The following is a 144,179-nucleotide window of genomic DNA, read 5'->3' as shown; positions in this document are numbered from 1 at the left end:
CTGGGGTGAAGTGGGAATTCTTTTTCTTGATGTTGCAATCCAAGGTGGTAGTGGTTGTGTCCCCTTTGTCATGAAAGAATTCTTTAAGTCGTAGTCTTCTAAAGAATTAAAGAATTCTTCCAAGTCTGAGTATAGTTTAATGTCATCTAGTTTGGTGCTTGGACAGAATGAGAGTACTTTAGAGAGAACAGATCTCTCAGGCTTGGAAAGTTCATAATCTGAAATGTTTATAATTCCAGAGTTGTCTGTATTGATGTCAGGCGTAGTTGTGGGACTATTGGTTGTTTCAGTCCTTCTATTGTTTGTAGTGATACTAATATACCTCTCTGTTTGGTGCTTGTAGAAATTTTGGGAGAGTTTGCCCAGTTTCTTATTTTTCTTCATGAAAAGATCTCTTATTTGGTGGTTGTGGAAGTTTTGCATATCCATTCCCACTTGTTTGGCCATGTGTTGATCCTGTTCTTGCAAAAACTGAAGTAGGGATTGTTTTGTATTTTGAATGTCTTGTATTTTCCTGTATAGAAGGTGGACAAGATGGTTCCTAAGTTTTTCGCTGGTGCGTTGGCAGAGATCTTGAGCATATTGCGAGTTATGCGTTGTAGCAACTGGATTTTTGAACCTTAGTCCCTTGGGGATGAGTCTTCTTTTCTTACAGTGAGACAAGAAGTATATATCACTGTGAAGCTGTGTTTCCTTTCTGGTGAGCTTGAAGATTTGCGTTGTGAGATAGAACGTGTGTTTTCTCCTTGTGAACTCAGAAATGCTTATGACTTGCTAAAGGGAGGAATCCCGAAAGCTTGTCTCTACATAATCTTGTTAGTCCAATAAAAAAGGTATTACAAGATACTGCAACTACCGATGATTTTGCTTTTTGCATCACTGGACTAATACGGCTACTCCTAATATATATATATATATATATATATATATATATATATATATACATATATATATATATATATATATATATATATATATATATATATATATAGTAATCAAAAGGAAGGGCCGGCACTGTGTATAGGACTCCCGGTCCTGGTGGGTGCTCTGCTCTTTGAGATAGGACTCAGTATCCCTTAGTATTCAAATACGAATGAAAGAAGCAGCACTCCAAAATAGCTTCAAAAGCTGTGGTTTATTCACCCATCATTTGAATTGTGCTATGTTTCGGTCTCCACAATGAGACCTTTCTCAAGCTAATTAAACAGCATACCTCACTTCCTTTTATATGCAGTCTACTGATGACATCAGTGTACATAATTTACATGATATATTCATATAAACAGTGTAAAAAAGTAACATTCGTGTACAATGTGTCATATCATATTCAGTATAATTTCATCCACTGTGCAACAGTACATAACAGAAGGTGTCATCATAGCCCGATCTTCAAAACCTTCATTATTTAGTCCAAAATATTCATAATTAATCAACAAAGTGGGTTGTGACTCACCCCATAAATGTCAGTGAACATACACGCCCCTCTCTTCTCTTCAGCACGTAGCCTCCGTTTGTAAACAAATGGAGAGCGCAGAACCAGAAGTTGTAATTGCTCCGTCTGCGCTCTCGCGATGTTAGACTCAGGAGGGAGAGGACCAATTAACAATATGTAGATATGCGCATGCGTGCATGTACACAACCAAACAAATTTGGTTGCATGCATGCGCATAAGTTGAGCCCATGTCCATGTCGGCATTATCGCGAGAGTTCACTCCGACAATCACGCGCAAGCATGTGCATTTTTATTCCAGCACTGCCATCTTGGACATGGGAAACATGCCAGCACAGTTCACATAGAACTCTACATGTCTCTTTAGTAAATGGTGCCATACTACATAGGTGGTCCACTAGAATAAAGAGGATAACACACTTCTATTGGATAAAGAGAAACAAAATATAATCTAATTAATAGGGGTGTGTGAGTCCCCCAATAATAGATAGGTCACTCTCGCAACCACATAGCCATGATTTTATTAGGAGTCTCGTCCGGGCTGTATTTATGATACAACACGGCCCATATTTCCAGTTAGGAACATCAGGGGGGTGTGTATAACACTCCCAAGCCCGTGCCCTCTATATGTGTAAAGGTAGGCTGAAGGTGAGCAAGGTGGGGGAGGCACGAATAGATGTCATCACCCCATCTACTCGCTCATACCAAATGAACCCACAGTCGCACGCGGCACATTCTTACAATGTATACAACACTGTCTGACCCGTGATTATTACCATTCACTTCCACATTAGTGAGGGACTCTTAAGAAAAAAATTCAATGTACAAGGTCACTAACTCGAGAAGTGTGTCAACCCCTCATGTACAGTTGAACCCACCCCATATATAACACATCATATACATAAGGACATGTACAGAGACCATAGGAATGCATGCTGGCACAAAATTGTGGTATTTTATTGATATAAACACAATTGGTCCCCTACAACCATAATCAAAAAATATGAAAAATAAATCTAATGTTCCAAAGACTACTTGGACTTCAACAGCTGTGGCTTGCGTGCTGAAGAGTATCTTCCAGTGATTCCCTTATGAGTGTTGCTTCCAGTGATAACTGTGAACAGAAAATACAACAATTAGAAAAAAGTATACAAACAAATACACTGGTGTATGTACATCAACCTCAATCCTGAGGGGTACCAAGTACTGGTCGTGACACCTTATGTTTTACATATACGGTTTCATAGAAAGATCAACATTTAAACCTAACGGTTGTAGAGACCCAAGTCTATCTATCCACATTAATTCACGTTTCCTCAAAACTTTAGCGCTATCGCCTCCTTGTCGGAGTCGAGGTATATGATCTATGATCATAAATTTTAATTGATCAACAGTATGGCCACATACCAAAAAATGTCTAGGAACTGGGAACTCAATCTTATTGGTCCGTATTGTAGGCTTGTGATTGTTCAGACGAAATTTACAAGCAGTGGTTGTTTCGCCAACGTAAATTAGCGGACAAGGACAAATGAGTACATAAACTACGTAATCCGTTTTACATGTGACATGATGACGAATCTTGTATGTCCTGCCAGTTGTGGGGTGTGTAAATACCTCTCCTTTCAACATAATCTTACAATTATCGCAACTCATACAAGTATAACACCCGGGTTTCAATGAGGTGGCAAGATTTTTTTCAACAAATAGGTCCGTCCGGACCAACTTGTCCCTAAGATTAGGGGCCCGTCTGTAAGCCAAAATGGGGGAATGGCCAACTCAGGGATATTATCAAATGAGTGTGTAAGGATACTCCAGTGCCTGTGTATACTCTGACCAATTTTGTCACTAATAGGAGTATACGTGGACACAAAAGGAATATGTCTTATCACATCAGTTTTCTTGTCTCCTGAGTGTAAAACGCAACAACCTTGCGTTTATGGGACTGTACAATCTGCTTCGGGTACCCTGTAGTAAAAAATTTGTTTCCCATCTCTTCAACAACTTCCGGTTCTGCGCTCTCCATTTGTTTACAAACGGAGGCTACGTGCTGAAGAGAAGAGAGGGGCGTGTATGTTCACTGACATTTATGGGGGGAGTCACAACCCACTTTGTTGATTAATTATGAATATTTTGGACTAAATAATGAAGGTTTTGAAGATCGGGCTATGATGACACCTTCTGTTATGTACTGTTGCACATTGGATGAAATTATACTGAATATGATATTACACATTGTACATGAATGTTACTTTTTTTACACTGTTTATATGAATATATTATGTAAATTATGTACACTGATGTCATCAGTAGACTGCATATAAAAAGAAGTGAGGTATGCTGTTTAATTGGCTTGAGAAAGGTCTCATTGTGGAGACCGAAACGTAGCACCATTCTCATGATGGGTGAATAAACCACAGCTTTTGAAGCTATTTTGGAGTGCCGATTCTTTCATTCGTATTTTATATACATATATATATATATATATATATATATATATATATATATATATATATGTAGAAGATGTATGGCTTGCGGAAGAACGTAACCTCTAGAGGTGTTACTTGTAGCCAATGCAAAACCTCTAACAGGGCCCCATGTGTTATTTCTAATGAGGAAGTTGTACCTCGGGCCCCCATTAGGCACCAGGGCCCCGATGTGCCTGCTACCTCTGCACCCCTATAGTTACACCCCTTGTTATACAACCAAGATAGAAATCCTAAGGCCTGTCATTAGCTGAAGCCTGGGATCACAGGTGATGTCTCATAGGAGGAGTACTCTCTGATTTCCCCTAATAGAACTATGTGTACATACTGGGACATTACTATAGGGGGCGCAGAGGTAACAGATGCATTGGGGCACATACTGGGACATTACTATAGGGGGCGCAGAGGTAACAGATGCATTGGGGCACATACTGGGACATTACTATAGAAGGCGCAGAGGTAACAGATGCATTGGGGCACATACTGGGACATTACTATAGGGGGCGCAGAGGTAACAGATGCATTGGGGCACATACTGGGACATTACTATAGGGGGCACAGAGGTAACAGATGCATTGGGGCACATACTGGGACATTACTATAGGGGGCGCAGAGGTAACAGATGCATTGGGGCACATACTGGGACATTACTATAGGGGGCGCAGAGGTAACAGATGCATTGGGGCACATACTGGGACATTACTATAGGGGGCGCAGAGGTAACAGATGCATTGGGGCACATACTTGGACATTACTATAGGGGGCGCAGAGGTAACAGATGCATTGGGGCACATACTGGGACATTACTATAGGGGGCGCAGAGGTAACAGATGCATTGGGGCCCCCTGTCCCATAAGAAGACACCAGTATTATAAATGGCACATGGTATAGTGGGGGCCCGGTTACTGGTTCTACATTGTGCTACACGTTACGCCTCTCTGTGTACATAGCTTCCCCATGACAGCCCGCAACACGTGATCCGGCAGCGTCACGCCCCCACACGCTCTCCCACCCTGCACGTCTACGCCTACCTCCCAGCGCCTGAGCTCCCAGCGGTCACGCCCAGATGAGCCCCCAGGTCCCCGCCTCCGCCCGATGACGTCACCGCAGTATAGCCAATGAGCGCCTGCCACACTCCGGCTTCAGGTCCAGCCGTGGGTACTTCCGGCAGGTTTTCTCCCTCTCCTCTCCCCGGCTTCCCCGGTAGTCCAGGTCAGGCAGTGCTGCTGAGAGCTCCTCACTGACACCGACATGACGCGCAGCCCGCTCCGCCACCTCCTCTGCGCCCTGGTCCTTCTGTGCGCCAGCACCGCCTGGGCCTCCGACGTCCTGGAATTCACGGACGACGACTTTGAGAGCAGCGTCTCCCAGTACCAGATCATCCTGGTGGAGTTCTTTGCCCCATGGTGAGTGCTATGTCCTGGGCTCTGTGCCAAGGAGCTCTGCACCAGTTCATGGCTGCATGCATGGGCGGTACCGCAATGGTTAGCTTTGTGCTGGTACTGCGGGCCGGGTATTACATTAATATGGACCATCCCTTAACCTGTGGTCATCCATTGCTTGTATCTGTACAACCACATTATGGCCTAGACAAAAAGATGTGTAACACATGTCCCTATCTAAGGACTGCTCCTCTCTGCTCTCAGGGGGCACATACTTCCTACCACTCATCCCATTAGGGAAGTTCTACTTCTGATCTGGCTGATAAAAGGGGAGAATTGCTTGCTTTACACTGCACCCAGCTCTTCCTCATAGCCTATGCCTGGATCCATCCTGATGCTTTACACTGCACCCAGCTCTTCCTCATAGCCTGTGCCTGGATCCATCCTGATGCTTTACACTGCACCCAGCTCTTCCTCATAGCCTGTGCCTGGATCCATCCTGATGCTTTACACTGCACCCAGCTCTTCCTCATAGCCTGTGCCTGGATCCATCCTGATGCTTTACACTGCACCCAGCTCTTCCTCATAGCCTATGCCTGGATCCATCCTGATACTCTACACTGCACCCCAGCTCTTCCTCATAGCCTATACCTGGATCCATCCTGATGCTTTACACTGCACCCCAGCTCTTCCTCATAGCCTATACATGTATCCATCCTGATGCTTTACACTGCACCCCAGCTCTTCCTCATAGCCTATACATGTATCCATCCTGATGCTTTTCACTGCACCCCAGCTCTTCCTCATAGCCTATACATGTATCCATCCTGATGCTTTTCACTGCACCCCAGCTCTTCCTCATAGCCTATACATGTATCCATCCTGATGCTTTTCACTGCACCCCAGCTCTTCCTCATAGCCTATACATGTATCCATCCTGATGCTTTACACTGCACCCCAGCTCTTCCTCATAGCCTATACATGTATCCATCCTGATGCTTTACACTGCACCCCAACTCTTCCTCATAGCCTATACATGTATCCACCCTGATGCTTTACACTGCACCCCAGCTCTTCCTCATAGCCTATGCCTGGATCCACCCTGATGCTTTACACTGCATCCCAGCTCTTCCTCATAGCCTATACATGTAGCCATCCTGATGCTTTACACTGCACCCCAGCTCTTCCTCATAGCCTATACATGTAGCCATCCTGATGCTTTACACTGCACCCCAGCTCTTCCTTATAGCCTATACATGTATCCATCCTGATGCTTTACACTGCACCCCAGCTCTTCCTCATAGCCTATGCCTGGATCCACCCTGATGCTTTACACTGCATCCCAGCTCTTCCTCATAGCCTATACATGTAGCCATCCTGATGCTTTACACTGCACCCCAGCTCTTCCTCATAGCCTATACATGTAGCCATCCTGATGCTTTACACTGCACCCCAGCTCTTCCTCATAGCCTATACATGTATCCATCCTGATGCTTTACACTGCACCCCAGCTCTTCCTTATAGCCTATGCCTGGATCCATCCTGATACTTTACACTGCACCCCAGCTCTTCCTCTTAGCCTATCTCTGGATTCATTCTGATACTTTACACTGCACCCAGCTCTTCCTCAAAGCCTATACATTTATCCATCCTTATACTTTACACGGCACCCCAGCTCTTCCTCTGAGCCTATGCCCAGATCTATTCCGATACTTTACACTGCACCCCAGCTCTTCCTCATAGCCTATACATTTATCCATCCTTATACTTTACACTGCACCCCAGCTCTTCCTCATAGCCTATGCCTGGATCCATCCTGATACTTTACACTGCACCCCAGCTCTTCCTCATAGCCTATGCCTGGATCCATCCTGATACTTTACACTGGTTTTCTACAACTTGTGTCTCAAGTTGTGACTACAACTCCCAAAATGCCAGGACTGGCCGTTGTAGTTTTGCAACAACCTTAGAGCTGCAGCTTGTGTCCCAATGTGCTACACTAGTGATCTCCAAACTTTGCACCAGCAGCTATGGCAAAACTACAACTCCCAGCAGGCCCGGACAGCCTTCGGCTGTCCGTGCCTGCTGGGAGTTGTAGTTTTGCCACATGTGGGGGACCATTGTAGTGTTGGTGTGTTCTCCTGTACTCTGCACAGGTATATGTTGGAGCCTGTCATTGACTGTGTGGGGTAAGCAAGCTGCAGAACATAGGATCACAACTTGGCTGCTGTTACTTTTATTTTGTATAATGTGATATTAATACATTTTACTATATATATTTATTCACATACTGCAGTGCTTTTCCTTTCTATCCTCCTCTTATCACTATGTAATCATGGGTTACGGTTGTAGCCGTAGACAGAACTAGTAGTTTCTATTTCTCAGTCTTCTATAAAGCTGGAGACATTTTAACCCTTTCTGTTTTGCGCTTTTTTCACTTTTAGTCCACATTTTGTCAGTGGCCATCGGCCGCCGCAGGGACTTGTAGTTCTCATGTGCTCTGCCCTCCTTCCTGTGCAGCCGGTGATGTCACTTCATGAACTACATTTCCCATCCTCCCTCGCTCTGCTGGTAGGGATGGGTGTGTTCTTGCTGTGGTGTCTGCTTCTGATTGGCTTTCAGGAACTTGGTGGCTGCCTGTGATTGGGTGGATGTGCGCAGCGTCTTGGTGTTAGCCGTGCCTTCAGGATTTCCTCCTTCTCATCCTGTAACGTTGTAACGAAGCTGCAGCCTGGGTATTGTCACTACGCTGCTGGTGCAGGCATTGTTCCCATGATGCAGTTCCAGTAATAGTATTGGTCACATGATCGTTTTTCATGCTTTTAGTGATGTGTTCATGTCGAGTTTTTCTTGTTACTATCTGACTATATTTTTTTTTTAAACCACCCTTGGTTTCAGGGAGCTGTACATAGAAGGGTTAAAATACGCATCATAACACAAGTACAGTGACTGTGATACAGAGTAAGAGATCCCTGTCCTACTTGGGTTCATGCAGTGGCCTGAAGCTGTATTATTAATAATGAGTTTTCTTAGGATCTATTCACACTTAGTGTCCTATGCATATTTGATGCACAGGATTTGAAGCTCCACTTTACGTTGAACTCTGCAGCTTCAAATCATGTCCATCAAATATACACAGGATACTGTACATGCAAATAGGTGATAAAAGTGATTACGCAGAGCCCACCGGTCACTAGAACAGGCACCCCAAGCCCCCTACTTCATACTGTATGAGGGAGAGTTTAAATGTAGTGGTGGTCCCATCCTGCATGGGTTAGGAGTAGAGATGAGCGAACTTACAGTAAATTCGATTCGTCACGAACTTCTCGGCTCGGCAGTTGATGACTTATCCTGCATCAATTAGTTCAGCTTTCCGGTGCTCCGGTGGCCTGGAAAAGGTGGATACATTCCTAGGAGAGTCTCCTAGGACTGTATCCACCTTTTCCAGCCCACGGGAGCACCTGAAAGCTGAACTAATTTATGCAGGAAAAGTCATCAACTGCCGAGCCGAGAAGTTCGTGACGAATCGAATTTACTGTAAGTTCACTCATCTCTAGTTAGGAGAGCTGACTCAGACCTTCTGTACAGGAATCTCTTAAGTTACAATATTAATTGGTTCCATCATGACTAGAGATGAGCGAACTCACAGTAAATTTGATTCGTCACACACTTCTCGGCTCGGCAGTTGATGGCTTTTCCTGCACAAATTAGTTCAGCTTTCAGGTGCTCCGGTGGGCTGGAAAAGGTGGATACAGTCCTAGGAGACTCATTCCTAGGACTGTATCCACCTTTTCCAGCCCACCGGAGCACCTGAAAGCTGAACACATTCATGCAGGAAAAGTCAACTGCCGAGCCGAGAAGTTCGTGACGAATCAAATTTACTGTAAGTTCGCTCATCTCTAATGATGACCATTGTATGTTGAGACCATAACTCTAAGGAAACCTGGTAATTGGTTCTGTAGCCACCAAAAATGTTTTCCAAAAATAGGAAAAAGTGAGGATTAAAGTAACCTAAGAAAATGGCTAATACAGATAAAGCAAATCCTTACATATCAAAGCTGCTGGAAGCTGTAAATCACTGTAGAGGACAGGAGCTTCTTTAGGGTCCTGTACAGTAGAGTCCCAGAAACATAAAATTGAGCTGCAGTCACCTGGTGTCCAAAGAAGCAGCTAACCCTGGCACAGGTAAATAGTACAGAGCATATAATGCCACCCTGTACTGTAGGGGGGCGCTACCAGACACCAGTCAGTGCATCCACTTCAGTAATACAGGGGTTTTACCAGTGAATGCCCATTCTGATTGGTCAGTTCTTCCAACAGTTGACATGTTTCGCAGATCTGGACTGTCCATAGCATTGTATGGAGAGTCTGGTTTCAAGCTACAAAGGTCCAGAAAAGCCCATTGTATGTTGAAATTGTCACCTGAGGGCCACTAATTTTGGGGGATCACTGTACTAGTGATTTTGCCAGATCTGCTACTACATCTATGGGGAATTTATCAATCGTTCTGGAGTTTTTGTGTAATTTGCGCACATATATTTTTGCATTAATCATTCACAATGTTTGCAGATTTCTTAAGTGACTAGCTTTTTATTTGTTTGTTTTCAGGAAAATCAAAATTATATAGAACATATAGTTAAAAAAACGAAACTAAATGAGCAAATAAGTCTTGTATGTTGCATTCACATATGTGATTAAAAAAAGCAGAAGTAAAAACTATTTAATCAATTATGATTTCCCTCTGAGCTTGGCATCCAGTAGAAGTCTAGACATGATCTCTGATTTAACTATTGGGCATGCTGGAAGTTGTAGTTTTGAAAACTCTGGAGGTCCACAGTTTGGGGACCACTGATATACAGTAGTAAATGTCCAACCTCCCCACGGTAAAGTGTAAAAAAATTTTTTCTTTAAAGTGTGTGTGTATATGTATGTATGTATATGTGTGTGTGTGTATATATGTGTATGTATGTATATATATATATATATATATATATATATATATATATATATATATATATATATAGTGACTTCTAATGTAAAGGCACCTATAGACAAGTCGACTACACCGGCCAACTGTGTATTTATGTTGCGCGGGTGCCTGCTCCTTTTGTTCTCGACAGTCTGGCGGCAGCTTACACCCCCCTACTTTTAAAACACTTAAGTTCGTGTGTATTGGGGATATCAGGAAGCATAGATATTGGTTAATGACGATTAAAAATTTGTGCATGAACATGGCTTAGAATAATGCTTAAAGGGGTACTCTTCTCCTAGAAATCTTATCCCCCCTATCCGAAGGATAAGATGCCTGATCTTGGAGGGAAGGGAACTTTGCGTTCTGAACATTATGTTCAGAACGCCATCTTCGGGCAGCCGTGGTCATGACATCATGCCACGTCCCCTCCATTTGTCTATGGGAGGGGGTGTGACAGCCATGTGAGTGGCACTGATAACAATGATACCACTGGCTGATCACTGTTTGCCCGTTATTCTTATTGGGTTGATGATGATCGGCAGACTTCACGCTGATGTCACGGCTGCGGCCTCTTCCCTCGGTCTGGCTGCGAGCAGGCTTCAGGACGCAGCAACCATAATGTCTTCGTGCTGGTGGAGCGCTGCCTATGCACAAAGTCTTCCGATTACCATTAAGCCAATGACACTGAAGACAGATCCTTTTTAAATTCCCTATTCTATCTATTACAACCGGCCTAGTTAGGATGTATTAGGGCTCCTACCATGGCAGTCACAGATTCCTTCAGAAGGCCCTTTTGTTGCCCTCACAACCAGTCAGCATAGTGTAATTGCTTCTTAGAGGGGACTAAGCTCCTGAGCCTGATCCATACATGCCCAAAGGTCCCATGATGGATAGATAAAGCCTTAAAGGGCTTAATAGGAAACCCTTTGTCAGGTATTGTCATCAATGGATGACGCAGGAGATGGAAATTCCTGCAAAAGTCTTCCACAGACCTGAAGTACAGGAAAAGATGGTGGTGTCTACATAGAATCGGGTGATAAGCAGATAAACAACATTAGAACGTGATGCTCAATTTTCCATTGGTGGTTATCTGTATGGTAGTACATTATGTATAATATGAAGACTAATGTATGGCTTTGTTCCTCCCCAGGTGTGGACACTGTAAGAAGCTTGCACCAGAATTTGAGACAGCTGCTACCAAGCTGAAAGGGTCTGTTGCTCTGGCTAAGGTACAATATTCTTTTCATGTCCAGTTAATGAACTACTTCTCCGTTAGTCATAGAGCTGGGCGGTATGACCAAATATATGTATCATGGTATTTTTGTTACTTATGGCGGTTCCACGGTATATAACAGTATTTCTTTCAACCCCACCCCAAATCATATGACCTGCAAGCGTGTAGTTTTGCAACAGCTGGAGGTCCGCAGGTTGGAGACCACTGCTGTACGCTGTATCCCTATGTCCGGGCTGCAAAAGATAAAGAAAATAAACTTTAACTTTAGCTGGCTTCTTACATGACAGTGGGCTCAGCCTATCACTGGCCGGGGCGGGACAGGGCTCCGGCCGGTGATAGGCTGACGGCTGTCCGACGTTCCTGTCCCCAGCGTAAGGCCAACGTAGGTAAGTTAAAGTTTATTTTCTTTATCTTTTGCAGCCCGGGCATAGGGATACAGCGTACAGCAGTGGTCTCCAACCTGCAGACCTCCAGCTTTTGCAAAACTACAACTCCCAGCATGCCCGGACAGTCAACGGCGGTCTGGGCATGCTGGGAGTTGTAGTTTTGCAACAGCTGGAGGTCCGCAGGTTGTAGACCACTGGCGTACAGGGAGTTCCAGCGCCATAGGCCCCCAACAAAGAGGAGGGCAGTGCTTGACATATGTGAGTAGTACCCCGCTGGGCTGATAATTTATTTGGGGGGAGCAGAACAGTGATCGCAGGTAACATGATTTGGTGGGGGGGGGGGGGGGGGGGGGGAGCAGAACAGCGCTGGCGGGTCACATGATTTGGTGGGGGGGGGGAAGTAGTACAGCGCTGGCGGGTCACGTATAATTAGTTCCCCAATGTGGAGGCAGCGCTGGGCTGATAATTCATTCCCAAGGGGGAGGGGCCAAACCAGTATTGTGGTATGGGGAAAAATTAATATCGTGCAGCCCCAAAATTTCGGTATTCGGTATGTATGAACCAGTATACCGCCCAGCCCTAGTTAGTCATAACATTATTGTAAGCAACTCTCGATCTAAAGTCCATTGAATAAATGTCTAGAATGCTGAGAAGTTGCCCTTGATCTAGGCTCCAGGTGATCCCTCAGTATAGTGGGGCAGCTGAGAATAAAAATGGAGCTGATTAAAGTAACTACCTTTTAATGTGATCATCTTATCACGGCAACTGCGGCACAACGGTGTACATACTGCCACATCCCTGTCTGCATCCCAAGATCTAGTCATGGTGCTCAGTTGCCTAATGTACCTGGTGCATCAAAGAAAGTGACATGTCAAAAGTTGGTCAGTGCGGGTCCCAGTGTTTAGACACCGACCGGTCTCTTAAACAAGCAGGGAGAGAAGCATTCACCAGCTTACTGTGCCAGGTCATGTGGCACAGAAAGCAGTTGGCACCCTCTTCTCTCTGCTTGTTCTTGCAGTCGGGCAGTGTGTAAGCATGTAGGACAGGTATAGGTAACCTTCAGCACAGCAGATGTTTTGGACTACATCTCCCATGGTGCTCTTACAGACAAAATACTGCTAAAGCATCATGGGAGATGTAATCCAAAACTTCTGCAGTGCCGAAGGTTGCCTGATGTAGACCCTGACCAATCAAAGCCTTTGACCTGTCAAAAATATTATAATGGCACATTTTAAAGTAGAATTTACCTGTTAAACATCCCTGTTTCATGAGTACTGATTAGAGATGAGTGAACTTACAGTAAATTTGATTCGTCACGAACTTCTCGGCTCGGCAGTTGATTACTTTTCCTGCGTAAATTAGTTCAGCCTTCAGGTGCTCCGATGGGCTGGAAAAGGTGGATACATTCCTAGGAAAGAGTCTCCTAGGACGGTATCCACCTTTTCCAGCCCACCGGAGCACCTGAAAGCTGAACTAATTTATGCAGGAAGTCATCAACTGCTGAGCCGAGAAGTTCGTGACGAATCGAATTTACTGTAAGTTCACGCATCTCTAGTACTGATCTCTGGGCCAGATTTAGATTTTAAATTGTATTTCCTACAGGTTGACTGTACTGCAAACTCTAACATCTGTAACAAATATGGAGTAAGTGGCTACCCCACTCTTAAAATCTTCAGAAATGGAGAAGAGTCTGGAGCTTATGATGGCCCCAGGAGTGCAGGTAAGATGAACGGACATGCATAGGTAAAGCTGAGACTATATAGAAGGGTAGGTCCGCACTACAGGTCTTGCTGCACATTATGCCGCAGGATCCTCATGCGATACGTGTAGATTTTACTGCAGATTCGCCATGGATTTTTCTTTTCCCGGTAGCATCGACGAGATTAAAATCTACATTCAAAATCCACAACAGACTTTTAATAAAATGGACATTAAAATCTGCACCACAAGTCGATCTGAGAAAAAGGACTGCAGCATGTTGCCTGCTACTGTTTTTATTTATTTTTTTACCTTTCAGTTAAATGAGGATCAGTTTCACTTGTGATCCAGACAATTGCTACACATCATCAATGTTTTTTGTTCGGACTTATAAGTTCACATCTTGGCTGAAGATATGACACAGTTGCTCTTCAACGTAGCTTAACCCCTTAATGACAATGGATGTAAATTTACGTCATGGTGCCGTGGTACTTAACGCACCATGGCAGACATTTACGCGCTGCCATGACTGAGCACCGGAGCGGTGCTCGCGTCATGCACGCCAGGTCCCGGCTGCATGATCGGATCGCCCGCAGCGCTGGTCTGTTCTGAGATCAAGCAGAAGATCACCAATAATACTGAGCAGTGCTATGCCCTATGCATAGCACTGAACAGTATTAGCAATCAAATGATTGCTATAAATAGTCCCCTATGGGGACTATTAAAGTGTGTGTAAAAAAAAAAAATCCCCTCCCCCAATTAAAAACGTCAGTTTTTCCCATTTTACCCCCAAAAAAGTGTAAAATAACAAAAAAAACGAATACACATATTTGGTATTGCCGTGTGTGTAAGTCTGAACTATTAAAATATATTGTTAATGATCCTGTACGATGAATGGCATAAACGTAAAAAAATTCTGAAATTGCTTATTTATCACATTTTATTCAAAAAAATGTATAAAAAGTAAAACCTAAGCAAAAGTGGTACTGATAAAAACTACAGATCATGGCGCAAAAAAACGAGCCCTCATACCGCCCCGTATACGGAAAAATGTTGGTTATAGGTGGGGAAAAATAGGGCAATTTCAAACATACTAATTTTGTTAAAATGATTTGAGATTTTTTTTTTTTTTTAAGCGATACCCATGATTATATTCTTCTCTATAATTGTATCATTTTAATCGTATTGACCCCCAGAATAAAGAAAACATGTCATTTTTACCGGAATGTGTACAGCGTGAAAACAAAACCTTTCAACATTTGCTAAATTGTGGTTTTCTTTTCAATTTTCCCACATAAATAATATTTGTTTGGTTGCGCCGTACATTTTATGGTAAAATAAGTGATGTAGTTAAAAAGTAAAATTGGTGACGCAAAAAAACAAGCCCTCATATGGGTCTGTGGATAGAAAAATAAGAGTTATGATTTTTAGAACGAGAGGAGAAAAAATGAAAATGCAAAAATAAAATTGGTCTGGTCCTTAAGGACAAAATGGGCCTGGTCCTTAAGGTGCCAGTAAGTTAAACAGACTTGTAAATTGCGTCTACTTAAGAATGTTAATTCTTCCAGTACTTATCGGCTGCTGTATGCTACAGAGGAAGTCGCGCAAACACTGCACCCACCCCTCGTCGTCTGACCACACTGCTCTCTGACACCTCTGTCCATGTCAGGAATTGTCCAGAGTAGAAGCAAATCCTCATAGCAAACCTATCCTGCTCTGGACAGTTCCTGACATGGACAGAGATGTTAGCAGAGAGCACTGTGTCAGAAAGAAAAGAAATTCAAAAAGAAAAGGACTTCCTCTGTAGCATACAGCAGCTAAGTACTGGAAGGACAAAGGATAAAACCCTGCTCAATACAGGTCTATTGTTAAGGGTGACCTACTTTGCTATTAATAGTGTAGTGATTTTTAAATTCATAAAAAAAAAAAAAATGTATTGCATTCATTGATAATTTGCATCAGCTAATCAATTATGTGGGTCTTATGACTGACCTACAGGCCTCAATTAGGCTGCTGGCTTCAATGACTTCAATCAGCACCCTGCATTCATGTCACAAGGGGGCTAATGGATTGACAGGGGGGTCATGTCCCTCTTTGTCCTTTTTTTTTTTCCTCCAGATGCCATAGTTGCTTTGGTATGTTAAATCTTACAGTATTTTACAGGAATGTAGCAGTCTTGGCTTCTAAGCCTGTGCCATCCCTGCACTAAAAGTAAATGGATGGTTGCAGGAACCACACTGTACGTGTATGGCACATTAGGAAGGGCTTTGTTAGGCTTGCTTTATACTGCTCCAGCCATTATATTCTGACAGTTGTAGTTGAAAAGGGTTATCCAGTTCAGTTTTTTTGGTAAATCAATTGTATGTTTCTGAGCTGCAACAACAAAGACAATCCTTCACTTTCCTTCCACCACTCCCCTGTGGGCCAGTATCAGTCTCCTGTCCTTGGTCTTCTGCATTCTGGGACCTGATGTGTCACACGGAGCTAATCGCTGGCTGCAGTGATGTCCTGCCTTGCCCGGTGATGCCCTGAGTGGCAGTGTGAGGTAACTTGTCTGTGGGGAAAATGCCTGAGGCCGTTGCATCAAACGGACTCTCTAGAATGCGGATGAATACTGGGGCTGGAGGTCTGGAGACTGATATCAGCGGATGGCAGGTAAGGTTTATTGCAGCCTGGGCATATCGGATGAATAGAAAAAGGAATAACCCCTTTTATGGACTTGTGCCAGCCTGTGGTTTTTTTTTCTTTTTTTCCTATGATTATGACATTATTGATACAATCTAATTTACTTTTTCCCCAATAATTAATAAAAGGGCATTTCAAGTTTAAAAAATGAATAAATTTTATAGCCTGTTATGGTTATAAAATTACAAACTAGACTTGCTTGTCTTCTGCTTTCACTGAGCACCATGATTCCTGTCAGCCCTGCTGCCTCTGTATAAATCTCCTGGGTGAGGCGCTCTCCCTGCTCTGCTGATGTTTCTAACACTACATCTAGTGACTGGCCTCAGCAGTTTATAGATTATATATTTTTATTTCAGGAAACCCCTTTAATGTGTATTGCTGCCATTGCTCTTAAAGACTGCTCTTTATTATGCTCAGAGCTGCAGACATGGGTAGATGAATGGGAGAGAAAACAAATACCTGTCTCTTAGCACAAGTGTCATAGAGCCTGGGCTGAGCTTCAGCATGCACCCCATGGGAGGTAGGAGGTGTGCTTGATGTTCAGCAACACATACTTGACACATAACCTTTGAACATGATTGATTCCCTTCTAACACTTGTCACAGTAGTAAAGCTGGCCAAAGGCAACATTGTTAGCAGTTCTAATGAAACTTAGCTGGATTTTCCAGTGCAGATGAGAATGGCTACCTTAAAGAACCCCCTCCCTCAGTATGCTGTCTGCTCACATCTCCCCTAGCATTAGTAAAACTACAACTCCCAGCTTGTCCTCACTGACAGTAGCGGGACACAAGCTGACAGTGGGAGGATTTTTCCTCCAGCTATGAGCTCTGCGCTCACAGCTGTCAATCAAGGAAGTGTGTCCATGACATAGGTGATGATGCATGGACACAGCAAGACTAGTATGTGTCCAAGCAGGCAGGGGGGGGGGGGCAGTTGTTTGACTGGCTTTTTCAGTATGAAATACTGAAAATTTCCTAATGAAAGCATTTGGAAAACCTATTGGTTATACATGCTTTACAACATATCAAAAGTTTTTGTATCTGACAGTGTCCATTTAATGTGCACTGAAATGGCTCAGATGCTCCTGCTGAAATTGGCGGGTTTAGCTGACACTTTTCTAATGTATATGGTCTGCATGAGGGGTAACTGTTTAAATTTAATCAATTCTCAAAGTCAACATTTATCTGTCAAGTACAATAACCCTTGAATTGTTTGTGTAGATTGAATCAGAAGGAATTCCATTTATGCTTTTGGCAAAGAATTGTGAAATGACTAAGTCTAAGTCACAATATTCAAATTCCTTTTCATAATGCAAGTGTTTTTGCCACTTATATTCTGCTTTAGCGTGAGCTTTTGTTGTTGTGGCTGCAGTGTCTATACATGTAAATGTTCTTTTATTCAGAGGGTATTGTGAGCACGATGAAGAAACAGGCAGGCCCAGCATCTGTCGATCTGCGATCTGTTGAGGAGTTTGAGAAGTTCATCAGTGAAGCTGATGCCTCTGTTATTGGTGAGTACCGGGCGGTGAGCTCGCTAGAATTGCTATGTCCTGCTATGGACTGCAGGCATTTAACTGTGCTCCTTATTGCCCTGCACAGGCTTCTTCCGTGATCTGTATGGCACAACACACTCTGAGTTTTTGAAGGCTGCCAACTCACTTAGGGAGAAGTACAGATTTGCACACACAGATGAAAATGAACTTGTGGATAAATATGATTCCAATGGAGAGTGAGTACAAAGTATCCCTTAGAATGTGAATGTGGGAGCAGTATTCGCGCTGTCCCTAGAAACGGTCCGAATGAAAGTATCTGAATGCTTCTCCTTTTTTTATATTGTTCAAGGGGTATAGTGCTGTTCCGTCCAAAACGTCTTGCAAACAAGTTTGAAGACAGCTCTGTCACATTCCCTGCTGATGAGAAGATCACCACCCACAAAATAAAGAAGTTCATCCAAGATAACATGTGAGTAGTGTGTGTGTGTATATGACTGAGACTTCAGCACTAGCTTCTGAATATTAACTTATCCCTAAACAGAATGAATTCACATTCTGATTTTAATATCTGATTTGAGATATATAAAAACCAGTACAAAACTTTGTCCGGTATTATCAAAGCCTTTGTCCGGTATTATCTATGTTGTGGCAATGGCAACCAAAAAGTTCATTTGAGGGTGTGAAGTGCAAAAGGGAAAATAAACCATAGGTAATAGTCATAATTAGGGATACCCTGAAATTTTAGCCACTGAGCAGAACTACAAATTCTTGTGTCCTTACAGCCAAAGGCTGTACTAAAGCAGTACATGCACTTTATTGTGCTACTGCCTCTTGTGCATTGCTGGTAGTTGTCATTGCCTGCTGAGTTGTACTCCTGCAACAGCTACTGAGCCAGTTTGCAGATCACTGCTCTATAGCCGAACATGCTGGGAATTGTAGTTTTTGGGTTTCAACCAAGCACTTCCTAAAATGTTATTTCTGTGAATCACTAGTTAAAATATAACTAAATTCCTTACTTATCCTTAAAAACTGAGATATTATTTGACCCCCGATCAATCATGGAAATGCCACTCCATCCAAGGTGGAGTACAGCTCTGCAGCAGTTCACTTTCCCAACTGCTTAAAGGGGTATTCTGGCTTTATAAATCTAGATGTATGATCACAGGGGACCCCCACGATCTGTGCAGCCCCGGCATTCTATGCCATGCTCTGCCTCTGAGACAGGGACATGACATCACGGCCTCGCCCCCTAGTGACGTCATGCCACGCCCCTCCATTCATGTCTATAGGAGGGGGTGTGACTGAGCTGCCTCAGAGACAGGGACGTGATGTCACGGCCACTCCATTCATGTCTATGGGAGGAGGTGTGACTGAGCTGCCTCAGAGACAGGGACGTGATGTCACGGCCACTCCATTCATGTCTATGGGAGGGGGTGTGACTGAGCTGCCTCAGAGACAGGGACGTGATGTCATGGCCACTCCATTCATGTCTATGGGAGGGGGCTTGGTGGCCCTCACACCCCCTCCCATAAACATGAATGGAGGGGCGTGGCGTCACTTCCCTGCCTCGGAGGTAGCGCCTGGCACAGAATGCCAGGGGCTGCACAGAGATCGCGGGGATCCCCAGTGGCGGGATCCCTGCAATGATACATCTTATCCCCTATCCTTTTGGAATACCATTTAAATGCTTGATAGGAAACAAATAATGCTAATCATGTGCAAAATGACGGTTTAGGATTCTTCTGTATTTTTATTTCTAGTAATTGTCTGCACGTTATCGGTATGGTATTGCTTCGTGGTAAAATACCATGCAGCCAGATTGCATGTCTTTTTGACCTGTAGTTAAATTTTTTGTGGCACATTGCCACTACTACATGTGAACATAGCCTTAAAGTGGTATTGTAAAGGTAACTTTGCATATGTATCTAAAAAGTCTGCAGTGCTTTAGAAATCAAGAAGATGGCATATATGAAATGAATACAAAAGTGAAATACTGATCTAGATTTTGTGGAAAACAGTACATAAAGACAGCACTTTAATGGTTGAATTTTTTTTTCTTCTTAGCTTTGGTATCTGTCCTCACATGACTGAAGACAACAGGGAGTTAATCCAAGGAAAGGATCTGCTTGTGGCCTACTATGATGTGGACTATGAGAAGAATCCCAAGGGCTCAAACTACTGGAGGAACAGGTGAATTACACATTCTTGTCTTGGTTTTGGATTTTTCTTCACTTTACAATGCCCTCTCTTCTGATAAGATCATAAAGATTTCAAGTCTAGTAAGGTTCATAGTTTTTCACTGTTGTGACAGTTGACGTAATCTCAATTTCAGAGTAATGATGGTGGCAAAGAAATTCCTCGATGCTGGTCACAAACTTAACTTTGCTGTTGCCAACCGTAAGGCCTTTGCACATGAAGTGTCTGAGTTGGGTCTGGATGTCAGTGCTGGAGATGTTCCTGTTGTAGGAATTAAAACTGCTAAAGGAGAGAAATATGTCATGCAGGAGGAGTTCAGGTTAGTACACATAACATTGCACCACTATATTAGTATAATAAAGGGGAACCCTTATTAAAGTTGCTCAAAGGCCATGAGCTCCATCTTTTGGATATCAGTTTTTAGTTACACCTACAAGGAATCCTCTATACTGAGTAATCCTTGTATTCTGATCTCATCTAGCCGTGATGGAAAGGCACTGGAGCGATTCTTGCAAGATTACTTTGATGGCAATCTGAAGAAATACCTAAAGTCTGAGCCTATTCCTCAGAACAACGACGGTCCAGTCAAGGTAAAGAGCCCTACAATCCCTGTGGAGTCTTGTCCACCGTTCCTGTGGCTTTGGAACTGTATCATAAGCGTCTTTTAGTCTCTCCAACAGTCAGGTCTGGTGTGAGCATAGTTAGTGACATGTTAACACTTTAGTAGTATGTCTACAGTAGTCTTCCTGACTAATGGCAGCTTCCCTAACCACACCTTATACAGTACACTTAATATTTGACATGCCTTTCATTTTATACTGCCTTCGAGGCCAAGTAGCTTTTAAATGAGCACTGTCGGATTAAAAAACGTCTTATGTTGTACATTTTGGCAAAACATTAACCTTTCTAATATACTTAAGAAAATCTGATTTCCTTTTTATAGAAATCATGGCTTTGTCCAAGCTGAAGCACAGACATGGACAAAGTCCAGTAAGTGAGGGTGAGCTAGCACTCCCCTGTGCTCTCTCCTGTCTGATAGCACTCCCCTGTGCTCTCTCCTGTCTGATAGCACTCCCCTGTGCTCTCTCCTGTCTGATAGCTCTCCTCTGTGCTCTCTCCTGTCTGATAGCACTCCTCTGTGCTCTCTCCTGTCTGATAGCACTCCCCTGCGCTCTCTCATGTCTGATAGCACTCCCCTGCGCTCTCTCATGTCTGATAGCACTCCCCTGCGCTCTCATGTCTGATAGCACTCCCCTGCGCTCTCATGTCTGATAGCACTCCCCTGCGCTCTCATGTCTGATAGCACTCCCCTGCGCTCTCATGTCTGATAGCACTCCCCTGCGCTCTCATGTCTGATAGCACTCCCCTGCGCTCTCATGTCTGATAGCACTCCCCTGCGCTCTCATGTCTGATAGCACTCCCCTGCGCTCTCATGTCTGATAGCACTCCCCTGCGCTCTCATGTCTGATAGCACTCCCCTGCGCTCTCTCATGTCTGATAGCACTCCCCTGCGCTCTCTCATGTCTGATAGCACTCCCCTGCGCTCTCTCATGTCTGATAGCACTCCCCTGCGCTCTCTCATGTCTGATAGCACTCCCCTGCGCTCTCTCATGTCTGATAGCACTCCTCTGTGCTCTCTGCTGCCCTATAAGACAGAGGAGTCCTATCCCACCCTCACATACTGGACTGTGTCTATTCCTGTGCTTCAGCTTGGACAGAGCCATGATTTTTAAAAAGGAAACAAAATTTTCTTTTGAAGTATATTAGAAAGGTTAATGTTTCGCCAAGATATAAAACGTATATAAAGTTTTTGTATCTGACAGTGCCCATTTAAGTCTTATCTGGAAGTGACTGTATGCCCACCCTTTCTGTAGGGGGTGTCCACATTTGCCTGTTTTGGTGCAATTTGTGAAGGCAAAACAAAAAAAAAGTACTTTCCTGTGTATTTTAAATCTGTTTACAATCCACTCCTGAGAATTGCCTAAACTGCAACACAACAGCATATCCTGAAATATATAAAAATATATATATTACAACAGAATGAATATTCCAAAATGTCTTAACTGTACTGTGGACGCCTTACTTTTATAGGTTGTTGTTGCTGAAAACTTTGATGAACTTGTGAATGATGACAGCAAGGATGTCCTTATTGAGTTCTATGCTCCTTGGTGTGGACACTGTAAGAACCTGGAACCCAAATACAAGGAACTTGGAGAGAAGGTAAGCGTTTAACCCCTTAAGGAACAGAGTTTTTTCCGTTTTTGCACTTTCATCTTTTCCTCCTCACCTTTAAAAAAAAATAACTATCAATTTTGCACCTAAAATCCATTTGATGGCTTTATTTTTTTTTTTTTGCGCCACCAATTCTACTTTGTAATGACATCAGTCATTTTACCCCAAAATCTACGGCGAAACGGGGGGAAAAAATAATTGTGCGACAAATATGAAGAGAACACAATTTTGTAACTTTTGGGGGCTACGCAGTACATTTTTTGGTAAAAATGACACCTTATCTTTATTCTGTAGGTCCATAAGATTAAAATGATACCCTACTTATATAGGTTTGATTTTGTTGTACGTCTGGAAAAAAAATCATAACTACGTGCAGGAAAATATATACAGTTAAAATGTCATCTTCTGACCCCTGTAACTCTATTTTTTTATTTTTTTCGCGTACAGGGTGGTATGAGGGCTCATTTTTGGCACCGTGATCTGAAGTTTTTGTATTGATTGGACTTTTTGATCGCTTTTTTCTTCATGATATAAATGGTGACCAAAAAGACACTATTTTGGACTTTGGAAATTTTTTTTGCGTGTGCAGTTTAATTATATATTTCTATAATTCTGACACTTCCAGATGCAGCGATACCACACGTTTTTATTTAGTGTTTTTTAATGGGGAAAATGGGGCAGGGGGGAGGGGGAATTCAAACTTTTATTAGGGAAGGGGTTAAATCATACTTTTTTGTGAATGGGGCAAGGACAGGCAGGGGGAGAGAAACGGGTGGCGGTGGCTGTCTCTGGCCCCGCAAAAGCCGCTGCAGTTCATTGATTTAAAGAAATTAAATTATCGTCAGGTTAGATGCCGATACCAATAACTTACAAAATCGATAATATCGGCCAATCCGATAATCGGTCGAGACCTAGACAAAAGCCACATGGTTTTGTACCTGTGAAAAAGCCTTAAGTGCTCCTGTTGCTTTCAATGGAACATTAGAAGCATAATTAACAATGGACATGATGATACTTTTCTGTGCTAATAAGAGAAACGCACCATGTCAACAGTGGAGTGTATTTTCAATTGAAATCTAAGGAGTAGTTTGTGGGGTTTGGCTGGGAAAAGCTCTCTGAACTGAGCCAAGGTAGACAAGTACTAAAAAGACCTTCACTACAGATAAATAAGAAGGACCTGACAAACAGGTTTTCTTCACTGACTTCTGTTTACTCACAGGATTAACCACAGATTTTGAGCTTTGTTTTTGCAGTGATATATTTATATAATATATGTGTATATATGTATGTATGTTATAATTTTTTTTTTTTTTTTTTTTTTCTTAGCTGGCCAATGATCCAAACATTGTTATTGCCAAGATGGATGCCACTGCTAATGATGTGCCTTCTCAATATGAAGTCAGAGGGTGAGTAACAGCTGTCTACCCTATGGAGTGAAAATATTCAGAGGCTATTAGGTTTCCAGTTCCTCCTAAAAGTAAAAAAGTTTTTGTGGTCTACTTTATTGTAGCATAGTCTCTATAAAGCAGTGTTTCCCAACCAGGGTGCCTCCAGCTGTTGCAAAACTACAACTCTCAGGATGCCCGGACAGCCAAAGGCTGTCCGGGCATACTAGGAATTGTAGTTTTGAAACAGCTGGAGACACCCTGGTTGGGAAGCACTGCCCTATAGAAATGTGGTGGGTTGTGTATGGTATTTTTCTTTGATCTGTTAAAGGACGTAAATGTGTTTTCCAGGTTCCCCACCATTTATTTTTCACCAGCTGGAAGTAAACAAAGTCCAAAGAGATATGAGGTAAGTTGACATTCCAACACTAAACAAAAATTAAAATTCTCTCAAGCAATTCATCCCCTATCCACAGTAGAGGAGATGGCTTGTAGATCATTTTGGGGGACCTGACCATTGGGATCCCGGACTATACAAAGACATTGTGCTGCTGAATCAAGAGATGTGCCAATACACATTAGATTTTTGGCAGGCTTTCTTCCCTGCTTCTTGAGATGGTTCACTAATGTGTGTCTGATTTTACAGGGTGGTAGAGAGGTTAACGATTTCCTCAGCTACTTGAAGAAGGAGGCTACAAACCCTCCAATTGTTAAAGATGACGAAAAGCCCAAAAAGAAGAAGAAAGAAGAATTGTAAATGATCTTGTGGAATCAGCACTTCTGCAGGTTGGGGTTTTCATCCTGACATTACTGAGATTTAATGGGAAAACAACATTGTGGACACTGAAGCAACACCTTCCTGAAGGAATTACCATTGAATAGAGATTATTTCTTAGATGCACTGCTGGAAAGATCCAAGGACCTATGAATATCTGTGGCTTGTCTGCGGGGGCACCACTTTTCCATCTAGGTTGGGAGGGAAAGGGTTGGGTGGTGGGGTGAGGTTCTCTGAAATTTTATGGTATTTGTTTTTGTTACCTTTTTTTTATTTCTTTTGTACATTTGAAACTGATTCGACAATAAACACCCCCCACCTTAACACTTGTCTGATTCATCTGGTTGTTGTTTCGCTGGTATTTTACATTGGACTGCAAGTTCATCTTCAATTGTCACTTATATTAGGTCTGCTTCAAATTAGGTGTACATGAAACATATGGGTTATAAACAACAACAAAAAAAACTGGCCATTAATGTACGTCCTGATGCCCTGGTGCCTCACACACCAGGACGTATGTTTACATCCTGTAAATGAAGGAAGCGCAGAAGCTGTGCTCTCCATGCATGGCAGCTCCCAGCTGTTAGCAGCTGGGGGACCCACCAGTAATGGCAGACATCTGCAATCACGCCGATGCCTGCTATTAACCCTTCATACTGTAATACAGCAGGGGATCTGATTAGCCAAGATGGAGGCCGAAGGTCTCCTAATCTGCCTCTTAATGCTCTCAGGGCAGCTTTTTCTCTAATCTGGCAGACCAGAGAAGTAGATTGCCAATATACTGATCAGTGTTATGCCTATGCATAGCACTGAACAGTATTCACAATCAAAAGATTATTATAAATGGTCCCAAATAAAAATTCATTTAAATTGATAAATATAAAAAATAGAATGTTAATGATCCATACAGTGAATAGTGTAAATGCTACGAAAATCCAAAATTGCTGCTTTTGTCACATCACACTACAAAATAAGAGGCAATTAACATCTTAAGGGCAAAGCCCATTTTGACCTCAAGGACCAGGCCAATTTTCATTTTTGCCTGTTTTTCCTCATAAAACCCATACATTTAATTTTTTCACCTACAGACCCATATGAGGGCTTGTTTTTTTGCGAGACCAATTTTACTTTAATGACCTTTTTCATTTTTACCATAAGATGTACTATGAAACGCAAAAACTATTAGCGGGCAGAAATTTATAAGAAAACTGCAATTTTGCAACTACTGGGGATTGGGGGGGGGCGGGAGTGGTTTTTACGCAGTGCACTTTATGGTAAAAATTATACATTATCTTCTAAAGGTAAATGCGATTTTAAAACCTTCCCCAATTTATATAGTGTTTCTATTGTGCTACCTTTTTTTTAAATTCCTTAATAAAATTATCTTTCTGACCCTATAGCTTTTTATTTTTTTTATTTTTCCATATGAGAATGCATGATGGCTCATTTTTTTTGCACCGTGATCTGTAGTTTTTATTGGTACAATTTTAGCTTTGATGTGACTTTTTGATTGCTTTTTTGATAATTTCTAACAAATGTGATTTAAAAATCTGTATTTTTGGTGTGTGATTATTTTTTGTACACTTTCACTATTTTACCGTGCGCGATCATAAACAGTATTTTAATTGGTCATTTACATGCACGGCGATTTTTATTTAAGTCCCAGGGGACTTTGATATGCAACCATTAGATTGCATTTACTGTATAATGCTATACCTATGGCATAGTAGTTAGTGTGATTGGCAATCCACTGATATAGCCTGGCTAAGCCAGGCTACAGCAGTGAATCTGTGATAGGAGGCAGGCAAGGGGGACCCTCCTATGCCGTTTTTGCTCATCGAATCCCTGCGATCACATCATGGAGGTTCCGTGAGCCCCTCTGAGTTACCAGAGATTTTTAATTTCACTTTAGACTCTGAGTCTGCATTGATCATGTAGTCTAAAGGGTCATTGACTGACAGCGTGGTATCGCTGCTACCGGTCATTAACAATGAGTGTCTGGCTACTGATAGTAGCGGACACTCGCTGTTCTGAAGAGAGTGAAGCTTCTGCACTCTCTTCAAAGCTGCTTAAGGACTCTGGGTGTACAGGTATGCACATAGTCCTTAAGTACCAGGACGCATACTAAACAGACGTTTACGCTCACTGAACAGACGGAGCAGAGCGATGACTCAGCCCATCAATCAAGCGGAGGGGGCGTCTCTCCCGGCAGAAGAACGGGAGTTGGTGAGAAGAGCTCCCCGCCCAGGTGACTACTTACAGCGGCGGCAGTGACTAGTTTATAACTTCATATCTTCACCATCCCTGGGGGCAAGAGCATCCCCCGAGAATGGTGAAAATAAAGATTTTACCCTATATAATGCTTTGCCAAGCGTTATATAGGGTAAAATCTGATGATTGGTTCCCTTTAATAGGTTAAAAAGTCATAAGCAAAAGTGTACCGATCACTGTTCCAATAAAAACTACAGGTCATAGCACAAGAGTCCTCATACAGAAAAAGGAGACAGGTGGTCAAAATAGGGCAATTTTAAACATGAATGCATACTACAAACAAATTGTTTCAAATGGAAAAATAGTGTTATGGGCCATTCATGTGTCAAACTGATAGCAGTCCTTACCTGCCAGACAGTAATGGACATGCTTGGGAAATATAGTTTTAGTTTTGCAACATCTGGTGGTCCAGTTTGCAGACCACAGGTATAGTGTTCCCCCCCCCCCCCCCCTCCCTGGTAAAACCTCCAATTGACAGTACTTTTGTGAATGTGATCAGTCCATTTGAAGTAAAATATGACTTAATGCAATGCCTTATAAATAAATTAATAGTAGATCAAAATGACTTTAATTGTTGATCCCAGGTCAGTGTAAAGTACAATGATTCCACAAAATGTAACTAGTTCAAAATAGAATGGTTTCTACTAAATAAAGGCCTATCCACAGATTCAGAGGCAAAAGTCACTGGTTTGGCATATAACAATAAGCCATGCTTCTAGGGGGTCCGACCTTGACTTAGGGTAGCCGTCTATTATACATTTCGAGATCATTATCTTGAGTTATTTTTCTTTTCTCAGTGAACATTGTCTTAATGCTTCCCTACCTTTTTATTAATCATTGAGAAGCACTCCAGAATTATTTTTTTGCTTATATAGTGCAGCATAGGCTATTAGATGAGCATGTAGAGGTTCTTGTATGTACTTTGTGCTCACCTGTTTTAGCCAATGTGGCATAGGTTAGGCTCCATATTGGAAGAAATTCCATCAATTAAATGGTACTGTAAAGCTGCCTACAGTTCCCATGATTGCAGGGAGCGAAAAAACACACAGATGGCGCTCCAATGGTGAAGATCGTAGGTGACAGGTGATTTCTAGAGAGAATAGGAATAATGCTCACTTTAAAGGGGTACTCCGGTGAAAACCTTTTTCTTTTAAATCAACTGTTGGCAGAAAGTTAAACATTTGTAAATTACTTCTATTAAAAAATCTTAATCCTTCCTGTACTTATTAGCTGTTGAATACTACAGAGGAAATTATTTTCTTTTTGGAATGCTCTCTGATGACATCACGAGCACAGTTCTCTCTGCTGGCGTTATTATAATAATAATGCTTTATTTATTGTTGTCCTTAGTGGGATTTGAACCCAAGTCCCCAGCACTGCAAGGCAGCAGTGCTAACCACTGAGCCACCATGCTGCCCTTAGCATACATCTGCTATGCATGGTTGCTAAAATGGACAGAGATGTCAGCAGTAATGTCATCAGTGTTCCAAAAAGAAAGGAATTTCCTCTGTAGCATTCAGCAGCTAATAAGTACTGGAAGGATTAAGATTTTTTTAATAGAAGTAATTTACAAATATGTTTAACTTTCTGCCATCAATTGATTTAAAAGAAAAAAGGTTTTCACCGGAGTACCCCTTTAACTTGTTGTGCAGGCAGTCACACCACTGTTTAGCGCTTTGAATGGAGGTATGTCGGGAGGCAGCTGGCCGTCGGTCCTGCTTTGCTAGCGGTCAGAAACAGGTAGACAGATGTGGAATCTGGGTAGCCTGGCAGGGCTAGCCAGATGTCCTGGGAAAATCAGACTTGTAGCTGGAAAGGCGCACACCTGAGATTGGATACGGAGCTGAAATGGTTAATAAAGGCTTTATTTCTGGTGTCGAGGGGGAACCCTTCTTCGCCAGTTTCATAACCTTTATGAACCTGACGAAGAGTGGTGCCCCCTCGAAACGCATTTTTTCACACCAGAAATAAAGCCTTTATTAACCATTTTGGCTCCGTATCCATCCCAGCTAAAAGTCAGATTTTCCCCGGACATCTGGCTAACCCTGCCAGGCTACCCAGATTCCACATCTGTCTACATTTCCCATGAATCCTCTGGCTGTAGGTGTTGTGTTTGATCACTGCACCTGGTCATCCAGGTGAACTTATTACTCTTAAGTTGACACGGTGCAATTTTGATGCATTTTCTAACTAACAGTGTGTTTCATTTAATTTTAAGTATTGCCTTGAGAATTATCACAATTAAGGTGTTTATGCAGATTTGTATTATTTAAGCAATGTTTAAATATGGCATTTTGGCTGCTTACAAAATCACTGTAAAAACTTGAAATTTTTCTAGGATTTGCACAATTGCAGTAAAATAGCACCTTTTCCTGCCATTTTAGGACAACAAAAAACAACGCACGGAACACATTGGGGGTTATTTAGTAAAGTAATCTGGCAGTTTTTTTTATTTTATTTTTTATTGGGATTTGCACCCAAATTGTGTTGCACGCTTAATGTGCCAAAAAAAAATCAGAGGAACCTTACTAACTCCCTGACCTGAAAGTTGTGGCTGCCAAGGAAAAGGGAATTTTTTTTTTACATTTTCAGGGACATGCCTCAACATATTTACCAAGGTTCCCACATAAAATGTGGTGGAATTGAGCTCTAGAAAAACGCTGCAAAGCAGTTGTAAAAAAATAAAATAAAAAAATGCAAATAGTAGGGGGAAATTTGTAAATACTGTGGAAAAATACCCACAAAGAAAAATACACAGCACTCGTGTAAAAACATCAGGGGAGGTGTAATAACTACTCTATATCCTGATCCGATAGAAGGAGCAGCAGTATACAGAAAAGGGAGTGGGATCTGGTAGGTGATGTCTTCCTGTAGTTCACAGCAAGTTGACTGACCCAGCCCAGACATTCTCTGACACATTAAGCCCTGTAACAATCTGTTGGTCAGACTGGTGGTCACATGACCAAGTTGGAGTAATAAAATATATAGATGCAGCTGTGCTAAAATATCTGTAGGACTAGTGATGGGGAGTGTGCATAATATAGGTAAAAACTCCTGGAGTGCTTCTTTAATAATGGTTAAAGAAATGCAGTATTACTTGGCAATTACCCTTAAAGGGGTACTCCATTGGCCAGCATTCTGTTCCGAACATTGTTTTTGCACTGTGAGGGTTGGCCACGCCTCTTGTGACATCACAACCACGCCCCCTCAATGCAAATCTATGGGGGGGGGCATGACGGCCATCACACCCATTCCCAATGACTTGCGTTGAGGGGGCGTGGAAGTGACATCACGAGGGGCGTGGCCAACCCTTGCAGTGCGAAAACAGCGTTTGGAACATTTACTTCCCAACACTGGCCAGTGGAGTACCCCTTTAGGTGCTACTTGTCCCCACTTTGATAATGTCCACACACATTGTATTATCTGAATTCTTGAGTGCTTGTAGGATTAGGCTTTTGATATACTGCTCGGTCCTTTCCAGTACATCTTTACAGATCTCAGGCCTTATTTTTTTCAAGCTTGATCTTTGCAGGTCAGCCGGTCACCATAAAAGCTGAAACATCTCATTTGTACATAACCTTGTGTCCTCCTAAGGCAGTAGCTGATGCATTTGTGATGCAACAAGGCATGTTTCCTATAGTATATATCGTACAATAGTTTGATGGCACTTTTTTTTTTAAGTTTCTTGGTATGCAGAGAAGTCTCTTTCCATCAAGGCTGAGGCTGACATCCTGATATCTTGTGATATGGATCAAATGTCTCTTGCACACAGTTCCGTTTAGGTCGGTGTGTTCTTTTCATACTCCAGAATCAGCTCTTTAATGTGGGCAAGTTTGTGGTGCAAGTATTCACAGCGGCTCTTTTCTTCCCTGTAGCCAGGATAGGTCTGGGTGAAGAAAACATACACTGCTTAAAAAAATAAAGGTAACACTAAGATAACACATCCTAGATCTGAATGAATGAACTAATCATATGAAAAACTTTCGTTTTTACATAGTTGAATGTGCTGACAACAAAATCACACAAAAATTATCAATGGAAATCAAATTTATCAACCCATGGAGGTCTGGATATGGAGTTACACTCAAAATCAAAGTGGAAAACCACACTACAGGCTGATCCAACTTTGATGTAATGTCCTTAAAACAAGTCAAGATGGGGCTCAGTAGTGTGTGTGGCCTCCATGAGCCCGTATGACCTCCCTACAACGCCTGGGCATGCTCCTGATGAAGTGGAGGATGGTCTCCTGAGGGATGTCCTCCCAGACCTGGACTAAAGCATCCACCAACTCCTGGACAGTCTGTGGTGCAATGTGGTGTTGGTGGATGGAGCGAGACATGATGTCCCAGATGTGCTCAATCGGATTCAGGTCTGGGGAATGGGCAGGCCAGTCCATAGCATCAATGCCTTCCTCTTTCAGGAACTGCTGACACACTCCAGCCACATGAGGTCTAGCATTGTCTTGCATTAGGAAGAACCCAACCACACCAGCATATGGTGTGAGAATCTCATCTCGGTACCTAATGGCAGTCAGGCTACCTCTGCCAAGCACATGGAGGGTTGTGCGGCCCCCAAAGAAATGCCACCCCACACCATTACTGACCCACTGCCAAACCGGTCATGCTGGAGGATGTTGCAGGCAGCAGAACGTTCTCCACGGCATCTCCAGACTCTGTCACGTCTGTCTCATGTGCTCAGTGTGAACCTGCTTTCATCTGCACAGGGCGCCAGTGGTGAATTTGCCAATCTTGGTGTTCTCTGGCAAGCGCCAAACGTCCTGCATGGTGTTGGGCTGTAAGCCCAACCCCCACCTGTGGAAGTTGGGCCCTCATACCACCCTCATGGAGTCTGTTTCTGACCGTTTGAGTGGACACATGCACATTTGTGGAGACAAACATGGTAAAATGTAATGAAAAAAGAATGAAGCAACTAAATCACAAACCTAAAACTAGTGAGCTGTTTTCCATCAGTCATCTATCCACAGGAAGGTATGAGACTGCTTCTCCATGAAAACACTGAGGCTAGGTTCACACTGCGAAATCTCCGGGCAGAAAATTTCTGCCCGGAGACTCGGAGTGCAGCCAGCGCCGACTGAATCAGTCAGCACTAGAACCGCGCGGACACTGCAGTCTCCAATAGACTGCAATGTGTTCCGCAAGTATTTCCGCCTGAACAATGAGCAACGCCATTCTTCAGGCAGAAATTTTCAAGTAGCTTTTCCATGCACAAATTCCGAAGTGTGTATTTGTGAAAGGAAACCCATTCACTACACTATACATTTTAGTAAGCGGAATTTCTGCCCGCAATTTCAAAGCGGAATTGCAGGCGGAAATTCCGTAGTGTAAACCTAGCCTAAGCGTCTATTCACACGCCAAAATTTCCGCTAGCAGAATTCCACCTGAAATTCTTCTGAATGTGAGTGTGGAATTTAATTTCAGGTGGAATTCTGCTAACGGAAATTCTGCCATGTGAATAGACCCTAAGGGAGTTAGGGGAACAGCTGAGCACAGCTCCAGTTAATCTCCTAGTAACTGGGACAGCGTTGCAGTCTTCAGACTTGGTCCCAGTGAGGATGTTGTGTCACCTTTGTTGTGTGAGCGATCACCTATCTTATGATAAACATGTCTGGTGGTGACTGCCCCTATTTTAAATGTCCTATTCAGTTTGGGACTAGTAATAGATATTGGACAGGTCTGTTGTTTTTGCACAAGGCAGCCTCAGTAAAACACAAATGCACTACAATGAAAAGATGCCAGCGGTTGTCTGTGTGCTCTGGGCAGTGCCTAAATGAAAGGTTTGGACAACTACAAAGCAGATCTGTAAATAAACTCACCTTCTTGAACTTCTTATATTCTGACAGAATCTTATTTTCAACCATCTAAAAGAAAATAAGGCATTACGGGTCATATTCTCTAACCATATACACAAAAAAGAAGAGATATAAAGTAATACATTCATCTATAGGCAACCAAATTATAAAGAATATGCAGATGTTTTGTTGCATTCATTCCTTTATAGCAATTAGAGGAAGTGCCCCTGCTTCCTTATGAAAGGCATTGTAATTGCCGAGACGGCCCTATACTGTTGTATCATTACCAGATTACAGGTACAAAGCCTGATGTAAAGCTACAATTTCTAAAATGCACATTCCCAAGCTTTCGCTTCGTAGAGACTAAATTAGTGATTTAAAGGGAACCTGACATCACTTTCATGCTTCCTGAACCATGAGTCCTTAGGGTCGTTCCTGGTGGCTTTTGCCTGCCTATACACACAAATATCTATGAATAAAGGAGAGGCCACTGATGACTTATGGTTCAGGCAACATGAACGTGATGACAGGTTCTCTTTAAAGGGAACCAATCAGCAGATTTTAGCATATATAATGCTCGACAACGCAATATATATGCTAAAATAGTTATCCTCATCATCCCCGGGGGACGTTTGTGCCCCCAGGGATGGTGAACATATTAAGTTATAAAGTCCCCCCCCCAGCTGCCCGGCCAGTAGTCCCCTCGGGACGGGGACTTACACTTACTAGCTCCTGTTGCCCTCAGACGTGGCCCCGCCCTGATGGCTTGATTGACGGCTTGCGTCATCGCTCTGCTCCCTTAGCAGATGGAGCAGAGTGGTGACGCGCGCCATTAATTAAGGCGAGGGGGCAGGGACTTTATAACTTAATATGTTCACCCTCCCTGGGGGCACAAACGTCCCCCGAGGATGATGAGGATAACGATTTTAGCATATATAACGCGTTGTCGAGCGTTATATATGCTAAAATCTGCTGATTGGTTCCCTTTAATTGCCTTATCTTGCAGCATTGTGAATTCAGCTCTGGGCTGTAATACATACTGATTTTAGCATAATTGGAATGTGATTTTAAATAAGGTAATTTCATAAATGATATTTTAATTCAGTTTTTTTTTTTTTTTAAAGTAAAATATTTTCTATATATGTCCCTTTTGCCATGTAGCTACAAAAGCTGCATAAAAAGGTTGCTCTGCTATGTCCATTAACTTAATTTTCATAAGAATGAAGGTATCTATAAATCTGCCCACCTTGTGCTCTACTGTTCCTTGTTGATACTTCTTCATTTTCGAGCCAAGGTGCATGAACCTCTCCAGCACTTTACCAATCTTGGCATGTAGCTCCAGATATTCTGTATAGTCCAGTGCAAAGTCGTCTTCATATAATTTCTGCTGATCCTGAGATGTAATTGTGGTGTACTTACTGCACATTACAAAAGAGGGGAAATTTGCTTATTATTATTATAGTTGCCAAGTAATCTTTCCATTTGATATGGTGATTTGATCTTGTTTTATGTACAATTCTCCATGATTTTCTATATGATACGTGCCGTTTTAGTATGTGTTACCTTAACAGGCCCCTAGGTGGCAATATTGCGCAAAAATCTGTGTGCTGTGTGCTGCGGTATACACTGGGGGAGGTCTTGTCAATCAGCACTTGGCCTGTGTGTAGGAAGCAATACCCAATTATATAGTATTACACATATATAAATTAAAAATTTCTGAAACATCAGGAATGCAGCTGTATTTGTTTTATTAACTGAGCTGATCTGACATTCCGCATAGAAATGGGGTGGCTAAGCCTACTATAAAATGAGAAAACATGTGAGGACTAATAAAAGTATGTAGGAAACTTACATATTTTACTAGAATGCAAATGCAATACTCGGAACACAAAAATGTATGGCTTTTTTGCCTGTGTGTGTAGGGGGGGGGGGCACACAAAGACATGCATGTACACACGGCCACAATTTCTTGAAAAAAAACATAGAATGGTTAGATTTTTTTAAAACAGCCTAAAAAAGAAACAAAAAATAAAATAAAAAAATAAAACGAACAAACACATAAACATGTGGGTATGGTGGTTTTATAAGATTTGGAGGTCCACAGTTTGGAGACCTCTGGCCTATGGCTTTAAGGATGAAAGCAGAAAAAAAGCAATAAAAAATACCCCCAAAAAAGTCATATATTATTATTTTTTAAACATATATGAGGTCTTCTTGGCAATCAGTATTAAAGAGGATATCTGGTGATATAGATAGGTGGCCAATCCTCACGGTATATAATACCATCAACATACGATCGGTGTGGGTCTGACTCTCAGCATCCCTGCTGATCAGCTTGAAGGGGCCATGGTGGTCTGGCATTTGCTGTGTCCAATTCATTTTGTTAACACCACTTTGTACTGCACAACACTTTCCCATTTATAACCGCAGTGCATGCTATTACAGCTTCTTCCTATTCACTGAATTTCAACAAAACTGTAATAACATGTACAACCGCTATGACTGTGACATTGTTGTGCACATCTGGAGAAGAAATCCAAGGAAAAATCATGGACATAAGAAGTGATGGAAGCTGCTTCACGGTACTCCCCACTGCCAGCAAGTCAATCGATCACCAGACAGATTTATTAAAATAATAGAGTATTTATTGTATTAGAAATGGAAAACATGTTTCCAGGGTCAGCAAACCTTCTTCACCAGGGCCTGGATCTAACAAAGGGGTAGTCTGACCTTCGAAACGGGCTCTCCCTTTTTAATACAATAAATACTTTATTATTTTAGTGTCCATTTCTTCTTATGTCCAGGATTGTCCTTCGGTTTCTTCTCCAGTACTGTGCACTGTCCTTGGTCCTGGGCGCAGTTGGACTTGTGCAGCACCCAGCCACGAATTACCTACTCACCCATAACCACTCATAAAATAGCGTCCTATTGTGTTTTTCTTTTTTTGCATATACATTTTAAGTGTTGTGCACAAAGAAGATGATGCAAAAGAGACACAGCCGTGATTGGTAGGAATCCCAAGAGTCAGGCCTACACTGATCTGGTAATGATTGTTTAGCCTTAAAGGATAGGCCACAACAGTAAAAGCTGGAGAACCCTTTTAAGTCATAATGACCCAGGGTTCATAGTTTCCGCAAAGAGTGACATTGTATATAATCCTCTATTACTTATTCCTCCTGTATTCTGAGGAGTGTTGAGGCTATTTTTCCTTTATAAAAAAATCTGAATGGAAGTCACACCTAGTGTATAATACTGGTCCCTGTAGATTTTCATGGTATATGCCTGTGCCCCATCTGCATGGCTCCTCAGCATGGATAGAGTTAAACCCTTGCATCTTGCACCAAGAGAATTGTCTTCTTATACATACTACACTTAACCTTGAAAATGACTTTTGTCACCAGCCGAGGGGGTCTCTGAGCAATGTTAATGAACACAATCACCAAGGGACCTCTTACACACAGTAAGGAGGCTTTTACCTCACAAATATGTTACTTTGCAATTTTTTGCAGATACACTTCTGGAAAAGAGATTATTTTATTTTTATGCTTGGAAATATACACTTCATAAGTAACGTTTACTAGACTTTCTCATACATTTTTATTACATACATCATGTTCTATCATTGAGCTTGTAGTCTATTCATCTACTAGGTGAATGGATAATACCTGATCTGATCTGTATCCTATTTTGTTGATTGAGCAACCTACATAAAATATATCGATCCCACCTCTAGGAGGATTATAGGCACTGCCAGCAAGAGCGATCCAGTAATGGTAATATTTCAAATATTTATTAAAATCGTACTACGCGTTACAAAACCGAATCGGTTCCTTCCTCAGGCAGAAATGCTGGTTTTGGTGCACTGGGGCGTTCCCAGACTCTTGGTGCACTGTTCTGCCCACCTGTCTGATCCCTGTGATCAAGCCCATACATATATATTCATCTTCTCTCCAGCAGAAGGGTGTTGACGCATACACGCTCATGGTCTGCAGCCGTACATGATGACGTGCCACAACATGTTACATCGCCGTGCTGAAAGACAAGGGGGCAGAAATGGCGCACAAAGGGACTGGGAACACCCTCCGTGAACCAAAACCAGCATTTGCAAGGACTTAAAAGGTAAACTGAATTAGATTCAGCATCCCCCTCACTTTTACCGTGTATAAACAGGATTTTATAAATGGATCTTTATAAGTATATTCTGCAGTTCTTACAATGAACAATTTGTACAGAATAACCAAAAATCAGAAACACTTCATATATTGTATATGCACCCATCACAATGTACCTGTTCTCAGAACTGTGCCAATTCTATAAAAAATGTATAATAAGAGACTAGTACATCTGACACATAAAAGTACTAGATAAACTTATTACACGTTTCTTGTGTCACATTTTGTGTGCCTCCTTCATATGAAATGATTTTTTCTACAGAACTATAGTAGTATAGGGCAGCAGTGATTCCAGTTAGGCTCAGTTCTAATAAATGGACCCTCAATGCCACATATGGGAACAGTATGAAAAGTATATCGTGCTGAAGGCAGTTATCTCCCTATACAAATAATGAATTCTTAAAGTATATACACAGATCATCATCATAGTTTTCTGGTAAATATGCAATACATGTAGGTCCAATATAAGTTCTGCATTAGCTAAAGTTACATAGTTACATAGTTAGTACGGTCGAAAAAAGACATATATCCATCAAGTTCAACCAGAGAATTAAGGGGTAGGGGTGTGGCGCGATATTGGGGAAGGGATGGGATTTCTTCATAAGCATTAATGTTATTTTGTTCCAGGAATGTATCTAATCCTGTTTTAAAGCTGTTAATTTTTCCTGCTGTGACCAATTCCTGAGGTAGACCGTTCCATAAGTTCACAGTTCTCATGGTAAAGAAGGCGTGTCGCCCCTTGAGACTAAACTTTTTCTTCTCCAGACGGAGGGAGTGCCCCCTCGTCCTTTGGGGGGGATTAACCTGGAACAGTTTTTCTCCATATTTTTTTGTATGGGCCCTTAATATACTTATATACGTTTATCATATCCCCCCTTAAACGTCTCTTCTCAAGACTAAACAATTGTAACTCCTTTAATCGCTCTTCATAGCTAATATGTTCCATGCCCCATATTAGTTTAGTCGCGCGTCTGTGCAGCCTTTCCAGCTCCACATGCTTGAGTTATTGCAGCCAGATCTCTGTGTGCACATGTGCACATCCTGTTGGATCTACACAAAGCTTTACCACCTATATATTTTACAGATATCTGATGTAAAGCCCCATTGACGAAGTAGGATAAGAGATGTCCAAACTCTGTATGCAGTGATTTTGCTTCAAATATAAAAATCAATTCAAGGTATATTATTACCTACTACTTACATGGATAACTTACCTAAAATAGTCGGGGACTTCTTCAGAGGATGACATTGACTCTGTAAGCTCTTCTTTTTCTAGGAATGAAAAACAATTACTGCAGCATACCAAATAAAAATGTAATCGTCACGGCCACATGGCTGCCATTATAAGTAATCCCTTATCTAAACCTAAGGTCGAGTTCACGAGCAACAGATTTTGTTGCGACCGTAATGTACATACAATAATGTGCCCATGTGAAACAAACATAAAACTGCCTAAAATATATACAGTCATGGCCGTAAATGTTGGCACCCTTGACATTTTTAAAGAAAATTAAGTATTTCTCACAGAAAAGGATTGCAGTAACATGTTTTGCTATACACATGTTTATTCCCTTTGTGTGCATTGGAACTAAACCAAAAAAGGGAGGAAAAAAAGCAAATTGGACATAATGTCACACCAAACTCCAAAAATGGACTGGACAAAATTATTGGCACCCTTAACTTAATATTTGGTTGCGCACCCTTTGGAAAAAGTAACTGAAATCAGTCGCTTCCTATAACAATCAGTAAGCTTCTTATACCTCTCAGTCAGAATGTTGGACCACTCTTCCTTTGCAAACTGTTCCAGGTCTCTCTTACTAGGGCGCCTTTTCCCAACAGCAATTTTAAGATCTCTCCACAGATGTTCAATGGGATTTAGATCTGGACTCATAGAAACATAGAATGTGTCAGCAGATAAAAACCATTTGGCCCATCTAAATTGCCAATCAATAGTCCCTGGCCCTATCTTATATGAAGGATAGCTTTATGCCTATCCCATGCATGCTTAAACTCCTTCACTGTATTTGCAGCGACCACTTCTGCAGGAAGGCTATTCCATTTATCCAATACTTCCTGATATGACTTTTAAACCTTTGCCCCTCTAATTTAAAACTATGTCCCCTTGTGGTAGTTTTTCTTCTTTTCAACATGCTCTCCTCCTTTACCGTGTTGATTCCCTTTATGTATTTAAAAGTCTCTATCATATCCCCTCTGTCTCTTCTTTCTTCCAAGCTATACATGTTAAGGTCCTTTAGCCTTTCCTGGTAAGTTTTATCCTGCAATCTATGTACTAGTTTAGTAGCTCTTCTCTGAACTCTCTCTAGAGTATCTATATCCTTCTGGAGATACAGTCTCCAGTACTGCACACAATACTCCAAGTGAGGCCTCACCAGTGTTCTTTACAGCGGCATGAGCACTTCTCTCTTTCTACTGCTTATACCTCTCTCTATACACCCAAGCCTTCTGCTAGAATTTCCTGCTGCTCTATTAGATTGTCCTACCTTTAAGTCTTCTGAAATAATTACTCCTAAATCCCTTTCCTCAGATACTGAGGTCACGACTGTGTCAAATATTCTATATTCTGCCCGAGGGTTTTTTACACCCCAGGTGCATTATCTTACACTTATCCACATAAAATTTCAGTTGCCAGAGTTCTGACCAGTCTTCTAGTTTTCCTAAATCTCATTGCTGGCCCCTTCAGAACTCTCCAGCGCTTTGTTGCCATCCATTTCTGGGTGCTTTTCGATGTATGTTGGGGGTCATTGCCCTGCTGGAATACCCAAGATCTCGGACGCAAACCCAACTTTCTGACACTGGGCTGTACAGTGCGACCCAAAATCCGTTAGTAATCCTTTTATGATGCCTTGCACACATTCAAGGCACCCAGTGCCAGAGGCAGCAGAACAACCCCAAAACATCATTGAACCTCCACCATATTTCACTGTAGGTACTGTGTTCTTTTCTTTGTAGGCCTAATTCCATTTTCGGTAAACAGTAGAATGATGTGCTTAACCAAAAAGCTCTATCTTGTTCTCATCTGTCCACAAGATGTTTTCCCAGAAGGATTTTGGCTTACTCAAGTTCATTTTGGCAAAATGTAGTCTTGCTTTTTTATGTCTCTGTGTCAGCAGTGGAGTCCTCCTGGGTCTCCTGCCATAGCGATTCATTTCATTTAAATGTTGACGGATAGTTCGCGCTGACACTGATGCTCCCTGAGCCTGCAGGACAGCTTGAATATCTTTGGAACTTGTTTGGGGCTGCTTATCCACCATCCGGACTATCCTGCATTGACACCTTTCATCAACTTTTCTCTTCCGTCCACGCCCAGGGAGATTAGCTAGAATGCCATGGATTGCAAACTTCTTGGTAATGTTGCACGCTGTGGACAAAGGCAAATCTACATCTCTGGAGATGGACTTGTAACCTTGAGATTGTTGATATTTTTCCACAATTTTGGTTCTCAAGTCCTCAAACAGTTCTCTTCTCCTCTTTGTGTTGTCCATGTTTAGTGTGGCAGACACAGACACACAATGCAAAGACTAAGTGAACTTCTCTCCTTTTTATCTGCTTTCAGGTGTGATTTTTATATTGCCCACACGTTACTTGCCCCAGGTGAGTTTAAATGAGCATCACATGCTTGAAACAATCTTATTTTTCCACAATTTTGAAAGGGTGCCAATAATTTTGTCCAGCCCATTTTTGGAGTTTGGTGTGACATTATGTCCAATTTGCTTTCTTTCCTCCCTTTTTTTGTTTAGTTACAATACACACAAATGGAATAAACATGTGTATAGCAAAACATGTGTTACTGCAATTCATTTCTGTGAGAAATACTTCATTTTCTTGAAAAATTTCAGGGGTGCCAACATTTACGGCCATGACTATATGTCTAGGCTGTACAATGAAATTAACATTGCAACCACGTGTAATTTTCTTAATATTACTTATTTAAGTTGATGGGGCATGCACAGGTTATCTGCCATCTTGATTCCTGTTTTCTCCCTGGTACTATGCCTTAGGCTTTGTAGAGACAAAGGTAACAGAGCCCTATCTAAGTGCAGTAGGTGGCAGAGCAGCTTCAACCTACATCCCATCGGACACTATAGAAATGACAGACATTGGGGGAGATTTATCAAAACCTTTGTAGAGGAATAGCGGTGCAGTTGCCCATAGCAACAAATCAGATTGCTGCTTTCATTTTCAAAAATGCCTCGGAATAATGAAAGAAGCAATCTGATTGGTTGTTAGGGGCAACTGCACCACTCTTCCTCTACACAGGTTTTGATAAATCTCCCCCACTGTTCTCAGGGGAGCTGTATAACTGCAGGCTTACCTATTATATCACTGCTTTCCTGGTCTCTATAGTTGGAGCAGCAGTGATCTCTTCAGCAGCAACCTGTGCATGGGGAGACATGCAAAAATAGCTTGGTGGGGAGTTGTCTGAGTTGACAGAAAGGATCTGATAGATGATTATGTCATCATGTAGTTCACAGGAACCCAGGAGAGACTGCTATCCTGTCTACATTTTTGAGCATTTTATTTGCAGGTGGCCACATAACCCAGCTGCAGTTATGAAATGCATGGATGCAGGGGAGATGGGATGAAATGGATGACACTGCAGGAATACTGAGGTATAGTGCACCAAAAAAAGGTTGTGAAACTTATGCTATGCTGTGTAGATCTCATATAAGCTTTCTTGTTGTGACAGATACATTGTGTGGCTCCAAATGGCCATCCATATCAAGCTTTACATCCTAAATGACTTGACTTCTGGTAGTGTTATGTGTACGTGTGGTCAATGATGATAATAATTTAATTGTCATTACCACAGCACAACAGCCAGAAGTGTAAGTCCTTATAACTTAAGTACACTATGAGGCCTTTTCTTGTAGGTCTCCTCCGAATCTAGACCGATTAATGATTCTGTGTTTTCCTCCATGCCTTTAAAATGCTTCTTCTCCACTGGTAAAGGGTTAATTTCTTCATCCCTAATGTCTGATCACCGTTGGATGACGCCTTTAAGACACTGTGAAGCAACCATCAGCTCATATTTGCTTTGGTACAGGTATGCGGCCCAGGTCCGTACCTCATTTGCAGTCACAAAAGCAGAGCTCACGGCAGGCTGGGGTCGATGCCTTTTATAGATCTTTTCAAGCTTCAATTTGCCATTTTAAAATGTAACCACACAGGCTGGACTGGATGCATGTACCGATGTTGTGTGTTTGCCTAAGGCATGTGTGGGTATACGAATAGTTTGTATTTACCCGTCCTTCACACAACACTTTCATTTTCTAATACATTGCTTTGTTATTGTGACTCTGTGAGGAATTGGTGTTATTACTAAGTACACAAGTAAAGAATACAGGAGACAGATGTCCAAGCTCCTGTACAGGGTCAGGTGGGGGAACATTAAACATGCACCTGTCTATATACCTATGTATACATGTATTTGTCTTTACCTATAGGGTTACAGTTATATTAGTGAATTGCTAATGTAGCAATTCCCCAACACATGTTGTGTTACTGAAAATGACCCATGTGACTATTACTGATATCCAGACTTTATATCTGTAGTTGGATGCCCAGTCACTAATATAGACTATTGTAGAGTGCAGCCCGTAGTCTGAGGCTGAAGCATAAAGCATGAAGAAGGAGAACTGGAATAAAACAATGAATTATCATTGGGGTATTTGGGATTAAGAAAAAAAAATAGCTTTCTTCCAAAAAAAATAAAAAAACAGTGCTAAACTATCCTAAGGGTGTATGGCTCTTGCAGCCCAGTCCCATAAAAGTGAATAGAGTTGTAATACCACACATAACCTGAGGACAGGTGTGGTGCTGTGTTTAGAAAAAAAAAAGCAACTATGTTTTTGGATAACCCCTTTCAACAAAAAATGTTTTGGGAACTGTCTCTTCTATTTGAATTGCTATACCATACCAGTCACAGACAAGTCTACATTATCTACTCAAGTTGTTGTTAAGGAAACTATGTGATCATGACTGGCATTAGACTGTTTACGGTGCTGTGTGATATTTGTTAATGCCCTCCTTGTGCCCAAATAGTACAATCAGTCAGTGCTTAAATAACACTACCATAAGGCTTCCAAATAACACTGTCATTTGCCTTTATAACCTTGTCCAGTCAACAAGTTATTGTGGCACAATACACAAGTGTGGAATCAGGGGTGTCCGGACCACCAAGGCCAGTGATACCCTTTTGACATGAAATGTGAAAGACCTGGTTGTACACTCTTTATGGCTGACAGTTTTTTCAATCCTGACTATAATGTCTAAAGCTCATACAGTAAATTCATAGTCAAATCATGTGAATTCTGCAAACCCATAGTGTCATTTAGTATGGCTAGGGAACCCATTATCATTGTCGTGTGTGTATTTTGTAGCAGCTATGTAACAATGTGCGTCATTTCACCATTTAGTTATGGACTCTATAGAAAGACTCCTTGTATTGTCCGTCTGTTTGATATTCATGCCTAACCAGAGATGAGTCAGAGGTAACTCAATCAATCCGAGTGACTCACCTGAAAGCAGACACAGATTAGCCGAACCATGTCGTACAGGAACATTTTTTATGTTTACATGGTAAACTTCCCCCACTTTATACATGCTTGCATTATTCACATTATAGCGTGCATAACAGAGAAACGGTGGAAAGAAAATGCATGAACAGAATATAAAAAAATAATGAGCTCTCAAAATAACGCACACTGAGATTTGGGATTTCATACAGGTAACCTGTCATTTTTGGGGTCTATTTATAATGGCATGCTGGCATTTGTCTCCTCACAATAATATTATGAAGTAATGTTGGGGGCTATAAATGATGGCCTACTGGCAACTGGGTTCTCAGAATAATGGTACAGTGGGTGAAGTATTGAACATGTCACCATTTTTCTCACTCAAATTCTGTGAGACAACAGTAACAGTTAAATCCAGGTCTTTTTACAGCTCTCCATAATTGGCCCTCGACTCTTGGCATTGCCAGGGGGGCTATGGGGGCTGGAGCCCAGGTTTGGCCCACACAGCCCCAGGTCTGGTGCCGCTTTTATCTGTATGCGCTCACGTGCATACAAGTGAAAGCAGCCTGTCAGTGTTAAGATGCTCGCTTGCGGCTTACACTGACAGAAGACACAACCTCTGCCTCCACGAACCACAGGTGCGATGACAATACTCATTGGTGCCTGCACTGTGGAGGGAAAAGGACGCTGCTTTGGATAGGTGAGTCTATGGTTTAGTTTTTTCACTTTTTTTACCTGGAAGGAGTGTCTATCTAGCTTCCTACCTAGCTATCTAACTACATGTCTAGCTACCTAACTACCTGCCTAGCTACCTAACTACATGCTTGGCTACCTATCTACCTTCCTACCTACATACCTGACTACCTAACTGCATGCCTGGCTACATCTGGCTACCTAACTACCTACCTATCTACATGCCTGGCTACATCTGGCTACCTAACTACCTACCTATCTACCTACCTACATCTGGCTACCTAATTACCTGACTAACCAACTACATGTCTGGCTACATCTGGCTACCTTAATCAGGGATGCCCGGGACAAGTAGTTTTGGGCGGCGGGCAGGTGAATTTTACATAGAATTAGCTCTGCATCGGGCTAGCAGTGCCGGATCGACTTCGGAAATCTCACCTCACACCGGCGCTCAGGGTGTATGGAGGGGGCGGCGGCCCCCAGCTGATTTCAGTAGCCGGGGGCCGCTGCTCAGAGAACCCACCCCGTGCCCCAGTCTGTCCTCCTTCACACAGAAATCCTCCCCGTGCAGTGTAGTCTGTCCTCCTCACACACAGAAATCCTCAGCCCCGTGCAGTGCAGTCTGTCCTCCTCACACACAGAAATCCTTTCGGTGCAGTGCAGTCTGTCCTCCTCACACACAGAAATCCTCCCCAGCCCCGTGCAGTGCAGTCTGTCCTCCTCACACACAGAAATCCTCCCCAGCCCCGTGCAGTGCAGTCTGTCCTCCTCACACACAGAAATCCTCCCCGTGCAGTGCAGTCTGTCCTCCTCACACACAGAAATCCTCCCCAGCCCCGTGCAGTGCAGTCTGTCCTCCTCACACACAGAAATCCTTTCGGTGCAGTGCAGTCTGTCCTCCTCACACACAGAAATCCTCAGCCCCATACAGTGCAGTCTGTCCTCCTCACACACAGAAATCCTCCCCGTGCAGTGCAGTCTGTCCTCCTCACACACAGAAATCCTCCCCAGCCCCGTGCAGTGCAGTCTGTCCTCCTCACACACAGAAATCCTCCCCAGCCCCGTGCAGTGCAGTCTGTCCTCACACACACAGCAGTCATTATGGAGGTGAAGGAGCTCTGCATGGACGTCCTCTCTCCTCTCCTCCCCCGCTCTGTGTTTTCCCCGTGCAATCCTGCAGCCTCCCCGTGGTAGATGAGGTCCTGTGGAGACAGATCAGGGGGAGGGGGATGGAGCTCTGTGCAGGGGAGGAGCTGTGTATGTCCTCGCTCTCCCCCTGCTTCTTGTGTAATGTAGAAGCAAGTGAGTGTGAAGCTCAGATGAGGAGGCCGAGCATGCAGGCGGCAGGAAGGGTGGTTGTATATGTATGTAATGTATAATTGGGGGGGGGGGGGGGGGGGTGTATCAGCAGCGGGTGTATGTATGATGTGTGCATATGTATGGTGTATGTGTATGGTGTATATGTATGGTTTGAGTGTATGTGTGATGTGTGTATGTAATGTATGATGGGGAAGCAGCGGCGGGTGTATATATGATGTGTCTGTATGTATGTAATGTATAATATAGGGGGCAGTGCCCGGTTTATGTATATGTATGATGTGTCTATGTATGATGTGTGTGTGTGTTATGTATAATATAGGGGCAGTGGCCGGTGTATGTATGTATGATGTGTCTATGTATGATATGTCTATGTATGTATTTACTGTATAATATAGGGGGCAGTGGCCGGTGTATGTATGTATGATGTGTCTATGTATGTATATACTGTATAATATAGGGGGCAGTGGCCAGTGTATGTATGTATGATGTGTCTATGTATGTATATACTGTATAATATAGGGGGCAGTGGCCGGTGTATGTATGTATGATGTATGTATATACTGTATAATGTAGGGGGCAGTGGCCGGTGTATGTATGTATGATGTGTCTATCTATGATGTATGTATATACTGTATAATATAGGGGGCAGTGGCCGGTGTATGTATGATATGTGCATGTATGTATGTTTTGTACAGGGGCGGACTGACAAGTGCTGCTGCCAGTTGTGCTATCTAATTTTTTATTTTTAGTGGCTTCTGGTCACCCACACTAAATTGCACTGCCCGAATCCCGAACCCTTCATACTCACCCGCCGACCAAGAGCCCCACGGAGGCACGCAAACACGCCCGAACCAAAGCTACCAGCATGTTGCACCATAACCTAAACTGTAGAACTATAAAGTGCAACATGCTGGGAGTTGTAGTTTTGGTTCGGGACAGCTGCAGAGCCATAGGCTGCATCAGGGCATGCTGGGTGTTGTAGTTACTAACTGTAATTCCCAGTATTCCTTGACACAGACTATGGCTCTGCAGCTGACGCAAACCAAACTACAACTCCCAGCATGTTACACAATAACCTTAACTATACTACTATACAGTGCAACACTCACAGAACCATAGACTGTATCAGGGCATGCTGGGTGTTGTAGTTATCTAGTAACTAAATGCAACTTCCAGCATTTTCTGACACATAAATTAGAGTAAATAAAATGCACCACACAAACTGGAGAAACAGAACACCCCCCCCCCCCCCGCCCCGTAACACAGCGGCGTTCACTGTTATCCAATCAAAAGACTCCGTATATAAGTCCCTATGAGGACTGAAAAATAGTGATTAAAATATTTTAAAAAGTGTGTATATATGTGAATAAGCCCCTTTCCTAATAAAACTTCTGATAATAAATGGTTCCGATAAAAACTACAGATCATGGCACTTAAGATTACCCTCATACATCCCTGTATATGGAAAAAGTGGAGTTATAGGGGTCAGATGGGCGGGGCTTGCCTCGGGTGTAAAAGGAGCTAGCTGCAGCTCTCCTGCTGCTAAAAGCCCGGCATGCTGCGATCACTGTGGCCGCTATTAAACCATTAGATCACCGCTGTCTAAGTTGACAGCAGTGTCTAAAGGGATCTTATAACCATCCCTGGTGGTCTAGTGGGGGGGGGGGGGGATCGTACTATCTTAGTTGAAATTTTTTTATCTACCAGGACAAGTGGATTTTCTTGAGGGACAAGTAGATTGTGTTCCGCTTTAGTCCCTTGGACAAGTAGTTTTTTTTTTCAAATTTCCACACCCCTGCTTAATACATGCCTGGCAACATCTGGCTACCAAACTACCTACCTAACTATCTACCTAACTACATGCCTGGCTACATCTGGCTACCTAATTACCTAACTAACTAACTGCATGTCTGGCTACATCTATCTACCTAACTACATGCCTGGCTACATTTTGGCTACCTAAGTACCCACCTAATGTCTTGCTACCTCTCTATCTACCTACATACCTGGTTACATAACTACCCACATGGTGACCTACCTAACTACCTACATTCTTAACTACCTAGCTACCTGGCTACCAATCTACATACCTGGCTACCAATCTACCTGCCTTGCTACAGCTGGCTACCTAATTACCTGGCTACCTACCAACCTACGTAGCTACATACTTGGCTACTCACCTAGCTACCTACCTACATTCCTGGCTACCTATCTACCTAGCTAGCTAAATACTTACCTAGATACCTGCCCACCTAGCTAGCTACCTACATCCATACATGGCTACCTAGCTAACTACCTTCGTACATAACTACCTAGTTAGCTACCTACCTGCCCTTACACTGTGTTTGACAACAAAGGGGTAATAATAACAGTTTGAGCATATAGATGGGGAAATTGTGTAGAAGAGAGAAGGACACTGGAGAAATGTGGAGTCAAAGATGTTTGTCCTTCAGATGCTTCCAGAGATGAAGTTTTGGCTCGAAGAAGTCGTCATGGTGGTCTGAGCCAGAAGGAGAAGAAAAGGAAAGAGGAGAACGCCAATCAGAATGCGTTCAATACTTTTTCCCAGTGTCATTTCACATTATTACACTTAACTTAATTTCTGAGCCTATTTGTTTTGGTTTCATTGTATGTATGGATTACTTGGGTTGTTACCAACATCTGGAAAAAAAATGATGTCAAAAACATCTTTGGAAATATATTTTGTGAGAAAAATGGTGACATGTATATATGCCTTTCACATAATGACATCTTGGCATTTAAGCTTTCAGAATAATGGTCCCCAGGTATTTGGGCATTCAGCATAATGGTTTGCTGCCATTAAGGCTCTAACAATGATACCGCCATATTAGAATTCAGAGTAATGCAGTGCTGTCATTTTAGTGTCTATGAATAATGGTGTGCTGTCATTTTGGGGGTCCATTACTAATGGCACGCTAACATTTAGCATGTCCATATTTGGCAACATTGACATTTGGATATTCAGAGTATTGGTACACTGATATATAACATTTTAGACTAATGTTATCATATCTGGAGGTCACAGACTAATACCACAATGACATTTTTGGTCCAAGCCTCAGGAAAAGTCAAGCCTGTGCTTACCTTCAGGAGATGTGAGGCATCTTTCCAACATGAGAGCTTCTTCTTCCCAGTCATCTTCCTCCTCTTCCTCTTCACTGGATTCACAATCTCTCTTCTCACTTTTGTGCCAGTCAGAACTGTCACCCAAATGAGATACAGGACTTGTCTCCTGCCTAAATCTAGCTTTCTCATTTTGTGACTCCTCACAAGGCTTTGTCCTTTTGTTTGTTTCACTATGATGACTTTTTTGCAATGTTCGATGTGTTTTTTGTTTTTTGTGACTTAGATGAGAAACAACACTGTGTTTTTCAGGCATTGACCCCGCGCTTTTCCTACTTTCTGGACTTGGATGGTGTTTCGCTGTTGATGAGTGTGAAGAGGATAGGGACGTGGAGTGCTGTTCAGGTAAATGACTGTCCAGTTGTGAGAATTTTTTTCTTTTGTGGTTCTTGTTTTCTGGGATATCTCCTTCTGTCTGGCGTTTCTAAAAAGTTAATAAATGAAGGAGTATGTAAAACATACAGAACATTGAGTATACATGTATGCAAATCCTCATAGCCTTAGTGTTTTACTTTAAGAAAGAGCTGTCTTATGATATAGATATATAGCATATCTATAGATAAAGTCATATTGGTCTTGACAAGTCATATTGGTCTTGCTGGTTCCTATACTGATCCTTGAGAGATCCCTGCTTTACTTCTGGCCACAATGAAGAGGTGGCTGCACACATGAAGTAATTTGTTATTAATGTAAATGGAAGCTACAGATAGCAGCACTGCAACCTATTGGGTATGACCAGATGGTGCAGATACAGTCATGGCCGTAAATGTTGGCACCCCAGAAATGTTTCTAGAAAATCAAGTATTTCTCACAGAAAAGGATTGCAGTAACACATGTTTTGCTATACACATGTTTATTCCCTTTGTGTGTATTGGAACTAAACCAAAAAAGGGAGAAAAAAAAGCAAATTGGACATAATGTCACACCAAACTCCAAAAATGGGCTGGACAAAATTATTGGCACCTTTAACTTTTAAAAATATTTGGTTGCACACCTTTTGAAAAAAAATAACTGAAATCAGTTGCTTCCTATAACCATCAATATTCTTCTTATTCCTCTCAGCCGGAATGTTGGACCACTCTTCCTTTGCAAACTGTTCCAGGTCTCTCTTACTAGGGCGCCTTTTCCCAACAGCAATTTTAAGATCTCTCCACAGGTGTTCAATTGGATTTAGATCTGGACTCATTTCTGGCCACTTCAGAACTCTCCAGCGCTTTGTTGCCATCCATTTCTGGGTGCTTTTTGACATATATTTGGAGTCATTGTCCTGCTGAAAGACCCAAGATTTCTGACACAAACCCAGCTTTCTTACACTGGGCTGTACAGTGCGACCTAATCCTTAGCCAGTTTTCTTCTCCTCTTTCTGTTGTCCATGCTTAGTGTGGCACACACAGACACACAAAGCAAAGACTAAGTGAACTTCTCTACTTTTTATCTGCTTTCAGGTGTAATTTTTATAGTGCCCACACCTGTTACTTGCCCCAGGTTAGTGTAAAGGAGCATCACATGCTTGAAACAGTATTATTTTCCACAATTTTTGGAGTTTGGTGTGACAAAAGTCCAATTTGCTTTTTTTCCTCCCTTTTTTGGTTTAGTTCCAATACACACAAAGGGAATAAACATGTGTATAGCAAAACATGTGTTACTGCAATCCTTTTCTGTGAGAAATACTTAATCTTCTAGAAAATTTTCAGGGGTGCTAACATTTACAGCCATTACTGTATGATGTAGCATGGTGGCTCAGTGGTTAGCACTGTTGCACTGTAGTGCCGAGGTTCAAATCCATCCAAGGACAACATCTGAAAAGTATGTTCTCCTTGTGATTTCCCCATCTGGTTTCCTCCTACATGCCAAAACATACTGATAAAGTATTTTGGTGCTATATTAATAGAGGAGTTATTTTTTATAGATTTTCTGCACATATGCCGCTATGGATTTGGGCACCAATATTCTAATATTTTAGGAATAAAAAGGTCAATGTAATTCAAATGCACAGCTGTGGGTTCTGCTGTGGCTTTATAATCTGCACCACATGTCACTTTCTACACAGAATTTGTGAAGATTTTTTCTGCATTGTGTGATTAGATTTTGGAAATCTCATTGACTTTGAGGCTATTGTGAATACCAAACCATACCATACTTGTGATATGTGGAGATTCCAGAACACATAGAATAAAATAATTCTGTAAATTTGATTGTTTTGAAATATATCAAGTTGGAATCTGTAGGGAGTTCCCTAAGCAAAACCATAACTTACAGGATCAGGTGGTCTATGCCGGCCATTGGGATGAGTAGATAACAGGCCGTAGTGTGTTCTCTCTCTCTCAACAGTTGCCTGGTAATTCTGTGATGAAGAATTGCTTGGATGTTTCCTACAACATTGTGAAATGAAATAAAAACAATTGTGAGATTATGAGAAGAAAGCCTATAAGACTTGGGTGGATCTGATTAAATAATTGCAGTAAAGACAAATGTGATTTAAACAAATGCATTCCACATAGTAAGGTGGATGTGAGGACGGATTGGGCAACATTTTGCTTTCACACCAACCCTCCTGTGATAGATGGAGCTTCAGATTCTATGACAAGGAAGGCTTATGTAATTCCATATGAAGTCAACTATGAGGCTATGTTCACATGGCAGAATTTCTGCATGGAATTCAGCATGAAAATTCTGCAAGAATTTATTGCCAATTCACTTCAATGGAGTTCCTGCAGCGGACATTCTACTTTGTGAACATAGCCTTAGTCAAGTAAGCAAAAACTTCCTAACCATACAGAATGCAAGGAAACCACAGCAAGTTCTTCAATTCCCTGGAAAATACTTTTCTAGAGAATTAGAACACTTGGAAAGCAGAACTACTTTTTCTAGACAAAACAAATCAATCACCACTGCTTGAGATTAGGATTCCGCAATTTGTACTGTAAATTCTCTCGTGTCTACTCCTGAATAGTGGTGCTAGATAGTTATGAATTTGTGACCTTAAAATGTAAGGATGACATGACATAATGATGATTGTGGAAAGTAAGTCGAGAATGTACAAATACCATTACATTTCTGCTTGGCTTAAAAGTACTAGACATATTATAACAAACCATCTGCTGAAAATGAATCAGGACTTTGTCAAAGTTGAAGACAAGACTTTGTTATTGCTGCTCCTCATGTATAAAGAGACAGTTCATATACTTAAATTTAGAAATGGTCTGAAGTATCCAATTGGATTCAATATAGGCAACATTTTCCTGGTAAAGCTGCATACAGTCACAGTAGCTGAACACAGAGTAAATGTGTTACTTAATAAGCCATACCTTGTAAAACTATTTGAAATGCGCTGCCTTTCCTCGGGGGTGTATCCCATCCAGTCCCTCTGTACCTGGCTGTAGTGCTCCTCCTTCAGGCAGTACTTGCCATCTTTTGGACTTAAGCATCCTACCTGGGATTTAGAAAAATGAACAAATATCACATTTAAAGCTAAAAACCTCTTGCAGTACATTAATGTAAAACATGTCTGTTCTAGGAGGATATAAGAATCAAGTTCAAATGGCAGCCTTTGATAAGATGGATTATAATACATCCAACCTTGCTATTTCTATATCAGGTCATAAAAGTCTGAAACTTTATACTTCAGTCCTCATTCAAGCTGTTCTTCTTATCAAGGCCTTAGATAAATAGAAGGTCACTGAGCTCAGATTAAGCAGCTTAAGTTAAATCTTCCCATAAAATAAAAAGATTTCAGCAGCTATCATCTTGCAATTCATACTAGGAGGCACAAACAGGTTAATCTTTAAATTGAAGGGTGTATCTGTCCAATATCAGATTTGCATATTGGCAAGATCACTCAAGCTCGTAACTGGCATTTTCCCAGCAAAATACATTCCCTTCTATGTTATGTGTTCATACTAATGCCATAGTTTAGGAAAACTAATGGGCCTATGAATATAAATCCATACGCAACTCACTTTTTTTTTATTGTGGCCTTAGCTAGGTAACATTAGTGGACCACATAAAAGCCCAGGGACCACAACAAAGAACCTTTGAGGTATTTGTTTTCATAGCAAAAATGATCATAGTTAACTAGTGACTGGGCGGTCAACATACAGGGTTATAGTCTATTCAGGAAGGATCGGACAAAACGGAAAGGAGGAGGAGTCTGTCTTTATGTAAAGTCCAAATTTGAAGTCCGCACTGCTTGGGGATATTTGGGAGGGAAACCATAATGTGGAGTCATTATGGGTAGAAATATATGGAGATCAAAACCAAAAAATTCTGATAGGGATTTGCTATAAGCCACCAAAGACTGAGACCTGTGAATCTCATAAAGGAAACAGGTTTTTGACTATAACTAAAAGACAATTATCTGTCCCAAATGGTGCAGGGCCCTACCAGAGGGGATGCCCTACTAGACTTAATATTAACCAATGTACCTGACAGAGTAATTAATGTGCAAGTAGAAGGACACCTAGGAAATAGTGATCATAATATAATACATTATAACTTGTTCTTCAATAAGGGAATCTCTCGAGGGGCCACAAAAACAATGAACTTTAGGAAGGCAAAGTTCGATCAACTCAGAGAAGCCCTTAACAATATAAAATGGGATAATGTCCTCAAAAAGAACAATACTGACACTAGATGGGAGACTTTTAAAAATATCTTAAATTTTCACTGTAAGATGTATATACCTTATGGGAATAAAAGGGTGAGAAATAAAAGAAAACCAATATGGATGAATAAAAATGTTAAGGGGGCAATAAATGACAAAAATAAAGCATTTACATTACTAAAACAGGACAGCAGTGAAGAAGCATTAAAAAGCTATAGAAAAAAATGTAAAATATGTAAAAAAAACTGATAAAAGCCGCAAAAATAGAGACAGAAAGACTCATTGCCAAAGAGAGTAAAACTAACCCCAAAATGTTCTTTAACTATATAAATAACAAAAAGGTAAAAAATGAAAGTGTTGGCCCTTTAAAAAATGATGAGGAAGAAATTATAAACGGGGATCAGGAAAAAGCAAATATGTTAAACAAATTCTTCTTCACTGTATTCACTGAGGAAAATGAAATGCCAAGTGAAATACAGTGTGATAAGGTAAACTCCCCAGTACAGGTCACCTGTCTAACCCAGGAAGAAGTACAGTGCCGCCTACAAAAAATCAAAATAGACAAATCACCAGGTCCAGATGGGATTCACCTTCTGGCATTCAGGTTCTAAAGGAATTAAGTAATGTAATAGACAGACCCCTATTTTTAATATTCAGGGACTCTATAGTGACAGGGACTGATCCCCAGGACTGGCGCATGACAAATGTGGTGCCAATATTTAAGAAGGGGTCAAAAGGTGACCCTGGGAATTATAGACCTGTTAGTTTAACCTCGGTTGTATGTAAATTGTTTGAGGGTTTCCTAAGAGATGCTATTTTGGAATATCTTGATAAAAATAAATGTATGACCCCATATCAGCATGGATTAATGAGGGATTGATCCTGTCAAACTAACCTGATCAGCTTTTATGAGGAGGTGAGCTCCAGAAAGGACCAGGGACAATCACTGGATGTCGTATATCTGGATTTTTCCAAAGCATTTGATACGGTTCCACATAAAAGGTTGGTGCATAAAATGAGAAGGTTTGGGCTGGGGGAGAATGTGTGCAAGTGGGTAAGTAACTGGCTCAATGATAGGAAACAGAGGGTGGTTATTAATGGTACTTATTCTGATTGGGTCACTAGTGGGGTACCACAGGGGTCCGTCTTGGGTCCTGTCCTGTTTAATATATTCATTAACCCCTTAAGGACTCAGGGTTTTTCCGTTTTTGCACTTTCGTTTTTTCCTCCTTACCTTTAAAAAATCATAACCCTTTCAATTTTCCACCTAAAAATCCATATTATGGCTTATTTTTTGCGTCGCCAATTCTACTTTGCAGTGACATTAGTCATTTTACCCAAAAATGCACGGCGAAACGGAAAAAAAAATCATTGTGCGACAAAATCGAAAAAAAAACGCCATTTTGTAACTTTTGGGGGCTTCCGTTTCTACGCAGTGCATATTTCGGTAAAAATTACACCTTATCATTATTCTGTAGGTCCATACGGTTAAAATGATCCCCTACTTATATAGGTTTGATTTTGTCGCACTTCTGGAAAAAATCATAACTACATGCAGGAAAATTTATACGTTTAAAAATGTCATCTTCTGACCCCTATAACTTTTTTATTTTTCCACGTACGGGGCGGTATGAGGACTCATTTTTTGCGCCGTGATCTGAAGTTTTTATTGGTATGATTTTTGTTTTGATCTGACTTTTTGATCACTTTTTATTCATTTTTTAATGTTATAAAAAGTTACCAAAATACGCTTTTTTGGACTTTGGAATTTTTTTGCGCGTACGCCATTGACCGTACGGCTTAATTAATGATATATTTTTATAGTTCGGACATTTACGCACGCGGCGATACCACATATGTTTATTATTTTTTTTTTTACACTGTTTTATTTTTCTTATGGGAAAAGGGGGGTGATTCAAACTTTTATTAGGGAAGGGGTTAAATGACCTTTATTAACACTTTTTTTTTACTTTTTTTTTGCAGTGTTATAGGTCCCATAGGGACCTATAACACTGCACACACTGATCTTTCATCCTGATCACAGGCGTGTATTAACACGCCTGTGATCAGCATTATCGACGCTTGACTGCTCCTGCCTGGATCTCAGGCACGGAGCAGTCATTCGTCGATCGGACACCAGGGAGGCAGGTAAGAGCCCTCCCGGTGTCCGATCAGCTGTTCGGGACGCCGCGATTTCACCGCGGCGGTCCCGAACAGCCCGACTGAGCAGCCGGGATACTTTCAGTTTCACTTTAGAAGCGGCGGTCAGCTTTGACCGCCGCTTCTAAAGGGTTAATACCGCACATCGCCGCGATCGGCGATGTGTGGTATTAGCCGCGGGTCCCGGCCGTTGATTAGCGCCGGGACCCACGCGATATGATGCGGGATCGCGGCGCGATCCCGCTTCATATCGCGGGAGCCGGCGCAGGACGTAAATATACGTCCTGCGTCGTTAAGGGGTTAATGACCTTGCAGAGGGGTTGGATGGTAAAGTAGCGATCTTTGCAGATGACACTAAACTCTGTAAAGCGGTAAACACTATAGAGGACAGTGCACTGTTACAAATGGATCTGGATAGGTTGGAGGTTTGGGCTGGGAAGTGGCATATGAGGTTCAACACTGATAAATGTAAGGTAATGCACATGTGGAACAAAAATCCGGGCTGGGATTATGTATTAAATGGGAGAACACTTGGGACGACTGACATGGAAAAGGACTTAGGAGTCTTAGTTAACAGTAAATTTAGCTGTAGTGACCAGTGTCGGGCAGCTGCTGCCAAGGCTAATAAAATCATGGGGTGCATCAATAGGGGGAATAGATGCCCACGACAAGGAAATAATTCTACCGCTGTACAGATCACTGGTCAGACCACACATAGAATACTGTGTACAGTACTGGGCACCAGTGTACAAGAAAGATATAGTGGAGCTGGAGAGGGTTCAAAGACGGGCAACCAGAGTAATACGGGGAATGGGAGGACTACAGTACCCAGAAAGATTATCAGAATTAGGGTTATTTAGTTTAGAAAAAAGAAGGCTTAGGGGTGACCTAATAACTATGTATAAATATATCAGGGGACCTTACAGAGATCTCTCCCATGATCTATTTATACCCAAGCTGCATCTATAATAAGGGGGCATCCTCTATGTCTAGGGGAAAGAAGGTTCCTACACCAGAACAGACGGGGGTTCTTTACTGTAAGAGCAGTGAAACTGTGGAATTCTCTCCCGGAGGAGGTGGTCATAGTGAACTCTGTAATAGAGTTCAAAAAGGGGTTGGATGCATTTTTGGAGAGTAATAACATTGCTGGTTATGTATACTAGATTTATAGGGACAGAAGGTTGATCCAGGGATTTATTCTGACTGCCATATTTGGAGTCGGGAAGGAATTTTTACCTCTAGTATGAGGGTTTTTTGTCTTCTTCTGGATCAACTCAACTCAATAGGGACTTTTTAGGGTTATAGGTTGAACTTGATGGGCTCTGGTCTTTTTTCAACCATATGAACTATGTTACTATGTTACATTTGATCCTGCATGTAAACGTTTACTTTGTGGGACTCAAACGTGTGAACTGCTGCATTTATCTCTTCCCTTTTTGTAGTTTCAAAAAAATTAAAATGTACTGGTCATTTCAGGTGACTTTTCAGGATAAGCTGCCCTGTGTGTGTACATGAGAAGCAGCACTTTTCACGCCCAATATATAAATTGTATATTATGCAATTTAAATTGTATATTATTCTATATTATAGTATGCGCTTTTTCCCCGCACCTAAAACAATGGTCGACCACGGTTTTAGGTCCGGTTGTAAAAGCGCATAAGGGGCAAAAATGAGCCGACCGGACCGAATGTTTCACTGCGGTCGGCTCATTGAAATTAATTACATACAGGAGCGCATAGAAAGGCATACAGGAGCGCAAGTTTTTAGCTCTCCCCTGCCGTATGTGCTCCCGTATGGGGGAAAACGTAATGGGAACCCAGCCTAAGGCAGCCTTGTCCTATTCACTTGAAAGCTGTTGATGACCGTTCCTATCTCCACTATATGCATATCTATCTAAGGATTTTGCAGTAAATTCACAATAAACCCCAATAAATCTATGGCAAAATTTGCTATGGATTTAACATTTAAAGACATTTGCACATCAAATAGAAAACATCTTTACAATTGATAGAAGAAATACTACCTAATACCTTTTAAGACATATGGCAGAGCAGATTTCATTCATTTATTTTAATATTAATTCCAATGCTGTTTTTTTTTGTTGTTGCTACACACCTCATTCCCAAGATATGGGTATATTACTATCTTGTAGACCATCTGTACTTTTCCCTGAATAGTCATATAGGCAGGAACTTCATTTAAAAAAAAGGGTGTGCATTCTAGGCTCAGGGGATGTTATTCAGTCTCATGTGGTGTGAATATGAGGCTGAGGGGCGTATTTCAGACTCACACCTTTTTAAATAAATCCCTATTTCTTGGGAATGGAGGGAGTATCAACAAAATTAAAATGGCGTTGGATGTGGAAACCCAAGGCAATACAAGCTTAATTTTATACTGACCACAGGTACATTTTAACAAGATAATCTAGGTGTCTTACATTGACTGTCCCCAAGGACAGTGAAGGATTTTAGTGTACAAAAAATGTAGATTATAGGGCTATTTCAGATGCAATATGTTTGCATTTACGGTACCGGATTAGTGTTCTGTGGTGATCAATGTTCAGCTCAGTAAAATTGCACAGGACCCAGGTGTAACCATAATATGAACCCTCAATTGAGCCTTTTTTTATCTGAAATAGACCAAACCGTCATTTTGCTTGCTCTTAAGGCATTACCTTAATCCTATAGATCAGTGCTCCCAAAACTGAAGGTAGAACAACATTACAGTTTTTTTCAGTTAAAAACAGGGAAAAATTCTAATCCTGGACTGTTGGTGGGTCTTGAAGACTGAATTGCGGGGCTCTGCTATAGACAGCAGCATTATGTTATTAACTCTTAGTATGTTATACAAGCATAGCTTCATACCTCATCCAGTGCACATAGTAGCTCTGTGTGATCTCTGGGAAACATGTTGGATTTTTCTAAGCGCTGTATGAGGTCATGTTTTCGGCACGGCTTTAAGGCTAGAAGATGGATAAGCCACTCTTGAAGTGGTCTTCGCTCTCCACTCACTCTGTTGCATTTCTTGGCTGCTGGTGTTAAGAATACTGGAGGACGTTGACTGGGTGAGGAACTCTCTGTGCCGGACTCCATATTGTGCTTACAGGGCATCTTTACACATTTACCTAGAAAAAAAAAAAAGAAAATCTTTAGGAATAAATACATAATTATAATTAACACAATATTACAAATACATCAATACGTCTCACCAAAAATATTTTAACAAATTATGGCTATGGGAATTACCATAAGGCTTTGTGGATTTTCCGTTGTAGGGTATTTGTGACCTCTTCATGGTCCATCACTTGCTGATATGCTTTTATATTTGGTGACTATGCTCCTGTTCACTTCATAACATCATGTTACAAGTTATCTGACAGCACTTGACTGAGTATTATACTTCCTATTCCACCGCTCTATGAAAGGGTAGGCTACCTTGCAAATACTGTAACTTTTCTTACATTCACCAGCTTGTACATGTTCCAGTTCAACCAAGCGCTGGCTTTTCCTGATCCATTGCATGTCTGATCTATTCTGCCTTCATGGGAACTATTCAGACCAGCCAAACCTGTTCCTCATGATCAAGTACCTCCTCTTACTTCTACTTTTCTTCTGTAGTAAGAGACGATTAAATACACACCAACTACACTTCCAGTAGGTTTCTTTACCATATATCTGAATATCTTTCTAATATCAATAAATAGGGAAGCAACACATCCCAAACTATTTCCAAATATTGCGTGTGTAAGCAGAAAAAAGTAGACCAGGTCACGGTCTGCTCCAAATAACCAGTAATCAAAAAAAGAGGTTCTGCAGCGCTCCAGTTTCAACGTGCACATTATCCCATTTCACAGATACTTAGATAGAAAGGTATCTTTGAAATGGGATAATAAACCATATTGTGCACATTGAATCTGGAGTGTTGCAAAAACCTCTTTTTTATTGCTGAATATCTATCTAGCTATCTGACATCTAAGGGTACATTTACATGCATCGGAAATGCTAGGGATTTTCCACAGGGTTGATTCAGCATGTAGACCTGCACCATATCTTTGCAGATTATGTTCTTAGAGCATGAGAAAGAAACTTCTTAAAATCCTATTCACATATCTGGTATTTTCTCTGTGTAAAAGTACCCTAACTCCACCTAGCTAAAGGTCTATCTATCCCTATATGCCAATTTGTTAATTGTGATATCTATGTAGCTATCTCATATAAATCTTAAAATGTTGTTAAAATTAACAATCAATTTATTTATCTAATTTCTCTGAATCCCCAAATACACATGAACATTTGGCTCAGATGTATATTCATGTGTCTCTAATAGAGAGAAGTTGGTTGAAAAAAAAAAAAAAAAAAAAAGGATCAGGTAGTTGAAATTCAACATGCCTGTTCCTTCTGGAGGCCACAATACACATTAGACATTTGACTCATCTTGCCAAAATCATCATTTTCGGACGACTTTGGACGAATGGTGGCCTGTAGGACTCTCAGTATTTACTTACTGACTTGATGTTGTAAAGCATCTATAGCATATTTGTGATACATTACTTTTAATTCATTTTTATGGACATTTATCAACGGGTTTAGTCAGGTTTTCTTTACTATAATTGTCGCAAAATTGTCGCAACTGCGACTACGCGATTTTTCGTGCGACATTTTGATTGGAAAGCGAGAAAAGCAAGTTTTCCAAAAACTAACTACGTAGTAATCATTTTAAAATGGACTACGGGTAGTCGGGTATTTATTAACTGCGACAGTCGCAACTGCGCAAAAGAAAGTCGCAACAAGGTTAAAGATTGACTAAATTTACTCCAGCTCAAACATGGAGCAGAAAAAGCTACTACCAAAGTAAAAAAGGAAAAATTGCTTACGTGAAAGAAAATTATCAACAGGCTGAAGCCAGTTGATAAATAAGTCACACATAAGCAAAAAAAGTAAGGAAAAAATTACTAAAAAAAAGAATACATAAGCAAACATTGATAAATGTCCCTCAAAGTGAGTAAATATCTGTCCTAGTTTTGGAGTAAAGGTAATGACCCTGATCACCTTTCTCCAAGACATTTTCCCAGGTATACGTTGACTTCAAAGACAGAAACGGCTGCTTTCATAGCTTTTCAATTCATACATATCAGGTTGCTAGGTTATTCATGCAGGAAAAGAATATCGATAAAGACAAACACACTAATTGGGCCCTGAAAAGAGTCATTAGTGAGCGAGGGGAGGTGGGAGCAGACAAAGCTAGCTAGAGGCTTGTTAGCTAATTCTCAGAAAGCAGGTGCACTCAGCTAAACCCCCAATGTCACCCAGGTGAAATGCCCCACTGAGGATGGTACAAACAGCGAGACTCTTAACCCTAACTTATACCATGTGCTATGAGAGACTGGGAATGCTATCTGCTGATATATATATATTATATGTTTATTTATAACAACAATTTAGTCAACCAGGGATGTGGAAATCCTATCGCCCGACGCCCGGGACAAGTAGTTTTGGGCGCCGGGCAGGTGAATTTTTTTTATAGATTTAGCCCTGTATCGGGCTGGCAGGGACAGACCGACTTCTCCATAATTTTTTTTTTTTATGCCGGTGTGAGGCGCAGGAGCCGATGCAAGTCTGCACCTCACACCAGCGCTCAGGGTGTATGGAGGGGGTGGCGGCCCCCAGCTGACCGCAGAGCCCGAGGTTTGCACAACATAATTAAGCCACGCCCCCTTATCTCCCCTCCCGGAGGATGGAGGACGCAGCTTCACATTACACAAGAAGACAGGGGGAGAGACGTCCACAGCTCGGTACACAGCTCCATCCCCCGTACACAGCTCCATCCCCTCCCCCGCTCTGCTCTGTCTCCACAGCACCTGATCCACCACGGGGAGGTTGCAAGTTTGCACGGGGAAAACACAGAGCAGGGGGGGAGGGGAGAGAGGACGTCTGGTGTGAGGTGAAAAATTCAAACCTTGTGGGTGAACAGAGAGTTCATGCGGCCTAGCTGCTATTGTGCCGGGACTACAGCTCTGATGTCCACTCATGGCCAGCTAAGGTGAGGAGGCCGAGAATGCAGGAAGCGGCGGCAGGAAGGGTGGTTGTATATGTATGGTGTGAGTGTATGTGATGTGTGTATGTATGTAATGTATGGTGTGAGTGTATGTGTGATGTGTGTATGATGTCTGTGTATGTATGTAGGTAATGTATGATGTGTATGTGTGATGTGTGTATGTATGGTGTGAGTGTATGTGTGATGTGTGTATGATGTCTGTGTATGTGTGATGTGTGTATGTATGGTGTGATGTGTGTATGATGTCTGTTTGATGTATGTAATGTATGATGTCTGTGTATGTGTGATGTGTGTATGTATGTAATGTATGGAGTGAGTGTATGTGTGATGTATGTGTGATGTGTGTATGTATGGTGTGATGTGTGTATGATGTCTGTGTGATGTATGTAATGTATGATGTCTGTGTATGTGTGATGTGTGTGTATGTAATGCATGATGTGAATGTATGTGTGATGTATGTGTGATGTGTATATGTATGTAATGTATGATGTGTATATGTATGGTGTGAGTGTATGTGTGATGTGTGTATGATGTCTGTGTATGTGTGATGTGTGTATGTATGGTGTGATGTGTGTATGATGTCTGTGTGATGTATGTAATGTATGATGTCTGTGTATGTGTGATGTGTGTATGCATGTAATGTATGGTGTGAGTGTATGTGTGATGTGTGTATGTATGGTGTGAGTGGATGTGTGTATGATGTCTGTGTGATGTGTGTATGTAACGTATGATGTGGGGTGGCAGTGGCGGGTGTGCGTGTGTGTATGATATGGGGGCAGTGGCCGGTGCATGTATGATATGTGTATGTATATATGTTTTGTATAGGGGCGGACTGACACGTCGGGCATTAGGGCAGTGCCCAAGGGGGGGGGGGGGGCGCTGCTGCCAGTTGTGCTATTTAATTTTATTTATTTTTAGTGGCTTCTGGCCACCCGCACTAAATTGCACCCCCAGAATCCCACCCCCTTCATACTCACCCGCCGACCAAGAGCCCCACGGATGCACGCAAACACGCCCGAACCAAAACTACAACTTCCAGCATGTTGCACCGTAACATAAACTGTAGAACTATAAAGTGTAACATGCTGGGAGTTGTAGTTTTGGTTCGGGTCAGCTGCAGAGCCATAGGCTGTATCAGGGCATGCTGGGTGTTGTAGTTACTAATTGTAATTCCCAGTATTCCCTGACATAGACTATGCAAGACAAAAAGAAAAAAGGACACGCGCCCCTAGTGTAATACTTCAAAAACTTGGGGTAAGGGAAGGGGTTGGTATTCCACTTACCAGATGGTGTTGCGCTATGGGCACAACACCTAGATGAGCTCGAGTGATGATGCAGTGTGCTGAATGCAGCCTGGATCCTCCGGTATCAGCGTGGCTGGCCGGCTTGCAGAGATATCAGGAACAGGAAAGGGGAAAAAAGATCCTCAATAGGCGCAATGGACAGCAGTGAAGGAGAATTCAATGGTCATCCATCATTGATATAAAGATATTTATTGAGCACACAATGGCAACGCGTTTCTTGCCCGGATCGGGCACTTCCTCTCATGCACATTTGCCTGAGGAAGTGCCCGATCCGGGCAAGAAACGCGTTGCCATTGTGTGCTCAATAAATATCTTTATATCAATGATGGATGACCATTGAATTCTCCTTCACTGCTGTCCATTGCGCCTATTGAGGATCTTTTTTCCCCTTTCCTGTTCCTGATATCTGACATAGACTATGGCTCTGCAGCTGACACAAACCAGAACTACAACTCCCAGCATGTCCTACAATAACCTTAACTGTCCTACTATACAGTGCAACATGCTGCAACACCCACACAACCATAGGCTGTATCAGGGCATGCTGGGTGTTGTAGTTATCTAGTAACTAAATGCAACGTAATGACACATAAATTAGAGTAAATAAAATGCACCAACACAAACTGGAGAAGCAGAACACCCCCAGTAACACAGCGTTGTTCAGTGTATTCCAATCAAAAGACTCTATATACCGTAAGTCCCTATGAAGACTAAAAAATAGTGATTAAAATATTTTAAAAAGTGCGTATACATGTGAATAAGCCCCTTTCCTAATAAAAGTTTCCAATTTTCTTTAAATAAAAATAATGTACAAAAATAAACATAAGTGGTATCGCTACATGTGGAAATGTCCAGACTATTAAAATAAAATGTTAATTAAACCATATTGTGAACAGTGTAAATGTAAAATAGAGTCCAGAATTGCTCATTTTAGGTCACTTCATAAGATACATTTTTTATAAGGTGATCAAAAAGTTACATCTAGACTTTTCTGGGCTTGCCTCGGGCGTAAAAGTAGCTACAGCTCTCCCGCCGCTAATAGCCTGGCATGCTGCGATCACTGTGGCCGCTATTAAACCATTAGATGACCACTGTCTAAGTTGACAGCAGTGTCTAAAGGGATCTTATATCCATCCCTGGTGGTCTAGTGGGGGGGGATCGTACTATTTTGGTTGAAATTCTTTTATCTACCAGGACAAGTGGATTTTCTTGAGGAACAAGTAGATTGTGTTCCGCTTTAGTCCCTTGGACAAGTATTTTTTTTTTTTTAATTTCCACACCCCTGGTCAACTGAGCGAATGGCTTAGGGAAGGGTCACACATATTTGGCTGCGTATTTGCTGCTGTGTATTTTCCTAACCATTGAAGTGAGTGGATAGCAAAATCAGATGCGAATTTTGCTACACACTGACTTCAATGGGTAGGAAAATATGCAGCAGCAAATACACAAAAAATTGGGCACGAGTGACCCTACCCTAAAATAAATAATGACAAAGAAAATCACCTTGCCTGCTGTAGGTATAAAAACTATAACTGTCTATGAATGTATTTGTTACAATATATTATACATTTTTTTTTTTTTTTTTACATTTATTGTATCTATCTATTTACATAAAGCAGTAGGCAGCAGCACCCTCTGTGGGGTGGCGTTCCACTGAAGTTACTAAAGTTCAGGTGCAAGCAGAGAGGAAAGGGATAAGGTCCACATAATCCCAGTAGAATACAAAGCAAAAAAGTTCAGGGCAGCATTTTAGTAGTGAAATACTGTGAAAAAGGTTTATTCCATCATTACGTGAACATCAGCACTTTATGATGGAATACAACTTCACAATTTTTCACTACTAGAGAGTGCTGCATTGAACTTTTTTGGTTTTGTATCCATCTATCTATCTATAATCTCATATCTGTCTATCTATCATCTCATATCTATCTATCTATCTATCTATCATCTCATATCTGTCTATCTATCTAGCCAAGAGATAAGTGTATCCGATCTAATGTGTTTATTCCATGGTACAGAAAAAAAGCAGACAACATTTCAGTAGCCTCAAGTTTCCTTTCTCAAGTGAGACTACTGAAACGTTGTCTGCTTTTTTTCTGCACTATGGAATACACGACCACTTTTCATTGGATACATTTGGTGTGCTGCGCTTATCCTTTGGCTACTGCTCTGGACCTAATAACCGCAGTCCTATACCTCTTCTGAAAGACTAAAATTTTGGATGTGCTGTTTTTCTTGGAATTTTTTTAAATCTATGTATCTATTTATCTATCTATCTAGACAAAGAATAAGTCAGCCAGCACTTTAGTTGATACCAAACTATTATATGGACCTGGCCTGCAGGTGCACGCTACTAGGCTAGATATACAGCAACAGAAGAATGCAGCAGCACACTGCTAGCACAAGGATATAGGTGAAACATGAACATGCAGATAAAACATGGAGAGCTATGCAGCTATGGTGTAATAGATGCAAATGTGAACTTATGAGATAGTGAGGCACTTAGCTCGCAAATTTGTCTCCGCCGGCGGTCAAATAGCTTGGACCGTCCCACTGCGATAAGGTGGCCTCATTGGGACAGACCCTACACTGTGAATATGCCTCTGTGTGAACAGTTCAGTAAGCATGGCAGGATCTGGAACATCCAAGACACCTTATATACACACCTGATAGAGTGTAGGGTCCATCCCAATGAGGCCACCTTATCGCGGTGGGATGGTCCAAGCTATTTGACCACCGGCAAATTTGCGAGCTAAGTTCCTCACTATCTCATAGTTTCACATTTGCATCTATTACACCATAGCTGTATAGCTCTCCATGTTTTATCTGCATGTTCATGTTTCACCTATATCCTTGTGCTGGCAGTGTGCTGCTGCATTCTTCTGTTGCTGTATATCTATCTATCTATCTATCTATCTATTTACTGTATCTATCATGATATAAGAGTATTTACATTAGCACTGTTCAGTAAAGTTCAGGTAAGAAAAGCCCCTCCAAGTCTTTTCAGAAATCCCATATACAGCAATTGAGTGGCCACTGAAAGTTTGGAAGGACTGTTTTCATACAATATGGCACAAAAAAAAGAAATATGTTTCATTTTGCTGTTGGTTTTTAGTGAAAGATCCATTTACACAAAAAGAAACATGGATATCAGCAAATACTGGAAACCTGTGCTAGCATTTCTCCTGCGGTGTTGCTATCAGTGTGTGAAGAGTGGGAGGAGAGGGTTGCATTGACAATCCAACACAATGGGCAGCATATTGAACACATTTTATAAGTGGTCAGAAACTTGTAAATAACTCATGAAAGAATAAAGTTACATTAAAACCAAGCACATCATTGTTTTTCTTGTGAAATCCCCAATAAGTTTGATGTGTCACATGACCCTCTTCCTATTAAAAAAACAAAAGTTGGATTCAAAATGGCCGACTTCAAAATGGCTGCCATGGTCACCACCCATCTTGAAAAGTTTCCCCCCTCACATATAGTAATGTGCCACAAACAGGAAGTTAATATCACCAACCATTCCCATTTTATTAAGGTGTATCCCATATTAATGGCCCCTCCTGTACTGCCCACATGGCATTAGATGGTGCCGTAGGGAACAAAGTAACGTTAAAATACACCAACTAACTGAAGGCCTGTGTGAGGGTGGTTTTGCTGCAACATACTTTGGTATATTCACATGCACCAGATTTGTTGCAGGAATTTCAGCATTTACAGCATTGCAAATAATGAGCGACGAATGGTAAGATCGTGCTGCAAAATAGTGGTAGGTTGCCTTAACTTAGCTGACTCTTTTACGCTTATCTTTAAGTGTAGCATTATAACCACTCAATTCTTAAATGTAGAACATTTCCTTCTGTATGAGTTTGCCTCATCTTTACAAATAAAATAATAGTGCCTGTGTTTGATTTTCCAAGTCCAGCGGGTCCTTGATAGATGGGTGAGAGGCTATATGGAGGACTTTAATACCATTAAATGTGGGAGGCATGCGTCACTCAGCCTTCATTACATGCATCCATCACTTTCTCAAAAGCTTCTATCTAAGCTTGTAGAACAGGGTTCTAGGAAATCCTTCATATCAGCAGTTAAATCCATTGTGTGTCTATGTTCATCACAGCTTGTACCTAATCCACTGAAGCCAACTGTACGAATTTTTAGCTTAACCGAATGACAGTAAATCCTTCATAGAAGGTGAAGGCTGTGCTAATATTGGCACCTAAACTGTACGGAAAACATATGTCTTGATTTCCCACTCATAAATGAATCATCAGTTCAAGGCATGAATGCACCGTTCAGTGAACAGCCGTATACCATATGGACTACAATTACTCTGCCCCTATAGCAAACACCACTTTATCATGACACATCTGCCCTGTAATACTGACACCTCCTACAGTATCTTTTGACAGAACAAATACACAAATAGTCAGTCAGTAGTGTAAGATAGGGTTTTCATTTCTTTCCTGTGAACTCATGTGCCTTTTGCATCCTTATCAACAGGTAAAGCCCACACAGATAATGTTACACCTGGTCTGTAAGCCAGTGGTTCCCAACCAGGGTGCCTCCAGCTGTTGCAAAACTACAACTTCCAGCATGCCCGGACAGCCTTTGGCTGTCCGGGCATGCTGGGAGTTGTAGTTATGCAACAGCTGGAGGCACCCTGGTTGGGAAACACTGCTGTAAGCACTACCAGAAATATTCTACAGGACTTCCACAGGGATGTAGCAATGGTGTATTAAAGGGGTACTCCGGTGAAAAACTTTTTTTTTAAATCAACTGGTTATTTAATTACTTCTATAAAAAAATCTTAATCCTTCCTGTACTTATTAGCTGCTGAATACAACAGTGGAAATTATTTTCCGTTTGAAACACAGAACTGTCTGCTGACATCATGAGCACAGTGCTCTCTGCTGACATCTCTGTCCATTTTAGGAACTGTCCAGAGTAAAAGGAAATCCCCATAGCAAACATATTCTGTTCTGGACAGTTCCTAAAATGGACAGAGATGTCAGCAGAGAGTAATTCACTTCAATGAGCCGACCGGAATGAAACGCTGACTCCGGTCGGCTCATTTTTGCCCCGTATGCGGTTTTCCACCGGACCTAAAACAGTGGTCAACCACGGTTTTAGGTCCGGTGGGAAACCGCATACGGGGCAAAAATGAGCCGACTGTAATCAGCGTTTCACTCCGGTTGGCTCATTGAAATGAATTACATACGGGCGGCATACGGGAGCACCCGGTTTTAGCTCCCCCCAGCCGTATGCGGTCCCGTATGGCTGAAAACGTGATGTGAACCCAGCCTAAAAAGTTATAAAACTAGATAAGTACAATATTACACAAGAGGTCCTAACGTTACAAAGAATGTTCCCTAGAGCAATGAGTAATGACAGGAAGACGTTCAAAGTTTTGTGGGGAATATCTGCAAGTATGTTTTCTGTAAAAGAAGCATGTAAATAAAGTATATACAGCAGCCAATCCCCTGGATTCATGTATGCCAAATAGTATAATGATTTATAAAAAATAAAAATAAAAAATCAACAAAAATTATCTTGTGACAAAGTCACATAGAAGGAAACCTGTTGCATCAAAGAAGCAGTCTGATCTGGTAGCATCATGTAAGGGAGGATAGAAGAGCTGAGCAGATGGATATATAGTTTTGTATGATTTGAAATCAATGTCTTTACATCTGTACTAATCATGGTTTTAAGAGTCCAGGGGGCAGTCCAGTATACAAAGATGAATGTCAATCAGTGATGAAGACCACCCACTGGACACCTGTGCCCAGAACTTTGAATGAATAAATACATTCTACTGAATCTTTTTCGACAACACAACATATCAAACTTCTATGAAAAGTATCTTTAATAATACAATTGTTAATTTCTTAAAGAACAGAATAGAATGGCAAATTCATAAAAACGACATAGATGAGTTTTCTATGTCATAGTAGATTGTTGTGTGAAGGGAATTGTGTTAATTTAGGAGTAGATCTACATGATGCATTGGAAGTCTCCTTAGTACAAAAGGTATTTATTTATATGTGCAAACTATGTTATGAGAACCAGCATTGTTCTGTAAAAGGAAGGATTATAAAGAAGGATTAGACGTCACACTAGGGATTGTGTAAATAGAGACACACACATATAGCACCTTACTTGACCCTGCTGACCATCTATATAGTATACCTGGGAGAAACAGCTTACTAGTGAGAAGGTCAAACCCATAAATCTGTTTGCAGAGATTCCCTGAAAAAGTGTCCTGTCGGCCTCTGTCAGATTGGTATACATTGGTACACCTTTTTTGAGGAATGAAATACCATAGTATACTATGTTATATATAACCTAATGGCCCTCATTTACTAATGCAAACTCGACATGTTATGTTGGGTTGTGCTCCAGATTCTGTCGCATTGCACCAGAAATTCTGTCTGCGCCAGATTTTGTGCCAGAATTTGCGGCAGAATTGAAAATACCCCGACCCACTCTCCATTTTGCTAAGAAAACCCGGAAAAGGGGCGTCGCTGATGGGAAAGGGGCGTGGTCTCTGAAAAGGGGCGTTTCCCCAACATTTTCACAAAAAAACTACATATTTACTCAAGTTTCCACATAAAATGTAGTGGATTTGAGCTGAGGAAAACCCTACAGATCAGAACATGTGTAAAAAAAGCAAAGTGTAGGGAAAGTAGAAAATGTAGGGAAACCTTAGTAAATACTGTGGAAAATAAATTGTAGGGAATTAAAACCCACAAAGAAACCTACACAACACTCTTAGTAAATGAGGGCCACTAGGTCTGTTATTCCATACAGTTATAGAGAAAAACTATACGGGACAGTATATGTTTTGTTTTTTTCAATAGGCACTATATAGTAATGTATCCTAAGGAAGGACTACTGAATGCCAATACAGTGGGATACATCTCAGCCTTCCATCCATTTGATGTAAAGTCATGGCTCTAAACATGATGTGAACAGAGCCTAATATCAGTGATCTCCCAGGTCACAATATATATTTACAAGAAATCTTTGGGACTAAACATGTTGCATTACTATTCCAAATAACTAAATTAGAAACCAACTACTGTAGACATGTACCCAGTCCCACTGCACTGGTTATCATTGATACATACTTCGGTGCGATGCTTCAGGCTTGATCTCAATGGCAGTCCTGCTCCATGTTTCCTTCTCTACCTGAGACATGCGGTCACGTGTTAACTGGTAGGATTCATCAGTAGCACAAACGGTGATTTTATCCTGTATAGTGCCAATGCAAGTCAGCTGTTTCTCTCCAGTCCTAGAGCAGACATTGAAGAACTATTAGATATCTTTATAATGTATATTAATCTCAGAAGCTAGAAAAACTGGAAAAAAAAACATAACAAGAATGCTGTCAAATGTTATTATACAATTACAAACAGTATATGGGGGCACTACCTTCTATAGACCTCCTCTGGGGCAATACTGGCCCTACTTAAAGGGGTACTCTGGTGGAAATTTATTTATTTATTTTTAATCAACTGATACCAGAAAGTTAAACAGATTTGTGAATGACTTCTATTAAAAAAAATTCTTAATCCTTCCAGTACTTCTTAGCTGCTGAATGCTACAGAGGAAATTATTTTCTTTTTGGAACAGCTCTCTGCTGACATCTCTGTCCATTTTAAGAACTGTCCAGTGTAGGAGAAAATCCCCATAGAAAACATATGCTGCTCTGGACAGCTCCTAAAATGGACAGAGATGTCAGAAGAGAGCACTGTGCTCGTGATGTCAGCAGAGAGCACTGTGTTCCAAAAAGAAAATAATTTCCTCTGTTGTATTCAGCAGCTAATAAGTACTGAAAGGATTAAGATTTTTTTTATAGAAGTAGTTTACAAATCTGTTTAACTTTCTGGCACCAGTTGATAAAAAAAAAAAAGTTTTCCACCGGAGTACCCCTTTAACTGTATTGGACCAAAGGTTATAATAACATAATGTATCTTTAGCAAAAATAAGCTGGTTTGTCCCATCATATCGCACATCCCTAATTTCATGAGAGTGTTTGTGACAATATGACTGCAGAGGAGTAACTTAGAGCTCTGGGGCCCAATGCAGAATGTGTAACAGGGCCCCACCTACCATGTGCCATTTATAACACTGATACCTTCTTAAATGGCAGAGAAGCCTAGGGTCTGTTCAACCACCAGAGCCCTGGGGACTGCTACTTCTGCACTCCTATAGCTATGCCCCTGAGTCAACACATCCAGCCAAGAAGAATTGATTTGTCCAAAGTTGTTTTGAATATACCATAGATATACTACAACTCATGCACACAGAATTGCTGTCTAAGCTATGTATTTCTGCTACAGATTGCAAAACTGGAAGAAAGGGCTCAGCTGTTAGTAAACATATAACTGTTTAAAGGATAGAAGCTATGTGACATTTTCTCCTTCTACATTATATCTTCTCTTTGAATTGTTTTCTTCTGTACTATAAGACTGAGCAGATATTATAGTCAATACACTGACAACGACCATGGTTTGTCATGTAACTCTTCCATTGATAATATTTTATACAAAGTATTTTATACTGATGTATATTTTTTTAATCGGTTTTCCAGTATCTACTTTATAATGGCCTATCCGCAGGATAGTCAAAATCTGATCAGTCAAGGCCAAACCCAGCACCCCCACAGATCAGCTATTTTCCAGAGCCATAGTGGCCGCATACACAGCTAAGTTTACTGTGCAGTGGCCTTGTTGTGTTATTGCAGCTTAGCTCCCATTCTCTTTAATCAGAACAAAGCTGCAGTAACAATTGCCACTACACAGAGAACAGAACCATCTGCTTCTGGCCCCACGGCTTTATCACACAGCTGATTGGGTACATGGCCTCTGTTAGCTATTGATGGCCTATTCTTAGGATAGACCATCACTAGGTTGTGATCGGAAAACCTGATGCTAAGTAAAAAAAATAATGTACCAATATTTCAATAGTTCTCATAATGTTGTACTCTGATGTAGCTGCCTATTCATTTTATTAGTCTTAAGGCTAATAAGCTGTTTGCAGTCTGCCTTCTTGGTCAGTGGCTTTAGCTCCTTTCTCGCTGGTTTAGGTGTTTAACACCAAGGTGAACAAAAACAAGAAAAACACAAAAACACATGTGATAAATAAACAGGAAACAGTGTGACCATACAAAAAAAGTTGTCTTACTGCAACACAAAATGAAGCTGGCCTGGCGACAGAGCTGACAATGTGAATGGCTTCTGAATCCCCTGTCAACAGCTAATATCACAGGTGAAAACTGCAGTCAGACATATATTTTCCCTGCTGTACCTAATAATAACACCAAATGCAGGGTAAACGTACTGTAATGGTACTCATTACTAGTGTTGCTCGCGAATATTCGCAATTCGAATTTTAATCGCAAATATCGCATATTCGCGAATTCGCGAATATAACGAATATAGCACTATATATTTGTAATTACGAATATTCGTATTTTTTTCGCATATGCGAAATTTCATGTGCATATGCGAAAATATATGCGCATATTCGCGAATATTGAGTCCTCCCTTATTTAATGGTATAGGGAACTGTGACTGGTGCATTAACTCTGTGATTTTTTTGCCCATTGAAACCAATAGGCCCATTGTGGTCTATGGGGATCTCACGGCATGTAAATAGTAAGCTAAGTGGGACCGTCTTGACAGCACAGTGGATGGGAGACCCCCATGGGTACGAGTTCCTGGGAGGGACAGAGTTTTGCAGTGTTGTGGTTTAACTTTACTTTCCTGGAAAAGCTACTGAGTTGCCCATAGGAACCAATCAGATTGCTTCTTTCATTTTTCACAAGGCCTCTGCAAAATGAAAGAAGCGATCTGATTGGTTGCTATGGGCAACTCAGAAACTTTTCCTGGAAAAGTTTCTGAGTTGCCCATAGCAACCAGATTGCTTCGTTCATTTTTCAGAGGCCTTTTCAAAAATGAAAGAAGCAATCTGATTGGTTGCTATGGGAAACTGCACAACTCTTCCTCTACACTGGTTTTGATGAATCTCCCCCCATAGAAGGAGATTTATCAAAACCTGTCCAGAGGAAAAGTTTCTGAGTTGCCCATAGCAACCAATCAGATCGCTTCTTTCATTTTTCACAAGGCCTCTGCAAAATGAAAGAAGCAATCTGATTGGTTGCTATGGGCAACTAAGCAGCTTTTCCTGGAAAAGTTTCTGAGTTGCCCATAGCAACCAGATTGCTACCTTAATTTTTCAGAGGCCTTTTCAAAAATGAAAGAAGCAATCTGATTGGTTGCTATGGGCAACTGCACAACTCTTCCTCTACACTGGTTTTGATGAATCTCCCCCATAGAGGGAGATTAATCAAAACCTGTCCAGAGGAAAAGTTTCTGAGTTGCCCATAGCAACCAATCAGATAGCTTCTTTCATTTTGCAGAGGCCTTGTGAAAAATGAAAGAAATGATCTGATTGGTTGCTATGGGCAACTCAGCTGCTTTTCCAGGAAAGTAAAGTTGAACCACAACACTGTAAAACTCTGTCCCACCCCGGGACTCAAACCCATGGTGGTCTCCCATCCACTGTGCTGCCAAGACAGTCCTGCTTAGCTTACTGTTTTACATGGTGTAAGATCCCCATAGACCACAATGGGCCTATTAGTTTCAATGGGCAAAAAATCATGGAGTTAATGCACCAGTCATAGTTCCCTATACCATTAAAGAAGGGAGGACTCAATATTCGCAAATATGCGCATATGCGGAAAAACAGTGTAGAGGAAGAGTTGTGCAGTTGCCCATAGCAACCAATCAGATTGCTTCCTTCATTTTTGAAAAGGCCTCTGAAAAATGAAAGAAGCGATCTGATTGGTTGCTATGGACAACTCAGAAACTTTTCCTCTGGACAGGTTTTGATAAATCTCCCTCTATGGGGGAGATTCATCAAAACCAGTGTAGAGGAAGAGTTGTGCAGTTGCCCATAGCAACCAATCAGATTGCTTCCTTCATTTTTGAAATGGTGTCTGAAAAATGAAGGAAGTAGTCTGGTTGCTATGGGCAACTCAGAAACTTTTCCAGGAAAAGTTTCTGAGTTGCCCATAGCAACCAATCAGATCGCTTCTTTCATTTTGCAGAGGCCTTGTGAAAAATTAAAGAAGCAATCTTTCCGGGAAAGTAAGGTTAAGCCACAACACTGTAAAACTCTGTCCCACCCAGGGCCTTGAACCAGTGGAGGTCTCCCATCCACTGTGCTGCCAAGATGGTCCTGCTTAGCATACTGTTTTACATGGCTTGAGGTCCCCATAGACCACAATGGGCCTATTGGTTTCAATGGGCAAAATATCACAGAGTCAATGCACCAGTCACAGTTCCCTATACCATTAAAGAAGGGAGGGCTTAATATTCGCGAATATGCGCATATATTTTCGCATATGCACAAAAAATAAAACGAATATAACGAATTTGCGAATTTAGCGAATATATGACGAATAATCGTCCATATACTGTATTCGCGAAATATCGCAAATTCGAATATGGCCTATGCCGCTTATCACTACTCATTACACTCATGGGGATAGGTGAGCAAGCCACATACATGTCCAGGGTGAGTCTGTCAATGCAGAAAGCACTATTTGTTAGCAGCTCTCCACTTTGGTTAGAAGAGTGGGGTCCCGAAGTATTAGGACTTCTGCATGATTTCCTTTAAAAATTTTATTTTTCTTAAAAAAAAAAAAGAAAAGTCTTTCAATATTAAGAAGACTCATATAAGCAGAAGAGAAAAAAAGCAGCTCCCAGGAGGAACCGGTCCATGTATACAACAACGTGGGTCAGTCAGACCTTTCAAATTCATGACAATTATTGGGTTAAGTTTCATGGCCATGCACTTTATGAACAGCTTTGTCTATAGACCTTAGGGGCATTATTATTAGAAAAAACTTTTAAGCTAATACAAATGTGTGTTTAGTGCTTCTCTCCTGGATCTGTGATGGTTTCATAATACAAGTCTGTGGGTTATTCTTGTGATCAATTAAGGTCTAAAAACTCAGACCTTTACCAATAAAAAACTTTTCACATGTTTCCAGGACGTCAAAATTATTATTTTTACAGATACACTTCAAAAGGAAATCTGTCATCAGTTTCACCTGCACTAACCTGTCAGTACAGACAGGTAGTGCAGGTGACACCTGGAGCATGGGCAGAGCTTGGTGACGTCACCTCTGCTGCTTCACTGCTGGGTCCTGCTGCTAGCAAACAGAAGTAGTAACGTCATTAAGCTCCGCCTATACTCCAAGTCGACTCCAGGACGGAAGATACAGCAAAAGATTGCGGTAGAACCAGAGCACGGAATGGGACCAGGTAAGTATGGTTGTCATGAGTGTCATCTGCACTACCTGTCTGTACCGATATGCTAGTGCAGGTGAAACCGATGATAGATTTCCTTTAAAACTGCTCAGAATCTCTCACAAAATACATAGAACATTCTTACTAAAGAGGAAAAGGTAAAAAAAAAAAAAACTGTTGTTCTCACCATGAGGTGCCCTGTCTAATGCACTCGAAACTTGACTGAGGTTTATCTTTAATCTCTCTAGAGAGGTAGAAGGCAAAGACCCGAACTCTGTCATCTGAACCAGAGATGGGAGAAGGAATCTTGATGTACTGTTGGTTATATAAAAAAAAATCTTGTTAAATTGCAGAAGACTTATAATATTTGTTTTAGAAACTGTCAAGGTATGGCCACACATTGAAGATATGACATGGATTTTCTGCACAGTACTTAACAGTACCAGCACAACAGATAATGGATAGTGAAAATGTCAACCACACACTGCAGGAAGAAATCTGAAGTGGAAGCTGACCTGTGGTATAGATTTCACATTGGCTGCATGTCAATATGGCAGTAATGGCCGTAAATGTTGGCACCCCTTGACATTTTTTAAAGAAAATAAAGTATTTCTCACAGAAAATGATTGCAGTAACACATGTTTTGCTATACACATGTTTATTATCTTTGTGTATATTGGAACTAAACCCAAAAAGGGAGGAATAAAAGCAAATTGGACACAATGTCACACCAAACTCCAAAAATGGGCTGGACAAAATTATTGGCACTCTTAACTTAATATTTGGTTGCACACCCTTTGGAAAAAATAACAGAAATCAGTCACTTCCTATAACCATCAATAAGCTTCTTACACCTCTCAGCCGGAATGTTGGACCACTCTTCCTTTGCAAACTGCTCCAAGTCTCTCTTATTGGAAGGGCGCCTTTTCCCAACAGCAATTTTAAGATCTCTCCACAGGTGTTCAATGGGACTTAGATCTGGACTCATTGCTGGCCACTTCAGAACTCTCCAGCGCTTTGTTGCCATCCATTTCTGGGTGCTTTTTGATGTATGTTTGGGGTCATTGTCCTGCTGAAAGACCCAAAATTTCAGATGCAAACCCAGCTTTTTGAAACTGGGCTGTACAGTGCGACCCAAAATCCATTGGTAATCCTCAGATTTCGTGATGTCTTGCACACATTCAAGGCATCCAGTGCCAGAGGCAGCAAAACAACCCCAAAACATCATTGAACCTCCACCATATTTCATTGTACATACTGTGTTCTTTTCTTTGTAGGCCTCATTCCATTTTTGGTAAACAGTAGAATGATGTGTGAAAGAGCACAAAAAGAACCAGCTCACCCCTCCAATCTATAGGGATTTGGCAGCAGCAGCGGGAATTGATGTGGAAGCTTGGATGGAAACACTAGAGCCGGGACTCCAGGTGCAGAAACTCCAAGGAAAAAGAAAGACGGGTATCCGGCTCCAAGGCAGTTAAAATTCCAAACTTTGATGCAAAATTGTTATAAAATCATACAGGTGGAAAAATAGTGAGAAAAAACTAAGGATAAAAGAACAAACGAAACACCAACGCGTTTCGACCTGTCAACAAGTCTTAATCATGGCTTCTGATTAAGCCATGATTAAGACTTGTTGACAGGTCGAAACGCGTTGGCGTTTCGTTTGTGCTTTTATCCTTTGTTTTTTTCTCACAATTGTTCCACCTGTATGATTTTATAACAATTTTGCATTAAAGTTTGGAATTTTAACTGCCTGGGAGCCGGATACCCGTCCTTCTTTTTCCCAGTAGAATTATGTACTTTATCAAAAAGCTCTATCCTGTTCTCATCTGTCCACAAGACATTTTCCCAGAAGGATTTTGGCTAACTCAAGTTCATTTTAACAAACTGTAACCTTGCTTTTTTATGTCTATGTCAGCAGTGGGGTCATCCTGGGTCTCCTGCCATAGCGTTTCATTTCATTTAAATGTTGACAGATAGTTTTCACCGACACTGATGCTCCCTGAGCCTGCAGGACAGCTTGAATATATTTGGAACTTGTTTGGGGCTGCTTATCCACCATCCGGACTATCCTTCGTTGACACCTTTCATCAATTTTTCTCTTCCATCCACGACCAGGGAGATTAGCTACATTGCCATGGGTTGAAAACTTCTTGATAATGTTGTGCACTGTGGACAAAGGCAAATCTAGATCTCTGGAGATGGACTTTGAGATTGTTGATATTTTTCCCCCAATTTTGGTTCTCACGTCCTCAGACAGTTCTCTTCTCCTCTTTCTGTTGTCCATGCTTAGTGTGGAACACACAGACACACACAATGTAAAGACTAAGTGAACTTTTCTCCTTTTTATCTGCTTTCAGGGGTGATTTTTATATTGCCCACACCTGTTACTTTTCCCGAGGTGAGTTTAAAGAGGCATCACATGCTTGAAACAATGTTATTTTTCCACAATTTTGAAAGGTGCCAATCATTTTCTCCAGCCCATTTTTGGAGTTTGGTGTGACATTATGTCCAATTAGCTTTTTTTCTTTCCTTTTTTGGTTTTGTGTATAGCAAAACATCTGTCACTGCAACCTTTTTCTATGAGAAATACTCAAAAAATGTCAGGGTTGCCAACATTTACGGCCATGACTGTATGTTCACACGAACAAATTTCCGCTGTGTGAACATACCTTAAATCTGCAGCGGAACAAAGCTTGCTGAACAGGATTGTGGATTTGCCCCAATTATTTCAATTGGATTCCACCACAAATTCAGCAAAATATAAGATTGGTCTTATATTGTTGTAGAATGTCTAAAAGGGACTGGGGAATCCCATTTAAATCAATCGACAGTAAATTATTGCGGAATTGGGTTATAAATCACTGTGATGGTGATTTGACTCACAGTCCATTTACAAAAGCACCACTATACATTTTATGTACCACATAATAACAATGGAAGAACCACTAACAACAGCCATGTACCAAAAATAATTTTCGCTCTATACTAGATACAGTAAAACTCAAGAAGTAAATTAAAACAGAAGACAATAAAGGAATATTAAAAAGCTTATAGACCTTACATTTGTTAACTATATAGTCAAGGTATAGGTAGAGCTTCAATTTTACTAAAAACTTACTAACAACTGTAATCTATCCACCAAGGTTAGTAGGACATATATTGGGCCATCATCTGAAAATAATGGTTTTATTACAACAATACACATATTCCACACAATTCCAAAATATAGAAAGACCTATAAACTACAGGCATCATGCATAAAAATTATTGTGACTTATCTATACATTATATGTCTTCACTACACAACAAAAGCACACGCATATTGGGGGAGATTAAAGGGGAACTCCAGTGGAAAACCAATTTTTTATTATCAACTGGTGCCAGAAAGTTAATCAGATTTGTAAATTACTTCTATTAAAAAATCTTCATCCTTCGAGTACTAATCAGCTGCTGTATACTACAGAGGAAGTTCTTTTCTTTTTGAATTTCCAGTTTCACCAGTTGATTTAAAAGAAATAATAATTTCCACTAAAGTACCCTTTAAATAAAACCTGTGTAGAGGAAAAGTGGTGCAGTTGCTTTGTTCATGTGTCAGAGGCCTTTTTTTTTTTTTTTTTTAACATAAAAGAAGCAATCTGGTTGCTATGGGCAACTGTTCCACTTTTCCTTTGCACAGGTTTTTATTAATCTCCCCCATTATGTCTAATACTCAGACACTTTTTTAACCATGACAGAAGAGCAAGCACGTCCTTTGGTGGAAAGTCAGGGTTGGATTGGAAAGAGTCTTAGCTTAAATGAACCTGCTGTGCAAGTGTTAGAAACGTCTATGAATCCCCTTTGGGGGCCTATCCAGATGCTGCCCTGGATAAGCCAACAATTAGGCAACATATTCACTAGGGCCTTCAATCTGTAAACAGATGAGCACAAGGGAGATCACAATTAGAAGAGCGAGAGCCTTGGGAGGGACCGACATGAATGAGAAAATCATGGGCTGCAGACAAAAGCACTTGCAAGTGTGTTATTGCAGAAGTGATATAAAATCTTGAATAGGAACCATTAAAACAAAATGGCCGCCATAGGCACATTTTCTTATTCTATCACCAAAATCTCATGTTCTTCTGGACTTTATAGGCTACAATAAAAATTCATATCAACCATTTTAGATAACAGTTGTTGGCAAATAACATGCAAGTGAAACAGAAAATCTATCCTCTTACAAGCCTTTATGCTCCTTTATTAACTAGGGGTCTCCCTCCTAGTGGCCGGCTGCAGCTTGGCGTGACATCATGCCTGAAAAAGGACTGATTTTGGCCTGGCAATCAGTCCTTTTTCATTTAGGCTGTTCACGCTCCCTGCCTGTCAATCAGACAGGCGGGAGCGAGCGCATTGGCTCCCCGGCCACTGGCTGGGGGGCCACTCCTCCCGCACGTGTCGTCGCCGCCCCTGCACGCCCGCTGCCGGACTCTGCAGTATCTGTAAGTAAGAGGGAACGGGGTATGCGATGGAGGGAACAGGGTATGCGGGCGGGCAGGGGGGGGTTGTGATGGAGGGAACGGGGTATGGGGGGGGGGCTTTGATGGAGGGAACGGGCTAGCGCCGTAGCACCGCATGGCACTAACTTATAATTTATCTATACAGGGTGCCTCCAGCTGTTTCACTGCCTATAGATGTCAGGGCAAACTGGGAGTTGTAGTGGTGAAACAACTGGAGGCACCCTGTGTAGATAAACTAAGGGCGGAAGTGTTGTCCCCAGCAGGCATCAGTGACGTGGTGCCTGCTGGGGAAGTCTGCCTGGTAGTGAGCACACTACCAGGCAGACAAAAAGTTATTTTTAATATAGTAAAAAGAAAAATTAAAAGCAGGGAGGAGGTTAGGGATAGATTGGCAATAGGCAGGGACAGAAATAAAATAGGATGGTGGGAGCTACCCTTTAAAGGAACTGCACACAGGATCTGTAAAGGGGGTTATCCAGGAATAGAAAAACAGAGCTAATTTCTTTCAAAAACGCTCCCAGTCTGTCTCCAGGTTGGGTGTGGTTCTGCAGCTTAGTTACATTGAAGTGAATGTAATACCACACAACCTGGTCAGACGTGGAGCTGTTTTTGAAAGAAATTTGCTCAGTTTTTAAAAATTCCTGGATAACCCTATTAAAGCTCGTTCAGCTCATTGGGTTTTTGCTCCTGTTTCTTATCTAGGCTCTTATCTCCTGATTACTTAGTTTGGTGGGACAGCCAGCTCTAGGAAGAGTCCTGGTTATTTAGAACTTCTTCCATTTAAGAATTACAGAGGCCACTGTGCTCTTGGGAACTTTCAGTACAGTAGAATTGTTTTTATATCCTACTTAAAATGTGACTCCACTAAATCATGTCTGAGCTCTACATGCAGTTCTTTCTTCTCATTGCTTGTTTTTTATATGCATTGTCAGCTGTGAGACTTTGTATAAACAGGGCTGTGTCTTTACAAATCCTGTTTAATCATCTGGATTTACCACAGGTGACTCCAATCAAGGTGTAGAAACATCTCAGAGATGGAACGACCCAGAGATACATTTCAAGCGTCATAGCAACGGTCTAAAATTCTGTTTTCACATTCTCATTATGAGGTAATGAGTGCAGATTGATAGGGAAAACTTGACCTTTTTTTTTTTTTTAAGTACAATTCCTTAATGTAACAAAATGTAACAAAAATAAGTAGACTTTCTGAATGCAATGTATACTAATATGTATACTGTATACTATGTATGCTGACCTCAATGGGCAGCAAAATCTGCAGCAGCAAATCTGCAACAAAAATATGCACGTGTGAACACACCCTTGGAGTACATCATTCCACAGATAAGAATTATGACTGCCTTTCTATGTATGTATATCTATTAATTGAGTTACATCTGCCTAAGTTACTAGCTTCTCAAGTCCTTATATAACAATACATAAATCTTGGAACCTAATAGCTATAGAAAAAAAAAAGGACATGTCCCACATGTGTCACAATGAGCATTAAAAAAAGTATTTTTTTTTTCAAAAACACTAGTCCATCTTTTGCAGTCACAGATAAAGAATCTATCTTGGTGTCATTTCTGCTAGTAGGCTCCCGGCACAGTCTACCCCCATACTATGAAACATGGTCAGTGAACTGTCAGCCTGGAGGAACCAAATTCATGTCCAGGAAGCCATCAGGGCCCATCAATGACACCACAATCTTCTAGTGACAACCAAACAATTTATTAGTTTGTGCTCCGCTGCTAACCCATCTGAGACCTCAGCGATATCAGAAGATGTTATACACTTTACATACAGAGCACATCTTCTCCTCCTCTGACTTCCACACTGTAAAGTTCCACCTCGTTTTTTATAGATGAGACAGCTAATCCTAGATGACAGAAGCCCATACATCAGGCATGGTAGAAACAGATAGACCACAATAGTACAGGGACTCAAGCAATGGCATTTAGAAATTATAGTTTTGTTTTTTTCCCGAACCTTATAACAAAAAATCCTCTAGAAATACAATTATTATAGACCACTGCATGGTGATGTCAAAGAACTTAATGTAACCAATCTCTATAGAATATTTACAAATACGTTCCACACGTGGATCAAACTAAAATTAGCAAAGTCCACATTTATTAAGATGGACGTTTCATACACTGGATTGTTGCAGTAAATTGTGCCAAATTTTGAACTGTCCCAAAATATTTGCACAAAAATTTGCACCAATTGCCCTAAGTTAGTAGACCATACCTACTGACAGTAAACCATTTACAATTATTTTTCAAAACTAGCAAGTGTATTTTATCCCATTCAAATCCCCACACATGATGTGTTGAAAATAAGGAGCAACTGCCAGACAGCTTTGGACGTGGCTTATCGCCCAGAAAACAACAGCATCAGGCAGCTGAAACCAAAAAACGCTTGACCCTTTTCTCCATCAAAATTTTTATTTGTCTGAGGGGAGTCCATACATTAGACTGTTGAAGGACCCTGCCCAAAAAACTCATGTTTGAATTTGGACTAATGTGTATGGGGCTTTAATGCCTGTTTAAGGGCAAGGTTGGAAATGCATGGTTGCGGGGTGTGTTTACTACAGTTACCAAATATTTATGCACACGGATATATTTACTACAGTTGCCAAAGATTTATATGAGATATTGAAGTCCAATGCATATGGTCTTCTTGGTGCAAATTAACACACAGTTTTTGTGGTAGATTTTAATGTAGTTTTTTAAGTGGTTTCAGGAGGAATGGGAAATATGAAGGAGGGACATATACTTCTGTGGTGTCCCGGTACAGGACATGGTCCTGAACCCTTCCTAAGTCCCCTCAGGAAGAGTCCCTGCAGTTCATAGGGCTCTCCAGCAGCCCCCCCCCCTTGCTCATCAGTACCTGCTTCATACAAATGCATTGTAAATGTAGTGTGCATATAGTTTAGCATATAAAGGTTGTACAGATGTATAAAATGTATAGGACCTTCCTTGGTCATGTGATCTACTGTCATGTGATGTATCCAGAGTTCCCTGGGTACAGGACCTCCAGGCTTTGAAACCAATGGGCTTTAGTCCAGCCCCCCTAGTATATAAGGGGCTGTAGTCTCTAAATTCTCTCTCTGCTCTTAGTTCCTGACTACCAAGCAAGCACAATCTCAGCATATACTTCTAAATTCATCTCACCTAGGCCAAAGCCTAAGGAACCTGCAGCCACTTCAAAACGTGAGTTATCAAGCTCTATCCACAATTCTAGTGACTACTACTCAACTCAAGTATACAATTAGTAGCACGGTGGCCTGCATAAATCTCAATATTACAAGTCCCAGCAAGCCTGTAAGGTATCCTGCATCCCGGCTGCCTCTAGAGAAACTACATAACTGTAAAGACTGTTTCATAAGAAGTTTAAGTAAAAGTTCCAGTTATTTGCACAATTCCTGCTGTGGACATTCCTTTATTGCCCGCCGTTTCTGGGTTGGTTGTCGGCAGGGCCTTATACAGAAAACAACCACATCCTGGCGTCACGACAAATCAGGGGTTAATAACACCTTGCCCAACAGGGTTAATACCACCAGACTCTGCTACACCATTGCAACACCCCAGACCCCACACTTCTAATTCCTACTGGATACAAATGTTCTCTGGACAAATAGGCAGCTATTTTAAACACAGATAAAACATAGAAAACGTCATATTTTTTTTTTTAAACAAAGTACATTAGAAAGCCCATTTAAACATATATAAAAAAAACATACTCACTTGCCCTGACCCATCACAGCTGCCATTCTGATTCTCATTCTGGTTCTCTCCCCTGCTGCTCTCTGCTTATTCATGCTTCCTTTGTTGGAAATGCCCACTCCGCTAGTCACAGACTGCAGCAGTGACCCCCCCTTAGTCAGTGTGGACATTTCCTGCAGGGATGACTAATCAGAGGAAGCATGAAGAAGCAAAGGGCAGCGTGGACTGGAAGCTGTCAGAACAGAAGCTGTGACGGATTGGTGGAAGTGAGTATGGCTTATTTTTAAAGCACCCCAAGTCCATTGTAAACTATTTTCTACCTTTTAAATATCCTTTTAAGGCTTTTTTCTACCCCCGGAATACCCCATTTTATGGACCAAATACGGACCTCTGGTAGCCTCTACTTTGAATTCCACCTTGAATCTTTAGACCACTTTCACAGAGCAATTTTTTTGGTCAGTATTTGTAACCCAAAACCAGTAATGCATAGAAAACTTGAAAGAAACTAAGTAGTAGCAATCTACACCATGAAGCAAGAGAAGTGAGTAATTTTGCTATAGATTTTTTCAAGCAACTCAACCCATTCTCATGGGCTTGTTTTACTGTGACCAAAATAATTTGTTTTGCTAAGGTTTTTAATCTGAAAAAAACAACAACACAAAACAAAAACAACTCCCAACCCAAAAAATTCTATGGTTTAGAATTTATTTCCATATACGTTGCTCAGTCTATTTTACATGGATGTGTATTATGCACTGAGGGATTAAATCCCATTTGCCTTGAAAACACGATCCACGCACAAAACAAATGAGTAGTGGTGATGCAGATGCTTGTAGACAGGAGATGGTTAATCCCTAAACCAGAGCATATGACATGTCAGAGCGGCCATGCATCCCAGCTTCCCTGTATTCAGGCCTCTACAAGTCTCCAGCTCCGGGCTCTTACACCGTCCTAAGCATTATCACAAGCATTCAAGCTGCAACTCGCAGTCCTGGAAGACAAGTGTAGATGGCTGGTCTTGAAATGCATGTCTTAGTACAGGTGTTTGGGTAATTGTCTCTCTCCCATCAGACTTGGGCTTGACACAGAATACACTCAGCTACTTAAGTGGCTTTTCTGCTAAGTGGCTGACTCTGCTCATCCTATCTGACAGAGCCCCCTGACAGCTTACACACAGCCTGCACACCCTATGGAGCCTTTTACCCTCCACTTTCCAAAGATGTCTGCTCACCTTACTAATCACACTTTATATCATGAACAAGTAATCTTACGTGCTTATCTCTCATCGTCATCTGCCATCTCCTTAATATATTGGTAAACTTGTAGTATAGTGGGTTACTAGAGGAGCAAACATTGCCTTAGTAACCCTTAAGCCTCCTAATCAGATTGAGATGCCATCTCTACATTATCTTCTAATAACCAGAGTTGCACCTTCTTTCTTCTTGCCCAAGCAAAATACCCAGTAAGCTGCAAAAGCTGATGAAGCATACAAAACACAACAGCATTTGCTTCATTCTGGATACAACAGGTGCTCGCTGGATGGATTTTAATGTATTACAACATGAGCTAATATAAATGGCATGGTTAAAGGAACGAGAACAATTCTGTAAACGGATTTTAGGATTTTTCAGTGGAAAAAAAAATAATGCATTATGGATCATATTGAGAGCTGATGATGTGTTCTTATGCAAAGTATTACAGTAAAGGCCACAAAACTACCGTATATAGGTAAACTGTGTCACCTATAAGACAACATAATTGTATGGAGCTGCAACTCATCACTGGAATCACCCAACATTGATCTAATATCTATCACCTACCATGTAAACAGACACATTTTGTTGGTAGAAAGTCCCCTTTAACCACATACAGGGACACAATATATATTAAGAATTCACAATTTCAACTCAGTCTATGTATTTTCTTAGATCCCTTCCCCTATTAAATAAGCATGCACATTCAACTAAGTGTTCTACCAAAGGCACCTTAGACTATGCTCATATAGTGTCTGGTATTAATGTTCCATGTATACACCAAGAAATGTTTTATTGAGCTTTTTTTTTTACAAATGTGGACCTTGGACAATGTCTAGAACTGTAAATTCTATATTTGCGTAGAGAATTACATTACAAAGCTCTTACATTGTGAGCGTTTCCTGGTGTATTGGTCAAATGGAAGGTTCAACAGTATAAAAAACTGTTATATTAATCCACCAATTCATAGTCAACAACTATTATGCATAATACAAACTAATTTAAAAGGGTAAAGTTTTCAGCCGAATGGTGTAAATAATCCATTTATGGATCCTCTATCCAGTATACAGAGTTTTTAGACTATACTAACCAATCTTTCTGTACATTTGCATTCTACAGTGTGGTTGTTAGCTGAAAATTCTAAATTTGATAGATCTGTTATTTCACCTTTTTATACAGTATTATTTTCCGATAGAGCTCCATGAGGGACATTTATCAATGTTTGCTTATGTATTCCTTTTTTTTAGTACTTTTTTCTTTACTTTTTTTTTGCTTATGTGTGACTTATTTATCAACTGGTTTCAGCCTGTTGATAATTTTCTGTCACGTAAGCAATTTCTTCTTTTTTACTTTGGTAGTAGCTTTTTCTGCTCCATGTTTGAGCTGGAGTAAATTTAGTCAATTTTTAACTTTTTTTTTTTTTGCACAGTTGCGACTGTCGCAGTTAATAAATACCAGACTACCCGTAGTCCATTTAAAAATTATTACTACGTAGTTAAGTTTTGGAAAACTTGCTTTTCTTGCTTTCCAGTCAAAATGTCGCACAAAAAATCGCATAGTCGCAGGTGCGACATTTGTGCGACATTTTTAGTATAACATTTTTTACTAAATCGCTTAATAAATGTCAGTCCATGTGCTCACACGTTCCTGATAGTAATCATGTGTGTAAATTCAGAAAAAAAGACGAAAGAGGTGTAGAAATATATGTCTCTGTTGTCCTAATTCTTCATAAGCAATTTTCAAGTATATTCCTTAGTCTACAATAGGAAGACAGTTTCTAATTATCATTATACTCTTTAGGTGGGGTCTACGGGTGATAAAGAATTAGAGGTAGTTCATTCTCCATTTAGCATCCATTAGCAATTAGATATGAAAAATTATTGATTTAACTAAGATGGCATACATTTACATTTATAACACTATATTAGGGCATCCAAAATATTTACAACTGTGCAGAAAAATGTGGCTACTATGTGCCAGGCATAGGGCTCATGCACACAACGGCTTTTGCTTAGTGCACAATATGGAAAATCTGTTGCGGAACTTCCAACGCAGATCCGGATTCCACTGAAAAAAATGTACATGTTCATTCTTTCAGCCGCTAAGAAAACACCATTGTCAATAAGACTCTGAATTACAGGGGTTAATTTCTGCAGAAAATTCCGCACTAAGGCTAGAGTTACATATATGTGGCATCTGGCTCCAGCAAAACTGGGTGAAAATTGCCAAAACTGATGCCAGAAGTGCTCACCGGATGGGGGAATGCAGCATGCAGCAGCAAGGTGCATTCTCCTGTCTGTCCCGGTCCAGCAAGATCAATCATCTGACGTCTAAACTGAGACGCCGGATGATTGTGAACTCTCCGATTCAAATGAATGGGATCAGTCCATGCTTATTTTCCCTCCGGTGCAGTTTCTGCAGTGGCGGTGGGGAAAAAATAAATTACAATGCATATATGTAAAGGAGGCCTAACATAACCCTGATTCTGGGCAGCACAGATCACAGAATTCCGCAAGGAATTCCCTCGCTGAATACATAGTATGCATGGTCCCTTAGAGTGGTAAATACAGTGGTCCCTCAATATACGATGGTAATCCGTTCCAAACGGTCCATCGTTTGTTGAAACCATCGTATGTTGATGGTTCCGTGCAATGTAAAGTATAGGACAGTGGTCTACAAGCTGCGGGCCTCCAGATATTGCAAAACTACAACACCCAGCATGCCCGGACAGCCGTTGGCTGTCCGGGCATGCTGGGTGTTGTAGTTTTGCAACATCTGGAGGTACGCAGGTTGAAGACCACTGTTAGAGGAAGTTGTACTCACCTGTCCCCACCGCTCCGGACCGTCACCGCTCGTCACCGCTGCCTGGGATGTCGCCGTCCATCACTGTCGCCGCGTCCCCGACGCTCCAGCAAGGCCTCTGCTTCCCCGACATCTGCACGCTCCGTCGCTGCCATCACGTTGTTACACATGCCGCTCCTATTGGATGACGGGACGGCGTGAACGCGACGTGATGACGACGATGGAGAGCGCCGACGATGCAGAGGATCCCGAAGAGGACGCACCGGAGCCCCGAGGACAGGTGAGAGACATCACCGGAGCTCACGGGGCACCGTAAACGGCTATCCGGCGGCAGCTGAAGCAGTCAGCGCTGCCGGATAGCCATTTATGCGATGGCCCCGACATACAAAAGCATCGTATGTTGATGCTGCCTTATCGTATGTCGGGGCCATCGTAGGTCGAGGGGTCACTGTATACAGTCATGTCATTCAAAGCTCAAGTGTAATGAAGAAACCTTACAATAATTTAAATGTTTTACATAGACTATGCTTGTATGTATACTATTTCTCATATATTAGTAATAAGGATGCAGAAGAAAGGTGCGTCAATACTGCTCCACAAACCAAATAGGCAATCTTAATATGTCAATTTTCCAATAGAATTTTACATAGATTTAGAAAATTTACTTAGAGCTGATACAATGGGAAGCTGTAGTAGTATCAGACAGGTTTGTTGATGCTTTTTTTCTAAACTAGACCCTACACATGTTATATATATATATATATATATATATATATATAAAACCACGGGGCTAATAGTTATTTGCTATATAGGAATTGTTGTATTGGGAGTACTGTATTACTAAAGTTTACTGTGTTGCAAGATGTTAAGGAGGATCTTATAATCCCTAATAACTAAATAAAATGCTACATCCTAATAGGTATTGTACTGACCTTTAGGAATGCAGGGGTTTCTTAATTCTTCCAAGCATAACGCATATGTAATGGAAAGTACAATACTGAGGCAGTTCTACAACTCTGCATCATTTATAAATCCAGGAAGCAGACGTAGTATGGTCACGTATGAAGGTAAACCTTGGATTTAAAGCAGTACAGGAGGAGACAAGTATCTGCAGATACATTTCTGTCTCACTGTTACCTAGACTCTGTGTGCTTCAGGTGAACCCATGTTATAATCTCTCCAAAATTACACTTCTCAAATTGCAAGCGGACATACACATGTTGTTAAGAATGTATAAAATACCTTATAGGGCGATAACAGATATATAGGAGGAAATGCACTATAGCTATAGTAAATCATAGGACATAAACACTGACATTAGGACATACACCTGTATTTATTGCACACATATATCTTGTTTTTTTTTATTAAATGTCACTGAATGTGTTCTAGTTTTAAGTAGAACCAGATAAAAAAAAAAGAGGTTTTCCGAGGTTTTTACCATTTAAAGTTTACTGTCTTATATAGTCATGGCCGTAAATGTTGGCACCCCTGAAATTTTTCAAGAAAATGAAGTATTTTTTCACAGAAAAGGATTGCAGTAACACATGTTTTGCTAGACACAAGTTTATTCCCTTGGTGTGTATTGGAACTAAACCAAGAAAGGGAGGGAAAAAAAACATCAAAATATCCATTGTTCTGCTCTGTCTTAGGAGGAGAACAACAAGGCAACTTGGGAGCCAGATCTGCTGCCTGCTGGATATCACAGCACCTGATGGTCTCCATTTACTATAAGAGTTTCCTACAGGTTTTTGTATGGTGCCTGGTTGTAACACTCAAGTTTAGGAAGACAGGAACACCGGTGGATGTGGATCCGCTGGACCTGTGTGGCAGATGACTCGGACCATACCAGGAAGCAGAGTCTAAGGTGCCGCTGGTTTTCACCAGAGCCCACCGCAAAGCAGATGGACTTTCTGTGGCAGGCGGCACCCAGGTCGCTACTCCTGGCACTGCTCGACCACACAGGCGGCTGAGGAGATGCGAGGCACAGGAGGGATAAGGCAGCTTGTAGTCAGGATAGCCTAAGGTCAGGGCTGGAAGCACAGTAATGTGGTCAGGATGTAGCAGGAGGTCAGTAGGCAGGCGGTAGAGGAGCAAGGTCAGGTCACAGAGTAAAGAATACACGGCGAAGCAACTCTCAGGAATGCTTTCTCTCAAGCACAAGGCAACAAAGATCCAGCAGGGAAGTGTAGAAGGAGGAATTTATCAATGAGCCATAGGTGTACTACACTAATGGGCGCACTGGCCCTTTAAATCTTAAAGCTCCGGCGCCCTAGGGGACGGGGACACGCGCACCAGAGCAGAGAGGCAGAGGAAGGGGCAGGAGAAGCACCTGGTGAGTGACGTACTGGGATTCGCAGCAGGTAACGGGACCATGCGCTCACAGCCAGTGTGTGCGTCCAGAGCGCATAATGTAACACTGGTATTCTATAAAATAAAACTATATGCCGAGCTATTGTGCCTGGGATTTTTGCTTGAATCTGTGATGAAGCTTCTATTGGAACTTTGGACACAGATGTGAGAAAGGGGGCGATACGTTTGCATTGTATGAAAAATTGGATTCTGAAAGACCCATGAGTGTCCATTTGTCTGCCCTGTCAAAAAAAAGTATCCTGATAAAAATTTGTCAAAGGGACACAAATGGACATTTTTATCTATATTGGAACTGGATTGCTGTATACAACAATCCAGTTCCAATATAGACAAAAATGTCGCCCCCCTTTCTCACATCTGTGTCCAAAGTTCCATTAGACGCTTCATCACAGATTCAAACAAAAATCCCAGGCACAATAGCTCAGCATACAGTTTTATTTTATTTTGTAGAATACCAAGCACCATACCAAAAAAACTAAGAAAACCCTAAGGCTAAGTTTCCACATGGTTTTTTTCTGGAAGTTTTTGGAAAACTGACACTGCAGTTTTTGAGCCAAAGTCAAAACCATAAGGGAGGAGAAGTATAAGTCGTTCCTTTTGAATACATTTCTGGCTATAGCTCAAAAACTGCAGTGGCAGTTTTCCAAAAACTGCCAGAAAAAAACCAAGTGGAAACCTAGCCTTATATTTAATGGAGACCATCAGGTGCTATGATATCCAGCAGGCAGCAGATCTGGTGCCAAAGTTGCTTTGTTGTTCTCCTCCTAAGACGGATATTTTGATGGAGATTAGAGATGAGCGAACTTACAGTGATTCGATTCGTCATAAACTTCTCGGCTTGGCAGTTGCTGACTTTAGCCTGCATTAATTAGTTCAGCTTTCAGGTGCTCCGGTGGGCTGGAAAAGGTGCAGTCTCCTAGGACTGTATCCACCTTTTCCAGCCCACCGCCGAGCCGCGAGGGTCGTGATGAATCGAATTACTGTAAGTTTGCGCATCTCTATTGGAGATGTAAACAAGGTCATATAAAATGGTGAGCATAGAGCAGAGGGGTCCACATAGCAAAATGTAATATTGGGTTGCTTAATAGTTCCTGCTATCAAAGACCACCATGCCAAGCTCAGCAGGAGCGACAGCTTGTTGTCCCCTCAGCATGACCTTATTGTCATTTCCACATCACTTTTTAAGCAGACGATATCGGGGGACATTTATCATTGTTGCTTTAGAAAGTGCGTTTTATAGTCATATGCTATAATATATGTCATATACTATATAGAAATATTTATCATGCTATTCCGGGGGGGTTTGAAAAATTTGGCGCAGTTGCAAAAAAAAAAGCTGCTACTTTTTTTAAAGTGCTCTATAAAAGGTAGTGTTGGACTGGTTTCGATATGCAGTGTTTTTCAGGGATCTATGTCTTTTTCTGCAACATTTGCACTTGGTTACCACTTCAAGTTGAAAGCTGAAATTGACTTCTGAAAGATCGTTTGTAGCTTTTTGCCTACTGCGTTAAGTTGCAAAACAAAGTGCTTTGGAGAACATGCGACATTTCATGCACCTCTTATAAGCAAAAGGAATTTTTCCTCTGTCATGGGGCAATTGGAATCAGCCTCATGGGGGCGTTTTGCCTTCCTCTGGATCAACATAGTGGGGTTTTAGGTTGAACTGGATGGACTCTTGTTTGTTTTTTAACCTTATAAACTGTGTTACTATGTTAGTAAAAAAAAATAAGGTTAAATACAATGATAAATGTCCTCCATAGAGATTCAGCTTTTACACAGTCCATGGATACAGGGATTAAGGTAAGATGAACTCCTATCCCTTATAAGAGTGTTTCCCAACCAGTGTGTCTCCAGCTGTTGCAAAACTACAACTCCCACCATGCCCGGACAGCCTATGCATGCAGGGAGTTGTAGTTTTGCAACAGCTGGAGGCACCCTAGTTTGCGAAACACTGCCTTAGAACATAAAGTTTCAAAACCATAGAGATGGTAAGTTCATGAAAACACTTATGACAACTAACAGGTAATACATATGAAATGTTAACAAAGGCATCAATTCATAGAACATTAAAAATGGTGTATAATAAAGTCCTTGGACCGCTTACTTGAAACGCCATGCTTTTTTTTTTTTTTTTTTTTTGCCTGTTTAAAACAACCTGGCACCCAGATATCCCGTTTAAACAATTGCAACAGCTATACTTCCCTATGAAAACACATTAAAGCGCCAAGAGTGGCAGAGAATCTAGTGTTAGTCTTAGGTACACACTATTAAAAGTGTTGAAATGCTTTTCCCTCTCGCACTCATGTAAATACATTAAAAACACTAAAGTGAGCCGCTGCCAAAGTAACACAATGATGGCTAAATTCAGGTCTCCACTGCAGCGCTCAGTACACACAGATGAAGGGCAGCAGTAAAGTAAGTGCCTCCCGCAGCAGACACATGGTTCTGACACCCGGCTCAATTTGGACTATACTCAGCAATGATGGTTATTGAGACAGAACAGGAAACAGCTGATGCAGCCATAAATCTTATCCAAGCATTAAATGCTTGACTCTATGTTTGCAATGTCAAAGCTTTTAAAAGGTGTCCTTTAAATTTAGATTTTTCACTAAAGAATAGCCAACAGACCCATTTCCTGTTGTTGTATACTATTTTAACAAACAGGAGAGTTGTCTGGTCAAAAAATGATGTTCTATAACGGTGTAATGCTAACAAAATGGAAATAATGTAATACTACACACTTCTTTCTTAAAAGGCGTCTGGCCGGATGGTAGATGATGGCTGGTGTGTGGCAGGGAGGCTTAGCTCTTCCCGATATAGTGAAATGTAACTATGCCACACATCTTCCATTGGACCACAATGCAGACTTATTGAAACCAATAGACTGAAAATGAAAAAAAAAAAAAAAAAACTCTGGTTTGCTCTTATTCATCCTAATTCTCTCCTATGGGGTAATCCTCCAAACCTAACTCTACAGTGGGGATCAAAAGTTTGGGCACCCCAGGTAAAAATTTGTATTAATGTGCATAAAGATGTCAAGGAAAGATGGAAAAATCTCCAAAAGGCATCAAATTACAGATTAGACATTCTTATAATATGTCAACAAAAGTTAGATTTTATTTCCATCATTTACACTTTCAAAATAACAGAAAACAAAAAAGTGGCACCGGCAAAAGTTTGGGCACCCTGCAGAATTTATAGCATGCACTGCCCCCTTTGCAAAGCTGAGACCTGCCAGTGTCATGGATTGTTCTCAATCATCATCTGGGAAGACCAGGTGATGTCAATCTCAAAGGTTTTAAATGCCCAGACTCATCTGACCTTGCCCCAACAATCAGCACCATGGGTTCGTCTAAGCAGTTGTCTAGAAATCTGAAACTGAAAATAGTTGATGCTCACAAAGCTGGAGAAGGCTATAAAAAGATAGCAAAACGTTTTCAGATGTCAATATCCTCTGTTCGGAATGTAATTAAGAAATGGCAGTCATTAGGAACAGTGGAAGTTAAAGCAAGATCTGGAAGACCAAGAAAAATATCAGACAGATCAGCTTGCAGGATTGTGAGAAAAACAATTCAAAACCCATGTTTGACTGCACAATCCCTCCAGAAAGATCACTGGAGTTGTGGTACACTATTCCACTATAAAGAGATACTTGTACAAATATGGTCTTCATGGAAGAGTCATCAGAAGAAAACCTCTTCTACGTCCTCACCACAAAAATCAGTGTTTGAACTTTGCAAATGAACATATAGACAAGTCTGATGCATTTTGGAAACAAGTTCTGTGGACCGATGAGGTTAAAATTGAACTTTTTTGCCGGAATGAGTAAAGGTACATTTGGAGAAGAAGGGGAACAGAATTTAATGAAAAGAACCTCTGTCCAACTGTTAAGCATGGGGGTGGATCAATCATGCTTTGGGGTTGTATTGCAGCCAGTGGCACAGGGAATATCTCACGAGTAGAAGGAAAAATGTATTCAATAAAATTTCAGCAAATTTTGAATGCTAACTTGATGCCATCTGTGAAAAAGCTGAAGTTAAAGAGAGGATGGCTACTACAAATGGATAATGATCCCAAACACACCTCAAAATCCACGGGAGATTACATCAAGAGGCGTAAACTGAAGGTTTTGCCATGGCCTTCACAATCTCCTGACCTCAACATAATTGAAAATCTATGGATAGACTTAAAAGAGCAGTGCGTGACAGACAGCCCAGAAATCTCAAAGAACTGGAAGACTTTTGTAAGGAAGAATGGGCAAAGATACCTCAAACAAGAATTGAAAGACTCTTGGCTGGCTACAAAAAGCGTTTACAAGCTGTGATACTTGCCAAAGGGGGCAGTACAAGATATTAACTCTGCAGGGTGCCATCTTTTTGTTTTCTGTTGTTTTGAAAGTGTAAATGATGGAAATAAAATCTAACTTTTGTTGACATATTATAAGAATGTCTAATCTGTAATTTGATGCCTTTTGAAGATTTTTCCATCTTTCCTTGGCATCTTTATGCACATTAATACGAATTTTTACCTGGGGTACCCAAACTTTTGATCCCCACTGTAACTACTGTTCCATTCCCTTAAAGTTCAGCAGGTCCACTAAGGTTGTTAAAGGGTACTCCAGTGGAAAACACATGTTTTTTAAATCAACTGGTGCCAGAAAGTTAAACAGATTTGTAAATTACTTCTATTTAAAAATCTTAAGCCTTCCAGTACTTATCAGCTGCTGTATGCTCCAGAGGAAGTTGTGTATTATTTCAGTCTGACCACAGTGCTCTCTTTTGACACCTCTGTCCGTGTCAGGAACTGTCCAGAGCAGGAGAGGTTTGCTATGGGGATGTGCTTGTACTCTGGACAGTTCCTGACACAGACAGATGTCAGCAGAGAGCACTGTGGTCAAACTGGAAAGAACTTTACAACTTCCTCTGGAGTTTTCAGCAGCTGATAAGTACTGGAAGGGTTAAGATTTTTTTACAGTAATTTACAAATCTGTTACATTTTTTGTAACCAGTTAAAGGGGTACTCTGGTGGAAAATATATATTTTTTTAAATAAACTGGTGCCATAAAGTTGTAAACAGATTTGTAAATTACTCCTATTTAAAAATCTTAATCCTTCCAGTACTATTCAGCCGCTTTATTATGCTCCACAGGAAGTTGTATTTCTTTTTAGAATTCTTTTCTGTCTGACCACAGTGCTGAAACCTCGGTCTATGTCAAGAATTGTCCAGAGTACAAGCAAATCCCCATAACAAACCTCTCCTGCCCTGGACAGTTGCTGATACATACAGAGGTGTCAGCAGAGAGCACTCTGGTCAGACTGAAAAGAACTCCAGAAATAAATATAATTACCTGTGGAGCATACAGCAGCTGATAAGTTCTGGAAGTAGTAAGATTTTTAAATAGAAGTAATTTACAAATCTGTTTAACTTTGTGGCACCAGTTGATTTTCAAAAATGTGTTTTCCACTGGAGTACCCCTTTAATACAACCAAACAAAATAGATATGTATAGGCTCACTCTACTACGGACCACCTAAAATCCAAGCGCACAAAATCACACCAATACCCTAGGTGAGGCAAAAGAATTCAATAACCAACCAAAATTTTGCTTAGGGATAAATTGACATATGTATGTGATTACAAATATTATTTTAACTAGTAAAACATATATATAAAAATATCACACTCATATCAAAGAGCTGCACACCACAGGGTCCATGTGGGTGCAACCGCAAGACTTGGGCCTTGTGGTGTGCAGCTCTTTGGCACAAGTGTGATATTTTTTATGTTTTTTTTCCAATAAATGTACATATTTTTTATCACATACATATGTCCATTTATCCTTGAGCCATATTTTTGGGTTGGTTAAGGTTTACCCTTGCACAACCCACCTCAACACTATCAGCCTTCCTTTCACTCTCGACTTAGGGTATATTCACATGTACTGCATACGCTGCGGATTTGATGATGAATATTTAATGCTGCAGTTTTTATGCTGTGTAAATCAATTAAAATAAATAGCTAAACATAGCATCAACACTGCAGGATCGAATCCACAGCTTATACAGTACGCGTGACCATACCCTCAGGGTCCATTCACACTATGGATTTTCTGAGTAAATCTCCATTCCAGAGTCCCACTCCAAAAAATATGGCGCAGCAGCCTCCTGTTGCTTTCAACAGGATTCTGCAGGACCAATCACACCACAGAATTTCCGCTGAGGAAATTCCGAACCCCAGACATCACCGAAAAAATGAACATGTTTCTTCTTTCGGCGGAATGCTCTTTGAAATTCATTATGGTCTATGGAGAGAGCGCATTTCCTAGCCGTCCGAGTGTTGGCTTCATCTGTCGGCGCCCACAACTGATAGAATCTGCACCCGGAATATCTCCAGGAACATATTCCTTACTGTGAATGACCCCTTAGGGGCTGATTATGAGCTGAATGAGCGTCTGTACTATCTCTTATTCCCAATAATTGGTCCATGTCAAAGAGTCAGCCATCAGACGACGAATGAGAAAACACAGGTTTGTTGGCTTATCGGCTATATCCCTTACTGGATAGCTCAACCATTCCATTTCCCTTTGGTATTTGGCTGGGGTTATTCATTATGTTGCTATTGTCGAGGATTTGCTGCTGCATGTTTTTCTACTCATTGAAGTCAATAGGTAGCAAGATCAGTTGAGTATTTTGCTACCCATTGACTTCGACGAGTAGGGAAATACACAGCAACAAATACGCAGAAAAATACGCCGTGTGTGACCCAACGCTAAAGGTAGGGTCACACATACCGTATTCTGCCTTAACTATTAAACTGACCAGATAGTGTACAAGATGGTAACATCTTGATTTTATCCATACCTTTCAAGTAGAGTAGTATGTTTTGGCTTTATTTGTTTGAAAAATCACTTTCTTGTGCAGAGAGGAACAGTCAGAGAGGCATGGTCCGGGTCCGCTATGCCCCAGGGACAAACGCCTCCCTTGTCCTGCATCACAGTATCATCCCTTGGAGAAAGACACACACAAGGCCCATGCACCATCATTCCCACTGTGCTGTTATCGGCCTTGATACTAGAGGTAGGAATAGCTCTCAGGCTCAATGAATGTTTGGCATAATACACAATGTTGGCACATGTGCCGGGGGCCCTGTGTGTTCATTACACTGGGGAGATGCCGTGTTGTAGGAAGAGAGAGAGGCATTCAGCCCTGGGGCATAGCAGACCCAGACCCATGCCTCTCCAACTGTTCCTGTACAAAAAAAATTTCAAGCAAATTAAGCCACAAAATACTACATGAAAGTTATGACTTTAATCAAGAAGCTACCCACTTGTACACTATCTGACCAATTTAATAGCAGGTTTTAAAGTGGCGGATGGCTTACGGCCATGTTCACACAGTGTATTTTTTGTTGTATTTGTAGCAGTTTTTCGGCAAGATTATTTCACATTTTTACTGCCCTTGTTTCTGTTTTACAGATGGATTTGGGTATTCCGGACATTATTTCTTAATTATCGCCACAGATAATGAACATGCTTATTATTTTAGGAATTACGGTCATTTTTTCATGCTATGTGCACTGGCTGACACTTTTCTATAGACGTAAACACATTATTTTGCATAAATACATCCAGAATTATACCTTAGTTTTACTCATCTGAGGATATGTTTACATGTCTGGAATGTCTGCATTTCGTAAACTGCGGGCACCACCATAATATGCTGGAGCTAGGACAGCACGGGAATGCACCGTCTCATAGACGGCAATGCATTTTGTGCGGATTCCGCAGAAAGAATGGACAGGTTTATTCTTTCTGCGGACAGGGAAATCGGAATTTCTGTGCCAGATAGCAGGATCATGTGCACAGCGCAGCAGAATCTCAGCAGAAACTCACGGAAATGCATGACATGTGAACTTGGCCTAACACCGTGTGAACATAACTTTAGAGTGACATCGATTAATTTCTTACACCTAAGTCTAAACAGCTCCACCTACACGACTCAGCTGTATGATAAATATGGAGTATATCTCCTGTGACTTGTTTCTAGAACGTTTTTACACCAGTTTTACAGCTGTGACACACATATATATGTGCCCTATGTCTCGCTTATATGGCTAAGCAATGCAGAAAAGGTTGCCATAATGACCTAGAAGTAGCGCAAGTGTAGCTTTACTTTATTTTTAAGTACTCAATTGTAACAAATTCCAAAAATAATGGGGGAGATTCATCAAGACTTGTGCAGAGGAAAAGTTGAGCAGTTACCCATAGCAACCAATCAGATCGCTTCTTTATTTTTCAGAGGCCATTTCAAAAATAATAGAAGAGATCTAATTGGTTGCTACGGGCAACTTGGCAAATTTTCCTCTGCACAGGTTTTGATGAATCTCCCCCAAGTGTCTTCTTGTCATTAAAAAATTATAAAAGGCATAGGAAATCATTGCAGCCATTTAACCCCAAAGGTCCCATAGCTCCAGACTGTACAAACCAAGTCAACTTACATTGTAATAATTTTGTCAGTCTAGGGGTCGGACTAATGCAGTGTTCTGGCATGCTGGGAGTTGTCAGACTCAACAACAACATCCATAGTTTCAAACGTGGCCTAAAAACACATCTCTTCAGACAGGCCTATAACAGTCTCTAATTGGCCTCAACATATCCCCAACATATCCCCAACATATCCTCAATATATCCCCACACCCCTTGTTTGAATAGTTATTGTGTAATATTATGTCTGATACTTGTCTTTGTTTGTACCCCATAATTGTAAGCGCTGCGGAATCTGTAGGCGCTATATAAATAAATAAATAAATAAATAAAGTTGTAGTTTTGCAACAACTGGAGAGACACTGTTTGGAAAACACTGCAATAGTCTGACCCCTAGAGCCGTTACAATGGAGATGTAGGCCGGATGTCACCATGCACCCGGGGCTTGGAAACATTCCCTTTGCAACAAGAAGGATGTTTAGCATATAACGTATAACAAGGAATACCAAAAAAAGGAGGCACACAGCAAGGACTGGTAAATACCATTGTCATCAGTGTCACCCGCATTACATGCCTGTACCAACAGGTTAGTGCGGGTGATACTGATAAGAGATTCCCTTTAAATGCTATTGGAATACTTGCTGCTATCATTGAGCACTACTACTAAATAATATTATATTACTGCAATCCATAAAAGTATACATGAACTGGAGTAATGTCAAGCTATTTTCTAAATGTACTTTAAGGGTGTATTCACACGTACAGCATTCTGCGCAGATTTGATGCGCAGGATTTGAAGCTGTGTTCAGTCATTTAATTTACATTGAAATCTGCAGCAGAAAATCCTGCGCATCAAATCTGAGCAGAATACTGTACATGTGAATAGACCATTAAGGGGTTAGCCAGCGGTATAGTTTTTCTTTTTTTTTTTCAAAACAATGCTCATGCCATAGTATTTAAAAAAATAAACCTGTACCCATCTCTAGTGCTCCCGCAGTACTTCCAGTGTCTTGCCCAAGAATCCCATGCTGCGATCCTCTTCCTGTGCTACAGCGTGGTGTTTGGGCCTAGAGTTACATCGGGGCCTAGTGTGCCATACTGCTGCTCAGCAAATCACAGGCCGCAGTGATGTCCCATGAAAATGGGTTCTGAAAAAAACAAAACCCTTCTATCGGATAAACCCTTTAAATTATTACTCTCTCAGACAACCCCTTAAAATTTTTAATCCATATTGAAAAAAGAAGAAAGAATAAAAGAAAGCAAGTCCTGCTACAGTATGCCGGGCTCACCTGTAGAATGTATTGAGTTAACTCCACACAAAATCATGAATAATGGAGAACAAGCCCTAGCATGTTGCTAAACTGGCATGCTTATGAGTTATAATTTATCAAAAAATGTATCAAAGTCCTGGGCGAATTCCTATAAAATAAAATTCTTGATTTCAGAAAGCCATTAAAATCCAATCATAAAGCATCAACAGATATGTTACAGACTGACGTGTTTTTGTTCATATAACCTTCCCTAGGGGCGGCCATACTGGAGGCACACATCTTTTCTGCATTTCCTGTACAAACATTGCAGCAGGGTGTGTCCTTTATGGCAGCTGCTATAAATAGGTGTTTAGTGACAGAGAAACGTCATGGATTATTATAGTGATGTTGTACTGCCCCTTCTCCAGAAACCAGAAAGCGACTGGGGAGCTGTATACAGAGTCTTATCTGTGTGTACAGTGGTGCCATCCTTATGTAGGCCTTCAAGGCTCAATTGTCCCAGTGGGGGCCAAAAGAGTGCCCTCTTGGCCTATATCAGGCTGAGATACAGTACAGACCAAAAGTTTGGACACACCTTCTTATTCAAAGAGATTTCTTTATTTTCATGACAATGAAAATTGTGGATTCACAGTGAAGGCATCAAAACTATGAATTAACACATGTGGAATAATAGACATAACAAAAAAGTTTGAAACAACTGAAAATATGTCATATTCTAGGTTCTTCAAAGTAGCCACCTTTTGCATTGATTACTGCTTTGAACACTCTTGGCATTCTCTTGATGAGCTTCAAGAAGCTGTCACCTGAAATAGTCTTCCAACAGTCTTGAAGGAGTTCCCAGAGATGCTTAGCACTTGTTGGCAAATTTGCCTTCATTGGGTTCAGATCTGGTGACTATGGAGGCCAGGTCATCTGGCGCAGCACCCCATCACTCTCCTTCTTGGTCAAATAGCCCTTACATGGACTGGAGGTGTGTTTGGGATCATTGTTCTGTTGAAAGATAAATGATGGTCCAACTAAACGCAAACCGGATGGAATAGCATGCTGCTGCAAGATGCTGTGGTAGCCATGCTGGTTCAGTATGCCTTCAATTTTGAATAAGTCCCCAACAGTGTCACCAGCAAAGCACCCCCCACCATCACACCTCCTCCTCCATGCTTCACGGTGGGAACCAGGCATGTAGACTCCATCAGTTCACCTTTTCTGCATCGCACAAAGACACAGTGGTTGGAACCAAAGATCTCAAATTTGGACTCATCAGACCAAAGCACAGATTTCCACTGGTCTAATATCCATTCCTTGTGTTCTTTAGCCCAAACAAGTCTCTTCTGCTTGTTGCCTGTCCTTAGCAATGGTTTCCTAGCAGATATTCTACCATGAAGGACTGATTCACACAGTCTCCTCTTAACAGTGGATTCTAGAGATGTGTCTGCTGCTAGAACTCTGCGTGGAATTGACCTGGTCTCTAATCTGAGCTGCTGTTAACCTGCGATTTCTGAGGCTGGTGACTCGGATGAACTTATCCTCCGCAGCAGAGGTGACTCTTGGTCTTCCTTTCCTGGGGCGGTCCGCATGTGAGCCAGTTTCTTTGTAGCTCTTGATGGTTTTTGTGACTGCACTTGGGGACACTTTCCACCTAGAATATGACATATTTTCAGCTGTTTCACACTTTTTTGTTATGTCTATAATTCCACATGTGTTAATTCAAAGTTTTGATGCCTTCAGTGTGAATCTACAATTTTCATAGTCATGAAATTAAAGAAAACTCTTTGAATGAGAAGGTGTGTCCAAACTTTTGGTCTGTACTGTATGTATATATATATATATCCATAGGAAAGGATCGCAGCACACAAAAAGTCTCAGTAAAGTGCAGTGTTTATTGCATCCTTAGCAAACAAAAGTGCAACATTTCTGCGGCCTCACGACGCCTTTCTCAAGCATGCTTGTAAATATGGTTTATGGATAACAATGTTTCCAGCAATGTTACTGTTTTATAGATAATGGCATATTAATCGCCAAGGAAACATATACATACATTGTACATAAAGGCATGGTACCACACACAATGCCTATGGTTGTAGAAGTATCTCCATCCTTCTACCACTAGCTCCCTGTCTCCTTAGCTGCCAGGGACCAGGTGCAACCTGAAAAAGCCTCCCTGCTGTTGGTGCTATGTGGTAAATCTTTCCTGCAACTTCTGTAAAACAGGCACCACTCATTTGTGGGTGTAGGAGGTGCAGGCAGCTGGGAATACATGTTCTGAAGTGTAATGTGCTCCTGCTGGTAGCACAGTAATAAGGTGAGAGGTGACATAGCTAGACATGCGGCAGACCTACCAGGACAGCCAGATATTTCCTGAAATCCATATTCGTGTGACTGTGTGAAATTAATGACTGGAGTCAGTAAATAAACATGCTAGGTAACTGAGATATTCAAATGGAGCTGTACATTGCATTACTCAAGCGCTAAAAATCTGAAACACACTGTAAATATAACCAACTCAATACACAAATATAAAGCATACTCCCAGGTTATCAGATACTATTATATGCAAAAGAACAAACACCAATAATAACATATTAGGAATGCATTTGCTGGTCAGAATGAATGAATTTGAATCATTATAGCCACATGACCCAAAAGCTATGGAGATCTGTAGCCAGGCGCATTATTAGTGACAACAAGCTATTTCACAAGGATTGTATCCTGCTTAGATTTTTTTTTTTTCAAGAATGGTAATTTTATCAGGCCTGAAGACAGTGGGGGGCATGAATCTGATGAAAATTGGTACAAGTAGATTGTTTATTCAGCCATCAGCAATCTTTCCTAAAAGGGGGAAAAAGAGTGATAAGTCATCAGTCCAATTGCCCCCCAAAACAATGCCAGAACTTGCATGTAGCACATAGGTCAAAAGAAGACAAGCTCAGAGTCTTTAGATTTAGTAGCTGTTACTGAGACATGGTTTAGTGACTAGGATATATCAATACCAGGGTACTCTTTATATAGAAAAGACAGAGAAGGCAAGAAAGGGGTAGAGTTGGCTCTGTATGTGAAAGATAGCATAACATCAAACCTAATACAAGTTAGTGAGACCAACTTAGAGTCAGTTTGGGTTAGATTGCTGTTTGGTAAGCATGCCCTAACTCGTGTAGATGTGATTTATAGACCTCCTGGCAGATTAAAGGAATTAGATGATCTACTAGCTGAGAAAATAGGTAAAATGACATTAAAAGGGCAAGTTTTCATTATGGGAGACTTTAATCTTCCCGATGTAAACTGGAAAACTAAAATAACTGGTTCTGCCAGGAGTACAGATGTTCTAAATTCCCTACTGGGATTATCTCTACAACAAGCAGTTGAGGAGCCAACACGGAAGGAGGCCATTTTAGATTTAGTATTTACAAATGGGGATTCGGTATCTGACATAACTGTAGGTGAAAGCTTGGGATCTAATCATCAACAATCTGTGTGGTTTAATATAAGAACAATGACACACCACGCAAAAACAAAAGTTTTAGATTTTAGAGAAACCTACTTTTCAGAAATGAGATTAGTGGTAAATAAGTGCCTATCAGACTGGAACAGTTTCAATGAAGTCCAGGAGAAAAGGGACTACTTAAAAGTTGCATTATTAAAGGCAACAGATAATTGTATTAGGCTTCATAAAAATAAAAAATCTAGCATTCAGTAATTATAATACTACCATAAGCAATGAAGATAGGGACATCCATAGCAGAAAGAGGCCAAACAAGTTATAAGAGCTTCTAAAGCGCAGAGAGAAGAGAAACTTGCTCAATTAGTGAAGAAAGGAGATAAGACATTCTTCAGATATATAAAAGAAAAAAGGAAAGTAAAACAAGGAATAAACAGAAGAAGGAAGATATGTAGAAGAGGATAAAGGACTAGTCGACTGCCTTAATAAATATTTCTGTCCAGTTTTTACAGAAGAAAATCAAGGAAAAGGACCTCAGTTAGACATAAAGACTAATACATTTTTGAAGTATGTGTCTTTACAGAGGAAGAGGTCCAAAGTCAGCTATCTAAAGTTAAGAAAAATAAGTCATATGGGCCTAATGGGATACGCCCAAAGCTACTAAAAGAGCTTAGTGATGTACTAGCAAAACCATTAACAAATTAGTTTAACCAATCACTGGCAACAGGAGTTGTCTCAGAAGATTGGAAGTTAGAAAATGTTGTCCCCATTTATAAGAAAGGTAGCAGAGAGGAATCAGGCAACTATAGGCCAGTAAGTCTGGCATCAATATTGGGGAAATTAATGGAAACTCTACTAAAGGATAGGATTGTGGAACATCTAAAATGTCATGGATTGCAACATGAAAAACAACAGAGGGTTGTAGTCAATGCAGTATATTAAGAGCAAGGTCTTGTTACCAGTGGGGTACCTCAGGGATCTGTACTGGGACCCATTTTGTTTAATATCTTTATCAGTGATATTGCAGAAGGTCTCGATGGTAAGGTATCGGTCTTTTTGCTGATGACAAAATAATTTGTAACAGGGTTGATATTCCTGGAGGGAAACGCCAAATGGAAAAGGGTTTGGGTAAACTAGAGAAATGGTCAGAACTCTGGCAACTAAACGTTAATGTGGATAAGTGCAAAATTAAATACCTGGGACATAAAAACCCTCGGGCAGAGTTTAGACTATGTGATACAGTCCTAATCTCAGTATCTGAGGAAAGGGATTTAGGGATCATTATTTCAGAAGACATAAAGATAGGCAGACAATGTCATAGAGCAATGGGAAATGCTAGCTGAATTCTTGGGTGTATAGGGAGAGGTATTAGCAGTAGAAAGAGGGAAGTACTGACATACAGTTCAGAAACCAGAATCAAGATAAACGGCAGATATGAATAAGTGAACAAGACTAGATACGGAATAAGTATACAGCAAAAAACAGGAGATGCAGGGGATGAACAGATGAACTGGATGTCAAACACTAAACAGGTCAGGAAAGATAGAATACTTAGCAACTTTACTCTGGACAGGTTTTGATAAATCTCCCCCTAAGTATTTAAACTGAGAGGTGAGATTAGATTACACCTCCTGACAAGCAAGTGATGCAGGGGAGCCAAAAGGTCTGGCACAGATGTCAACCCTAGGCAATATAATCTAAACACTGTTTATATTGTTCATAGTGTTATGATGGCATTTTGCTGATACTAGGCTGGTATGTGCTAACACAAGTGATGTTATTGGGTTATATGTAATATCTATTTACATATATGTGTATATTATAGTAACTTAATGATAATAATTTATAGGTTGTGCAATTTAAAGGGGTTCTCCACTGCTTTAACCTTCTTGGGACAGTTAGGTAGTACTGTGGCTATATGTTATTACCCCTTTGTTTCCTGCTGGTAACGCTACTGTAGTTGGGTTATTTTTTACCTTATTTTCAAACCCGGAAGCTGGTTACTTCATTTGTTTGCTGGCTTTTTTTGACCACTGTTTTTTTTCAGCCACCGCCATCTTTCCATCGTTATGTCACCCTGCAGGGTGTTGTGTTGGAGGCCGGCCTGCCCCATGCTCCGTACGTGCCTGCCTCCCGCGCTGATGAATATTCCACCATCATAATCACGGACCTCCTTCCTTTCAGCTTCTTATAAGCGGATTGCTGATTGGGCTGCTCGCGGCGAATCGGCTTCGCTGTTGGGCGCATGCGCAGTTCGTCCTCGGTCAGGAGGGTCATCTGCGCATGTGCCATTGTGTTTTCAGCTTCGGGACTGACGCGCTGGGGTATTGTTAACACTAAACTTGCCAGAGGGGAGTCCCTGTGTGCTGGAAGGCTCCCAAAGGTTTGCTAGGCGCTCTCTGGCAGATGACCCTCCCGACCGAGGACGAACTGCGCATGTGCCCAACAACAGAGCCGATTCGCCACAATCAGCCCAATCAGCAATCAGCTTATAAGAAGCTGAAAGGAAGGAGGTCCGCGATTATGACGGTGGAATATTCATCAGCGCGGGAGGCGGGCACGTACGGAGCGTGGGGCAGGCCGGCCTCCAACACAACACCCTGCAGGGTGACGTAGCGACGGAAAGATGGTGGTGGCTGAAAAAAAACAGTGGTCAAAAAAAGCCAGCAAACTAATGAAGTAACCAGCTTCCGGGTTGGAAAATAAGGTAAAAAATAACCCAACTACAGTAGCACTACCAGTTACCATTGGTCTTTTTCCATTCATCTGATGCTTTCATCTATCTCCCTATTGGTCCGTCCATCCCCTCCCACAAACATGGAGCGCCGGTACATGTGAGACGCCGAGCTACATACAGTACCGAGCGAGTTATTTCGCGGCCACTGGTGAGTGGATGTTCCCCCCGCCCAACTACGAATAATCACTGTACACCACAGTACACTTATGCACCTTATGATGAAAATATAGACTTTTATCAGGACACTATACACATGTCTGCTGCCATTTGATAGGAGGCGGCTCTAATTTTGTCACCTTGCACTTTATTTGTTTGTATACAGTAACTTATATAATATTAATGTTTGTATTCACTTAATTAATGCTCATTTTTAACCATATATATATGTTGCACATGTCTATGATCACATGCTTGAAAATGGCCGCATTGGGCGACCGAAATGTTGCATTTGTTGTGATGGAATAAACACCTTGTTCTTTCACCGTTCATCTTAGTGTGCTGCAGCCTTCCTTGTTCTTTAGTTATCCGGTGCCTGGGACCCGGCCACATTACTGCGTGCACCCACCGCAACTTTTTCAAGGTGTGCTGCCCTATGTCTGCTGTCTATATATATATATATATATATATATATATATATATATTGTCACGATGCCGGCTGGCAGGTAGTGGATCCTCTGTGCCAGAGAGGGATTGGCGTGGACCGTGCTAGTGGACCGGTTCTAAGCCACTACTGGTTTTCACCAGAGCCCGCCGCAAAGCGGGATGGTCTTGCTGCGGCGGTAGTGACCAGGTCGTATCCACTAGCAACGGCTCACCTCTCTGGCTGCTGAAGATACTGAAGATAGGCGAGGTACAAGGGAGTAGGCAGTAGCAAGGTCGGACGTAGCAGAAGGTCGGGGGCAGGCGGCAAGGTTCGTAGTCAGGGGAGATAGCAAAGGTACTGGTACACAGGCTATAACACACAAGGAACGCTTTCACTGGCACTAAGGCAACAAGATCCGGCAAGGGAGTGCAAGGGAGGAGACTAGATATAGCCAGGGAACAGGTGGGAACCAATTAAGCTAATTGGGCCAGGCACCAATCATTGGTGCACTGGCCCTTTAAGTCTCAGGGAGCTGGCGCGCGCGCGCCCTAGAGAGCGGAGCCGCGCGCGCCAGCACATGACCGCAGGAGACGGGAACGGGTAAGTGACCTGGGATGCGATTCGCGAGCGGGCGCGTCCCGCTGTGCGAATCGCATCCCCAACGGCCATGGCAGAGCAGCGCTCCCGGTCAGCGCTGACCGGGGAGCTGCAGGGAGAAGGACGCCGTGAGCGCTCCGGGGAGGAGCGGGGACCCGGAGCGCTAGGCGTAACATATATATATATATATATATATACACACAATCATATATACACATATATACACAGGGCCGTAAATGTCAAGGACTTTTTTTTTGCTACTTGTGATACGGAAGTGCTTCCAATAAGAGATTATAGGTTTTGATTGTTGATTCACCACAGTATTTAGTTAAGTTCAGTGGATCTGCTGGAGGAGTGTCATGGCCATAATGTGGAGCATATTATGTGACTGTATTACACTGGCCTTCCACCTACAGGATTTAGGCGTTTATAAAGTTTGGAGTTCTGAGAAATTGCCAGAGTTGGTCAAATCTGATATATATTAACTAAATTCACACTGCTCACACAACCAAATCACCATGATAATAGCAGATGGGAGCAATGATCCGTGTGATGTCTTCGTTCTACACTTCCTTTTTTGTTTGTTATATAGACTAATGCATTTTTCAAATTGTACAAGTTATGCATTTTTGAGTATAACAGTGTTAACGTTCATCTTGTATGCATGTAGTTTGCTGCCGTGAGCAAGTTTGCATACATATTGATATTTTTATTTGAAAGTGTTAAAATGAAATACATTGTAGTCCCATTTCACACTCCTGAAAAGCTTGATGCAAATAGAGGCCAATAATACATAATGTTACAGTATCAGATATACACTGCACAGATGGTTCTAATGACCGCTTCACAATATAGAGGCTACCTAATAAAACCCTTGTTTACAAGATTTCCTGTTGATTTTCTGCACGGATTCTGTACTCAATTCCACAGGACATCCATGAGCAATCTGCCTCCAACTTACCGTAAGTTGAATGAAAACATTATGCAGGTAATAGATATTTTTCCCACATGGAATATTCCTGTGGATTTTACCTAGAAAGACCAGCAGATCAGACCAACTTGGATTAAACCCACTGAATAGGGTTATTATTCATGTAGATCCATGGCACATCAAATTCTACATCCAAATGTCTGTCTCCAATTTCTGCTGTGGATCCTGCAGTAAATGTATGACAGATATGCAATATGCAAATCCAGCATGTTGGTCTTGAAACTTGGTGAAATCTCTAAATTTTTACCCCCAAAACCTGGAAACTACAAACTTAGACTAGATGTCTACAGATGTGCCACTTATTAGTCAGCCTATGCTACTGTGATAATCTTTGAAGTTTGCACTGTCTAAGAATTAATCAGTTTTGGCAAAATCCCCATATAAAGTTGATCTGGTGACTCAGGATCAAACAAGCGTAGCACACTGAAAATAAAAAATAAAAAGAGAATGCAGTGCTTTTTAAAGGAGATATATCATGCAAGAAAACGTATCCCCTATCCAAAGTTTTAGAGGATAGTTTTAGGGGATAAGTTTTAGATCCAGGTGGTCGGACCACCTGCGATCTCCTGCACAGAGCCCTGGCTCTCCCTGGGAAGGGGGCGTGTCGACCCCCTCACGAATTGGTGGCCTATACGCACCCTCCATGTATCTCTATGGGAGAGCAATTTGGCTGTCTCCGGCCCTCCCATAGAGATACATGGAGGGGGTGTGTCGACCGCTGCTTTGTGCGGGAGTCAACACACTCTGTTTCCAAGGAGGGCCGGGGCCTTGTGCAGGAGATTGCGGGGGGTTCCATTAGTCAGACCCCCGCAATTTAAAACTTATACCCTATCCTTTGGATAGGGGATAAGATTTCCAGCATGATACTTCTCCTTTAAGGAAATAGTTAAAAACTTTACACTATGCAAGTAGATATCAGCATCAGACATGTACACCTTGCTGCCTATATTTCTTAATTTATTAATATAGTGGTATAAACCCATCCTACAAGAACAAAATCTATTGTTTCCTGCTTGCCCGTAAATCCAACACTCTTAACATTCCCAAAATGATAATTGAAAGTCTGCTTTAAAGGGAATAAATAGAGGCAACTCATGCATTTCCTATAGGGTCCTTGGAAAAAGAGGGTACAGCCCTAGCAAATAAATGTCATGAAAAGGGTGTTTAAGAACAAAACTAAGTCCATTTTTTAAAGTAAAAAAAACTTCACCATAATCAGGACCCTGTTTAATCTTTGCTATGGAGCCTCTTCTTCTTCAATATAAGCTGCTTACTTGCCAAACAGGTTGAATACCGCTAGATATTTCCCTTCATATCCCAATATAACTAAAAACCAACAGTAAATAGTAATATCTCTTACTTTTGTTGTAATAAAATAAAAAATATATCATTTGTTATTATGATACTTTGAACACCACTGTGTTTCTAACCATAAGGGTCCAATTTCTAGTTCTACAGTTCTTCAACCTTAAGGCATATTCATTGCAAGAAGCGGTTTTCTGCTGCCTAAATCTTGTCCTTAGAATATTCATGTTAATCATTGTTTCATGAGAAAGGTTACTCACCCCCTGGTTTTCCTGGAAGGTAATAACAGGCTGTGGCAATGAGGCTCCTGAACCCTTAATAAAAGAGAAGACATAAGTCACTGAACGCAGCTGTCAATGTGCAAGTAATAAAAGACAGTACAGTTGATATTGTCCACAATGACAGTGGCAAGGCAGCACTATTGCGTAGTGAGGCAGCATAAACTCTATTTGAGTCAGTAATGAAGGTCTTCAACTGTCAATTATGAACACATTTTTGTAAATCCAACATAGTCAAAACATTATAGATTATTAGTTCTAGGTTATAAAGCAACTCTGCAAATTAAATTTTTTTTCCTGTTTTGCGTAAACAGCTCCTATGCATACCTGTGTGTTTCCATGGTTAAGAGAACCATGTTTTATACTCTTTCATTTGCTCCACCTTCTAGTCAACTCACTGTCAGTAGCACAGCAAGAAAGGAGGGTAAAAGGAGGGTATAATGGGCTGGACAAAATTATTGGCACCTTTAACTTAATATATGGTTGCACACCCTTTGGAAAAAGTAACGGAAATCAGTTGCTTCCTATAACCATCAATAAGCTTCTTACACCTCTCAGCCGGAATGTTGGACCACTCTTCCTTTGCAAACTGCTCCAGGTCTCTCTTATTGGAAGGGCGCCTTTTTCCAACAGCAATTTTAAGATATCTCCATAGGTGTTCAATGGGATTTAGATTTGGACTCATTGCTGGCCACTTCAGAACTCTCCAGTGCTTTGTTTCCATCCATTTCTGGGTGCTTTTTGACATATGTTTGGGGTCATTGTCCTGCTGGAATACTGGGCTGTACAGTGCGACCCAAAATTCTCAGTTGGTAATCCTCAGATTTCATGATGCCTTGCACACATTCAAGGCACCCAGTGCCAGAGGCAGCAAAACAACCCCAAAACATCATTGAACCACCACCATATTTCACTGTAGGTACTATATTCTTTTCTTTGTAGGCCTCATTCCATTTTTGGCAAACAGTAGAATGATGTGCTTTACCAAAAAGCTCTATCTTGGTCTCATCTGTCCACAATACATTTTCGCAGAAGGATTTTGGCTTACTCAAGTTTATTTTGGCCAAATGTAGTCTTGCTTTTTTTATGTCTGTGTGTCAGCAGTGGGGTCCTCCTGTGTCTTCTGCCTTGTGTTTCATTTAACTCGTTCAGGACGAAGGGCGTACCTGTATGCCCTACGCCCGGTTCCGGTGTTTAAAACGGGGTCACACCCGGCAGCTCAGTCTGGCTGATCGGGACATCACGATAAAATCGCGTCAGATCGGCGTTTGATTGCTCCAAGCCTGAGCTACAGGCTTGAGCAATCGAGCCCCTATCTCGCTGAGCCATGCAAAGCTATGGCTTTGCAGGGATCAGAGTAAAAGATCAGTGTGTGCAATGTTATAGCACCCTATGGGAGCTATAGCACTGCAAAAAAAAGTGGAAAAAAAAAGTTAACAAAGGTCATTTAACCCCTTCCCTAATAAAAGTTTGAATCACCCCACTTTTCAAAAAAAACAAAAAAACTGTGTAAATAAAAATAAACATATGTGGTATCGCCGCCTGCGTAAATGTCCGAACTATAAAAATATATAATTAATTAAACCACACGGTCAATGGCGTACGCGCAAAAAAATTCCAAAGTCCAACATAGCGTTTTTTTGGTCACTTTTTATATCATGAAAAAATTAATAAAAAAGCAATCAAAAAGTCCAATCAATACAATAATGATACCAATAAAAACTTCAGAACACAGTGCAAAAAATTAGTCATACTGGCCCGTACGCGGAAAAATAAAAAAGTTATAGGGTTAGAAGATGGGAATTTTTAACGTATAAATTTTCTTGCATGTAGTTATGATTTTGTTCTGCAGTACGACAATATCCAATCTATATAAGTAGGGTATCATTTTAACCGTATGGACCTACAGAATAAAGATAAGGTGTTATTTTTACCGAAAAATGCACTGCATAGAAACGGAAGCCCCCAAAAATTACAAAATAAAATTTTTTCTTCAATTTTGTCGCACAATTAATTTTTTTCCGTTTCGCCGTGGATTTTTTGGTAAAATGACTAACATCACTGCAAAGTAGAATTGGTGGCTCAAAAAATAAGCCATCATATGGAACTTTATGTGCAAAATTGAAAGCCTTATGATTTTTAGAAGGTGATGAGGAAAAAATTTAAATGCAAAAACGGAAAAACCCTGCGTCCTTAAGGGGTTAAATGTTGACTGACACTGATGCTCCCTGAGCCTGCAGAACAGTTTGAATATCTTTGTAACTTGTTTGGGGCTGCTTATCCACATTACGGACTATCCTGTGTTGACGCCTTTCATCAATTTTTCTTTTCCGTCCACGCCCAGGGAGATTAGCTACAGTGCCATGAGTTGCAAACTTCTTCATAATGTTGCGCACTGTGGACAAAGGCAAATCTAGATCTCTGGAGATGGACTTGTAACCTTGAGATTGTTGATATTTTTCCACAATTTTGGTTCTCAAGTCCTCAGACAGTTCTCTTCTCTTTCTGTGTGGTACACACAGGCACATAATGCAAAGACTAAGCGAACTTCTCTCCTTTTCATCTGCTTTCAGGTGTGATTTTTATATTGCCCACACCTGTTACTTGCCCCAGGTGCTTGAAACAATCTTTTTTTTCCCCCAATTTTGAAAGGGTGCCAATAATTTTGTCCAGCCCATTTTTGGAGTTTGGTGGGACATTATGTCCAATTTGCTTTTTTCCCTCCCTTTTTTGGCTTAGTTCCAATACACACAAAGGGAATAAACATGTGTATAGCAAAAGATGTGTTACTGCAATCCTTTTCTGTGAGAAATACTTCATTTTCTAGAATAATTTCAGGGGTGCCAACATTTACGGCCATGACTGTATAGTATACTTAAAACTTTACATTACTTGTTACATAATAAGTTACAATGATGAGTAGTAAAATGGACTAACAAAGTAACATAAACCAGTAGGAATTCACTATGCAACCTGTAAAAATTATGTTCATTTGTGAACATATTCAAGTTGCATTTTTTTCTTTTTCATATCCCAGTTCGCCATTGAATCCAGCAATGCCAATGCTCATAAAGCTTTTTATCATACTTCTCTGTCCCATAACCTTGACTTTGATACAAAAATACTTTAATACGTAAACTGGGCCCTAGACACAGGTTTTTGCCTGTAGATACCAAATCCCTATTCCCTACCGACACTAAACAACTTCATTGTTTTTTTTTTTACTTCTGGCCCTTGTCCCTAGCTCCTGAGGTTGGCCTCCCACCTCACACAATGATCAGGCACCATCTTGTTACTCTCTACTGTATCATGGATGGTCTTCCTTGCTACACAGAATAACTTTTGGTAATCACATACACTGTGTATATCACAGGGCTGAACACGCTACTTTGGACTATAGTAGCCAGTTACTCCAATCCAAGCCAATTACATTTTTTTTCAGTTCAGAACCTGAACATTAAGAACTTTCATAGGCACAGGAACCAAACTAAGTCTAATAAACCATCATTTTTGTTGCCTGATCCACAGGCTCCCGTTACTACAGCTAGGACTGGGCGGTATACCAGTTCATACCGAATACCGAAATTTTTGGGCTGCACGATATGAATTTTTGCCCATACCGTAATACCGGTTGGGCCCCGCCCCCTTGGGAATGAATTATCAGCCCAGCGCAGCGCTGTCTCCACATCAGGGAACTAATCATATGTGACCCGCCTGCGCTGTTCTGCCACCTCAATTAATTATCAGCCCAGCCAGCGGGGTACTACTCACAGATGTCAAGCACTGCCCTCCTCCTCTTTGTTGCGGGGCGACACCGGCGCTGGAACTCTATACTGTACGCCAGTGGTCTCCAACCTGCGGACCTCCAGATGTTGCAAAACTACAATTCCCAGCATGCCCGGACAGCCAATGCTGGGAATTGTAGAACAGAACAGCGCTGGCGGGTCACATGATTTGGGGTGTGTGTGAGGAAATACCTTTATATACCGTAGAACCGCCGTAAGTTAAAAAAATACCGTGATACACATATTTGGTCATACCGCGCAGCCCTAACTACAGCTATGAATTACTGTGAAGCAGGGGAAAAAAAATGTGACGTGACACCAGGTAAAGTGTCTGGGAGGTGGCCCCCCTGGCTTCCGGCCACCTCCCTGGGCTTAACCAATAGGAAGAGACCTATCAAAAAGCAGGGAGAAGCCAGGAAGACCGACTTGCAGGCACTTTTCTCATTGATATGGCTCAGTTTTAATCCCTGGGGACGGAGCCCATTATGACCCTAAGGACGGGAGCATTTTTTGCAAATCTGACCACTGTCACTCTAAGCATTAATAACTCTGGGATGCTTTTACTTATAAATTTGATTTCGAGATTGTTTTTGCGTGACATATTCTTCTTTGTGGTAGTGGTAAATTTTTGTCGATAATTGCATCATTTCTTCAAATTCAAAAATTTCATGAAAAATGTGAAAATTTAGCATTTTTCTAACTTTGAAGCTCTCTGCTTGTAAGGAAAAAAGACATTCCAAATAAATTATAAATTGATTCACATAAACAATATGTCTACTTTATGTTTCCATCATAAAGTTGACATGTTTTTACTTTTGGAAAACATCAGAGGGCTTCAAAGTTCAGCAGCAATTTTAAAACTTTTCGCAAAATTGTCAAAATCGGAATTTTTCAGGGACCAGTTCAGGTTTGAAGTGGATTTGAAGGGTCTTCTGGTTAGAAATACGCCATAAATAACCCCATTATGAAAACTGCACCCCTCAAAGTATTCAAAATGACATTCAGTAAGTGTTTTAACCCTTTAGGTGTTTCACAGGAATAGCAGCAAATTGAAGGAGAAAATTCAAAATCTTCATTTTTTACACTGGCATGTTCTTGTAGACCCAGTTTTTGAATTTTTACACGGGGTAAAAGGAAAAAAATCCTCTCAAAATTTGTAACCCAATTTCTCTCGAGTAAGAAAATACCTCATATGTGTATGTCAAGTGTTCGGCGGGCGCAGTAGAGGGCTCAGAAGCGAAGGAGCAACAATGGGATTTTGGAGAGTGAGTTTTTCTGAAATTGTTTTTGGGGGCATGTCCCATTTAGGAAGCCCCTATGGTGCCAGGACAGCAAAAAAAAACCACATTTCACACTATTATGGAAACTACACCCCTCAAGGAACGTAACAAGGGGTATGGTGAGCCTTAACACCTCACAGGAGTTTGACAACTTTTTGTTAAAGTCGGATGTGTAAATGAAAAAACTAAATTTTTCACTAAAATGCTGGTTTTTCCCCAAATTTTACTTTTTTACAAGGGGTAATAGGAGAAAATGCCCCCCAAAATTTGTAACCCCATTTCTTCTGAGTATGGAAATACCCCATGTTTGGACGTCAAGTGCACTGCAAGCGAACTACAATGCTCAGAAGAGAAGGAGCGCCATTGAGCTTTTAGAGAGATAATTTGTTTGGAATGGAAGTCGGGGGCCATGTGCATTTACAAAGCCCCCCGTGGTGCCAGAACAGTGGACCCCCCACATGTGACCCCATTTTGGAAACTACACCCCTCATGGAATGTAATAAGGGGTACAGTGAGCATTTACACCCTACTGGCGTTTGACAGATCTTTAGAACAGTGGGCTGTGCAAACAAAAAAATTACATTTTTCATTTTCACTGACCACTGTTCCAAAAATCTGTCAGACACCTGTGGGGTGTTAATGCTCACTATACCCCTTGTTACATTCCGTGAGGGGTGTAGTTTCCAAAATGGGGTCACATGTGGGTATTTATTTTTTTGGGTTTATGTCAAAACCGCTGTAAAATCAGCCACCCCTGTGCAAATCACCAATTTAGGCTTCAAATATACATAGTGCGCTCTCACTCCTGAGCCTTGTTATGCGTCAGCAGAGTATTTTATGCCCACATATGGGGTATTTACGTACTCAGGAGAAATTGCGTTACAAATTTTGGGGGTCTTTTTTTCCTTTTACCTCTTGTGAAAATAAAAAGTAAAGGCAACACCAGCATGTTAGTGTAAAAAAATTTTTTTTTACACTAACAGGCTGGTGTAGACCCCAACTTTTCCTTTTCATAAGGGGTAAAAGGAGAAAAATCACCCCAAAATTTGTAGTGCAATTTCTCTCGAGTACGGAAATACCCCATATGTGGCCCTAAACTGTTTCCTTGAAATACGACAGGGCTCCGAAGTGAGAGAGCACCATGCGCATTTGAGGACTAAATTAGGGATTGCATAGGGGTGGACATAGGGGTATTCTACGCCAGTGATTCCCAAACAGGGTGCCTCCAGCTGTTGCTAAACTCCCAGCATACCTGGACAGTCAGTGGCTGTCCAGAAATGCATGGAGTTGTTGTTTTGCAAGAGCTGGATGCTCCTATTTGGAAACACTGCCGTACAATACGTTTTTCATTTTTATTGGGGGGGGGGGACAGTGTGAGGGGGTGTATATGTAGTGTTTTACCCTTTATTATGTGTTAGTGTAGTGTAGTGTTTTTAGGGTACATTCGCACTGGCGGTTACGGTGAGTTTCCCGCTAGGAATTTGCGCTGCAGCGAAAAATTTGCCGCAGCTCATACTTGAAGCAGGAAACTTACGTGTGAATGTACCCTGGGCAAACCTCCAGCTGTTTCAAAACTTCAACTCCCATCATGTACTGACAAACCGTGCATGCTGGGAGTTGTAGTTTTGCAACAGCTGGAGGCACACTGGTTGGAAAACCTTCAGTTAGGTTCTGTTACCTAACTCAGTATTTTCCAACCAGTGTGCCTCCAGCTGTTGCAAAACTACAACTCCCAGCATGCACGGTCTGTCAGTACATGCTGGGAGTTGTAGTTTTGCAACAGCTGGAGGCACACTGGTTGGAAAACCTTCAGTTAGGTTCTGTTACCTAACTCAGTTTTTTCCAACCAGTGTGCCTCCAGCTGTTGCAAAACTACAACTCCCAGCATGTACTGACAGACCGTGCAAGCTGGGAGTTGTAGTTTTGCAACAGCTGGAGGCACACTGGTTGGAAAACCTTCAGTTAGGTTCTGTTACCTAACTCAGTATTTTCCAACCAGTGTGCCTCCAGCTGTTGCAAAACTACAATTCCCAGCATGTACTGATCACAGAAGGGCATGCTGGGAGATGTAGTTGTGCAACAGCTGGAGGTACGCAACTACACCTCCCAGCATGCCGAGACAGCTGTTTGCTGTTTGGGCATGCTGCAATTTGCAGTTTTGAAACATCTGGAGTGCTACAATTTAGAGACCACTGAACAGTGATCTCCAAACTGTGGACCTCCAGTTGTTGCAAAACTACAACTCCCAGCATGCCCAGACAGCAAACAGCTGTCTCGGCATGCTAGGAGTTGTAGTTTTGCAAGATCTAGAGGGCAGTATAGAGATCACTGTGCAGTGGTCTCTAAACTGCAGACCTCCAGCTGTTGCAAAACTACAAATTCCAGCATGCCCACACAGCAAACAGCTGTCTGGGCATGCTGGGAGCTGTAGTTTTGCAACATCTGGAGGGCTACAGTCTAGAGACCACTATAGTGGTCTCAGACTGTAGCCCTCTAGATGTTGCTAGGCAGCTCACCGGCTTCCGTCGCATTCCAGGGAGCCGTCCTCTTCTGCCGCACGCCGCCTGCAGATCTCCGTCACCGCCCGCCGATCTCCGTCGCCAGCAGCCTCCGGACGGGTAAATGATCTTCGGCGCCGCTTCTCTTCGTTTTCCCCGTTCTGGCCCGCCTATTGTGGGTGGGCAGGACGGGGAAAACGAAAGTAAAGCCCCCCGCCCCCGATCTGCTATTGGTGGTCGCGTCTAGACCACCAATAGCAGGGATAGGAGGAGTGGCAGCCATGCCACCTCACTCCTATCGCTTCAGGGGGATCGCGGGTGTCTTAGACACCCGCGATCCCCCTTATATTCCGGGTCACCGGGTCACCATAGACCCGAAATGACCTGGAATCGGCGCAAATCGCAAGTGTGAATTCATTGGGGGGGGGGGGTCTAATGACCCCCCTGGGCATTTGCACGGGGTGCCTGCAGATAGATATCAGCAGTCACCCCGGCCCGGTCCCCGCCCGGGGCGCGGCACGGACTGAATTTCCCACGGGCGTATGAATACCCACTTCGTCCTTAAGTACCAGGACGCAAGGGCGTATGCATACGCCCTTCGTCCCCAACAGGTTAAAGGGCTACTCCACTGGCCAGTGTGGAACTAAATGTTCCGAACACTGTTTTCACGCAGCAGGGGTCGCCCCCTTTTGACATTACGGCCACGACCCCTCAATGCAAGTCTATGGGAAGGGGCGTGACGGCCATCACGCCCCTTCCCATAGACTTGCATTGAGGGGGCATAGCGGTGACGTCACAAAGGGCCGCGACTGACCCCTGCAGCGCAAAAACAGTGTTTGGAACATTTAGTTCCATGTTAGCCAGTGGAGTACCACTTTAAATGTTGGTGCATTTTTTCAGTGTAAAACATACTTGTCTCTAAGAAAGGAGTCTGTCATATATATCGGGCAATATATATTTCCTAACAGGCTCCCTTCAGATGACATTAGCAATAACCATCTGATCCTGATACCTACAGAGTAGAATTCCAGTGAGTGAGTGCAGAGGTGTTACAAAATGTCTATATACTTACATAATGGTTAAAAAAAGCTTTTATAATTAGTAAGTCCTAGTAATATTTCAGGCTGTGACCCAGTCCCAAGGCACATAGAAAATGTGCACTACAAAGCTTGAGCAATCCAAGGCTCAGTCTCTCCCACTGATTGACAGGTAGAGATCTAGTGTGTACACAAAAGTGATTCACCCAGGCTGCCCGACCAGCCGCACTGGAATTATCAGCTCCTTCCCTGCAGGATTCTTCATTACAACTGATTTGATGTTTTCTTGTATCTAAATATAATTGTCTCATGGAGCTCCGGTGAATCACATAGCAGAAACAGTATAATACTATGCTATGCACTGCAATGGCGTCAGCAAAGGACAGGAGATGGCTGCTGCTAATTCAGCCACCACCTCATATTTTTGGGCAACCTGACCAGAAGAGCCCTGGATAAAGCAAACACAAACACTGTGGCTAGCATCTGACTCAAGTGCTGCTTTAGTCTTGTGTATATTTTGCCCATCCCCATGTCCGGTATACAGGTTTTCCCAGAAGGGAACAAAGAAAAAGTTACTGACAGAATGACTAAGAGGGACATTTATCTTTGTGTGTCTTTGGAAAGTGTGTTTTAATGTCATCATTTTTTGCTTTGGTTTTGCTTACGTGCAAATTTTGCACAACAGAGAAATTTCTGTGACTTTTCTATAATAAAAAAGGCTCTAAACCTCTGGAAATTCCCCCCAAGGGTCTATTCACATGTACAGTATCCTGCGCAGATTTAATGCTGCAGATTTGAAGCTGTGTTCAGTCAATTAGTTTACATTGAAATCTGCTGCACAAAATCTGCAGCTTCAATCTCTGTGCATCAAATATGCACAAGTGAAGGCTACAAATACTGTCTTACTGCACAAGCCGCTCCTCACTGTAGTGACTTTGTTCCTCTTCTCTAATCCAGTTGCACTGGTCCATGTTGCACTGGCACAAAAAATGAGGGAGTAGGAGGCTCAACCTATATGATTCTAGTGTTCAAAGAAGCCAAATATGCAAAGTCCAAAAGAAAAGAAGACACTAGAAATGGCACACACTACATATATATGGAAAAATAGAAAAACTTTATTATTACCAAAACATCACATATATGTACATAAAGGTAATTCCTTAACCCTGTAAGGACCAAGCCCATTTTCATCTTAAGGACCATAGTGTTTTTTGCACAGCTGACCACTGTCACTTTATATATTAATAACTCTGGCATGTTTTTACTTTTCATTCTCATTCCGAGACTGTTTTTTCGTGACATATTCTACTTTAACATAGTGGCTTTCTTGGTGAAAAATCCCAACATTTTATGAAAAATTTAAAAATTTAGCATTTTTTTTTTAACTTTGAAACTCTGCTATAAGGAAATTAGACATACCAAATAAATTATATATTGATTCACATACACAATATGTCTACTTTATGTTGGCATCATAAAGTTGACATGTTTTTACTTTTGATAGACTTCAAAGGGCTTCAAAGTATAGCAGCAATTTTCCAATTTTTCACAAAAAATTTTTAATCTGAATTTTTCAGGAACCAGTTGAGTTTTGAAGTGGATTTGAGGGGTCTTCATATTAGAAATACCCCATAAATGACCCCATTATAAAAACTGCAAACCCCCAAAGTATTCAAAATGACATTCAGAAAGTGTGTTAAAGGGGTTATCCACCATAACGGGATTTTAGTATGTACCTGGCAGACAGTAATGGACATGCATAGGAAGGATCTGCGCTTGTCTTGGGGCTAAATGGCTATGTTGTGAGATTACCATAACACTGTGGCTAGCTTTTTGTGAACTGGTATTTCCTGTTTGGCTTTTCTTTTTTTGACTACAAATCCCACAATTCCATTTTCCTCCCTCCCACACATCAGCCACCCCACCCATTGAAACATAAATGAGCTGCATCCATTCAAAAGATCTGTGATTTTCATGCAGGGTGCCTACAGCTGTTGCATTAGTTGAAGATTGATCTCTCTCCCACCAAGCGATCACTCCACCCATTGAAGGAGACAGGCTCCCTGTCATCAGCTGACTAGTGAGTCAGACCTCGGCCGCATTGCAACCTGGGAAAAATCTGAGACAACAGTCATTTTGTATGCTGATAAAAATAAATATTGGGGTGAAAATCACATAAGAATTGTGATTGTCACACACAGGTACAGACACTATATTATGAACTACACTAACTTTACAGCCCCTGTAGCATAGTCAAATAAATAAAAAATCCTGGAATATCCCTTTAACCCTTTAGGTGTTTCACAGCAGCAAAGTGAAGGAGAAAATTAAAAATCTTCATTTTTTACACTCGCATGTTCTTGTAGACCTAGTTTTTGAAATTTTACAAGGAGTAAATGGATAAAAATTTGCAACCCAATTTCTCTCGAGTAAGGAAATACTTCATATGTGTATGTCAAGTGCTCTGTGGGTGCACTAAAGGGCTCCAAAGAGAAGGAGCGACAATGGGATTTTGGAGAGTAAGTTTTTCTGAAATGGTTTTTGGGGGGCATGTCACATTTAGGAAGCCCTTATGGTGCCAGAACAGCAAAAAAAATAATAATAATAAAAAACAACATGGCATACCATTTTGGAAACTACAACCCTCAAGGAACGTAACAAGGGGTGCAGTGAGCCTTAACACCCCACAGGTGTTTGACAACTTTTCGTTAAAGTCCGATGTGTAAATGAATTTATTTTCACTAAAATGCTTGTTTCCCCCCAAATTTTATATTTTTACAAGGGGTAATAGGAGAAAATGCCCCCCAAAATTTGTAACCCCCATTTCTTCTGAGTATGGAAATACCCCATGTGTGGACCTCAAGTGCACTGCTGGCGCACTACAATGCTCAGAAGAGAAGAAGTCACATTTGTCTTTTGGAAAGCAAATTTTGCTGAAATGTTTTTTTGGGGGGGCATGTCGCATTTAGGAAGCCCTATGGTGCCAGAACAGCAAAAAAAATAAAAACACATGGCATACTATTTTGGAAACGACACCCCTCAAGGAACGTAACAAGGGGTACAGTGAGCCTTAACACCCCACAGTTGTTTGACAAATTTCCGCTAAAGTTGGCCATGAAAATGAAAAATTAGATTTTTTTCACTAAAATGCTGGTGTTACCCCAAATTTTTCATTTTCACAAGGGGCAATAGGAGAAAAAGCCCCCAATATTTGTAACCCCATTTCTTCTGAGTATGGAAAAACCCCATATGTGGATGTAAAGTGCTCTGCGGGCAAACTACAATACTCAAAAGAGAAGGAGCGCGATTAGGCTTTTGGAGAGAGAATTTGGTTGGAATAGAAGTCGGAGGCCATGTGCATTTACAAAGCCCCCCATGGTGCTAGAACAATGGACCCCCCAACACATGTGACCGCATTTTGGAAACTACACCCCTCACAGAATTTAATAAGGGGTGCAGTGAACATTTACTCCCCACTGGCATTTGACAGGCCTTTGGAACAGTGGGCTGTGCTAATGAAAAATTTTATTTTTCATTTTTACGGATCACTGTTCCAAAAATTTGTCAGACACCTGTGGGGTGGAAATGCTCACTGTACCCATTATTACATTACGTGAGGGGTGTAGTTTCCAAAATGGGGTCACATGTGGGGGGGGTCCAGGAGGATGATATCAGCAGGCATCCCAGTCCGGTCCCAGCCCTGTGTCCTTAAGTACCAGGAGGTCAGGGCGTACCTGTACGCCCTATGTCCTTAAGGGGTTAAAAACTATTTAAAAGTAGCCTAGCAATCCTAAGCTGACTCCGCAACCTAACAAGGAGGGCCCTGGACCAGTTAAACACACCTCTGGTCCTGGACATACATGAGCTATGTATACAAAGTCAGACACCATTACCAAGCCCACATGTGTACTAACAAGCATTACCACATCTCACAAGTCAACAACAGTCAGCCCGAAATACATGCAGTTTCATTAAGTGAAAACCTGATATGCTTAGTAGATGAGGACCAGGTGAAAGAATAAGAAGAGGTGTGCATGCTGGGTAAGCACCCCACTGGAAAACCATCAGGCGTTATGTCGCCTCCTGGAGACTTCCTCGTCTTTTTCAAATTCTCCCATTCTATGCACACTGCTACATTAAAAATTTATTTCCATTATCAACATTTATCACTTATCCATGGCTGCCACTTTTGGCATACTTATCAATACGGGGGACACTCGCTACAAGACAAGAGTAGGAAGACTTGTATGAAGATGTGGTCAAACATGCACTTTGCTGCTGCTCTATACATGAACTAAACCCCCTTCTCCAGTCCCACCAGTCAGAAGAAGTGTTCCAACATTAGGAAAACTGATATAATGCAATATAATAATTATTGTATATACATAAACACAAGGTGCAACAGGAAATTGTTAATGTATAATCCTATAAAAAGCCGTAAGACCACTGTCCATTATATAAAGTATATAAATAAACTGTAATTTCAAAAATAGTCTTCTCTGACATTTCCAAATAATAACTTTACAACAATTCTATTATCTCGGCCTGCTGCAGTGTGGTTTCTATTATCAAGTAGCTTTTTTCCCCTTTATTACGTCATAAGGATGATTCATACAAACAGCTGCTAGAAACATGTCAGATTGTAATAAAGAATAGATAGATGCTGCAGCAGGCTCTCTGATTGTATCAGTGCCCATATATATCTATATTGTATGGTACAAGCAGTATAGTACTGCCTTGTATAAAACAAGTATTAACAACAAGTAGGCGGTGTTCCAATAAAACCTAATTCCTGGTGATGCCATATTAAGAATACATTATCTGACTCATTACCATACACATTATCATTTTATATTTAAAAAATATATAATAATATGAAGAATTAGATTGTTATTGTGCATCTATCTACACATCTGCATGTGTCCAATATAAACCTGTTGCTTAATGGAAACCTATGTCTGTAGTTGGGTTTAGTACCTGATTTCTCATCCTGCAGTTGAAGGAGTATTCCGGCCTTAGACATCTTATCCCCTATACAAAGGAGATGTCTGATGTCTGATCATCATTGTTGGGACCCCCACAATCTCCATGCAGCACCTGGCATTCTGTTCCGGGCGCTGTTCCCGAGACGGAGAACAGATTTTAGTATCCCCACTCTATGAGTGCTTCCAATTCACTTGCTACATTTTTTAAGAACTGTTATTACCACTTTAGAGTAAAGGAATGTACAGAATACATTTTCTTCATGCGCAGTTCTATCACTGGCTTATATTTACATTACATTACAGCATGGATGGAGCACTTAGATAGAAATGTTTACATTGATCAAACACAGGCATCTAAGTGGATTTAGAACCAACATTTTGGTTTGGTTTATGAGGTTGACACACAAAATATGCCATCTGAGTTCAGTTGCTGTAGCGGCACCATCAGCTTTCCGCTCATCACCATTGTCACTGAGGGTCAACTTTCTTTTATCAGCTGCAACTTTGCTGTTAAAGGGGTACTCCGCTGGAAACATTTTTTTTTTAAATCAACTGATGTCAGAAAGTTAAACAGATTTGTAAATTACTTCTATTTTAAAAACTTTAAAAACTTAAAGTTCTTTTCTCTTAGAATTTCCTTTCTGTCTGACCACAGTGCTCTCTGCTGACACCTCTGCCCATGTCAGGAACTGTCCAGAGCAGGATAGGTTTGCTATGGGGATTTGCTCCTACTCTGGACAGTTCTTGACATGGACAGGTGTCAGCAGAGAGCACTGTGGTCAGACAGAAAGGAAATAAAAAAAAAAGAACTTCCTCTGTAGTATACAGCAGCTCATAAGTCCCGAAAGGATTAAGATTTTTAAATAGAAGTAATTTACAAAACTGTTTAACTTTCTGGCACCAGTATCGCGTGGATGTCCGCCATTAACCCTTCAGATGCCGTGATCAGTACAGATCATGGCATGTGCGCCAATGCGCATGTTAAAATAGATGATCGGATCGCCCACAGCGCTGCCACGGCGATCAGATCATCTGTAATTGCGGACGGAGGTCCCCTCACCTGCCTCCATCCGTCTCCCGGCATCTCCTGCTCTGGTCTGAGATTGAAGAGACCAGAGCAGAAGATGACCGATAATACTGATTAGTGCTATGCTCTATGTATAGCACTGAACAGTATTAGCAATCAAAATGATTACTATAGATAGTCCCCTATGGGGACATAAAAAGTGTAAAAAAAAAGTTGAAAATGTAAAAATAAAAAGTAATAAAAAAGTGAAAAATCCCCTCCCCAATAAAAATGAAAATTGTCAGTTTTTCCTATTTTACCCCCAAAAAACGTAAAATAGTTTTTATAAACATATTTGGTATCGCCGCATGTGTAAATGTCCGAACTAGCAAAATATGATGTTAATGATCCCGTATGGTGAACGGCGTAAACGTAAAAAATAAAAAAGCCCATAAATGCTGCTTTTTGTCACATTTTATTCCCAAAAAATTATAAAAAATTTACTAAAAGTTTTACATATGCAAATGTGGTATCGATAACAAGTACAGATGACGGCGCAAAAAATTAGCCCTCATACCGCCCTATATGCGGAAAATGAAAAAGTTATAGGTGGTCAAAATAGGGCAATTTTAGATTGCTGATTTTGTACAAAAAGTTTTAGATTTATTTTAAGCGGTACAAAAATATAAACGTATCTAGACATGGGTATCATTTTAATCGTATTGACCCACAGAATAAAGTACACGTCATTTTTACCGTAAAGCGTACAGTGTGAAAACTAAACCCTTTAAAATGTGCAAAATTGTGGTTTTCATTTAAATTTTCTCCCCCCAAATTTTTTTGGGGGGTTCGCGATCTGAAACTTATCCCCTATCCTTAGGATAGGGGATACGTTTTTCACCACTGGACTACCCCTTTAAGGGTTTTAGCATTCAGTACCATGTTAACCCAATACATTTCAGAAAATAAATGAGTTGCCGGCTGTCATATAGTAAAACAACTGATAATATCAAGACAAATATGAGTACAGTTCTTTATGAGCCAGACTTCATAGAGGTAAAAAAAAACTTCCAGAATTTCTTATCAGATCTCTCTAAGGCTATGTGTCTGTAAAGAGAAGAACTCGTGATAGCTTGGTTTTATTATTGTTCACGTGTAAAGTTGCTTTAGAAAACATAAGAGAGAACAAATGTACATTTTGTAATAATATCTATGTGTGATTTTAGACTTCTACCATTTTCTTCAATGAATGCGGTCACTGTTGCTCCGTCTAGATCAACCGTTGGCTGTCCGGGTAATGCTGGGAGTTGAAGTTTTGCTACATCTGGAGGGCCACAGTTTGAGACTACTGTTCTAGATGATAGGTTGTCTCATTCACCACTTGAAAGTCTCTGTGCTTCCCTTAGTGTGACCACGTGGTCACATTTTTTTTTACTGGCTTCTTCAATGACTGCCGTCACTGTTACTGACTAACCATATACAGTACCCACTATGCACAGTCATGGTTTTTTCAACTAACTCTAGATAATTATTACTTTTAGAAAATTACACTGTACTGCTAAATATGTTTAGCCTATCATGTAAGTTGACTTGGAACTAGCCTACAATTACTTCCTGTAAACGTATACATGATGTGGTAAGTCGTCTTTAAAGGGGTATTCCAGGATTTTTTTTTTTATTTGACTATGCTACAGGGGCTGACAAGTTAGTGTAGTTCATAATATAGTGTCTGTACCTGTGTGTGACGGTGGTCTCGCAATTCTTATATGATTTTTGCCCCAATATTTATTTACCAGCATTCAAAATTACTTATGTCTCGGGATTTCCCAGGTTGCAGTGCATCGAGACCTGACATCACTAGTCAGTTGTGCAAAGAAAGCCTGTCCTGCTTCAATGGGTGGAGCGACAGAGAGATAATTTTGCAACAGCTGTAGGCACCCTGATTAGAAAACACTGATCTTTTGAGCTTATTTGTGCTGCAATGGGTAGGGTGACTGATGTGTGAGAAGGAGGAATGTAACTTCACACTTACAAGCATGGAACTATGGGATGTGTAGTTTGAGAACCAAATCCAACAGGAAATACCCAGATAGCCTGGCAGGTATGTACTAAAATCACCTTATGGTCGATAACCCCTTTAAAGTTAAATACTGTTGCCTGTGCTCTGGCATTGACTCGTGGGTTCATCACCTGGCACCTTTACGTGCAATTGTCTCTTGATTCTTGGAACTATCCCGCTACTGTTACTTCTGCCATGGAATTTGCATCTATTTTTCCTTTCTGGTTCCCAACTGTGTTATTAATGGTTGCATGGCACTCTAAGCATGTCCCCATTGTGTTGGACACACTTCCATATTTCTGATCCTTTGACAGGTAGTCAGAAGACTAAGGCTAGGTTCGCTGTCTCCCGTCCCACTATTTTCCTGTGATTGCTGCTAAATGGACCATAACAAATGGATGCAAACTGATGCAAAAGGATCCCATTGAGTGGCATCCTGTTGCATCAGTTTATCATCTGTTTATTTTCTGCTTTTATTTTTGTCTGGCTACTTCCTGGTTCCTCACACCTCTTCTGAGCATGCTCAGAAGTAATAACAGATCAAAAACTAATTGGGGAAAAAACAGGTGCAAACGGAGACATTAACCCCTTAAGGATGCAGGGTGTACCTGTACGCCCTGAGTCTGCTCCCTTTCTATAACATGGGGCCACAGCACCTAGCAACGTCCAGGACCCGCACGCTATTATACCTTTAGACGCGGTGTTCAAAGTTGATCGCCGCGTCTAAAGTGAAACTAAACTGCTCCCGGCTAGCTCAGTGGGCTGTTTGGAACTGCCACAGTGAAATTGCGGTGTCCCGAAAAGCTGTAGGACACGAGGAGGATCCACCTACCTTCCTCCTGGTGTCCGATCGCCGAATGATTGCTCAGTGCCTGAGATCCAGGCATGAGCAGTCAAGTGTCAGAATCATCGATCAATGTTATCCTATGGGATAACAAAGATCAATGTAAAAGATCAGTGTGTGCAGTGTTATAGCCCCCTATGGGGGCTATAACATTGAAAAAAAAAAGTGAAAATAAAAGTTAATAAAGATCATTTAACCCCTTCCCCAATAAAAGTTTGAATCACCCCCCTTTTCCCATTAAAAAAAAAAACTGTGTAAATAAAAATAAACATAAACATATGTGGTATCGCCGCATGTGGAAATGTCCGAACTATAAAAATATATCGTTAATTAAATCGCACGGTCAATGGCATACGCGCAAAAAAATTCAAAAGTCCAAAATAGCGTATTTTTGGTCACTTTTTATATCATGAAAAAATTAATAAAAAGTGATCAAAAAGTCCGATCAATACAAAAATGGTACCGATAAAAACTTCAGAACGAAGCGCAAAAAAATTAGTCCTCATACCAGCCTGTACACAGAAAAATTAAAAAAAGTTATAGGGGTTAGAAGATGAGAATTTTTAACATATGCCGTTTCCTGCATGTAATTATGATTTTTTTCCTGAAGTATGACAATATCCAACCTATATAAGTAGGGTATCATTTTAACTGTATGGACCTACAGAATAAAGATAAGGTGTTATTTTTACCGAAAAATGCACTGCGTAGAAACGGAAGCCCCCAAAATTTACAAAATGAAATATTTTCTTCAATTTTGTCGCACAATTAATTTTTTTTCCGTTTCGCCGTGGATTTTTGGGTAAAATGACTAATGTCACTGCAAAGTAGAATTGGTGGCGCAAAAAATAAGCCATCATATGGAGTTTTATGGGCAAAATTGAAAGCATTATGATTTTTAGAAGGTGATGAGGAAAAAATGAAAATGCAAAAACCCCGCGTCCTTAAGGGGTTAATAACACACAAGACATCTTGGTCATTCCAAGGTTACAATGTACTAAGGCTGAGACACGGAAATGTGCCCATGTACAAGTTTGCAATAGCAGCAGCATAGATGAAACACAGAGATTAGAGACTTAAATAAAAATGTTGTTTGTGTTTAAAAGTAACCAGTCCGCTTCCATTTTTATACATGTCAATATATATAAGAGCTGGAAAAAAATAGTAAAGATGGCAAATCTCCAGCTCACGAAGTAATTCGCCCCTCGGACCGTGCTGTGGCAAGCACCAAACTGATTAGAAGAAAAATGGAAAATGTTCCATTTTTCTTTCCTGAAAATTTTTTTTTTCTTTAAACGGCTTTTGTCATTAGGCAAAAACTTTTCACATGTTCTAAAGTGTTCAGTCCACGAAAAGTCCATGCTCAGTGCATTCTTCGTCATGTGATTGAGAAACTCAAATGTAATTCTATGAAAGTGTCTCAATCATGTGACACAGGCAGGGAAAGGCGCATGCGGCAGCGCTGTCTTCTCCTGGTTCTTTCTCCTGATTGGCCGAGGTCCAAACGCTCAGATCCCTGCTGATCTAAACTTTATATATCTCTCTAGGACATATCAAAAGTTTTTCCTTATGACAGGTACACTTTAAATATCATCCACAGCAGTATTTGCGCCACCTAGCACAAATATGCAAACAGTGCTCACATACTATAAAACCTATAGAACCTTTGCACTGTGTCTTTATTATACATTTTCTTCTTGAATGCAAAATAAATCAACTTTTTAAATAGGCTTCATAAAAAAAAATATGTTTCTGCTGGTCGAAGGGACATAAAAAGATCTGTCACAGGGCTTTTTGCTTTCTCAGTTTTAGAGATAGAAGCTGGTGGTGGGGTGGGGTTATACACAGAAGCTCAAAATTTTGTGGGAGATTTATCAAAACCTGTGCAGAGGCAAAGTTGCCCCGTTGCCCATAGCAACCAATCACCTTACTTGTTACATTCTTTACAAGGCCTCTGAAAAATGGAAGAAGCAATCTGATTGGTTGCTATGGGCAACTGGGCAACTTTGCCTCTGCACAGGTTTTGATAAATCTCTCCAAAGTGTGGAGAGTTGGGAAACCATACATAGAGGGCAGCTCATGCAGCCTGTAGCAAGGGAGGAAAGCACACAAAAAGCAGTTTGCAGCTTTAGAATCTCATAGGCTATGTGCAAATGTAGAGAGAAAGTAGAACACCCACAGCAAGCTCTAGACTCCTGAACTCAGGAACCTCACATCCGGCATGTATTACTAGGGGTACACAACACGCATTACTAGGGGTACACAACCGCATGAAAAGGATACTGACCTAAAGACTGGCTGCAAACTAAATATCAGGGGGTTTGAAAATGAATATAGCATTGAAGAATGCAGGGTCAAACTTAGGCTAAGTTTCCACTTTTTTCTGGCAGTTTTTGGATATCTGTCACTGCGGTTTTTGAGCCAAAGCCAGAAGTGGATCCATAAGGGAGGAGAAGTGTAAGTCCTCTAATTATATGTCCTATTCCTTTTGAATACACTTCTGGTTTTGGCTCAAAAACTGAAGTGGCTGTATTCCAAAAACTGCAAGGAAAAAAAAATAGTGGAAACTTTTAAAGCCTTAGTGTAAATGGTTATCACTAACATATATATATATATATATATATATATATATATATATATATATATATAAAACAGCAAAACATTTTTCCATTCCAAAGGTGTCCATAGCCTTTAGCACTTGGCAGGCTCTGCACAAATATCACTTGCTCTACCCAGATTTTCTCTAGTGCACATAAAGAAACAGCACAAAATAGCCAAGCTTATGTTACAATGTCTTGCATAAACAGTGACAGGAGAGGGGCTGTAAGGCTGGGTTCACATATGTCCAGTGATCTGGCATAGTTGCCATTCAGAACAAACCTAATAATGAACTAATATAAAGAGAAATATATACCAGTGCTGTACTAATTGTTACCACATCACCAATCAAAAGCACAGACTGCAAACATAGTATGAATGTAAAATAACAGAAAAAGAAGTCTAAAAAACAAGAATGAATAGGCATATCATGGCAAACACAAAAAGCAATACAGAGTAGTCTGCATAAAATGCTAATCATATACACATAACTCCACATTAGAATATGTGTCCCAAACCTCCCAGTAGATACAATAAATAAAACTAAGGTAAAATGTATCAAATTATACCCCCAGTTACAGAAATAAATATTACGAGGAAGAGCGTATAAAGCAGATAATAAATATCAGACTACACCATACCAAGCCTGCCTGCGTTTTGTCCCGAGTAGGCGATTGCTTCCTTGGATAGGGGATAAGAAGTAAGGTAGCGGAGTACTCCTTTAATGCTCTTAAATGCTTTTCATTGGTTTCCATGGATGCATATTTTTCTGACAAACTACCTTTTGTTTTGCAGTGTTCAAATATAGAAATCTAATTATTCAATAATATTTGCTAGATTATCAGTATAAACATTTAAATGTGACATTTAAGACGCCTTCAGTTCTCTTATCTGTTCCTTATCGCTGTACTTTCCTCTTAATGGTAGCCAAGCAGAAACGAGATATTGGGGTTGAAGACACGCATGACTGTAGGCAACTGTATATAGAAAAGAATATAGTCCATTGTTCAAAGTGCCTGCAAAGTGCAAGGATTTCCTGCTAGTATGAACTGAGGTTTATAAGAATGCAGCCTGTTATTCATTTTTGTGTTATAGCTCTATTAACTTTCAAGTCAATGTATACATGAAAAGAGAGGTCTAAATAGTGCTGGGCGGTATGACCAAAAGTGTGTATGACGGTATTTTTCGAACTTATGGCGGTTCCATGGTATTTGACGGTATATATTTTTTCACTCATTTCCCCCTAACCTGCCCCCCCCCTCTTATGAATTATCAGCCGCATATATGACCCACGGGCGCTGCTCTGCTTTTCCGCTGTCCCCACATCGGGGGACTAATCATGTTACCCGCAGGCGCTGCTCTCCTTCTCCTCTTGTGAGCCGCGGCGCTGGAAATGAATGAGTTGTGAGTCGCGGCGCTGGAAATGAATGAGTTGTGAGCCGCGGCGCTGGAAATGAATGAGTTGTGAGCTGCAGCGCCGAAAATGAATGAGTTGTGAGCAGCGGTGCCGGAAATGAATGAGTTGTGAGTCGCGGCGCTGGAAATGATGAGTTGTGAGCCGCGGCGCTGGAAATGAATGAGTTGTGAGTCGCGGCGCTGGAAATGAATGAGTTGCGAGCCGCGGTGCTGGAAATGAATGAGTTGTGAGCCGCGGCGCTGGAAATGAATGAGTTGTGAGCCGCGGCGCTGGAAATGAATGAGTTGTGAGCCGCGGCGCTGGAAATAAATGAGTTGTGAGCCGCAGCGCTGGAAATGAATGAGTTGTGAGCCGCGGCGCTGGAAATGAATGAGTTGTGAGCCGCGGCGCTGGAAATGAATGAGTTGTTAGCAACGGCGCTGGGAATGAATTAGTTGTGAGCCGAGGGCGCATGACTTCTGTTCATAGAACAGAAGCTGTCACCTCCCCTTGCAAGCTCAGAAAGCCAGTGGTCCGAGGGCATTGCAGAACTTCTGTTCATTCATTTGAGGGGGGGGGGGATGGTGGGCCAGACCGGTATTGCGAAAAATTAAACATATTGTACAGAAAAAACACACCGGTATTCGGTATGAACCGGTATACCGCCCAGCACTAGGTCTATATACATATCATAAGGACAAACAATGAAAACAAGTATATACTGAGCTGAGCAACAGACTAGCACAGAAGGACCCTGTCTATGAAGCCATACAATATAATTTGGAAATCTAAACATTTGAAACAATTTGTCTTGGCGCTCTTATTGTTTACACTCATTTCCCCCTAACCTGCCCCCCCCCTCTTATGAATTATCAGCCGCATATATGACCCACGGGCGCTGCTCTGCTTTTCCGCTGTCCCCACATCGGGGGACTAATCATGTTACCCGCAGGCGCTGCTCTCCTTCTCCTCCTGTGAGCCGCGGTGCTGGAAATGAATGAGTTGTGAGTCGCGGCGCTGGAAATGAATGAGTTGTGAGCCGCGGCGCTGCAAATGAATGAGTTGTGAGCCGCGGCGCTGGAAATGAATGAGTTGTGAGCCGCGGTGCCGGAAATGAATGAGTTGTGAGTCGCGGCACTGGAAATGAATGAGTTGTGAGCCGCGGCGCTGGAAATTAATGAGTTGTGAGTCGCGGCGCTGGAAATGAATGAGTTGCGAGCCGCGGTGCTGGAAATGAATGAGTTGTGAGCCACGGCGCTGGAAATGAATGAGTTGTGAGCCACGGTGCCGGAAATGAATGAGTTGTGAGCCGCAGCGCTGGAAATGAATGAGTTGTGAGCCGAGGGCGCTGGAAATGAATGAGTTGTGAGCCGCGGCGCTGGAAATGAATGAGTTGTGAGCCGCGGCGCTGGAAATGAATGAGTTGTGAGCCGCGGCGCTGGAAATGAATGAGTTGTGAGCCGCGGTGCTGGAAATGAATGAGTTGTGAGCCGCGGTGCTGGAAATGAATGAGTTGTGAGCCGCGGTGCTGGGAATGAATGAGTTGTGAGCCGAGGGCGCATGACTTCTGTTCGTAGAACAGAAGCTGTCACCTCCCCTTGCAAGCTCAGAAAGCCAGTGGTCCGAGGGCACTGCAGAACTTCTGTTCATTCATTTGAGGGGGGGGGGGGATGGGGGGCCAGACCGGTATTGCGAAAAATTAAACATATTGTACAGAAAAAACACACCGGTATTCGGTATGAACCGGTATACCGCCCAGCACTAGGTCTATATACATATCATAAGGACAAACAATGAAAACAAGTATATACTGAGCTGAGCAACAGACTAGCACAGAAGGACCCTGTCTATGAAGCCATACAATATAATTTGGAAATCTAAACATTTTTAACAATTTGTCTTGGCGCTCTTATTGTTTACACTCATTTCCCCCTAACCTGCCCCCCCCTCTTATGAATTATCAGCCGCATATATGACCCACGGGCGCTGCTCTGCTTTTCCGCTGTCCCCACATCGGGGGACTAATCATGTTACCCGCAGGCGCTGCTCTCCTTCTCCTCCTGTGAGCCGCGGCGCTGGAAATGAATGAGTTGTGAGTCGCGGCGCTGGAAATGAATGAGTTGTGAGCCGCGGCGCTGGAAATGAATGAGTTGTGAGCCGCGGCACTGGAAATGAATGAGTTGTGAGCCGCGGTGCCGGAAATGAATGAGTTGTGAGTCGCGGCGCTGGAAATGAATGAGTTGTGAGCCGCGGCGCTGGAAATGAATGAGTTGTGAGTCGCGGCGCTGGAAATGAATGAGTTGCGAGCCGCGGTGCTGGAAATGAATGAGTTGTGAGCCGCGGCGCTGGAAATGAATGAGTTGTGAGCCGCGGTGCCGGAAATTAATGAGTTGTGAGCCGCAGCGCTGGAAATGAATGAGTTGTGAGCCGAGGGCGATGGAAATGAATGAGTTGTGAGCCGCGGCGCTGGAAATGAATGAGTTGTGAGCCGCGGCGCTGGAAATGAATGAGTTGTGAGCCGCGGCGCTGGAAATGAATGAGTTGTGAGCCGCGGCGCTGGAAATGAATGAGTTGTGAGCCGTGGCGCTGGAAATGAATGAGTTGTGAGCCGCGGCGCTGGAAATGAATGAGTAGTGAGCCGCGGTGCTGGGAATGAATGAGTTGTGAGCCGAGGGCGCATGACTTCTGTTCGTAGAACAGAAGCTGTCACCTCCCCTTGCAAGCTCAGAAAGCCAGTGGTCCGAGGGCACTGCAGAACTTCTGTTCATTCATTTGAGGGGGGGGGGGATGGGGGGCCAGACCGGTAGTGCGAAAAATTAAACATATTGTACAGAAAAAACACACCGGTATTCGGTATGAACCGGTATACCGCCCAGCACTAGGTTTTTGGCTGTCCGGGCATGCTGGGAGTTGTAGTTTTGCAACAGCTGGAGGCACCCTGGTTGGGAAACACTGGTCTATAGTGATGTCGCAAACATAAAATTTTCGGTCCGCGAGCGGCGAACGTGAACTATCGTAAATGTTCGCGAACCGGGCGAACCGCCATTGACTTCAATGGGCAGGCGAATTTTAAAACCCACAGGGACTCTTTCTGGCCACAATAGTGATTTAAAAGTTGTTTCAAGGGGACTAATACCTGGACTGTGGCGTGCTGGAGGGGGATCCATGGCAAAACTCCCATGGAAAATTACATAGTTGATGCAGAGTCTGGTTTTAACCTACGGACTGAACTTATAGCCCTTTTAATACTGTAGTTAGTTGCTTGAAGGAAATTAAGTTTTACACCGGAGTACCCCTTTTAACCAGCGGTTCCCTCCCAACCAGGGTGCCTCCAGCTGTTGCAAGACACACGGACTGAACTTATAGCCCTTTTAATACTGTAGTTAGTTGCTTGAAGGAACTTAAGTTTTACACTGGAGTACCCCTTTTAACCAGCGATCCCCTCCCAACCAGGGTGCCTCCAGCTGTTGCAAGACACACGGACTGATATTTGAGCCCTAAAAAGGGCTTTTTTGGGTGCTGTCCTTAAAGCAGATGTTAGACTAGTGCTTTAGGAGTAAAGTGGACCCTAAATACACCACCTAGCAGCAACCTAGCTATCGCTTTCCCTATACAGCAGGAGCAGCTTCTCTGTCCCTCCACTTTCTAAGCCTGCAGCATGCCGAATGAGGGTAAAATGGCGTCCGTGAAGGAGGTAGGAGGGTCTGGAAGGGAGGGACTGCTGCTGATTGGCTGTAATGTGTCTGCTGACTCTGACTCACAGGATCAAAGTTTACCGCAATGTTAAAGTACAGGGGGCGAATCGAACTTCACATATGTTCGCCCGGCGATGCGAACATGCTAAATTCGCCGGGAACTGTTCGCCGGCAAACAATTTGCGACATCTCTACTGGTCTATGGTGTATGGCAGCATCTTCACTCTCCACGAACAGCTGATGCTGGTGGAAAGAAGGGTTGGGCAGAAAAAATCCAACACACCCCTATTGCTTTGAGAGGGATAAGTCATCACCAGAGGAGTCTGGCTGTGGATTACCCCTCCCCATAGAGAAAACATGAACACTCATGTGTATGTGGAGACCAGGGGAAATAAAAACGAGCTGACAGTTACTGAAAATATATGGCTACCAAAACACTGGTATCGTTGGCTTACCTGTACGGAATAAAAGGAACATTTTGGTGAGCTCACTAGCCAAAACTAGAATCTTTGGATGCAGAGTGAACATAAAGGCTACACGGTTTTACATAATTTATGCACTAGAAGATAAAAGTGTGTGTACTGGTTGCATCATGACAGAATGCACACAGGGGAAGATTTATCAAAACCTTTGTAGGGGAAGAGTAGCGCAGTTGCCTATAGCAACCAATCAGGTTGTTTCTTAAATTTTTTCGGAGGAAATTTTAAAAATGAAATAAATATTAAGAAATAAAAGCTAAGCTGTGATTGGTTGTTATAGGCAAATCAGACACATTTTGTCCTAATCATTTTGGCCTAATCATTTTCCTGAAAACATAACTACAAAATAATGAAGCATTAACAGAAACATAAAAATGTACCATTCCAACCTAAGCTATAATAAGGGCAACTCATTAATCATTTGATCTAGCGAAATCTCTATTGGGCGAAGTCTGACCAGCCAGACCAACATCAAAACCTTTCCCTTTGTTTCTCAGCAACCTTTCAGATGTATACTTTTGTATTGTTTATTTTATTTCACATTTTGATTAAACTTTAGCTGTAGCCTACGAGCACATAAAAACATATTGGGGGAGATTTGTCAAAAACTTGTGCAGAGGAAACGTGGGGCAGTTGCCTATAGCAACCAATCAGATTGTTTCTTTTATTTGCAAAAAAAAAAAAAACTCTAAAAAAAAAAAAGACATCTGATTGGTTGCTATGGGCAACTGCTCCACGTTTCCTCTGCACAGGTTTTGATAAATCTCCCACATCCTCCAAAATTTTCATTGGAAAAAAAAGATAAACATTACAATTTATTTAAAAAATGATTCCAATTCAATTTGTTGGCGATCATAGGTTCACCAATGGTACTTTTCTGATTTCTATTGACCAGTCTAGTAAGCATCCATTGCATTTTGCTTTCAGGTGGTATTACCCTTTTGGATTAAAGATAATCTGCCCAGTAGGGCTTCACAAGCCTACTCCAGGCATACCATGTTGATAATTTAGGCTGCTGTATATCCATAAAAAAAACACTATAGTAAACCCTCCTGGAGTTGCCCCTGACAGTCAGAGAGACAAAGCCCAGGGTTCGTTATGCTCCAGGGCCTCAACGCCTCTCACCGCTTACATCACGCCCTCCCATTGATGGCACATGCGCAGTGTCAATCGAGAGGGGGAGTGGGCATGACAGAATCTGAGAGAGGAGTCCGGGACGACTCCTGTAGCGTTTAATAAAGTGTATCCCTGGAGTAGGCTTGTGAAGCCCTACAGCACTGTGTGTGCAGCCATATTAAGTCACAGGTGCTCTTTACCTAGTCGGCGATTCCGTCACCTATTTAAACTGTACTGTAGGCCTACTTGGTGGATGGATATTTCTCTTTTTGACAGACTTGCTTTTTTTTATATTTCTATATCTTAATTACTGTTAATTACCAACTTGAGATGCTTTCTTGTATTTAACACTATTTTCATTTTTGTCACATAGTGAACCAATGTATACTGTACCGGAGCCCGGACACCCTTGTATAACTCCCTCCCAGCCAGGAAAGAGTAAAGGAGGGATGCTGTGCTTTGCTCCTTAACTTTTGGTGCTACACCTCTTGTCGTTGGGCTTAGCGCTCGGAGCTGGTCCAGCAAGCAAGCAAGCATAACTACTTAACTCTTTCCTTGCTGGGCCAGCACAGAGTATTCAGTCCAGCAAGGGAGGTCAGTAAATCAGCAATGTATATAATCACTGGTTTACTGTATGAGGCAAGGAGGCTGGGCAGGAGGTAAACAATGCATACCTCCTACTCAGCCGAGCTGTACCCACAGCTGTATAGCCGTGGCCACAGCTAGTACAGAGCAGGGACTCCTGTTATTAAAGTGAGTGCACTGCTGTATACTGTACTCACGGCGGAGCCCGTCAGAGCAGGCATGCCTAATTAGTGAAGATGCCTAATCAGCTAAAGATTCTTAATCACTTGTAGAGCAATTTTAACTATTTCACTGCAATGGGTTAAACCTTCCACCAAATCTGTAGAAAAATGTGACAATTTGGTTGTGGGTTTTCTGGCCTGTTCTGCATTGACATGGCCAAGAAGCCAATTTTACCATCTGACCATGCTGTACGATATGATTTACAAGTGTTTGTATGGTTTGGGCCCTCTAGTGGTGATTCAGTGTGCAGGAGAGCAAGCATCAATGAATTGCATTAAGGAACACTATAAACGGTAATTACACTGCTTGCTATCTTCAGTTCAGTCTGGGATTCACATAGAAGGGTTAAACTACATGGCTTACATACACAGCTAGCTTCAACACAGTGTGATAGAGGAGGCTTTCTTTATATACAGTCCTATATGCAGGGGTCAAGTCCTGGAAAAAAAAAAGTGTGGGAACTCTTCCACATAAGGGCTGGTCCTGCAGGACTCCTGCTAATGGGAACGGTGTTCCTGCTGTGGAAAAGGTGCAGGAACTCAGTTCCCACACGTTCCTGCAGGACTTGAGCCTTTGCCTATATGGCTTTTTAGTGCTATACATATATTACTCCAGAATGTAGTTTAATAGTAACAGTGAATTACCTATTGCCACCTAAACTAAGCAGTTAAACAGTTAAAGGGGTACTTTCTGGTGCCAGAAAGTTAAACAGATTTGTAAATGACTTCTACTAAAAAAAAACTTTACCCTTCCAGTACTTTTTAGCAGCTGTATGCTACAGAAAAAAATTATTTTCTTTTTGAATTTCTTTTTTGTCTTGTCCACACTGCTCTCTGCTGACACATCTGTCCGTGTCAGGACCCATCCAGAGCAGCATAGGTTTGCTATGGGGATTTTCTCCTGCTCCGGACAGTTCCTGATACTGGCATCAGATGTCAGCAGAGAGCACTGTGGACAAGACAAAAAAGAAATTGAAAAAGAAAAGAATTTTCCTCTGTAGCATACAGCTGCTAAAAAGTACTGGAAGGGTAAATATTTTTTTAATAGAAGTCATTTACAAATCTGTTTAACTTTCTGGCACCAGTTGATTTAAAAAAAAAAAGGTTTTCCACCGGAGTACCCTTTAACATGGTTAACTAGAAAAAAACATTACATGTTGCGAGACTGAAAGTAGCCATTTTTAATCTCATTTTAGAAACTGAGACTTTGCACAGGAGTACTTAACATCTGGGTCTCGGGCACAGGTGCAAGTACGAGACTATATACCAGTCATAGTGTCCTCCAGCATCATTGTGGTTAAAAACTATCTATAAATTGTGAGCACATATCAGGCTTAGGCTAAGTTTCCACTCGGTTTATTTTCTGCCAGTTTTTGAGCCAAAGTCAGAAGTGTATTCAAAAGGAATAGGACATATAAAGGAAGGACTTACACTTCTCCTCCCTTATGGATCCACTTCTGACTTTGGCTCAAAAACTGCCAGAAAATAAACCAAGTGGAAACTTATACACCCTTAGCATAAGTCTTGTTGAAACAACTGTAATAGATACATATAGGGGGAGATTTATCAAAACCTGTCCAGAGGAGAAGTTGCTGAGTTGCCCATAGCAACCAATCAGATCGATTCTTTCATTTTGCCGAGACCTTTTTAAAAATGAAAGCAGTTATCTGATTGGTTGCTATGGGCAACTCAGCAACTTTTCCTCTGGACAGGTTTTGATAAATCACCCCTATAATATTTAGGGTATGTTCACATTACGTAATTCTTGCGGAATTCCGCAAACGGAATTACGTGCTGTGAACATAAAGATCAGTGTGAATGGGTTTCCCCAAGACCTGTTCACACTGCGGACAATTCCGCCGCTGAAATTGTTCCGGGCAAAGAAAGAACATGTTCCTTCTTTGCGTGGAAGTCCGCGAACACTGCATAGCCGTCAATGGTGATGGCGCAGTGCCGCACGGTCCTGTATTGCGGAAGCAGCCACCAGAATGGAATCTCCGCTCGCGGAATTATGCTAGCAGAGATTCCGTTCATAATCCGTAGTCTGAACATACCCTTATTATTATACATCCCGACTTACCATATAACATCTGTTACTGAACGACGTTGCGGCGACTAACCTAAAGCATTGATAGTTTGTAACTAGAGATGAGCGAACTTACAGTAAATTCGATATGTCATGAACTTCTCGGCTCGGCGGTTGATGACTTTTCCTGCATAAATGAGTTCAGCTTTCAGGTGCTCCGGTGGGCTGGAAAAGGTGGATACAGTCCTAGGAAAGAGTCTCCTAAGACTGTATCCACCTTTTCCAGCCCACGGGAGCACCTGAAAGCTGAACTCATTTATGCAGGAAAAGGCATCAACTGTCGAGCCGAGAAGTTCGTGACGAATCGAATTTACTGTAAGTTCGCTCATCTCTATTTGTAACTGTGGTAGCATCCTAACCACACACACACACACACACACACACACACACAAAAGTGACATAAAGATTGTTAAATGTCTTTAAAATGTGCCGGAGCTGCTTTATTGATATGCCTCATAAGATCTGAACTGACACTTCAGGACACACAGGCTCCACAATTCTGCGCTGACTGCTGGTAAACTAGAAAATACACCGTCCGGGTGACTGGAAGGCATAGCGGACATATGATCGAATTAAAAGAGTATCAGGAAACGCGGCGCTTGGAAAAAGTCGGATGTCATCTGGGATTAACCAGTTACATGTCAGGGAGCTGCAGGGACATGCAGATACGTAAAGAAGAAGGATCACAAAGTTAAAGTGAAGAGATTGGTATAGGTCAGTGGTCGAGATGTTGCAAAACTACAACTCCCAGCATGCCCGGACAGCCAATGGCTGTCCGGGCATGCTGGGAGTTGTAGTTTTGCAACATCTGGAGGTGCACAGTTTGGAGACCACTGGTATAGGTTATAAGGCTAGGCTTAAAGGGGTACTCCAGTGGAAAACTTTTTTTTTTTAAATCAACTGGTGCCAGAAAGTGAAAACAGATTTGTAAATCACTTCTATTAAAAAAAATCTTAATCCTTCCAGTACTTTTTAAGGGCTGTATACTAAAGAGAAATCCAAAAAAGATATGCATTTCCTCTGATGTCATGACCATAGTGTTCTCTGCTGACCTCTGCTGTCCATTTTAGGAACTGTCCAGAGCAGCAAATGTTTGCTATGGGGATTTTCTCCTGTTCTGGACAGTTCCTAAAATGGAAAGCAGATGTCAGCAGAGAGCACTGTGGTCAGGACATCACAGGAAATGCATTTCTTTTTTGGATTTCTCTTTAGTATACAGCCCCTAAAAAGTACTGGAAGGATTAAGATTTTTTAATAGAAGTGATTTACAAATCTGTTTAACTTTCTGGCACCAGTTGATTTAAAAAAAAAAAAAAAAAAAAAAAAAGGTTTCCACGGGAGTACCCCTTTAACCTGGGCTCAAACCAATCACTTCCTATACAATATGATATAAGGAAATTTGAAATTCATAACAACCAGACAATAAATTAGTACAAGACGGGCAGGACACTGTTCAGGGCACACCACAATGCCACACCTGTGATCACTGGATTCTTACTGTGACATTTGGGAAGTCCTAAAAAATTGAATACTGTCAAGCCAATGACTAGGTAGTGCCCATGGCTCACAGAGCAAAATCCCACATGGCTGATGGAGGGTGAAAAACAGAGAAAAGGGCACTGGAAAACTAGAAAGGTCCAGCCCCAGGGCGACTATGGTAGAGAACACAGAACGTATGCCAACAGGTGGTAGAGTGTCAATATCAAAGATAACATATCAAGGGCATGAAAACCTATCACTAGGGCAGAGCGTCCAGTGTTCGATTTAACCCATGTGTAGGTGGTACATCATGGAAATAATAAAGCAGATAAGGAAAACAGATAAGGAACATAGGAAGAGAACTGCAAGACAAAGTTATAGGAACATAAAATGATCCATAAACTATCATAATAAATGAGATAAAATCAGGATAACATAATATAAAATGATTGAGCCCATAGATATAAGTGATCACTAGGCTATTTAAATGTATTAGCTACCAAGCGTATTATAAGGAATAAATCAGCAATGACAGATCTCAGAGCAGTGTTTCCCAACCAGGGTGCCTCCAGCTGTTGTAAAACTACAGCTCCCAGCATGCTCAAATAGCCTTTGGCTGTCTAAGATATGGGTGGCATGGCAAGGCAGATAAGAATAGGCATAGTATGTGTCTGTGTTTTTCAAGCAGTGTGCCTCCAGCTGTTGCATAACTACAACTCCCAGCATGCCCGGACAGGCATACTGGGACTTTTTTTTTTTGCAATTGCTGGAGGCACTCTGGTTGGGAAACACTGTCTGAGAGATATGGGTGGCATGGCAAGGCAAATAAGTAAAACATAAAATAGGCATAGTATAAGTCTGTGGTTCCCAACCAGTGTGCCTCCAGCTGTTGCAAAACTACAACTGACAGAAAAGGCTGTTTAGGCATGCTGGGAGTTGTAGTTTTTCAACAGCTGGAGGCACACTGGTTGGAGGACACTGTCTTAGAGATATGGGTGGCATGGCAAGGCAAATGTGAAGTAAAACATACGAATAGGCATAGTATAAGTCTGTGTTTACAAACTAGTGTGCTTCCAGCTGTTGCAAAACTGCAAGTGACAGCACAGGCTGTCCGGGCATGCTGGGAGTTGTAGTTTTGTAACAGCTGGAGGCACACTGGTTGGGAAACACTGGTCTATGTTATTGCAATGGTCTACAACCTGTGGCTTTTCAGCAGCTGTGGAATTGCAACTCCCAGCATACTCTCGGCGTCTGTCATGGCATGCTGGGAGTTGTAGTTCCACAACAGCTGGAGTGCCTCAGTTCGCAAAGCAGATGAGCAGAGAAGTGAGGCTTCCTGTGGCAGCTCCCTGTCAGGGTCTTCTTACCTGTCCTTTCTGGAAGTCCTGCAGGCAGCGGAGAGCAGTGTCTGTCAGCTTCAGGTGGAAGAGGCTGAGACGGGGGCTTTTCCTGGGCTCAGTCCGATAAGACAGGGTCCCACTCAGCTCATGCCCGGGCCGAGACATGGCAAGCACTGACAGCCAGCTGAAGAAGCAGGGGAACTGGTGAGAGCAGCCCAGGGGAGGCGTGAGGGAGGCGGGGAGGAGGGAGGGAGAGATAACAGAGAAAGAGGAGGGGACACGACCGGCATGACGGACACAGCAATGAGGTATACAGAGACACTAGGGTATGGCAATTCATATATTGGATCTTGTCACTTGTTTAGCTTGGTGTCTATTCATAATCCTTTAACCCTTCTCTAATGTGCTCTTAACCCCTTAACCGTGATCTGTCGCTTTTTGCAGATTTTTCCCACCTCATGAGTAAAACTAGCAGAAAAATGACGCTTGGAAATTCTGCTGCAGCAGAGTGATAGTTTTCAGCACACGGCAGAATTTCTGCGCTGGAAACATCTGGCAATTCTTCTGACGGAATCAGCTCGCAAATGCATTGCCGTCTATGGAGACGGCGCATTTCTGAGGGGTCCTCATGCCGAATGATGAGTCAGGGCTTGCTGGGGACGGCATGTCTGACTGGAAATGAAAATGTTATTATTTTAATGGCGGCAGACCGGGCATATAGGATAAATAAAACATTTGGCGGGGGTACCCCCTTGAGGCTGCGACTCTTTGGCAGAAGCCCCTCCAGTTTTGCCAAGTCCGCACCCATTCTGTTGGACAAGGCAGAAATATGTCATGAACTCACTATATATGTGGTATAAGTCACGAAGACGGTCTTATGACAAAAAGTATGCCAAAATTCGGCTGCATTTGCTACATCCGAAATGAAAACGAGTAAGGGCGCGTTCACACTGAAGTAATTCAAGAGGAATTCACGAGGAATAATTTCGGTCAGGAAATTGTTGCCTTCTCCATCAAGCGGAATTTCCATGCGGAAATGAAGAGGAATGAAGGAGGAGGCTATCTAATCTACTTTTCTGAATTCCGCTTGAATACGATGTCGGGCAGAATTTTTTTTTCTCCATTGACTTCTATTGGATTCTGCTTGCGGATTCCGCTTGAAGAATGAACATGCTCTTTCTTCAAGCGGAACGGAATTCAGCGTCGGAATTCCGCTAGCAGAATTTCCGCAGTGTGAACAGGACAGCAGAAATAACATTAAAGTCAATGGGCAGAGGAGATGAGCATTAATATGGAGCGGAGAATTCAAGAGGAACTACTCAAGTAAATTCCTCTTGAATTACTCAGTGTGAACGCACCCTAAAAAGAGAGATAGAGGGCAGCACCTCGTGTAAGGGTATGTTCACACTGAGGAATTGGAGAGGAATTTCCACGAGTAATTCTGCTCTCTTATTCCTCTCCAATTCATTCAGCAGTGAAATCCCCATAGTATTTAGTTAACTTTCCTCTCCTCAGTTCACACTGAGGAAATTCCGCTAGCAGAATTCTTTCACAGAATTCCGTTCCGCATGAAGAATGAACTTGTTCTTTCTTCATGCGGAAATCGCATCCTAACCTCATTGAAGTGAATGTAAGGCTTCCGCGCGGAATTTGCGCAGAATTTGTGCAGAATTCACGCAGAATTCACGCAGAATTCGCGCATTACTGTGTGTCCTATCCTCTTTGATTTCTGCGTGCAAATCAGAGCGGAATTCTGTGCAGAATTCAGCGCGAACTCCGCGCACATTTTGCACGAAAAAAAAATGCATTTTTGATCAGATTTTTTAAGCGACCATTACGCTCACACCTTAACCAGTGTGAACATCCTCTGTGTGTGTGAGTCCAAATGGCAATTCACAGATAAGGGTGCGTTCACACAGCCCTCTGTCCCTGTTTTTTTATCCCCATTTTGTTTTCTTTTTTGCAGGCTGTAAACGGATTCAAAACGGTTTTAAAAAAAATCCCATTCATGTCAATGGGATTTTTTTACAATCTGTTTGCACCCGTCTGCACTCATTTCCGTTTTTTTGATGGCAGAAAAAACGGCACATGCAGTATTTTTTCTTCCGTCCAAAAGACGAAAGAAAAAACGGATACAGTAACTTTAACATTGAAGTCTATGGAAGACGGATGAGCCTTTAATGTCATCCGTTTGCATCCGTTTTTTGATCCGTTTTTAGTTTTGAGCATACTCAGAACAAAAAAAATCATTTTTGTTTGTTTATTAACTGAACAAAAACGTATCAAAACGGATACAAACGGATACAAACGTATAACATCCGTTATTGTCCGGTTTTTTTAAGGTCAATTTTTTATTTTGTCGGGAGAAGAACGGAACAGGTCTAGACGGCTGTGTGAACACAGCCTAACATATGGACTCTCACCTTATAAGTAGCTTGGGTTCATGCGTATCACCCCTATAAGGCCCCTTTCACACTACATAATTACTCCATTTTTGAAGTTCCGTTAGAAAATCGGCAGTAAAACGGTAGTTACAAAATCCTATACGGCCCTTAGAAAATCCCATTATAGTCTATGGGATTTTTCTAATAGCCGTTTTAACC

At 41.5% G+C, this 144,179-nt stretch overlaps 2 protein-coding genes across 6 annotated transcripts; one reads left to right on the top strand and one right to left on the bottom strand.

Annotated features, from left to right (window-relative positions):
• Positions 1 to 5,026: 5,026 nt before the first annotated feature.
• On the top strand, positions 5,027 to 24,694 carry PDIA3 (protein disulfide isomerase family A member 3). The gene is made up of 13 exons (XM_056572066.1): positions 5,027 to 5,339; positions 11,438 to 11,516; positions 13,510 to 13,627; positions 17,693 to 17,800; positions 17,889 to 18,018; positions 18,132 to 18,251; positions 19,847 to 19,972; positions 20,115 to 20,297; positions 20,460 to 20,568; positions 22,070 to 22,198; positions 23,537 to 23,616; positions 23,947 to 24,004; positions 24,242 to 24,694. Exons 1-13 carry the CDS (start codon positions 5,185 to 5,187, stop codon positions 24,350 to 24,352), a joined length of 1,506 nt encoding a protein of 501 aa, XP_056428041.1. The 5' UTR covers positions 5,027 to 5,184; the 3' UTR covers positions 24,353 to 24,694.
• Positions 24,695 to 28,639: 3,945 nt separating this feature from the next.
• On the bottom strand, positions 28,640 to 141,779 carry ELL3 (elongation factor for RNA polymerase II 3). Of its 5 annotated transcripts, XM_056572062.1 has the most exons (12): positions 141,604 to 141,779; positions 109,070 to 109,123; positions 74,950 to 75,077; positions 69,570 to 69,733; positions 57,943 to 58,202; positions 51,624 to 51,748; positions 50,573 to 50,687; positions 48,277 to 48,739; positions 37,837 to 37,894; positions 33,697 to 33,868; positions 32,475 to 32,519; positions 28,640 to 30,527 (listed from the first exon to the last, which is right to left on the bottom strand). In XM_056572062.1, exons 1-12 carry the CDS (start codon positions 141,739 to 141,741, stop codon positions 30,420 to 30,422), a joined length of 1,830 nt encoding a protein of 609 aa, XP_056428037.1. In that variant the 5' UTR covers positions 141,742 to 141,779; the 3' UTR covers positions 28,640 to 30,419. The 5 variants fall into 5 exon arrangements, 3 of the variants coding, with proteins under 3 accessions (XP_056428037.1, XP_056428038.1, XP_056428039.1); XM_056572063.1 differs by lacking the exon at positions 74,950 to 75,077 and having other exon boundaries at positions 109,070 to 109,116; XR_008892456.1 differs by lacking the exons at positions 28,640 to 30,527; positions 32,475 to 32,519; positions 33,697 to 33,868; positions 37,837 to 37,894 and adding exons at positions 40,964 to 44,106; positions 47,012 to 47,671.
• Between the last annotated feature and the right edge of the window lie 2,400 nt (positions 141,780 to 144,179).

This window comes from Hyla sarda, chromosome 4, assembly GCF_029499605.1.
Source record: "Hyla sarda isolate aHylSar1 chromosome 4, aHylSar1.hap1, whole genome shotgun sequence".
In the NCBI taxonomy this organism is placed as follows: Eukaryota; Metazoa; Chordata; class Amphibia; order Anura; family Hylidae; genus Hyla; species Hyla sarda.
This window is presented reverse-complemented; position numbering and strand designations above follow the sequence as displayed.

Coding starts and splice junctions, on each gene's coding strand:
- ELL3 (XM_056572062.1), bottom strand. CDS start 141,741: ATGTCTCGGCCCGGGCATGAGCTGAGTGGGACCCTGTCTTATCGGACT. Junction 58,203..69,569: donor GCCTGAAGCATCGCACCGAA/GTATGTATCAAT, acceptor TTTTTTTTCTAG/GTAAATGTGTAAAGATGCCC. Junction 30,528..32,474: donor AATATAAGAAGTTCAAGAAG/GTGAGTTTATTT, acceptor TTCTTCACCCAG/ACCTATCCTGGCTACAGGGA.
- PDIA3 (XM_056572066.1), top strand. CDS start 5,185: ATGACGCGCAGCCCGCTCCGCCACCTCCTCTGCGCCCTGGTCCTTCTG. Junction 5,340..11,437: donor GTGGAGTTCTTTGCCCCATG/GTGAGTGCTATG, acceptor GTTCCTCCCCAG/GTGTGGACACTGTAAGAAGC. Junction 22,199..23,536: donor ACAAGGAACTTGGAGAGAAG/GTAAGCGTTTAA, acceptor TTTTTTTCTTAG/CTGGCCAATGATCCAAACAT.